This window comes from Dermacentor andersoni, chromosome 1 (assembly GCF_023375885.2).
Source record: "Dermacentor andersoni chromosome 1, qqDerAnde1_hic_scaffold, whole genome shotgun sequence".
NCBI lineage: Eukaryota > Metazoa > Arthropoda > Arachnida > Ixodida > Ixodidae > Dermacentor > Dermacentor andersoni.
In genome coordinates, this window is record NC_092814.1 from 72,981,502 (window position 1) to 73,125,680 (window position 144,179).

Sequence of the window (144,179 nt, forward strand, 5' to 3'; positions counted from 1 at the left end):
AGCTGCTGGGGACTGAGGGCTATTGGGTAATTGAGTGAGTCATTTGGGAGGGAGTTGCCTTCTGAATGGGGTTCGGCGCACTGCGGAATTTCTGCAAAACACACTTCACATGGCCAGTCTTCTGACAATTGAAGCATTGCATTGGTCTTAGAATAAATGGTCTAACCTGGTGGCGAAAGTGGTCAACCTTCACGTAGGAAGGAAGACATTCACCCATGAACGTTATCCTCGCACAACGTGTGTTACCGAGACGACCAACATGCTCAATGACGTTGCGTTCACTTGCTGGTTTTATGAGAACTGGGAGGTCTGCGTTAGGTAATTGTCAATGTCATAGATGACTCCTGTTATTGTGGCACCAATCGCTGGCACGATGGATCGGACCTTGATGTTACCCAGCTGCGTTACATGTAGTAGTGTGTTCAGTGCGCTCAGGTTCATCACATCGATTGCCAGGATGTTTCTCCTAGTATTTATCCTGACATCCTTGATCTCGTTCGGCACGGTGTTTTCTATATACACGGAGAGTGCTTGTCTGTTGAGGACGCGTAGGTTGTCAGTAGCATTTTGTGGCACAAACAGGATGGACTGAGGCCATTGCTGACGCGCAGTTTTCTATGTGGCCGAACTTTGACGCCGAATATGCGTTGATAATTCTTCGTTTGGCCTTGCGGTACTGGACAAGTCGAAAGCTGTCTTCTGAGGACTCGTCACTTGATGCGGAGTACAGCTCCGTGTCCTCGCTATCGCTCGATCTATTTACTCGCTTCCTCGAAGCGATGTCCGCGGACGAACGGGAACCGGGAGGGTCCTGGGGTGTTGTACATTCATCAGCGCAATGTAGGGGCCGGCAGACTCCACAAGTGCAGTAAGAAGTCCAGAAGAGCACAGAGACTGGCGAGATGTGTTCCACAAGAGAACGAACAAATCGAATAAACTAGTAGCAGCTACCGCTGTACTGTCGCGCCCAGTTAAACACACCGCCAGCCACTACCGTCACCCCCGACTCCCGTGCACGAGTGACCGTCGGTAAGGAAATTACAACAGTGAGGTGTGTTTTGTTGCTCATGATGTGAAGACAGGGCAGCTATTGTTTCCCCCCTTTGCAATGCAAACCAATATGGCTGCAATTATTATTATTATTATTATTATTATTGTTATTATTATTATTATTATTATTATTATTGTGAAAACATATATACACTTGAAAGAGAGTAAAGGGAAAGCAAGCAGCAGGCTGGCAACTGTTGCCGGTAGGGGCACAACGCCTTCCTACTCTCGCGTGTATATCTAATTCACTTGGCTATATCGAGTTTCACACTTCCCATGATTCTCTTTGCGAACAGTGTACCGAAGGCCTCGAATTAGGCATTGCCAGACTCCCGCTACCACCATGTTCTAGATACCATGGGGGACATAAAAGGGCATACCAGCCATTCGCTTAAGACCACTTTACTCGTTGTGCCAGTAATTGGAAGGGACGTTTTATATGTGCCATAGTGGTTCTGAACAATGCTAGCTTGAGGTTAGGCTATAAAACATGCTATACACAGGCAGGCACAAGAATACGCTTTGCAGGTGCTGTGAACAGACATAATACAGAGCCTGAAGATCCACGTGAACTGTGCTGTGCAACCAGAACCCTGAAATCGCCAATTAAAGGCCACGCCACACCCCGATGAATCTGATGATGTAGCCGCGTCATCAGGCAATCGCAGCAAACTCATCTGATCCGCCGTATTATCCACAAGAGCTAGGGTAGCGAAGAACGAACTGTGCTCACATTTGTCAATACACTTATAATTTACACTTACTGCGGCGTGCCTCAGGCAGGAGTATTGAGTCCCACGTTGTTAAATGTGACACTCATTGGACCAGCTTAAGTTTTGTCTAAAGCAATCTACCTCTCGGTATACGCTGATGACATTTGCCTTTGGACTTCTGCGGTCACCCGCTTTCAGGTTTGCGCGCGATTACAGCGGGCAGCAACTTTGACATCAGCATACCTTCAAACACAAGGCTTGACTGTATCGACCGAGAAATGTGCATTGATTGCATTCACACGTGGCCCTATGACACAATAGCCAGTCTCCATTAATGGACACACTATCACCTATAGAAAGACCCATCGATTCCTGGGTGTAATAATCGACCGAAATATTTCCTGGAACCCTCATTGCACGTACCTGAAGAAAAAACTGTTGTCGATTGCCCAGGTACTGAGATTTATGTGCGGGAAAACATGGGGCACATCTGTATGCCCCATGTTTCAGTTGTACAGAGCTCCATTCCTAGGATATCTACGCTACAGCCTTCCAGTTCCTATGGGTGGGCAGCGCAACCCGGACGAAGGACGAGAGGAAGTACACAATGCGAGCGCGTCCTTCGCCCGGGTTGCGCTGCCCACCCATAGGAACATGTTCAATCACCAACTCGCCCAGCCTGCCGTATTAAGCCTTCCAGTGTTGTCCAGTACGTGCAAGCCAAATAGTCGCTCATTGGAGAGCTTACAGGGCCAAGCATTGCGAACGTGTTTAGGACTTCCTCGCTGTGCGTTGTAAGGTTTGGAGCGGTCGTAGTCGTAGGGATGGAGCTTGGGAGGAACTAGGATTTACTGGCAGTATTTACATTTTGAACATGACATACATTGGCAGACTAGCGCGACTCCCATATGGAGCCCGCAAAACTAACATACAGCAAACAGTTTACGAGCACACAGCTCACTAGTACATTTCTAGTATGACAGAGCTCTCAGCTCCCGACAACGAGCACGACACGAGCACACCCTAGCAGCCGGCAAACGCTGCTTATAAGCTCTCCGCTTGACGTCATAGTTCGACGTCATCGTTCGGCGGGGACGGAGCAGGAATGGTCGGGAAGGTTCGTCCAAGCATTGTAAACTTGCCGCCGTCCGCACTATGGCTCACACACACTAATGCACACAAGTTCGAGCACATACACACAAAGGCTCACACATTCCAAGATCTGGAGCCGACGACAGAGGGGCGCCGTTCCGCAGTATCGTTTACGCCCACACACACGCAAACACACAGGTGCGAAGGTCTGGAGCCGACGACAGAGGGGCGCCGTTCCGCAGTATCGTTTACGCCCACACACACAAAGGCTCCGGAGTCAACGACCGAGGGCTTCGTAGAACTGTGCTCCGTCTCGGGTGGCGCGGCGGAGTACCACATGCCTGAGCTGACCGCGCGCCACGTGGCTGCCGGTCATCCGCAGTTCTCGGTACCGCCCAGCTTTCAGTGCCGACGTCAGAGGGCTTCGTAGAACTGCTTTGTCCCGGATGGCTCCGCCAAGTACCAATTTCCTGAGCTGATCGCGCGCCACGTGGCCGCCGGCCCTTCGCAGTTCTCCGAAGGCCGCCCCGTCTGGTGGGCTTGGAACATGTGCAGCGGGCTGAAAGCTGGCACGTTGCCACCCCGTACGGCCGTTCTTAACAGCGTCAACAGCTGCAACAATCGTGCTCGACAAAGATCATCCCATCCAAACATACGCTGCTGTGGACTGCCTCAGGACGCATACCCGTCATCTTTCCTGCGTCCCTGATCATCACTTGGCGTTCTTGCCATCGCAGAAACCTCATTGAACGTCTTCCATTCTCTTCCATTAGGATCAAGGATCAGGAGCAAGGCCTTCATTGCCCTTGTGGTGTCTCCAACAGCCTCAGGTGCGCCTAAGTATTCCGGGTGTAGAGAAGAAGGCCAGCCACCCAAAAAAAGCTCTGAAACACATGACGCTGCTATTAATCAATGAGACATACGGGGACCCATACACATCTATACCGATCGTTCGGTGTCATCTATCAGCTCTTCATGTGCCGGTGTACTTCCGGCTACGAAAATCACAAGGAAATTCAAACTGTCACACATGACAACATCAACGGCGGTAGAGCTTGCTGCCCTGTGTGATGCTGTCAAATACCTCCTGGAAGAGACACCTCAGAAATGGGTGATCTTTTGAGACTCTAAGGCAACACTTCAGAGTCTGCATTTTGCCCTATATCATAGGACTCATAAGCAGCTGACATATGAAATAAGAGAAGACTACCACCAAGCTACCGCTAAAGGGCATGAAATTATATTCAAGCGGCTACCTGGACATACCGGTATTGGTGGTAATGACCTCGCCGACGAAGCTGCCCAGTCTGCCCATCTGGAAGCCGACCTATTGCAATCCCCTTATCCAGAGCCGCCACCTCAAGAAAACTTCATATTGTGCCTAAAGCTATGACACACAAATACTGGTCTTCTACCAACCTCCCGAAGTGTCATCTTCATAGGACTGATCCATCCTTAAAAGCAACAGGTGCAATCAAGAGGTTCCCGCTCTAAGGCGACAGTATTGTGCCGCCTCTTGCTCGGGGTGGCATTTACGAAGGCCTACTCGTTCCGTATTGGAATGGGGGATACGCCCATGTGCGACTCTTGTGGAACTATAAAATCAATTGAACACATCCTGTGTCTCTGTCCCCAGTACGACGTTGAACGTGAAGCTATCCGGACAGCATTGAACCGGCTGCACTCTAAACCATTTTCCGAAATGAACATCCTTGGGCCACGGTCGTACGCGTCGATGGCACAGAAAGCCAAAAAGCGTTGTTGACGGTCCTCAAGTTGACAGGTCTTGGCAACCGTGTGGAGACTCGGTGCGAACCTTCAAATGTGCGCGAAACTGTGCTCTCTCCATTTCCTCTCTCTCTCCTTTCGTCCCTATACCCCTTCCCCCAGTGAAGGGTAACAAACCAGACGTGCGTCTGGTTAACGTCAATGCCTTTCCTCTGTTCTATTTCTCTATCTCTCACTCTAAATGGCAAAGTATTGTGCGGCTGCTCTACTCACTCGCCGAACGTGCCCGCGAGCGCCTCGAATAGCTCTATAACCAAGCCATGTGCTTCATTAATAATTATATTCTATTATATTATTATTATCTATTATTTATTAAACTATATTATATTCTACTGTGACGCAGGCATTTCCTCGACGGCTGCTTATGGCTATCAACCCCGGAGGCTCCGCAGGTGCCTCAGGGGTGTCAGTATGCGCTGGAAAACTCAGTCCCATATGGCGGCGGAGCTAGGCGCCATTCATCTCGCCTGTGCAGACCTCCCTTCTACTGCCCCTACCGACACATTTTCTGAACAAACCACATCTACCTTGATAACCAAGAAGCGGTACGGGCCTGCTACGACAGCTCACCCATTAGTGACGCCGTACAAGAAACACATGAAACAGTCCAGCAGATCGAGGGGTTTGGCTCTCGTGAACTAATCATTTGGGTCCTTGGTCCCAGGGGCATTCCCGGCAACGTGTGTATTGACAGGCTGGTACAGGAGCAGTTGCACAAGCACTCAACCACTCAAAGAGATATGTCGGCCACACTGAATGACTACGAGTGCCGTTGCCCGCTCAGAACGGCGACAAGCACTCCGATTGAAATTACCCGAAAACCCTACATCCATGCCTGTGAAGTTTCCTCGCGCAGCGACCACCCGTCTGCGTCGTCTCCCCACAGAAACAGCGGTGACTCCAGAGCTGGGCTGGGCAATATCTAATATACATTAATTGAATGACTGATTGATCGAATTAAATAGTTTATTTATTTATCACAATAAATGTGCTGGGAGGCGAAGGAAAAGCCATTCAAGGGTGGCTTGAGGAATGTTGTGCCTGGCCATCCCTGAGAACAAAGGATGCTTCCCCGGCAGACATGCGGCTGTCACGGGTGTTGATCACGCCTCATCGTTCACTCAAGGCCGCTCAATCAGCGTCACTTGAGCTTTACGGACAGACCGCCAGGTTCCAGATCTTCGGCTTTTCGAGCGCCCAGAAATGACAGCTGGCTTCAAGACAAGAACATCGCCCCTCGTTACCGTCACGAAGAGGCCACTCATTGATGACAGGGTCATTGGCGAAAACTCCAGGGGAAAGTCGTGGACGGCCGGTTCACAGTTTATCACGTGGTTGCCTCGTATTGAGCAACGTTGGAGACACCTGGGACGTTGGGGCACGGGAGGTGATGAACGATTCGGCGTTTGTAATTAGCGAGTGAATTTCCTCGACGAGGGAAAGAGGGAAATAAACGGCATTAAAATCGGATCGGGACTGCTGTGAGAGAGCGAAAGACGCCCGGACATTCGAAGACTCTAGCATGTGAGTGCTCCGATAGTTGGAGCCGTGTTTGTAAAACGGAATCATGTACCTTTTTTGAATATAATCCTTTTGCCGTTTTCTTAACCTTCGTTCGGAACCCTTCTTTCTCCCGGCACCTGGCACGGTACCATCCATGGAACCTTCGTTGACCGCACGGATCCCCGACTTTCACAACAGTGGTGGCAGCGGTGGGATCGGTCGACGTTGGCTACATCGGTGTGGTGAGTGCTACGTGTTTGCTTCTCTTTTCTGCCGGACTCATCAGCGCAGGCAGTCGGTAATGGTGTTTGGTGTTGTTAGTGATTTAGCCTCGTAGTAATTTTGTCTCGTAGACCAACATTGAGCGTCTCGCGGACTAAATCACTAGTGGGCAAGAAATACAGGGTGCACTGTGAGCATGGAGAAGTTGCAAATCCAAGAAATCCTCGAAAGTCATGAGCAGATGGGCATTTCGGTTGGCCCTACGAAAGGAAAATGGAAACAATGAGAGCTTTCACAGAATGAACAGAGGAGTTGGGAGGAGGCCGATGAGGCCAGAAAAATTAGTTCACCAGGAAAGAGCGTGAAGAACGAGAAATTCTGCAGTCTCCTGATGATAGCGATAAGGACGGGCTAGGTAGTGCTTGAGGTTTGCAATTAATGTCGCCAGTACTCTCTCTAGTACAAGAAAGCAGATGCTAGGAGAGCATGTTAGTGTTTTCTGGCGGGCTCTGTTTTGGAAATTCACTGTCTTTAAATAGCGGAATTCAACTTTAAGGAAGGGTGCATATTGAAGGCAAACAAATTCGCTATGGATAAATTCGAAATGCAGGACCTCCTTCTAATTTCCGAGGAGTTGGGCATTTCCGTCGGCTCCGCAAAAACAAAAGCAGTTCTCGACGTCATGAACGTAGATGTGAGGGTTAAGGAAGCTGACGAGGCTTGGGAAACCACCGTTGAAAGAAAACAAAAAGCAGAGGAGTGCGAGAGGCGCGAGCGTAAAGAGGCAGAAATGCGCAAGCGAGATGTAGAGGAGCACGAGAGGCGCGAGCAGGAGGCAGTGCTACGGCACGCTCTTAGGATGGAAGAACTTGAGCGGAAGAGTCAGATGCGTAGATGGCAGATAGCGCGACGCCAGCTCCACACTTTCAGGGCCGACGAGAAAATAGTTAATTTCCTCCCAGGTTTTGAGGGTGTGTGTGAGGAAGAGGGTGTCAGCCGGGACTTGTGCACCGAAAGATTACCAGCGCTAATCCCGTTTAGTATCGCTAAGTGCTTCATGAACTGCTTGTCTGAGAAGAAAGAGCGAGACTACGATAGGGCTAAGAAGACTTTGTTCAGTCACTTCGGTCTAGCATTTGCGCCGACTTCGAAGGCCAAAAAGAGAGAGCGGCAGAATTCGCCGAGGATTGTTTTTTTAGAGTTGTTTGTTACTACTGCGGAGAAAAAGGCCAAATGGCCAGGATCTGTGAGGCGCCGGTGGTATTTGCCACAATTGAGGACTCCGATAAGAACCTGCATCTGTGGAAGCCGTATATGAGAGGTTTCAGTGAACAGCCAGGTGTGTGCGAAAGCGGAAAATTCGGCCAGCCTGCCAGAAAGGGCACAGGAAACGTTGGGCCCACTAGGCCAAGTGTGTGCGGAGGTGGCAAGTTCGGCCAGCATGCCAGAAAGGGCAAAGGAAACGGTGGGCCGGTTATATAAAGTGTGTGCGGAGGTGGCAAGTTCGGCCAGTCTGCCAGAAAGGGCACAAGAAACGGAGTGCCCGTTAGGCCAAGTGTGTGCGGAGGTGGCAAGTTCGGCCAGCATGCCAGAAAGGGCAAAGGGAACGGAGGGCCCGTTACGCCAAGTGTGTGCGGAGGTGGCAAGTTTGGCCAGCATGCCAGAAAGGGCACAGGAAACGGAGGGCCAGTTACGCCAAGTGTGTGCGGAGGTGGCAAGTTTGGCCAGCCTGCCAGAAAGAGCACAGAAAACGGTGGGCCGGTTATATCAAGTGTGTGCGGAGGTGGCAAGTTCGGCCAGCCTGCCAAAAAGGGCACAAGAAACGGAGGGCCCGTTAGGCCAAGTGTGTGCGGAGGTGGCAAGTTCGGCCAGCATGCCAGAAAGGGCACAGGAAACGGAAGGCCCGTTACGCCAAGTGTGTGCGGAGGTGGCAAGTTTGGCCAGCATGCCAGAAAGGGCACAGGAAACGGAGGGCCCGTTACGCCAAGTGTGTGCGGAGGTGGCAAGTTCGGCCAGCATGCCAGAAAGGGCACAGGAAACGGAGGGCCCGTTACGCCAAGTGTGTGCGGAGGTGGCAAGTTTGGCCAGCATGCCAGAAAGGGCACAGGAAACGGAGGGCCCGTTACGCCAAGTGTGTGCGGAGGTGGCAAGTTCGGCCAGCATGACAGAAAGGGCACAGGAAACGGAGGGCCCGTTAGTCTAAGTGTGTGCGGAGGTGGCAAGTTTGGCCAGCCTTCCAGAAAAAGTACAAGAAACGGAGGGCCCGTTAGGCCAAGTTTGTATGGAGGCGGCAAGTTCGACCAGCCTGCCAGGAAAAGTCACCCATGACTGCTTGAATAGGCCAGAACAGATGGTGAAGAAAAGGCGTAGGCCCAAAAGGAGAGAGGCGGACGCGGTCGAGGCGTCTAGAATCAAACGTGTGAAGAGACAGGGCTACAGAGGCAAATGCGCGAAGGTCAGGATATAGGCGGAGACTGAAAAAGCGGAGAACGGTAAATCCCAAGCTTAGGCGTTTGCGGAGATCGTGGATCGGGGCGACGCACGTCGCAAAAAAGGAGAATTTCGCGAAGATTCAGACGTAGTAATCGTCACATAACCGCACTGCGGACTTCTCGTTGTAAGCAGAGGGACAAAGGGAAGCGTCCTGTTGGCTGCTACAAGAACCGGCCACTCGCGGGAGCAAGGAAAGGTAACTGACTGCCTAGCACATAAACTGACAATGGGCGCGCAGTCTGTGATTGTACCTCTCTCCTAATACTTGGAGGCTGCTGCCCTAAAGTGGCAGCTATGAGGTGCGTCAAACAGATTAGCGGCTTTTGCCTTCTTCGGGACCGCACCTTGCGAAAACCTCTGAATGCGCGACCCTCTCGAACTCGTCTGAAAGCGTTTGAGGCCCGAAAAGGAAATTAGGAAGAAGCGTTGCAAATGGTTTTGTTCTTTATGTATTCATTTTGTAGGAGATTAGTTGGGCGCTGAACATTTGAGAAGCGTAAGGAATACCGCAAATTTTTGTTAGGTTGTTAGCATTTTCGGCTCAGGTTAGATCAACGATTAACGTTCAAGTGAAAAGTTTACGTGACGACACGTGTACCATTGTAAGGCAAACAGGGTCAGTGTTGCATATAATTTGGAAGATCATGAGCAAGTGTCGCAAGTGGATAAGTGAAGCTTTTGCGGGAGTTCATAACGAGTCGTGTTTTATTTGACAGGATTGCTTTTTTTTCAGGCACGTTTTGTAGATTAAGTTCATGAGCTTTCATTTCTTCGACGGTATTAAATTTTTTGAATGTTTAAGTCCTCGGAGCTTTTGTTCGACAGAGGGCATCATTGGTCTCTTCTGCTCGTGGTATGGCAGATTTTTTTTTAGTTCGTTTGATTACTTCCATGAAGACGTGACAGCTGAACGCTCTAGAAAAGAAAGCGTCAGTGTTTTCGTTTTCTTTAGTCACAAGGAGATGTAGGCTGAAGATAAAAAGCCTTAGTGTAATTTTGATTGCGACTTGCTTTGGATAGTTTGCACGATTTGGTTTTGGAAGTTTTTTATTATTTGTCAGATTTGGTGACTTATTCTAATCACGCGGCGTCGTATTATGTAAAGGTTTGTCGCATAAATGCGGCCACCTGCTCGGATTGAGCGTAGCTTTACAGTGGCACAATTTATAAGAGCGATTGAAGAAAGGTGGAATAAGTCAGGCCTTCTGAGCCAATTTAGGAACGTGGTAAGAGTTGTAGATGGTTTCCCTTTTGTTTATTTCGCAAATTGGCATTATGTAGTGACTATATAGCGATCTTGTGCTAAGTGTTACGGATGTTAATTAATCAAGGCCAGTTCTCCCTTCGCCTTCCTGACCTGAGGAAGCTCTAATTCATGATTGCTTAGCTTGATTACGTAAACCCGTTTGTGCCTATTCGCGACGACACATAATTGGAAGTTTCTTGGTACTTGTCCGGATCAACGTGAACCTTGTGTTTCAGGGTTTTCCTTTAGGTAGGGGGTTGTCAGATTATTTTAATTTGTACAGTCTGGCGATGAGAGTGGCTTGCATGTGGCGTTTGCGCCATTGTGTGTGGCTGACAAAGGTCACTCCTTGGAGCTTGTCATCTTGTATTTATGCAGTCCAATCAGAGCCCACCTATCAAGACACCTTTGGACAGAAGACCTTCATTCTCGGAAGCTGCGGCCCCATGGCTTTGAGCAATGCAGGCATCAAGCCGGCCGAGCTGCATCGAACAACTCGGCCTCCCTATGCACCATCTGGCGGCGGGGGTGCTGTTGTGCCTATGACACCATATAATAGCACGGTCGTAATTCAGGCGATATTCCGACGAGTGCCGACGAGGATTAGCAGTTCCGACGAAGTAATCAGTTTTTTGAAAGACAACACTTATGAGAACTACTGTGCCTTTTCGCTTGACATTAGGGATCTATTTTACTCTTTACGAGATAAAGAGCTGTTAGAATGCGTGGAGGTCTCCATTGACAATCACAGTGTGATGAGATTTCAGAATGAAACCGGTCTAACCACTAATCAGTTTTTAGAACGTTTAAAGTTTTATTTATTATCTACGTTCGCCGCTTGGGGTGATTCAACGTTCATACAGAAAGAAGGCGTTTGCATAGGGTCTTGCCTCGCCCCAACTTTAAGTGACCTTATTCTTGCACATTATGACAGGATTTTGTGCTCTCGCTTGGAAACAACAGCGGTTTCAAAAGTATTCAGATACGTGGACGACTATTTGGTGATGTTAAAACGTGACAGTGATCATCAACCACTTCGACAATCTGCTCTGTTTTTCGGGAATACCTAAAACCTCTCACCTTACCATGTGAAGAGTCTGTTCACGGACGCGTTAGGTTCTTAGACCTCACCTTGGCTCTTTCCTCTTGGCTCATAAGAGCCAAGAGGAAAGAAGCTCCTTGTTCCGTACGCATCTGCACACTCGAAATTAGTAAAGAGTGGCATCATCAACCTATGTTTTAAAAATGCACTTCTGAAATCCTGCCAGCATCTTGTGCAAAAAAGTTTCGATAATCAGGTTTCGTGACTCTGCGCAGCTGGCTACCCTTTGCAGTTGATGATTGCGGTGGCTGACAGGATGTTAAGAAAAAGCAGAATCAATAGTCCTGGTGCCGCCTTGCAGCCATGCAGAAGTAAAAATGTGGTTGTGGCGCCGTATCTACATGAAGTCGCCAATAATTTCAAGAAGATTGCAGGAAGAGTTGAAGTGGACGTTGTTTTTTCTGCCCCACTTAAACTTTCTTGCTTGTGCGCCAAAGTTGATAATCCCAAGAAGATCTGCAATGCTTGGGTTACAAATCATCGCGACCCGTTTGTTGTCCCATGTGTGGATGCTGTAGTTTACTGCATTACATTGTCATGCGGGAAAGAATATTTGGGACAAACTGGCAGATGTCTTAACGATCGCTCACAGGAGCACTCAATGTGTTCATCTTGGTCATCTTGCTGCACACTGCATGCGCTGTGGCTGCAAACCTTAGTTCAAAAAGACTAGAGTGAGGGGCAGGCATTCTAATCAACTGACAAGGGAAATCGTAGAGGCGTTTGAAATGAACCGAAACAAAGATTGTGTGAGCTGCCCATCTGTCGCGTTGTCAGCGAAGAAGATACTGTTCTTGTCACCGTAGTGGTGACTTGTTACGCTGTTAGGCGATCTGTGATGTTGTGGTAACCTTACACTCCCTTTCCGTCTCTTGTTGTGCGGTGCTATATATAGTGTAACCAAGTGCAATAAAGCATCAGTTGTTAGTAGCGCTGTGTCCTGTGTGCCTGCTCTCGTGTTGTGCGTTTCTTGGCGCTAAATACTATTAACATGCAATACCAACTAGGCCACCAGTCTGTTTTGTTGATCTGTGACCTTGTTTCCAAATGTATGTACATTTAAATGAAAGCACCGTAGAAAACTATTTTGCTTGTTGTCAAATTCTTTAGTTCACTGACTGTAATACATCTTTAGGGTGCCATTTCAAGCCGTGTAATACGTTACACAAGTAGATACGCTCACAAAAAAGAGAACGTCAACCCCGCAGGGCAGACAAATCGTCCTCGCACCTGATGACTGCAGCTGGTTCCCCGTTCTTTCTCCACGCCAGGACCTTCCCTTTCGAGTACCACGCATAATCATACCCAACCCTTGTAGCCCATGCTCTTGCTGTCGTAAGGAGAATCCTTGCAGGCCTAGTCATGCTCTCTGTTTATAGAGGCCCTCACTAGACTGCCGAAGTTCCATCTTCTTCTCTAGCCAGATGTGAGGTAGGTCCTGGTGCGCTAAGCGAATGATCACACCCCGTATGCTGCCTGACTTGGATGTCATCCCGCGAAGGGCGGAAATGGCTGCACGAACAACTTGACCGACACCCAACTTTGTAGCGACGTCATTGACTTTAGCTTATAGAAGGTCTTCCCCTTCCTCGGGAATCCTCAGGTATTCCGTGGATTTCAATATTCAAGCGCCTGCTGCGCCGCTCACAAGGTCTTCAACGGCAAGCTGTAGCTGGTCATAGGACTTTTAGCATTACAGTGGTTCTGAATTTTATCAACCCGTTCCTGAATGTATTTTATCTTGTTCTCGTGGTTGTTTAGGCGCTCTTGAATTTTATCAAATTTATCAGAAAGCAAGCGAGCTAGCCTTGTTCATGTCTACTATCATGAGTTTGATGTCGGCTTCTCCCAACAGATATACAGGCGTGGCCACTGCTAGTGCGAACACGAAGCCCATGGAATTTTTTCGGCCTTTAATGAAAGCCCACGAAATATGAAATTAAACCACGTGACTGCGCTGGTGCGCTATTGTATTGCAATGGTCTCAGCCGTGTTTCGAGCCTATCGACGACGGCGCTTCCTTTCTGTGTGCCACCGCCGAAGATGCTGACGCACTGAGAAGCCGATGCATAGAGCCGCTCACTTCGCCACGGTCCGCGCGCACGGTTCTTTCGCACGAAATAGCGCATGAGCCCAGTCACGTCGTTTTATTTCATATTTCCGCGGGCATTCTTTATACGCCGAAAAACAAAAAAATCACCACGCAGCATGTACGTTGCCGCAAAAAATTGGATAGGTCGTTTCTAGAACACCTCGACAACGCAACAAAACACACTTGGCCCTAAAGTGAATAATAAAAATTTTGTATAATTCATCTTAGTCAATTAAGTAATTAAGCGGAATACAAAAGAATTGAAATCCTTAGCACAAGAGAGAGAAGAGAGAAGAGAGAGAAGTCATAAGGGGAAAGCAGGGATGTTAAGCAAGATGAGCCCGGTAGGCTACCCTGCACTGGGGAAGGGGGGAGGGGAGTGAAAGAGAAGGAAGAGAGAAGTTCAGACTTTGCACACTTACATAGACAAGCGTTCATCGCTAATTTATTCACAGGCGGTTATACAGGCTTGTGCATTTCAAAAAACGCAGTGGCGCCTTTGTAGTCTTGCACATAGCAGACGCACGAGACCACGGGCCCAAGATCTCTGTAAAAGGCTTGTCATCTAAGTGCCCGAAAGATGTCCGAAGGGCACTCCTCCCGTCTTGTCACAGAAGGAATGTTTGGTGGTTTCCTTAACGTCACATGTGCTGCAATTATCACTGTCCGCCGTTTCAATAAGGAAGCAGTGCATCGTACCGAGTGCAAAGGCGACATGAAAAAATGGCTGGTTGCGCAGCGTACCTGCGTTGATCTTATGAAAGTCAGGCGGTCCCCATAGAGTGTTGCGGAATGGCAATATAATGAACTTGGTTAAAACACGTTGACGGGCTAGTTGGTTTGAATTCATAACAGAATGTGTAAGCGCGACTGAATCATGGCGTAGAAAGAAACAAACACAGACACAGCGCTGTGTGTCAGACCTACGAGCGCTGTATCTATGTGTCTGCTTCTCTCTAGATTCTCGTTCAGTCGCGCTTACACATTCTATCATGGAAATATAATACCTGTTTATATTGTTAAACATATTTACCTGATAATAGAAGAAATTTCAAGTAAACTGCTGGCGCGAGAGGAGAAATTCACAAGTAAATACCTGTAAATTTGCGACATCTCTATCACGGAGCCATCGTGAGTAATTAATTGATGTATGGAAGTGTCATAAGAGGAAGCTTTAGCTCGGAGTCTCCTGTCTAAATACATTGGATAGGAGAAATCGCTTTTCTCGGCAACCACTACACCAAAACTGATGAGGTTTGTTGCATTTAAAAGGAAAAATTAAAATCTAGTGATGGTTCATGGCGAATTTTTTATTTAGATTGTGCATTTTTTAATAACAGTTTACAAAAATCGCAAATTTCCAGAAAGCGAAACTATGAAGTCTAAACTGCGCAACTCAACAATGAAAGATGATATCACAATTCTGTAAATTGCACCTAATAGCACAACTAAAGCGGACAAAATCGATATATTATACATGGCTTTCAAATAGACCATTAATCTGTGAGTAGGACTTTTGCGAAACCCTTGTAAACAATGTAACAAGTTCACGTAAGGTATTAATTGATATGTCAAAATTTTCCGCTTCGGATGCTCTAGTGGATGGAACTTACAGTAGTGCGACGATATCTATTCTAGGTGCAGAGCTACGTATTTGTAAACTTCGTACTTCTATTTTTTTAAACATACTTGAAAAATTCAGGCATTAAATTATCATTCCGCTTCTAGCAGTCACTAGAATTTAACTTTCTCTCTCAAATGTAACAAATTTCATTAAAATCGGCCCAGTGGTTATCTCGGAAAAGCGTTTCCGCGTTTTACATGTGCTTGAATGGGAGGCATCGGAGTTGGGGTGGGGCTATAGCTTTCCCCTTAAGACACAAACGGCATGTATCGTATCGCATACAATTGATCTGCCAGTATCTCGTATCCGTAACATGATACATTTGGACCATACATTTGCTCAGCGCTGCTCCAGAGTGGCACCAGCGCATCGGCCTCGCATCGTCAGATGACAGCCGATGTACCCAGTGCCTCGACCGCGCCCAAGCCGACCTACAGCAGATCATGTGAACCTGCCCTGGTCTCAATCGGCAGCGCCAATAAGCCCTCCAAATGATGCCACTGAGGAATAGGCCACGAGGCTTGCACGCTTGGCTCCATCCTACTGCTCAACCGGACGTGCAGATCCAGTTTTCTGGAATCTCTTTCTTTACATCCGTGAGAGCAACCTCGGACACTTTATTTGACTTTACCCTATGCCTCTTCCACCTTGCCCTTTCGTCCCTATGACTTCGGTCAAGGGGCAATCGTATCCTTAATAGAAAGATAAACGTCTTACCACCACCACCGCCCCAACACCTTTTCCAAAATAATAAATAAATAAAAAGCAAACGCAGGATCCGTAGGATCCGTGGTACTTACGCCAAAACGAGTATAGCATGGCTACACGATTCTTGGGAAGTTTTAAAACATTTTTACCCTCAGATATTTAGAATCAGTGAACGCAAGCAGACTTCCTATACTGGGAGCTTACGTATAAAAAAAAGAGCGTCGGCAGCACTGTGCATGCGCAGAACCTGCACTGTAATTGGGCACATTGTGCACCCGCGAAGCGCTGCTTACTGGGCGTGAGCAGGGGTTTGCGTACGCACGGGTGACTTGGTGGTTGAGGGATGACAAGTTCAGAGAGGAGACAGGGCGAAAGGGAAAGGACACCAGAGGTTCGCTCGTATCATGCGTGGACCGTAGGGAGTTTCGGAACAGAGTTAGACGCCTCACTTGCATTAAACGCGCTAGCGGTGCAAGCTGACCACGTCGCATACAAAGCACTATACAGACCACCAGATTATAAACACCCAACTATATGGGTGTGTTTAATATATATATATATATATATATATATATATATATATATATATATATATATATATATGGCGTCCCGCAGAGTTGCGGGACGCTATCTTTGCGCATCCCTCGAAGACCTTATTGAGAACGCAAACTTAAGGGAAACGTTAGCCGACAGTGCGACATTTGGTGCCTAGTATCAAATCGAATACTTTAACGCAATTACTCTTGTTGCAAAGGGGTCTCCCGTGCGCCAACATTTCTGGTCTGCGTGTGTATCCCCCATCGTTAAAGCAACAAGAGGTAGCAGGCGCCACCACTGGGAAGTCGGAACTCCCGGGTGTCATCAGAAGTGCGGGCTACTGCGATTTAACTCTTTTTATGTAGCCTTGATCCTGCATCCCAGTAAAATAAAAAACACCGAGTTTACTGCAGCTATGAATAAAAGTATGTAAAAATTATTGCACCCCACAACAACATCTCCAAACTTCATTGATTCCTGTGGCGCTGAACTCATTCACTCGACAGCAGCAGGCTCTCACAGCAGACACCGTTCTTAAGAGCAACTTCATGATGCACACAACGCTGTCATCAGCTACAGTATGGAATGTTATGGCCTCATGGCCTCCGAAATTATGGCACCGCCACTCTCAGAGTCTATGTGACGCCCAGAACCTTGCACAGATTCCCGAGCTACAATTAAAAACATTTCCATTCTCCAATGCTTCCCTGTAACTCCCGATTAATTCGGCATAGTTACTTCACTAAATCGTAGGGGTGGGTGAATAGTAGTTTTCTGATGCGAAGTACGCATCGAATAGCGCCATAAGCCAATCGAATCGAATGTGAATCGAGGAATCACAGAGGCAGTAATCTCGTGCGGAAAGCCCGCCTTTATTAGCCGCTGCGCTAGCTTTTGCCTTGCAAGCTGGTTGTCAGCCTGCGCTCACACGCCTTGCTGAGGGCAGCTCGCAAAGCGCAGGCAACTCGCAGGGAGTGCCCCGAATCGTAGCTTAGCATCCCCCTTTACTTAACTTTGTTGGTATGCTCAGCATGCATGTTTTTCATTGGGGCTGAAGAACCCAAACTCGGGTAAAGGGTGTTGCTGCGGACTTTGCGACCTTTAAGTGCCGGACCCTGGTTAGGGAATTTTCGCCCTCTGATTTTGTACCCTCAGTGCTTGGGCTGCAAGAAGCATCGTGTGTGCTGCACAATATGGAATAGAGGGGGAAAGGCTTTACATACGTGTTGCGTTCGCATTATCAACGTACAATGTACACACGATCCCGTGCACACTACACAAGTTGCGGGTTCCATTTAGCGCTATACGTTGTAGCTGTCAGCATATACCGAGACCAAATAAGTGCAGTGCTTTCAGATGTAATCTTACCAGGATTGATTGATCCTGTGCGCTTTGATTGTCGGAATAATGTTAACTCACCAGAAACACACCACATGGTTATTAACACACTGCGAGCCACACATACACATAACGGTATACCTTCACAGCGTATATAGCTATAACTCATGACCCTGCTGATAAAGGAACTCTTTCAATGTGAACCTCAGAGCTTCTGCATGTTGATATTGCAGCGGTGTTTGCACAACATAAAACATCTTTTTATCAATGTTTCAGACGGTTTAGGTTTTAAAAAAGAAATCTATACCTATGCTCTGGACAGTTTAAAGATCGCACTAAAGGAAAAGAAAGAAAGAAAGAAAGAAAGAAAGAAAGCGCATGTATATTCGACAGCTTTCTTTATTATTAGAACGCACTGACGGTGGCAACTAGAAGAGAGCGACGAGCTTTATGAAGTTCGTAGAAACATGGCAGAACGCCAATAACATCTCGCTTTGAACACCAACCCATATATTTGGGTGTTTATAATCTGGTGGTCTGTATAGAGTGCTTTGTATGCAACGCGGTCAGCTTGCACCGCCGCGCGGACAACGCGCGGCGGTGCAACAGCGCGCGCATACGCAGAGGTGTTCGCAGATCGCCTCGTATACATACGTTAAAGTGGGGCAAAAAAAAAAAAAGAAAGAAAAAAGGGGGCCCCTCCCGTGCCACTAAGTATAACGGGATCGCCTCGCTCGCTGCAGTTGGTGACCAAATTCGAATTTAATAATGAGTAATTTAACTTAATTGTAACATGTAACAAATACATTTCCGCTAGCAAGTCGGATATGATGAAGTTAATTTATTATTTCAAATTTCGGCCATACGAGTTTCGGCAATATATACGTCAGTCTGATTCGTTGGTGGGGTCCCATGAGGCCAAAAATCACAATACAGAGGCCTCGTGGGATGACTATCCCTTGTTTGCATGTAGCGGAGTACTTCGCGGCGCAACCGCAGGAAAAAGGCCGGTGACTTGCTAGCGTTCCGAAAAAGCACGCAGAATGAAGGTTCCCATGCGAGTATGGCGGCATTCGATCACTTCCCGCCTAAAAAGTCACCATCATTCTCGGGCTGTGCAAATTACGCGCACGCCAAATGAATGGCGCAACGGGCTTTCGCTCTCTCACACGCCAGCCAGGTAGGACTCGTCGCCCTGTAAACATCCGGTCCGAAAAAGACGGACTTCAAATGCGTAAGTTTTGTTGCGATAGCGATTATACGGACACTCGAGGTGGAATTACCCCGTCGCCGTCGTCTATTCACGGGCGCGACGGCGCGCGCCCCGCCAGAGGTCATGTGCTATGCTGCGGGTGCCAGGGCGAAGAGCGAGCATGCAAGGGCGAGCCGGGAAGGCTGGCGGCTTCATGCGCGCTGTTGGACACGTGACCTGCCTAGCTTAGGAGGCGTGGCACAGTTGAGATGAAGCGGCCGCAATGAACGTTCACTTTGGGACAAGCACGCGCGCTCCCCGTTGCCGGCGCTCATCATCACGCCAGCGTTGTGACCGCGATTGCCCGTGGTCACCAATTGAACTCTCTGCTGATATGTCTTTGTGCATGTGACACAACGTTTGTTTAGTTAGTAAGTAAATGAGCGCACAGGATGGACCGAGGCCTTAGTGAGAAAAAGGGCAAGTATCTACACATTATTGACCTTGCAGGCCAGCTTCGACGACAAAGTTCCACAGGGTGATTAAAGCACCGCGTTTGTCGCAAGCGAACGTACAGCCAGTATTACTCCAATTTGCACTGCCGATACAGCTACAAGCTTTACTTCATGTAATAGTGTTACAATGCGAAACAAGAAAAACTAGATTTTGCTCAAAGCTTCGGCCACAGTGACGCTGTAAACGGGGATACCGAAAGTAAAAGCTATATAAAACAACTCCGGACTACTTGACGTTGTTAAGAACTGCCCGCTGAGGTGCAATTCTGCCAGCCAGTTGCGACAGCGGCGTCAATTTTTCTTGGAAAGCCACCGTTACGCTCTAGCCTCGGCGCCGTTGTGACTAAACGCGATCGGCAGACCAACTATTGTTACTGAACCCCCCACCGCCGACCTGATCTGCTATGAGCGGGGGAGTTGCCGAGGGAACGTCTCCGGAGGCCCCTTCCCACGCACCGTTCAAGACGCAAGACAAAGGACAACCGGCGGGCGCGTTGCGGGGGTCAGCTCGGGGAATCGGATGTGCCGTTCCTGACGTCAGCTCCGAGTTCTGCGAAGGCCGTCTGACGTCGGTTGGGGACTATGAACCTCGCGCAAAGAGGTGTGTGTGTAAGCCCTCGTCTACGGTGCCTGGTCGAACGTTTCCCTCACCTTGGGATAGAGGGAGGACCGAGTGTTTATAAACCGCTGTTGTGCGGCTGCTCAGTGTACTTTCTCTCGCAGTCTTGCTCGACTGATGCACTTTCTTTCGCAGTCATGCTAGACTGGTGAACTGCAACGCCCTTATGTAGATACTGCAAATAAACCCATATTCCTCGTTCTCGATGAGAAGCAGTCCTTCCCTTCAACAACGTCCTCAGCCTGGATAAGTTGGACGACGGCATGGGCCAGCTACATTCTAATTCATGCCCGACTCCAATTTTGACAACTGATTACGAGCGATGGGATTGAGCCCCCAATCCTAACAACTGGCTGACAGCGGTGAGACGGACTTTGCGACGTGGTGCTGTGTCTACGGTGAGTGGTTCTTGGTTCTTGCTTTGACTCTGTAGGCTTCATTTTGTGGTTGTTCTGTTTAGAACTGTAGGGAAGCTAGATTGTTGATTGTTAGCTAGGTTGTGTTTTCCTAGCTAGATTTAGCGAGCAGGACCAAGACAGTAAAGGAGCAATCATGGAGTTAAGGAGACTGCTGAGACGAATTGTTGATTGTTGGTGAGGAACTGGTCCTAGATGTACGTAAGGAAATGCTAAAATCGGAATTATTGCAGCAAATTTCCGAACAGGCCAGTGAGGAAGAAATTGAAATGGGGTTTGAACTTCTAAAAAAAAAGAGAGAGAAACGGGACAGAGAGAGAGAAGAACAAGAGAGAAAGGAACGCGATAAAGATCGCGAGTTAAGAAAAATGCAACTTGAACTTGAAAGCAAACGTTCGGAGTTGTCTCAAGGAAGTGAAGGGGCTCTAGGACGATCAAGTGAGGCAGAATCATACCGCATGGACAGGCTATTAAAGCCATTTGAGGTCGGGACCGACATAGGCTTGTTCCTATGCAATTTTGAAAGGACTTGCGAGAAGATGAACTTCGGTCCGAGTACATGGCCACAGCGGTTGCTGTTTATGTTGCCGTGTGAGGCTGCAGAGGTAATCGCCAGACTCAGTGCGGAAGAGGCATATGATTATGCGAAGGTCAAGGCCAGTCTTCTGAAGAAATACCGCCTTTCAGCCGAAGCTTTTCGGCAAAGGTTTAGGAGCACAGGTAAGAAAGATAACGAGGGATATCCGGAGTTTGCATACAGCTTAAAGGCAAACCTAGTCGAGTGGCTGAAAAGCGCGGAAGCGTACGAGAGCAGAGACAGGATCATTGAATGCATGTGTCTAGAGCAGTTTTACAAAAGCATGCCACCATCTGTGAAGCTGTGGGTGCAAGACAGAGGAAATATAAACACCGTGGAAAGGGCGGTGGAATTAGCCGAAGCGTACGCAACGCGTAGAAAGCTGAACGCCGAGGACGGTAATTGGGACTGCGCAAACCATTTCCGTTCAAAAGGGGTTCGCAGACTAGACGATCGGAGCCTGTAGACGTGGAGGAAAAGCCCGCAGAAAAGAGCGAGGAGAAACCTAACGGGGAAACCGTACAATAAGAGCAACTGGGACATATCGCTGTGAACTGCGGGAAGCCTAACGTAGTTTCTTCCTACGTAGACGAAAAAGACGAGAATATGGAACTTTTAAGCCCATATCTTCACGACCTGCAAGTTAATGGCAAACCATGCAGGGTGCTAAGAGACAGTGCCGCCACGATGGACATTGTCCATCCGTCTTACGTTACGGTAGATGACTTCACTGGAGAAGTAGCATGGATCCAACAGGTGGTAGAAGAACACAGCGTGTGTCTGCCCATAGCCAAAGTCAAAATCAGTGGGCCATTCGGGGAGCTAGTGACCGAGGCTGCAGTTTCCAAATTTTTGTCACTGCAGTACCCTTACATTTTTTCGAATCGTTCGAATCGGTTACTGCGTGACAAAGGGCTTAAACTGGGAGAGGGCGTAGTACAGGCATTGACGCGAGGCCAAGCTCGTAAAATCGCGTCGCTTTCGGCTGAAAATGCACAAGCTGCTCCAGCGGAAGCAGCAAAAGAGATAACTTCAATAACCGAATCCGAGCTAGGCTCGAGGGATGAAAAAACAGTTGAGGAAAGCCTGCCAGCTGACCAGCTCAATGAGAGCGTGTCAGGGTGTCAAAGTTCACTCCTGCACAGGGAAGAGATAGAGAGAGAGAATCAACTTTTGTACTGAGCCCTTAGTGACGGTTGGTGCGCGCTGGCACCAGATCGGGTGGAACCTTCTTCTCAGGTCCCATATGCATCCAGCAGTTCCTAGCCTCTAGCCGCCAGCGCGAGCTGGGTCGGTAGGTCGGGGCTGGAAAACAAGGTCTCCCATCGCTCGGGGGGGGGGGGGGGGGCTGGGGAGGGGGGGGGGTAGGGATGGTGGGGGGTTCTTGAGCTTAGTGCACTCTGCAAGGATGTGTGCTAGAGTGCCTGCAGGAAGAGCCCGCTGATGCACTCGCAAGCGAGACAGGGTCACTGTTATCACCGGCCTCAAAGAACTTTGATCAGCTCTTACGCGTGGACAGAGAGTCACTGGCAGCCGAGCAAAAGAATGATGACAGCTTGGATAAACTACACCACACAGCTAAAGGAGGCATTGCTAGGCGTAACGTGACGATACATGAGAGAGGAGGATCGTTGTATCGGCACTACAGAGATTGAAAGGGTAGGATTTTAGATCAGTTAGTCGTACCTACTAAGTATAGGGAGGACCTTTTGAGTCTCTGTCATGGAAATGGGTGGTCCGGCCACCTAGGCATAAACAAATCAAAGGAAAGATTGCTTATTTAATACTACTGGCCTGGCTGTTTCAAAGACGTACTAAACTTTGTAAGATCATGCGACGCCTGCCAGCGCTCGGGTAAACCAGGAGAGACATGGAAAGCTCCACTAAAGGTAGTGCCCTTAATACCAGAACCTTTCAGACGACTTGTGATAGACACGGTAGGGCCTCTACCAAAAACCAAATCGGGTTACAGGTACTTGTTTACCATGCTGTGTCCGGCTACTAAGTTTCCAGAAGCAATCCCTCTGAAAGAGCTCAGCTCCACCGAAGTAGTAGACGCGCTTTTGACAGTATTTGCACGAGTTGGGTTTCCAGCCGAAATTCAGGTGGATCAAGGGTCAGTATTCACCAGCGCACTGACTTCCACATTCTTGAAAAAGTTCGGGGTAAAGTTAATACACAGTTCCGTCTATCACCCTCAGTCAAACAGTGTAGAGAGGCGGCATTCAGTGCTTAAGCGAGTTTTGCGTGCGCTCTGTTAGGAGCACAAGGAAGACTGGGAGAACTGTCTGCCGGCAACTTTGTTTGCTTTGCGAACGGTTCCACATGAGGCTACAGGGTTCTCGCCAGCAAAACTAGTGTATGGGAGGACACTCCGTTCTCCACTGAGAATGTTAAGAGAGATGTACGAGGAAAGAGGAGAGAGTACAACAGTGGTTGAATACGTGCTAAATCTGCTGGAACGGCTAAGCGCAACCAAACCAAAGAACGCCAAATTCTATTACGACAAGAATGCGAGGCTTCGTACGTTTAACGCCGGAGACCAGGTAATGATCCTCAAACCTTCAAGAAAGAACAAGCTTGAAGTTCACTGGGACGGGCCCGTTAAAGTGTTGCACAAACTTTCAGATACTAACTATGCTCTGAAAATGCCCGGTCGCAGGAAGGTAACATATCACTACAATTTGATGAAGCCGTATGTAGAGCGGAGCGGAGTCGCTAACTATACCATCAAAGAGCAGGATGACACGAGTACCAAGTTTAAGGAGTATAAGGCGACCTCCAACTCTGAAATCGGCCTAGAAGAAGTCGTAAAACATTCGGTAAGCTCGCACGCTCTAAGACCCGAGCAGCTAGATGAGCTAAAAGGGGGGGGTGGGGGAATATGTCGACAGATTCAGTGATCGGCCAGGTAGAACCGAACTAATAACGCATGAAATAGAGCTGACATCAACCGAACCCGTAAGATCAAAGCCTTACAGGGTGTCTCCAAGACAGAGAGAAATTATGGAGGCAGAGATATAGCGCATGCTAGAGTTGGGAGTTATTGAGCCCGCTGAGAGTGACTACACGTCAGCGCTAATACTGGTAGAAACCCCTAACAAGGACCCTCGTCCGTGTGTTGACTACAGGAAGTTAAATGCCATCACTAGGGATCAGCTGTACCCGATGTTGGGTATCTTTATCTCTGCTAAATACATTTCAACTATAGATCTCGTGCGGGGGTACTGGCAAGTTCCCCTTTCAAAAAGTGCCAGCCGCTATGCCGCATTCATCTCACCTGTAGGCACTTTTCGCCCTCTCACACTCAGCTTCGGGCTGAAGAACGCCCCGTTTAGCTTCTCTAAGTTAATGGATATTGTCCTAAAAGACTTGCAGGAGTTTGCCTTGCCATATCTGGATGATGTAGCAATTTTTCGGACAGCTGAGAATAACACGTATCGCACCTCAAACAGGTGTTCTCACGGTTGAGGGAAGCCGGCTTAACAATGAAAGCGGAAAAGTGTAGATTTGGTTGTTCGCAGGTTACTTATCTGGGCCATGTTGTCGGTCAGGGCGCGAGACGGCCGGCCGAGCTGAAAATAGCTACAATTGGAGAATTTTCTCAGCCGCGCACGAAAACAAACCTTCGTTCATTTTTCGGACTTGTGGGGCACCATCAACGGTACATTCCGAATTACTCGGAAATGGCAAGTCCATTAACGGACGCCCTTCGAAAGGGAGCACCGAGTAGCGTACACTGGGATAAGGACAAAGAGAACGCTTTTTAAAGTTTGAAAACGGTACTTGGTTTCTCGTCCTGTGCTTCGCGCGCCAGACTACACAATGGAATTCATAGTTCAATACGACGCATGCGACAGAGGTATGGGCGTGGTACTTAGGTCGGCGACGATAACGAGGAGCATGCTATCCTCTATGCCAGCCGTAAACTAACTGTAAGAGAGGAAGCATACAGAGCTTCAGAGAAGGAATGCGCTTGTTTAGTTTGGGCCGCCCAGAAGTTGTCGTGTTACTTGTACGGAGCGAGGTTCATCTTCGAGACCGACCACTGTCCTCTGACGTGGCTCAATCAAATGTTACACAAAAAGGGCCGCTTGCTCCGATGGAGTCTCACTCTCCAAGAGTACAACTTCTACGTTAGACATAAGAAGGGAAAGTTGCATAGCAACGCGGATGGTTTGAGCAGGCTAATTTGAATTCTGCGTTTAAGGGTCCCGCCTAAATTTTAGGGTTACAATTGTTAATTTTGTTAAGCCAAGAAGATCCCCTCTCATTTAGCAGGATTCCCTCCATGATTGCTGAATTTATCAGCACAAAATTGCTTCAAAAATTGGCATAGCGAAATGCAGCATTTTTTGTTTCTGCACTTATGTTTTCTTTGAAGCCTAGCGGCTCTAAAGTGAGATTCAAGGTACGTCATCTCGGCGCAAAGCTGTGTTGTGGGGTTCGTTTTGCAGTTGCCTGTCCTTGTTGGATGTTTTGGGGCGGCGATTTCATTACGCAAGTGGTCGCTGCGAGTCAAGGCATCAACCCCTGGCCACCAGCCGTTCTCTTCCTGCCCAGACGTTGTCAGCGCTGGACAGTCGAGATTTTCCGGGCCATGGAGGCCCTGTTAAGAACGGCCCGCTGAGGTGCAAGTTTTGCCAGCCAGTTGCGACAGCGGCGTCAACTTTTCTTGGAAAACTACGGTTACGCTCTAGCCTCGGCGCCGTTGTGACTAAACGCGATGGGCAGACCAACTATTGTTACTGAACCCCCCACCGCCAATCTGATCTGCTATGGGCGGGGGAGTTGCCGAGGGAACGTCTCCGGAGGCCCCTTCCCACGCGCCGTTCAAGACGCAAGACAATGGACAACCGGCGGGCGCGCTGCGGGGGTCAGCTCGGGGAATCGGATGTGCTGTTCCTGACGTCAGCTCCGAGTTCTGCGAAGGCCGTCTGACGTCGGTTGGGGACTATGAACCTCGCGCAAAGAGGTGTGTGTGTAAGCCCTCGTCTACGGTGCCTGGTCGAACGTTTCCCTCACCTTGGGATCGAGGGAGGACCGAGTGTTCATAAACCGCTGTTGTGCGGCTGCTCAGTGTACTTTCTCTCGCAGTCTTGCTAGACTGATGCACTTTCTCTCGCAGTCGTGCTAGACTGATGAACTGCAACGTCCTTATGTGGATACTGTAAATAAACCCATATTCCTCGTTCTCGATGAGAAGCAGTCCTTCCCTTCAACAACGTCCTCAGCGTGGATAAGTTGGACGACGGCATGGGCCAGCTACCTTCTAATTCATGCCCGACTCCAATCTTGACAACTGATCACGAGCGATGGGATTGAGCCCCCAATCCTAACAACGTTCTAATACAAGTGCAGAATCACCACCCCGTAGCTTCTTATGCAGAGCCAGAGATAGTGTCACTATATTTTTCCCAGGTAAAGGTTGGTCAAGCTACAAATATGTCCGGCATTTCGAGGTGAGATCGCAAAGGAGCCAGGAGAACATCCGTCAGATCCCTTGCTATTGTTACTGCGAATTTCGTTTCAGATCGAACGCTTACACAGACGGAATCTTGGAAAGAACCTTCTAGGAGTGAGATAACGGGGCTGTCCTATAGACGCCTCATAATAGCATGATGAATAGTTATTAAAGGGACTGACAACCAATTTTTAAGGGCCTAGTTCTTTACAGCTAAACGCAAAGCTCACCCTCGATAGTGTTTACACCTGCAGCGGTTACTTCCAAAAGCGCATGGATATTTTGCAAGCAGAATTTTTCGATCTGAGCAGCCTCTAATAAAGTAAGAGACCGTCCTTTAGCAACATTGATAAGTGAGAGCGATACCGATAGCCCGCCTCGCAAATTGTGAAAGCCGCCCATCGTTCTGCTTTCAAAGGAGTGAGTGCAACTGAGGTTAACCACCTACATTTAGGCCTTTACAACCACATTTGAAAATAAAAAGCTGGCACAATAAGCTTAAGTTATTATGCAGACTTTTCTTATACTTGTACCGCGTTTTCCCCCAAGTACGCTCATACGTCATGGATGGCTAGCCCCCGTCGTCGTTATTCTGTTCATAGACGAGCCAAGCCAACACATCAGAAAGTAAGGCTAAGGCAGCGCCACTTTTCTGCAAACTACAAACGAAGGCCGCTCTGTACATTGTAAGTTATAAAAAGTTATAACCGTAAAAAGTGTATTGCATTTCAATACTAATAAAAATACCAGTAACCGCATACCCTAAAAGGTCACGTGATAGACCTCTTATGCAACTTTATTTTTGCCGCGTGGGGCGCCAAAGGTCATTTGTTGCGACTTTTAGTGAATTAAAAATATAAACCTACGTTTGATGAGAAAAACATGGCTACTTTCAGCCAATACGATAGGCATTCTTAGTATCAGCAGGGTTATCTCGATTTGTGTTCGTAGCGGTTGTCTGTCCCTTTAAAAGGTAATGGAGCCGGCAACGCGCCTACATCCAAAAAGCTTGAATTTAGTTAACGTCGTCCCTGCAAGAAGTTTTTGTTTCTGATAGCAAGTTGTACTGAATCTTTACGCCAGCTCGTGAGGCCTCTTGTGTGATGTGTGCCTCCGAGATGTGAAATAACGCAAAAATTCAACTCGTCATAGCAAGTTATGCATAGTGCTTGCAATATTAGTTCGTCACGCGTGAAGACGTGTATGGGTAATGTGTCTAATCACGCAAAAATAAAAATAGTAGGCAACCCTAATCTCTGGCTTAGGTCTCACTTAGTGGCACTCGCACCTCGGCGTTGGTGTTCGTTAGGTTAAGCGAGCGAACGTCTTTCCCCTGGCACGATATGCGGGCGAGGAGGAAGCGGAGCGCGCGCCACCTGGCGCGGCGTAGCCCCCTAGGGAGCGTCGCACGAAGCGCACTTTACGCCCCTCTCCGGTGCTGACGTCAGAGCGTGTAACGAGCGCGCGTGCGGAGTTGTTGCGAGCAAGCGAGCGAGCAGGTGAGCGCCGGAACAGAAGCGAGAGAGGAGGAAGTGACGTCACATCCGCTTTGCTAGGCAGCTCTTCAATCTATGCCAGGCAACTGTTTTCCATTAATTAGCCGGTAAATATCGTGGCATCTTCTCGTGTGCGACGTAATTAGTGATGTTATTACTTCCGCTTTGTACTTCCGGGTTTCCAGGAATTTCACCAAAGTCGTGCTCACGTGGCGGGTCTCTAATGTCTACGATTCTGTGCTTTGGTGTGCGGCAATCAGTGATTTCTAATTAATTCTAATTATTCCAGGCACTTCAATAACTCGTAACTAAACTTATGCTGTGATATGTTTATGATGAAATTCATGAATTTTGTACTGAACTATTTTTTACATTTCTTTTCTCTGATTCATTTTGAATTTCGTCCCGGGTCGCCTCAGGAGGTGAACCGGAAATGCTGCGCAAGAAACAAGAGAGTCGCTCGATGCTTCTGCCACTAAAAAGAAAAAAGAAAGGGGGGGGGGGGGGGCGAAAAGAGACGTGAATGTGTGCACAGAAGTCCTGTAGGCAACATCTGTCATTCGCAGAGTGCGTGCATGAAAGACGCCACAATTTCGCCCCGCAGTAAACTCAGAGACCTCTTTAAGGCGTGTTTGCATCTGCGCCTTCCTAGCGCTAGTTAAAGTCCCTTGACGTGCTAGTTCGTCAACGTGCACTTCAAGCGACGATTCACGAGGGAGCGCACGTACCTCAGCGGCATTATATGCAATAGACTTGAGCTTGTACTGGCAAGTCCTTTCAGTCGGATTTTTATGTGAGAAGCCTTTAGTTTTAGTTTTCTCGCGAAAGCCAGCAGAATTAAATACTGTTATGAGGCATCTATGGGACAGCCCCGCTGTTCCCTTTCAAGAAGGCTCTCTCCAAGATTTCCACGTTGATGTTTGCTTGTCTGCGCTTCAATTTAATCGCCCCGTCATGGCACAGTCCTAAAACGGCAACTATTTTCAATATTTTTTTCTTTCCTTCGTATTCACGAACCGCATATTGCTTTTTTCAATGCCACCGCTGCGCCGTGCCACCGTTAATGTCAGCCCCTGTGACGCAGTCTGCAGCGTTCTGTCATTGCCGGAAATGATGCGAAAATAATATTCCAGCAAAGCCTATCTCACAATGAATGTCGACGTTAATGCGATTAGCACTGAAGCAATGTAGCGACACACCGTATTGCCATCGCCGAAACTCATCATGTGTGCAGCCAGGCTCCTCTGTCGCGCTTTGCTCTGGATACGCTGTGCTCCACACTCTAAAAAATGAGGCAGACCCAATGAGTTGGAATCCATATACAGCGGAGTTTTGTGTGAATCGAAACACTAGTGCAGGAGTACACGCACGAGCGCGCGCACACACACACACACACACACACACACACACACACACACACACACAAATTATGCTGAGCCTTTTGTTCAGCGGAGTTGCCGACTACTAGCAAGAACGATGGAGGCCTTGAACGCATTATATGGTTTCAGATGAAGCATGTGCATACGTACGTAGCGCGATTCGAATCCATTCGATCCGCAAGACGCGTTTACTTCCTCGTTACCGTGCAGCCGCGGATACGCGACGGTGAGCTTTCTGGTTCTTTTATTTTTTTTTTCCGCACGACCGGCGTCTCCGCGGAAGCGAGCGCCATCTGATGGTTTTTGCAAGGAACCCAGCGGCGCGCGTACTACGCTGCGATTGGTTGGCCTATTTGGCAAAGGGAACAACCAGGCCGCAACCACGGTCACGAAATTCGGGCGAAGTTTGCAAAGCTTCGCTTTTAAAAGCTGTACACCCTTAAGGGTGTTGGTTTGTCCCCTGGGTTACACCCCTACCGCTAAGGCGTCAAAAAATTTTATAGCGCACGACAGCTAGCTTTAACAAGATGCGCAATGAGAAAAGGCATGGTTGGAAACTGAGCAACAATTCTGACAACCTCCTGCGCACGGAAATATCTGACAAGAGAATTTGACAAGCGATAGCCCTGAAAGTTTATTTGAGAAGCTTTAGCTCGGACCCAACCCCGATGCCGCCTATTCAAATACATTTAAGCGCAGAAACGCTTTTCTGAGAAACACACTTGGCCGATTTTAATAAAGTTCGCCGAATTTGAGAGAGAAAGTTAAATTCTAGTGATTGTTTGGAGCAGAATTTCGATTTAGGGCCTAGATATTTTAAAAGGAATTCTGAACAATTGGTAAGTTAAAAAAAAAGAATACATGCACGAAGTTTACACATTCGTAGCTCTGCGCATGGAACTGATACCGCAGTTTCGTAAACTGCATCCATTAGAGCGATATGTCAGTTTATACGTTACGCGAATTTGTTATGTTTGCAAGAGTTTTGCTAAAGTTCTACTCACAAATTAGTATTCTACTTGAGAGCCGTGCATGATATATCAATTGTATGTGCTTTAGATGTGCTATTAGGTGCAATTTAGAGTATTGCGATATACGGACTTACAGTTGTAAACAGTTTCGTTTTCAGAAAATTTGCGATGTTTGCCCATTTTTATTTTAAAAAAATAGACGACCTAAAATATAGCATCCAGAAGTCACTATATTTTAACGTTTTTTTTAAATGCAGCAAACCTAATCAAATTTCGTGCAGTGGTTCCCGAGAACGATTTTTCCTTTCCCATGTATTTAGATCAGAGGTCCCGAGTTAGAGCTTCCTCTTAAGACACATTACGTGTCGTTTGTCGTAGTTATCATAACTTTTACTTGCCAGAAAAAGTCTTCAAAGAAGATAACTTCAATGGTACCCACCAGCGTTTCTCGCTTACCTCTTAAACCTGAGGGCGTTAGCCATGAGACAACCAAGCACCCTTTATACACCAGGAAACGTGTTAAAATGTTCGGTGCGTCGACGCCGTCGCTAAATGCGCGCGTTTGTCTGAACATATGTGGCGGGGGTTCGGTTAAGCCCAGCACAGGAGATATGTTAAAGGATTTAAATTCAGTTTTAGTTTTAAAGGAGCTCTGTATCGAACAACATTTAGAGATGTGGCTGATAAAGTCTGCGCCTGCCTTTTCTGTATGATACGCTTCCATTAGTTCACTTGAAGTGAGAACATGCCACGGTTTTTAGACCTAAGCATTTCTCCTACCAAAGGACGTGCACTGGCAGTATTTTCCTCGGGAGTTGTTGCCATATGACTCTTCTCACTGGAAGGTTAGAAAACGAACGGGGCATCGCTATGCTTTGATTGAGTCGGCTCTCCGAAAGTCGTGTATTCACGGGATGCAGGTTGCATTTGATAATCAGGTGTCCCGTCTCAAGACAGCAGGGTTCTCTGACTCGCTCGTAACGTCAGTGGTGGAGGCCTTCCTACAGGTCAAAAGATCAAGGTGCACAGCAAGGGTGGGGACGACCACTTCGACCTTTAAGACTTGTAGTGATGCCATATGTTCACAAGGCTACCCACAACCTAAAAGCGGCAGACAGGTACGGCGTCCTCTTTGTATTCTCGGCCCTTGCAAAGCTGGCACATCTCTGCCCACGCACCTCCAAAAAGCCTACAGATAGGCAAGGTTGCGGAATAAAGCCTCCCAAACCGTACGCCAAATGTTCTATAGGAGTGGTATACCAGATCCCCCTGACATTCGACAAGCCCTACATAGGGCAGACATGCCACTGCCTGAATGGAAGAGTCAGAGAACACGAGCAAAAAGTCGAGGAAAGCCGACCTGGCGCACTTGCCCGCGCATTGTAACGGCCGCGCGGGTGAACCGTGTTTCCAGGAGACGAAGATAGCAAGGAACACTCTGCCTTTGAGCTGGAAGCATATCGTATAAAAACGGGCGCAGAGTGCATCAGAGACACCTCCACTAAGTTGTTCGATATAGAGATTAGCTTCTTCGACAAGTGGTTGTCCCGTTAGGCTGCCTGATATGCGACCTCATCGTTGCGTGCTGCGCATGTGTAATCTTTGTCAATACATTTCTGCATATTTGTCCTGAATAGTTGCAAATTACCCCCTTGTCGCTTTTCATATTTTCTTTCTTTGTCCTCGTATTTCTTTAGCGGTAAACATGTTATGCAGTGAAATGGGTTCATAGAACAACGGCATGTACCCAATGTCGCATACTCAGTGACCCAAGTTTGTCCAACGATTGGTTTCGAACACGGTTCCCTCAGCACAGCAGTCATGATGATCTACCCATTCGACCTTTAACTATACCTAACAGTGGCGTAGCTAGGGGGCGGCACACCGAACAAGCGCCTTCCTCCTGCCCCAAAATTCACGTTTATATGGGGCCCGCCCAGCGCCCCCATCACCCTCTCCGCTTCCGATCAAGCAGGTGCCTCTCTCCCCGAAATAAATTTCTGGCTACGCCACTGCTACCCAGTGACTGGGAAAACAGACACAGGAACACAGCAACATCATGGAAAGTCCGTGAAATATCCTAAGAATGCTAATCACATTAAAATGGCAATGGAGGAAAAGGTGTTTTTAGCATCGTGAGCTTTAACGAAAACCTTTCACTTTAGGGTTTCATAGATGAATATAGACTTCGGCTATACATGACCCTATAACATTGGTTCCTGCCTGGCACACAGACAGCACAGTATAAAGTTTCAGATGCATATATATACTTTTTGGAAGCTTTTTTTCTTTCGCGTGTGGCGACGTTGCACGAGGATAACTTTCAATGCATCAACAGACTCCCACCACTGAGCTTACCGGCCATTTCTAAACAGACAAGTGTGCATCGACTTGTATATCCAGTTTCGGCAACTATGCGCTAGGGGCGATACGCTTGAAGATTACATTTAAGCAAATATTTAAAGAAAAAAAAATGTACATGCTATGGGCAGTGGTGAGAAAAAAAAAAGGGGGGGGGGGAAGAAACTAGCGGCATAAGCGCCATGTTGAGTGGCTCCTTAGACAATGTGAACACTTCTGCCGAACTGCACTCAAGTACCGCAAGATTACCGATCTTGGCACAATTACTTTCGGCCATTGCACGTTGCCGTAACGTGTGTTTATTCAGCATGCGTATAAATTACATCTCTCTTCCGGTCCGAACCTTCAAAAAGAAAGGCGAAATGATGTGCAACGCCTCGCTCTTTGATTAGGTTCAGGCCAAAGAGCTATACTAGCTGGGTCTGAACTGCTTGATACAGATCAATTGAGTTCACCAGATAAGTCGACACCACTTGCGGTTGCAGTTCAAAGGTAGCTGGCGAGGTCACGAAGCCTTAGCGGCAGCCGAGAACAATCCGCAGTACTCTACCACACTGCTCTGCTATTCCTCGTGCAACCGCTCTCGGATGCAGACAAATTTAGGCCAGTTTTCAATGAGCTCAGGCGTATTTCCTCTTCACAGGCGTAAATAGACAGTGCAAATGTCAAGGTATGGCAGAAACCTAAATAGTACATGTTTTGTGGTCGCCTGGCTGGCCGTCACGGACGTGTCAGGTGCATTTCATGCGAATGGTCACTGCATTACGAATTTGCTTCGAAAAACCCGCTACTACTAGAAAAAAACCTGCATTATTGGAAATGTTAATGCAACACCAGCACGCACAGTATAGGTGACCCCCTGCATGCGTCCATGTTCAGCGTTGGTCGAAGTGCGCTGCAGTGATGTCCCAACACTTAATGAGCACAGTCACCCACTCACCACGTTTTGAATCCAAGGCGCGCCAATGGAGGAGCGCTGTCAGCAAGTTTTTGACACCTTCGACGAAATCTATCGGAACACTTGTCTCTTCGAAAAAAAAGCCGTATGTTTATCCGTTTATTTAAACCAACTGCAGGCCCCTTATGCAAGGGATACATCAGTCACACAGTTGTACAAGCACCTCTTCGCGCGCGCTCTTTGAAGCACCAGCCGCAAGAGCTAGTGTTCACGTGCGTCCGGCAATGTGTCCCTGCAACCTTGCTTTTCGACCTCCACAACAGACGCGGCGACAGACTGCGGACCGTCAGGACAGTCTCAAGCTACTAACGCGCTCGCTCCGCATCATTCAGAACAGCGGTTCGGCCTACCAAAAAAAAAAAGCAAAATAATAAAAACAGGAATAGACAACGACTACTTTCGGCAATTTTGAAGGTTTTTCTTAACGTCACACTTTCGATGCCCTTTACGAATCTTTATCCAGGGAAAGTACTGCGCATGACACAAGACGACAGCGCTGTCGCTGTAGCGACGAATTCGGCAATCTGTTAAGGACTGACAGCGCAGAAATAGTTTCACTGATGCAGTGAAAATGTTCGCACTGAAATACCCGAACCTTATTCAATGCGACATGCGCTGGGGCGACTGTACCGTGTTTTCGCGCACACCTCAAGCAAATGGTCGACAGGATTATGCCCGTTCGAGGAAGCATCTGGCCTTTGATAGACGAGAGACTTCTGTGCAGTAAACACACCGTCTTCAAAAGTCACTCATAGTAAACGGATGGAGATTTTGAACCCTGCTTTCCGTTTACCAGAAGTGATTTACCATTGGCATCGGAAAAATATATATAGCCCTACCCATCTCTGGGCAAGCAGACTACACCCAGCTGTACCTGATGAAAATTTCCTTCGTTATCCCAGTGCGTTTAAACGCTTCGAATTGAAGACCAAGACGTAAACGCAACTCACGATTTCTGAAATCGGTGTAGGCAGATACATTACATTAGTTGAGTTCTTGCTTACAACTCGAAGATTTAGACGGGGATATAAAATCAGATCAGCGCGGTGCTGCCAGAGCGGGCATAAAAAAAAAAAAAATGCCCGGGGTCGCTTCACTGGCTGCCTTGTCGAATGGGTCGCGTGTCGCAAACGCGCAGCTGTTCTGACAGGGCAGCGCTGGGGAACCGAACCATAATCCTGACTCCCATGCCCAGTTTTATTGTGCCACGACACCACAGTATACACCTAAGTTGACACGTATGACTAGTGAGGTATGAAAAGCAAAGTTCATGTTTTGCATTTCAAAACTGTGTCAGCACAACAAAACACAGCTGCCACCCTAATTTGAACACATAGTGGCGTCAACAAGAAAACAAAATGTTGCATAGCAGCCACTGCACCAGCAGCATCAATTAGTCCAGCAGAAGTCCTCAGTGTGCTGTCAATCATGCTTCGTTTTGCTACATCTGTTGCTACAAGAACAGGCATCGTAATTTACGGATGCGGGCATAGTCTGTAGAATACACACATATGCTACAAAATATACCACGCTCGTTTTGTTAGGAACACGATCTGCAGAAGGCAGTTTATTTTTGCTCACAAGTGGTCTGTCTACGGTGCAAGGAAACCGAGTTTTGCATTGGCATCCGAGCAGACAGAAGTGCTATCCATAGAAGATGTCCATTCTGCAAGCTGGGAGCGACTTGCATAGAGCCCCAACTAACCTCGACAACAATCACTGGTTTAAGTCAACCCAAACACTGGGATTCATGCAGTCTTTTATTCTGCCTTTGCAATGACTACGACAACTTTTCTCCAGACAGAGCTTCTTACGAGACAGCCAGCCACTAGAGCAGCGGGCCACAGTAGCTGCACGAGCCACAATTCTTCCTGCACCTCTCAGCGAGAACCGTAGCCCACAAGGCCAGGGATTGCAATTTCATGTCTGTACAACTCAGCATGGGAACCATAAATGAGAAATATATCTTTAACCAAGACAGTAGCACAGACTGCTGAAATGAGGGAATACTTTGCAGCCACTCAATAATGTGCTTCGAGTTATGAATTTCATGAACAAGTACAGCAGTAGTTATTTTTAATGATGAATATAGACAGTCATGATGACATGGTGAACTCTACAAGTAATAGGCATTGGACAATATATACACATCTGTTGCATGCGCAACAACTGCCCCTCAGTCTGTCCACTCTTTCCTACTGAGCTTTGCAGGAACCAAGCGCGAATGATCATGGAAAAATATCTTCACAAATGCTCTATCGCAGGGGAGGCCATCACCCTAGTGACTAACAGTTTTCCTTCAATGAGTCAGTTGCTGGCAAACTCAACTGGTAGCGCGTCAGCAAACAGCATCATAATTCGTGCTGATATTCTTCAAGGCTGTTTAAAAAGAAAACTATAAGCACTAACTGCTCTGGACACAGTACAGCACAAGAAATGAACACACAAAATAATTGCAATGGTTGAAACTATTGCTCAAAAGTCCAATGGCCCTGTTTGAGCTTTTGCAAGGGTTACAACAAAGTTGGCTAAGCTTGTCTGTACTTAATTTGTTTATAACATCAGTGGCGACAGCTGTATATCTGCTTTATGGGTAAAACACATTTTTACGGCCAATTTTGTAAACAATACTTAAGGCATGAGTATATGTATGCATTCTAAAAAATTTGTACACTACTGAGTTTATTATTTTTTGTCCCTAAGTTACTGAACATACATGTGAAAGACAAACGAAAAATGTTGGGTTAAAAGTTGTGTGTTTTACTAGCACGTGCATCCAATTGCGCTAAAGAATGAGTGGGCCTTTGTACACAGGCTTCTTGAATGCAAGTAAGACACTCGACGCAATTGGCTCTGGGCACCAGCGGGCGAGAAACCTGCGCACACACTTGCGAAGAGTCCCATCAGCAGCGGTCCTCTTGCCCATTTGGTTTCGTCTAAGACTTGCACTATTCGCAGCAGAAGCAACAACATGACTAGGAATGCTTGAGAGTTAATTGTGAAGACATTTGTACCATGGATGCGGACCCCAGGGTCAGTCCCCTGGGCAGGCGCTGGCAATGCCTTCGTCACGTTTACTTTGTTCTTCTTCCCTCCGGCGTGTTTGTACAAAGAGGGGGGCGGGCCGCGGCGGCCCGAGGGGGGGCAGGCACTGAAGCGTATCACATGGCCCATTGAAAGACAGATAGCGCGGGGCGCGGGGTCAAACGCCCCCGGGCCGCTGGCAGTCCGGGCTATGCCAGCGCGCAGTCCGGTTGCAGGGGGTCACCGAGTTGGAGCGCACGACGACGCGCCGCAGCCGGCCGCCGCCGCACGGCGGGCTCCCATCGCGCACCGTCCGGTTGGGCGGCGCGCGCACGCACGCGCCGTACAGCTCCTGCTCCTGGTCGGCGTCGCGAAGCCGCACGCTGCCGGCCAACGGGTGCTCCTCGGGCAGCGCCACCGTCGGCGGCAGCTCGAGCGCCAGGTCGGCGCGCACCGACGCCGCGCGCACTTGGGCGTCGCGCGCCGCGGCCAGGGCGGCCCGCTGGCGCTCCGCCGCGCTCGCCGACGAGTACAGCGCCTGCACAAGACGCCGCCTGGGGTCAGCACGCGGCCCCGGAGTCCTCATGGACCGCGCGGCGACTCCGAAGACCAGAGCAAGCTCGCGAGCCTTGGTCTCCAAATTAAGAGCGATAACCCCCAAATGTGGAGACTAGCTATGGGCTTTTTGAAATCTAATAGTAGACGTGGCTTTCTTAACAAATACGAGGACATCGCTGGCCGTATAGAAATCCGCAAGCACTGGTGCCCGACTGGACGGGGCTCTCTGGCAAAAAGCTGCCTTTTTCGTAATAAATACTGCAACAATAGACGCAAGTAGAGAGAGAGAGAAATAATAATGTAGGCTAAACTCAATAACACGCGAACTCATGGTCGGAGTGTACACCAGTTGCAGAACATATGTTGTTCACTGTTGAAAGCTGTCATTTCAAGGACCAAAAGGTGGCTTCCGCGCATGCTCAGTGCCACTGACGGTACTTTTCTGGCCCACTAAAAAGCTCCCTCGAGCTGACGCAAGCCGTTTGCACCCACTTTTTCCAAAACTATCTAACAATACGGACGGCAGTCAATATAAAGAAGCAGATCGCGTACCGACTGCACGGGCGGAAGGAGCACGTGCTGGTAGGGCTGCGGGTCGTGGGGCGCCGGCCGACTGCGCCGCTCACTCCACGACCGGGCGCCCATCTTGTAGTGGCTCACGATGCAGGCGACCAGCCCCAGGCTGAACACCGAGTTGAACAGGCCGCTCACCACCTGGCCCCAGGACGCTGCACGAAAGACAACCAGTGTGAGGACACGGCAGCACAAGCATAAACGAGGTCAACGGTGCTGTCGCTGGCATATTCAACACGGCGTGAACCCAGCCTAAAGACTTAAACCGCCTCTCAACATATATATGCGCACTTAAGGAAGTCACGAAAGTTACAAATGCAAAGTGCATCGCGCCATTGACGCAAACTCAGTTGAGCTTTTTTGTTTGCAATCCTTGCTTTAGTCCTCCTCGACGACGAAGACTTTAAAACTATGCAAAGGCCACGTAGCTGGACAGAACCAAGGTAATGTTTCCCGTCGCTTGAAGATATTCAGATTATTTGTTTGCATTCCGCCTAATTAAATAATGAGTCTTAATTGATTAATAAACTCATGTCATAATGAGATTAAAAGTGTCAATGAGAAAATGGTAGAGCGTCATGAAAAAGTACCGATACAGCTTTCGGTTGCTCAATACGTGCCACATAAAAGTGTTTTTCCGAGCGTGAAAGAAACCCGCGAATACACGCAAAGTGCCTCGATCGGCCAGTCGCGCATAGTCACCCATGACCGTGACCAGTGGTTCTTCCCCTTTTATTTCTCATTTCCTCCATCAATTGAAATATGAGCTTATCGCAAATATACCGCAATTATAATTTTTACATTTCAATTTAAATCAGTTTCCTTTATGCCTTCCCTGGCCTCACTGCCCGTTAGTCTCGTATGGCTATACATCTGCGTGAAACCTTATTTTCCTGCAGGTTGGACATCAGCAGCGTTTAAAGAGCTCTTGGTTTCTGCGCGATATAAGACCGCTGCTCACACTTGAAGCTCACTAAACCATTTCGCTTTAGTCTATGTTTAACGTAACGTTATTCAACGTTATTATCTAGCCCTTTAATTCACGTTTTATCTAAGCTATTGGAAGACTCACCCTCTATAGCATTTATTAAATTGTGGGGTTTAGGAAATTAATCATACTCTTGGCCCTAACCTCGGCGGGGGCCTCAGCCCACTAACTCGCCGGACGCGAATCGTTCCGATTCGAAATACAGTTTTCTCGCTCGCTCGCTCGCTCACTCACTCACTCACTCACTCACTCGCTCGCTCACTCGCTCACTCGCTCACTCGCTCACTCGCTCACTCGCTCACTCACTCACTCACTCACTCACTCACTCACTCACTCACTCACTCACTCACTCATTGTGGTTGTACGTGCCAAAACCACGATATGATTCTGAGGCACGCCGTAGCGGGGAACGCCGGATTGATTTTGACCACCTGGGGCTCTTTAACGCGCACCCAGTGCACGGTAAAACTGGGGTTTTAACGCCTATAAACTACATAGTGGGTTATGATAGAGACCAGATTTTCACGCACTAAAAGAATTCTGTTTTAGGTGCCTATAACAGACCCTACAGCTGACAATGAAGACATACAACTCCCGCTGTGGATCTGGGAATAAATTATGATTTTCTAAGCAACACAGCCCACTATACCTATGTTCTGTGACATTTATTTTATTCGTTTGATGAAACGGAATGAGGCGATTTGCGTAGGTTACAATATTTATTTGAAATGTAGTGCGACTAGAAATAACGAGAAAAGTTGTGAGAGCAGTGGCAAACAAGCACCACTCAAGGTTTTCGGATTTTATGTTGCACCTTTTTCACTGAGTATGGAATTTTAATCAGAAAAAGAATGCTCAACATCAACCGAAGATAGCGGCGCATACTTGTACTTCAGATCCCATGCCCCCTGGAATTGCGCAAGGTTCGCCGGTCAAAACCTTTGACAGTTCTTTCATTACCAAACACCCAGGATTTTTGCTCGAGACAGATGGAACTTTCGAACTATCGGCCACAGGTTCATTGGGGATGGTTGCGAACCTTTTGTGAAAATCCAAAATGAGCCCCGCATTCCTGGTCAGAGTTTCGCCCGAGTATTCAAGTTTCTCGATGACGTCGGCTTAAGAACGTGGAGCGAGCACACAAGTACGGCTTGAGCGCTTCTCACAACGATGATCTCGCCTGCTCCAAAACTCTCAACAGCCTTTAAACTGGCAAAGTGTTTGTGGTAAAAATCAGCTGCTTTCAGCCAAGTTCCCCAACGTGTTACAACATTATAAAAAAAAATAAGGCTACAACAAAATGGAAAAAATGGCATATTTAGGCCAGCACAACAGTGCACTAAAATGTTTCTAGATCCATAGTTTATGCTTATATAATAAGTAGGCCCGATAACGACGTAAGGAAAAACAGACATTTTGCCCGAAGTTCAGGTCTAGTTATGAGACGTCGTATAGGGATTGCCATAACGTGCCCCAAAAGCACGATTACAACAGAGTTTTTTTTTTTTTTTTTGCATTCCGACCCGTTTTTGCGTTTTACATGTGTTTGAATAGGCCGCGTCGGAGTTGGGCCCGAGCTAAAGCATCATCTTAAAAGTAAAGACCGTGCCTCATATGCGCTACAGATTGTAATATGTGTGCTAATCTTACGTAGTCATGGACTAAGTAAGAGAATATTATAAAAAGGAGCCATTCCTATGCGTTCCCAGAACACATCATCATAAAACCATAAGGCAGCATGTCAACCACGTTATTGTGCACCAATTTTCCCTATTTCCTCATGCCATTTTTATTTAGAGCTCACTACCAGAGATCATCATCTTTTGCGTGCATGAATTTGATGCAAAAATATCTGCAGAAAATTGTCAATGTGCGGTCATTTTGTATGTAGGCTATACTTCTGATGATGATATTGTACGAAGTAAGATATTTTCACAAAAAAAATTGTTTTCCGTCTTAATAGATATCAATAAAGTTTAGACAAGTGTATGTTCAATTACGTGTTTCTCTTCTCTCTTCGTTTGCGTTCACTCCTACAAGGGCGTATGTTATTTATGTATAAATAACATAAAGTTCACTTCGATCCGACAGGTTGTGTGCAACGCGACGACGCCCACAATTTTTATGTACTGTACACAAGAAGATGCACGTTTTGAGATGACTAAGCGAGATATGAAGCCGCGATCAAGCGGGAGCACGCCTCTAAGCATGTCACGCCATACTACTTCACGTATATATCGTCAATTGAATTGCATGTACAGAATCACCAGTTCTGTTCAGCGGAAAAGGGAATGACACGCAGAGCGATGCCCCCAAAGCTCAGGCAACAGATTTTCATCATAGCTTGATTTTGGGAATGAATTTTGTAAGGTAAGTTAAAGTTTATTTCATTCTTTGTCATTCTTATGCGTCGCACCGAGTGGCTGATGCCAGTGATAACGGCTGCGCGGTGGCGTCCAACTTAATGACGCGAAGAGCGAAAAGAATGGAAATGAAACGGGATCGTTAGACAAAGTCTCTTATAACTTCGTCGCCAGCACCGACCGAGTGAACATGCAAGGAGCACGGGGGCGAAATGCGAAAACACCCGTGTACTTAGATTTAGGTGCACGCTAAAGAACCCCAGGTGGTCCAAATTATTCCGGAGTCCCGCACTACGGCGTGCCTCATAATCAGATCGTGGTTTTGGCGCGTAAAATCCACACTATTATAATTTATTATGCAAGGAGCGCCTGCAAGGTCGCGCAGATGCGTGAACCTCCCCTCGTTTCGGGTGGAGCCCAGCACGGAACCTGAACTTTTGTACGTCAGGCGTTTCTCAGACCGTAATCAGACAGACAGCAGCAGCGAGTATCATGTATGTGTATGTTATGCTTTCCTATCCCGCGATAAATGATATGTCGCAGGACCGGGCGCACAAACAACGCTGCTCGACTCATCGGAAATACACCAGTGCTATTTAATTGCGAGTCCGTTCATTAACGCCCGAGACAAACTGTACAGCCCACTCCATGTTCGGCACCATACGCTAGCCCGTCTGGGAGCACTAACGAATGTATCTTCTCCTTAATGTTACGCAAAACATCGCGCAACTTAGGGGGGGGGGGGGGGGGGGAATTATACATCGGGCCCCGTATCGCTTATATACGAAGAGCGAGGCACATGCATATGGGAGCCGGACAGCGAGATATAATTGTACACGCCGCGCACCTTGAAGGCCTCACATGACCTTTATTCTGAGCGAAACCCACTCGTTTCTTCGCGCACTCCGCGCGGGTCTGCACATCATTATCAGCGTCGCACTTCGTCAGCTGCCTCCAACAGCAGCTACCCGTGCAGAAAGCGACCTTGAGGGAGCGTTTTTTCCACGGCTACAGTTTCACGGGGGAGACGCAAGCTCTGCTGCGAAAAAAGTCGATCCCGCTCCTACAGGCAGTTTTACTGAAGGATATCCTCGTTTTCAGGACGCAAGCAGGGCGTGCGTTTGTTGGCCACACCACACCGCGACGAGCGCGCGACCCTCTACCGAGACCTGCGTTGGCAACAGACCATCTGTGTGCGCGCAGCTGTCCTGGAGACCACGCACTTTGCCAAGCTTGGGAGCCTTTGCTAAAACGTTACACTGAAGCTCAACGTGTGCTCCTCTCACGGTCACATGCTGCCATGGAAGGATACCGACTTTTCCTTTTTTTCTTCTATATTATACAGATTTTTTAGAAAAACGCTATGGCTGTAGCGAACACGACGTTTTTGCAGAGGAATTCGTCGGCGAGGGGGAAATAACTTGTTATTAACGTGAGTTTCAGAAGACTAATTTACAAATATTCTTTAATTAACTTTTTATTGGTGCATCGGGGGCAGTCGCTTAAATGGAAAACTTGGAGGCAGGCATATTTTAACGCACTGTCGTTTCGGAAAAATCTTGAAGATCGCATCTAATTCGAGATATTCATTATCAAATCTCAACGCTCAAACCAGTCCCAACCGAGCCCGCTGTTACGTTTCGCCTACAACGCGCGGTAATGCCGGCGCGGATGCAACGGACGCCGGGGCTTTGTTCAAAACGGCGGACATTTTGGCCTGTTCAACGACGCCGCAACGCCTACCCGCCAAGCGTGTCCAGGCGTGTTTCAGTGCCACGTGTCTTCGTGTGTGCGTGTGTGTGTGTGTGCCCTCGCTTGTCAAAGCGCGGCAGCCGGGGAGCGGAGTTCCCCGAATGAGGGGCCTGGAGGTCTCTCGGCTCAACCGCTCGCGCCGTCGTGGGCCCCTGCTGCGCCGTCCCGTGACCTTCATCCCGTGACCTTCCCTCCTTCCCTTTTGGACCGCGACGCCGAGGGTATAAGAGCAGCTGCCCCCGGACGCCAGAAGAGAGGCTCCGATTTGTACTATTGAGTTACGTGCTCTCCCGTCTCTCCACTCCGGTCGACCTGACCGGCCGCTCTTTTGCTATGTTAGAATAAACAAGTTGTTTTGTTACCAGTCTTCTCTTGCTTTGCCGGGACCTTCGGATGCTTCCAGTGCCCCAGGCCGCCAGGCCAACGCTACCCTTGGGGCTTGCGACCCATTGGCAATAACGGGCGTCAGCACCGAGACCCCAACAACTCGTGCCAGCGGTACGATTCCAACATCTGGTTGCCAGCGGTGAGATCGCGACAACGGAGGCCAGCAGCGAAGAGATGCGGTTGACTGTATGCTGAGCAGCACAACGACCATCCGGGAGCAGCGCAACGAGCCCTGTGTGATGACTGGTTGCCTGCAGCGGAACGACTGCGCTGAAGTCTTGGCTGCAAGGTTTGGTGAGTGCGGGACTTTCTTCTTCTGAGTTTTGCCAGGCTTTTGTTAGTGTTAGAAACAGAGCTGGTAATTGTGGTTGTCGTTGCTACCGGGTTAGTTTGCGGCAAGACAATAGTAGGCAGTAGAGAAAGCAGCATTCAGAGCAGCCATGGATTTGAAGTCGTTGCGCAAACCGAAATTGTTGGAGCTTGCGAGAGAGTTGGGTCTGGATGTCTCAGACAAACTCAGAAAACCAGAACTGCTAAGGGCTATTCTTGAGTTAGAAGCTGAGGATGACGAGCTGTCGGAATGCCTTGAGACCATTGAGGAGAGGGAGACGGCAAAAAGACAGGAGCGCGAACGAAAAGAACAGAAAGAAAAAGAAGAGCGTGAACGTAAAGAACAGATAGAACGAGAGCAACAAGAAAAAAAAGAAGAGCGCGACCGTCAACACGCTTTGGAAATGAAGCGTCTCGAGTTAGAGATGGAACGCGCTCGTAATGGAAGTCAGGCACACGGTGCAGGAGAACGAGTATTGTTCAAAATGACTGACCTGATGCGGCCGTTTAAGCTTGGAGAGGACATTGGTTTGTTCCTGGTTAACTTTGAGCGAACGTGCGAGAAGCAGGGGTTCTCTCGGGAAACGTGGCCACAGCGCTTGCTCACTTTGCTACCCGGCGAGGCGGCCGACGTAGTCGCTCGCTTGGAGAGAGAGGAGGCAGAGGATTTCGACAAAGTGAAATCGAGTCTGCTAAAAAAGTACCGGCTGTCAGCGGAGGCGTTCCGTCGGAAGTTTCGGGAAAATGAGAAAGGCAGAAGTGAGTCATATACAGAGTTTGCGTACAGGCTTATGTCAAACATGCAGGAGTGGCTCAAAGAAGAGAAAGCGTTTGGTGACCATGAGAAAGTTCTGCAGTGTTTCGGGCTAGAACAGTTTTATAGTCGGTTACCTGAGAACGTGCGGTACTGGGTCTTGGATAGGCCAGACGTTAGTACGGTGGCTAGAGCCGCTGAGTTAGCCGAGGAGTTTGTGACGCGTCGGGCTCGTGGAGCTAAGGACGGTCAAAAGGGTGAATTTGGCTCCAAGTTTGAGAGGCCAAAGTTCACGCCCATGAGAGCAAAGGGGGACACACGTAGTTCGGATGCGAGTGAAAGCAGTCCGACCGAACGTAAGGAGACGGCGGCAACCGAAGCCGAACGCAGAAGGCGGTTCGAGATGAGGCAAGCGCGCGTTTGTTATACGTGCCAGAAGCCGGGTCACTTTTCGGCGCAGTGTCCGACCGAACGTAAGGAGACGGCGGCAGCCGAAGCCGAACGCAGAAAGCGGTTCGAGGCGAGGCAAGCGCGCCTGTGTTATACGTGCCAGAAGCCGGGTCACTTTTCGGCGCAGTGCCCAGAAACAAAACCAAAAGTCGTGTTTTTTTCATTAGGCAGCACTGACGAGAACATCAAGCTTCTCGAGCCTTACATGCGAGACCTCCTCGTGAACGGGAAAGAGTGCCGAGTGCTTCGCGATACCGCAGCTACGATGGATGTCGTTCACCCCTCTTACGTAGAACCCGATATGTTCACGGGCGAGTGCGCATGGATCAAGCAAGCTGTGGAAGCTCATAGCGTGTGTCTGCCGGTAGCAAAAGTGCTTATTGAAGGACCTTTCGGAGCACTTGAGACGGAGGCCGCAGTGTCATCTATGCTGCCCCCCCAGTACCCGTACTTATTTTCGAACAGGTCCGATCACCTCCTGCGCGAGAAGGGGCTTTTGTTTGGTGAGGCTAGCGTTCAGGCCTTAACCAGATCGAAGGTTCGGGAGCTCGCTGCAAAGGCGGTAGTTGCGGGGCCGACGTTGTTGAACGATGAAAAAGGGTCAGAGGCGCAGCAAGCTGGTATTCGGAGCACGCCCGAACGGGATAAAATTGAGCCTGTAGCGTTAAGGGTACCAGATACTGGAGAGGAAATTCCCGATGCGGGAAAGTTAGAAGAGCTTCCGGTCGAGCTTCCGGGACTAGGCTCAGTGACAAACAGGAAAGACGCCGATCAAGTCATTAGTGACTTAATAAGTAAAGCATCGCTGTCGCCTGAGCAGAAAACCGAACTACACCAGCTCTTACAAGAGTTTCAAGGTCTGTTCTCTGAGAGGCCTGGTAGGACTTCTGTCCTTACTCATGACATAGAACTTACCTCCCCAGAGCCAGTACGATCCAAGGCGTACCGGGTGTCACCCCGCCAGAGCGATATTATGGAGGCTGAGGTAAAGAAAATGCTACAGCTCGGTGTTATTGAAGCGGGTGAGAGTGATTATACCTCCCCTTTGATTTTAGTTGAGGTACCGGGCAAGGAACCTCGTCCTTGCGTCGACTACCGCAGGCTTAATTCCATCACTAAGGATCAAATTTATCCGATCCCTAACATCGAGGAGCGCCTTGAGAGAGTGAGTAGCGCTCAGTTTATTTCCACCCTAGATCTTGTCAGGGGTTATTGGCAGGTTCCACTTACAGAAGAGGCTAGTAGGTATGCGGCGTTCATTTCACCAATGGGGACATTCCGTCCTAAAGTTTTGAGTTTTGGTTTGAAGAACGCGCCATACTGCTTTTCAAGCCTCATGGATAAAGTGTTGCGGGGACAGCAAGAATTCGCTTTACCGTATCTAGACGACGTAGCGATATTCTCCGCATCCTGGCCGGAACATATGGCGCACTTGCGGGCAGTGCTAACCCGCCTGCGCGATGCGGGCTTGACAGTCAAGGCTCCCAAGTGCCAGTTAGCACAGGCCGAGGTTGTCTACCTCGGACACGTGATTGGTCGGGGTCGTCGCCGCCCCTCTGAAATAAAAGTGGCCGCTGTGCGAGACTTCCCGCAACCGCGCACGAAGACCGATATTCGGTCGTTCTTAGGTGTCGCCGGCTACTATCAGAGGTACATCCCCAGGTACTCTGATATCGCGGCTCCCTTGACGGATGCTCTAAGAAAGACAGAGCCGCAAACAGTCGTCTGGGATGAGACGAAGGAAAGAGCTTTTAGCGCCCTAAAAAGCGCCCTAACAAGCCAGCCTGTGCTACGATCGCCCGACTACACAAAAGGGTTCGTTGTTCAGTGTGATGCTAGTGAGCGAGGCATGGGCGTTGTACTGTGCCAACGGGAAAATGGAGAAGTAGAACACCCCGTCCTGTATGCTAGTCGTAAGCTGACGAGTCGTGAGCAGGCGTATAGCGCCACCGAGAAAGAGTGTGCGTGTATCGTGTGGGCCGTTCAGAAATTGTCATGTTACCTAGCTGGCTCGAGGTTTATCATTGAAACGGATCACTGCCCTCTCCAATGGCTGCAGACCATCTCTCCCAAAAATGGCCGCCTCCTGCGCTGGAGCCTCGCTTTGCAACAATATTCCTTTGAGGTGCGTTACAAAAAGGGGAGTCTCAACGGTAACGCCGATGGCTTAAGTCGAAGCCCCTAACGTGGGAATCAGCCTCAAAATTGCTTGTTACTGATGTTTTTCTTCCTGAGGCAGGATTTTTTTCTAACTTATTGCTTTTGTGTAGTGTTTCAAAGTGATGATGTGCTTTTTAGTGCAATTTTTCCGATTTGTGGACGCGTTCTGAGTGCTGCTAAACTACTGTAAGGCACTAGGCAGCAGTATAAAAGGGGAAAGAGCCTGGCAGGGCTTAGTGAGGGTTGTGCCGTGCTTGCTGACTGAGCGGTTGACTTTCAGGCGTGGTTCTAACGCTTGCCGGAAACGAGAACAAAAATGTCAACTCTCCCGAAGTCACTTTGCAGTGTCCTGTGTGCACCTGAACGTGAGAACGAGGCCTTCTCTGTGCGCTGCGCTCAAGAAACGCCAAGGACGCCCAACTTCGGTTATGAGCATCATCGAGCGACATCCCTCCGGACAGCGGATGCAGTCCCCTGACCATCGGGATCTCCTTCCCCCGGCGGGGCGGTCTGTTACGTTTCGCCTACAACGCGCGGTAATGCCGGCGCGGATGCAACGGACGCCGGGGCTTTGTTCAAAACGGCGGACATTTTGGCCTGTTCAACGACGCCGCAACGCCTACCCGCCAAGCGTGTCCAGGCGTGTTTCAGTGCCACGTGTCTTCGTGTGTGCGTGTGTGTGTGTGTGCCCTCGCTTGTCAAAGCGCGGCAGCCGGGGAGCGGAGTTCCCCGAATGAGGGGCCTGGAGGTCTCTCGGCTCAACCGCTCGCGCCGTCGTGGGCCCCTGCTGCGCCGTCCCGTGACCTTCATCCCGTGACCTTCCCTCCTTCCCTTTTGGACCGCGACGCCGAGGGTATAAGAGCAGCTGCCCCCGGACGCCAGAAGAGAGGCTCCGATTTGTACTATTGAGTTACGTGCTCTCCCGTCTCTCCACTCCGGTCGACCTGACCGGCCGCTCTTTTGCTATGTTAGAATAAACAAGTTGTTTTGTTACCAGTCTTCTCTTGCTTTGCCGGGACCTTCGGATGCTTCCAGTGCCCCAGGCCGCCAGGCCAACGCTACCCTTGGGGCTTGCGACCCATTGGCAATAACGGGCGTCAGCACCGAGACCCCAACAACTCGTGCCAGCGGTACGATTCCAACACCGCCCCGCTGCTACGACAAACGCCCTATGGCGAAGTGTGCGACGAAGTTTGAATGATGGAATGTCTCGGCAAATACTAATACGGCACGTCGCGGCAGATACTTGCCAGGCAAAACATGCCGTATCAGTATCTGCCACGAAAATTCGCAACGTTCAGTCTCAAACTTCGACGCCATTTTCATCGCGCGGCGTTTAGGTCTGACACGACAGCGTGGTCAGTTTCGATTTTGCCTGAGTACCCGAGTTCAACGCTGAAATTCGATTCGCTACGCTCATAGCCTTGTTCTAAAAAACCTGTGTAGTCAAAAAAAGAAAAAAGAAAGAAAGAAGGAGACGAACAAAAGAAAACGATCTTGTAAACTGACGCGCTTAGTGTTACCACCATTCTAGTGTTACCAGCATCAAATATGGGTGAAAATCCAGTAACATCAGCTATGTACAGGATACAAAAAAAAAAAAAAAAAATACAAGTAATAGCGCGAATGTGGCAAGACGTCGGGTGCAGGGCGCCCTACTGTCCTCCCAGGAGGATGGCGCTGTAAAGGCTATAGTCAGAATGAGGGATAGTCCACGATGAGAACAAAAGTCTGCGGAGCTCTTCGTATATGCTCCTACCATTATATATGCTCTTCGTGCCATAAGAGTTTCCTACAATTACTAGAGGGAACTCTGGCGCTGCGATTGTTCAGCCACCATGGCAATGATTGGTAGCACATGGATTTGTCTGATCTTCGTGCTTGGAGCGTGAGACGTTCTTGTAGCTGCGTTTATCACGCTTTATCTGGGCCTAAATTGGCCTAAATTCGAAAGCAAGTTATACTTCTGTAAGTGCAGAAGGTAATAAGACTCTGCAATCACGCATAATCGCTGCTAATTGCAGTGGTTCCACTTGTCCATGCGTCGGTGACGTAATGGTTTCAATACCGGGATTCTGCGCTAGAGGTCCTGTGTTCCTGCTGTCGGATAATTTTAATAATGTTAAATTATTTATGACGCAGTACTCTGTTGAAAAAAATGATCACCTTGGAAAGTTACGAAGCCATTTAAAACCAGAAGGACCAAGTTTAGGCGAATACAGGTACTGCCAATCATTCCCATGCTCACTGAACTGCCCCGCTTGCAGCTACCGTAAACACTAGCGCCACAGTTCCCTATAGTAATTGTATGAAACTCTGTTTCCTACAAGCGTTCCCTTGAGCGAGTGGCCCTGCGCTCTACAAAGAAAAAAAAAGGAAAAATAAGGAAAACTAGCAGTTAGCAATACATGCCTAAATGCATTGTTTACCCAAGCCTTCGGCCCGAACACACAAGTGTGTGTAAAAAAAAAAAAAAGAAAAGAAAGGGAAAGTAATTCTAAGAAAGCAAGCCAAAACGAAGAAAGAAGTGCCGGTGAACATATATTCTAGCCATTTATTGAGCTTAGCTGCTCCGTCGCCGATCATCGCGTCCTACAGTATAGACACATTACACAGCCACGACAGCTTCGCGGATGTGCAGCCATTCCTTGGCCACCAGCTCAAAGGGATCGCGTTGATGGGTTGAAATAATGGCGGGCCTTGAACGAAGCACATGAACTCTATTCCCCATGGGATGGAGAACGCGGCATACTGTCGTAGGGCTTAATGCTCGTTCACACTGGGACATTTGGAGTTTAGAGCGGCGCGGAATCCAATTCGGATGTGGCGAATTCCGTCGAAACTACCCTCTGCGCGCCTGTCGGCTCCAGACCGGTTACTGCCGTTGCTGCCGCCAAAATTTCACGCCGCGGACCTATCAGAACCCGAGCCAGCAACTGAGTCAACCCTTGCGGCAATCTCCGAATGGAGCCGACCGCGTTCGGCATCTCGCAGTCGTCTCAAGTGTCTGTGTCGACTGCAGCAACAGCGGATATGTTAACAGATTTTGTGAGAAATTGCCCGGCTCTGCACGTATAGCACCACACCTAGCACAAGTATAATGTTGTGAATGACGAACTGATGCGAAAAATAAAAGCGCGCAAACTCGATGCGAGCAGGGAAAAGAGGAAAAGGAGAGAGAGAGAGAGAGGTGGAGAGGGAAACACCAATCGGACGTGTCAATGCGTGCTCGGCAGAACGCACATGAAGGCGACAGGTGGCGCATCGCATTCTAGAGCATCGCATCCATGCATACGACGGCAATGCGCTAGGAAGTTGAATCGCACTAATGCCGCATGAGAGGGTAGATCGTAAGTCGACTCATGCAGTGCATGCGAACACTGGCGTATCGCATCGAGGAGGGACGAAAAATGAGACTGCCGCCGGCGTGTGCTTTGCTCTAGGTAAGGGCGAGGCGCACTCGCCGAAAACAAGTTCCGGCTTGTTTTGGACGAAGGGGTAAGCGCCACAATTAAACACTGTCATGCGCTAGGAAATGCAATACGCTACTGTTGCATTCATATAAACGCGGCTCCTGTTTTCGCAGTATTTGGAAAGCTGGCAGCAACTCCGGCAGTGTGACGGCAAAGTGATGTGAATCACGCGGCGTGTCGGTGACAGATTTCGTGCCACACTATAAACGCCAAATATGCTGGTATGAACGAGCCAAAATGTACACGATCGGGCTTCGCCGTGCGCAATTTCGGCCGCCCAGTTACCACGCGCGCCGACTGCACTGAACTGCATAATATACTGTCCTCCAATGTCACGTTTTTGTATTAAAGGGGCCCTGAACCACCTTTTACCGAAGTCGAGAAATGCATTCGAAGTTAAATTAAACTATTTCAGAAATACGTTACCGCAAGAAGTACTTCAATGCGTTCAGCAGAACAGGAGTTATTGTCAATCAAACCGCGTTAGCGGTGCTTCCGTTCCTTCTACAATGACTTGCACTGCGAAGGCTATGGCAGAGCGGGGTATGCCCACAACGGGCATGCCCACATCACCGTGGCGCGCTGTTTATATTTGATTTTGCATGTTCACGAAGACGCCACTATTTCCGATTTTGGCGTCTACGACGCCCCAAACGCGGCTGCCCTCGGCTATCCGCAGTGCGCTCACCCAGCGGACGCACCGCGGCACCCCGCGGCGGCCGCGGTAGCCACGCTACGCAGCAGACCGCAGTTACATGCAACGGCAGTGCGTGTGCGCAGCGTTTGCTTTGTTCACGACAGGGCTTGAACAGCTTGAGTGCCTGCTCGCGCCCATATGCTCCAGCCTGGCCGTGCTGCATGGTTCGTGTCAGGTTTTTCCTGCACCAGCTTGACCGACGGATAGTAGCCACATCAAACTTACGCATTTTGAAGCGTTATCAATAGTCAATACGAACCGTAGGTTCTAACCAGGAGCGGCCACGACTGAGCGCGCGCTGGCAAGCGTACGTGTGATCTGACCTTAAGTTTCGCGTGGTTATAGGCTAGTTGGGTGTTCAAAACTAGTCGAAATTAGTGAGACCCGACGGATATGACACCGATAAGCAGGGTGGTCAAAGTTTAATTCCTATGCGGGCGGTCGCGGCCGAGCGTGAGTAAACAATAGTCGGCTTCTTCCAGAAGTGCGTAATTATTATCGAAATTTGAAAGCACATTTTCGCTTGCTTCACCCTGCTTATTAAACTGTGTCATATACAGTAACAGTTGGAAGAAGCTCACTGGTTCATACACCCTCCTTGATTAATGTGGGCTATTGGCCAATAGCGGCTGCGTATGGGCATCTGCTATTTTACGAAATAAAGCGTCCAGAGAAGACGGGTTGAGATAAAGGTGACTTCGCGCTCCGCTTGAGAACTCCACGCGAAGCGCACGACTGCAAAACTTGGCTGAGATATTCACAGCAGCATACGCTATCCGCAGACCTTTCCTTTTTTTTTTTTTTTTGCTAAGCCCGAGCGGTGGTTGAGGAACCATCTATAAGTTGCAGAATCTCCCTATTATACGTGAAAGAAGCGCAATATCTTAGGCAACATAGGCCTCGCATTAAACGATACAATCTCTTATGACACTGTCATGGATTTTCATGAGCGTGTTCTGCTTGCATCATGCCTCGTTCACGAAATACCGACTGCAGCACATAATCTTGACTGACGGTACCTCGGGCAAATTCGACGATGCCCGGCTGTTTATGCGTTGACACCTACTTTAACTCTCAGACCCGAATGAACGTGGCGTCACGGGATCGTTCCCTACACTAATATCTCGCGCTATTTTAACCAGCCACGAAAAGCCCCTTCTGCTGAAGTTACGCATCGTGTGCGTTAATGCGGCACGTCGACTGCACCAGCATAGACGTGCGCTAGCCCTTCGTGCCGGCTTGTTGATTTGTTCACGGGGTTAAAGGACCCAAAAGGCACACTCGGGCTATGCGAGACACCTCAGTGTAGAACTCCGGTTTAGCCTTGGACCATCTAGAGTTTTTTATCATGCCCCCAAGTAAGTGCAGTCACCGTGGCAGGGAATTGAGCCCGCGACCTCGTGCTCGGCAGCAGAACGTTATATCCACTTAGCCACCGCAGCGGGCCTGCCCTGCTTGCAGATATACTTGCTTTCACAACGCTCGACTTTCAACAGTGATTGCTCTGTGCTGCTGAGCAAGTTCCAGCAACTTAGTCTTTCCAAAAGGTCGAGCTTAAAGTTGGTGCGAGGCTCATACAGATGAACTAGAATTGTTTAGCTACGAGACTCGATTTTAGTCTGTAGCGTTCATACTCTGCCTCTGACGTGAGGCACCTTTCCTCATTTCGCTCGATTTCTCTCTTCGTGCAGGTGGGCGCGGTATCGTTTTCAACAAGGAATTTTTTTTTTCTAGGACAAGGTTGTCTTAGCTGGCTTTACACGCGTTCGGCATATCGGGGTATCTTGTAACCATTTCCGGAAAAAAAAAAAGGTCCTTTCGCGCCTCCAAGCGTCGTAGCAAATGGTATCAAATTTAGGCCTCAACGAGATACAAAACGAGAATTAATCGTAGAGTAAGTAAAGTTAACGGTACAGACATAATTGGTGTTAATACAGTCGAAAATTAACCACACCGCACTACACCCTGTAAAGCGTGCACCGCCGTCCACATAGGCACGTTGAGGCAAAGCTACCGTACGGCACACTATGGTAAATGGAGCGAGTTAGCCTAGGTCGTTAGCCTCGCTCGAGTTAATGGTGTCTGGAAGGCGGCTTCGGCTTTGCCAACAAGAAGCGAGAATTCGTCGCTAAGTAAAATTAACGGTACGGCAGTAATTAGCGCCAATATAGCCGAAAATCAACCACATTGCACCCACTGACTGCACGGGTACGGCCCACCTTGTTTCTTGGTCAAAAAAGAACGTGTCAACCAAATGTCGACGCTGAAGAAGTCAAGATCGACGTAAGTGCGCATCAAATACGATGCGAATAAGATATGAAATGAGTGTATAATGAACAATAAATATACAGAATATAGATATATAAGCAACATTTCATGATCGACTCACTTGAACGTCGATCTTTAGCGTCGACACTTGGTTGATCCTTTTTTTCCCCCTCTTTTGCGTGATGTTTTATGGTTCCGTGAATTAATGCCCAACCATTTAACACTGCTGCTGCGTCGCTTATTTAAGACCACATTTTCTACTAATCCTGCACTGCCAAAGTATTGTTTATTCGCACTCTACTGCTCGTACACACTGCCTTTTACAGCGAAGCTGTTTACATGACGGACCTGTGTGAATGAGCCGTATGCGTGGTCGCGTAGGGGGCTGCGTATCTGGGCTGGTTAACGTCCGTAAAGTGAACAAAAAAGATGGCGGCGCTGCGCGGTCTCGTAGGGGGATTATCTGGGCTGGCTAACGCCTGTAAAGCGAACAAAAAAGATAACGAACGACCGTACGGCGGAGAAGAAAAAAAGGACACGCGATTTGATCGCGCGCCGCACCTACGCAGTGGGGGAGTGAACCCGCGCCAGCCGCTGTTGCTGCCGGCTGCGTCTGCTGTCGTCTGCACTCAATACAACGGCGCGGCAGTTGTGGCGGGAAAACACGAGGATGTGCGCCGCGGTAGCCGCCGCGCTGTGTAAGAACCGGATTATGCATTGCAGAGGTAGATCATTGCAACAGTTGCAACTCTAGCAAAAATGGGAAAAGTGGGAAGACCACGCATTGTGCCCACCGCCGAAGAACAAGCCGAGTACGAAGAGAGGCGTCGACAGCAGAGACGCGACTATAACACACGACAACGTGCCCCTGAGAAAGCGGACCTCCGAAGACGTCAGCGAGAGCAGATGCGAGTCTAATCGTCGGCGTCGAGCGCAAGCTACCGATGAAGATCACGCAGTGGAGGCCGCTCGTAAGCGTCAACCTACATCCGTTCTAATCTGCGTCCAAGCGCCAGAAGCGCGAGTTGCCACCTCCTTCCGAGTTTCACCGGGGCGCATTCCAAATTCAAGACAATGTTTCTGGACGCGGAGTTCGGCTGTAGTTGCTCGGTCTGCGATCGACAGCTTCGCTGGCTAATCCGCAACCGTATGAATGGACCGGCCCGAAATCTTTACTGCGCTGCGAAATGCGGAAAAAAACAAAACAAGGTCGTTGACTTCATTTTAGAAATATATGTCTCTCTAAGCGATATCGCGCTAACAGGCCAGTGAGGCTGCGTCATCCATGAATTTCAGAGGACGAAGGCATTGCTATCACAGTAACATGATGAAACGAAACCTTGGGCGCGGTCGGAGACCGTTGTTCGGTGCGCGCAATTGGCCTAGGCCACGCTGACTTCGTCAGCCGGGCGAAGTCGGCGCGGCCTAGGCCAGTCGCAGCTGGCAAAACTGAATGCGTGCTCCAAATAACGACCTCCGATCGCGTCCCTTGTAACAGAAACCTCGCTTTGGTGGTTATGCGCAAGATCGTACGCGAACGATTTCTTGTTTTAATACACTATGGTAAAGTTCAAAATGAGTAGGCCCCATAAATTTTTTTGAAGTTAACAATGGGCCGCGACCTACAGCTGTTGAGCTAGCGACACACGTTCAGCGAAATTAATGACAGCACGCAGCTCAGTGTTATGAAGCGCTGCGTACATTGAATGCCAGTGTTGCTCATCTAATACTCTTCATTTGTTATACCTAAAAGGAACCGGCACGGACGATGAAGACAGCGTTAATCGACTGATGACGTCAGCCGCGCATCTTGACTATGTAAGATTATTAGATCGCTTTTTAGCGCAAAAAAAAAGAAGAAGACTTGGGGAGTTTAATGTCGCCAGAACGGCACAGTGGGTTGAGGGACGCCATAGTGGAGGGCCCCGGATTAATTTAACCACCTGGAGCTTTTTAACGTGCACCCAAATCACGGTGCCAGGAACGTTTTTGCATTCCGCCGTTATCGGAATGCGGTTTCGGCAGCCGGGAATCGAACTCGCCACCTAATGCTTAGCAGGGCAATACCACAGCCACAGAGCCACTGCGGCTGGTTCGCGCAAACAATTCAAGTAGCACAGTTTCTATAACCGCTACGACATTATCTACAGTGGCACCAAAACCATATTCCAAGCTCAGTGGAACTGCTCCAGCAGGCGCTGAGGTTGGCCGCGCAACTACAAGATAATAGTCACTCACCTGCACGGCTAAGATTACACGTTAAATGGTAAATTATAGGGACGTTTAAACTTTCTTCACGCTGCCTCATTCAAGTTCAGCGGAATCCTAAATATTAAATGTATAACAGCGCACACAGACAGCGCAAGACCCAATGCTTACGACCATGGTGAAAAAAAGAAAGACAAGCTATTCGACAAGCGCTACAACTACGGAACAGTATTCGCAACATATGCACGGCGTAAACCCACGTGTGCACACTATACTAATATACGTATATACAAGGCGAGGAGCAACCCACACTAAGCATAGTTCCGCCACGGTCCGCCAGGCGGCAACATCGCCCGATCTCGCAGCGATATTTTAGCGAGTCGCCGAAACGAATCAAGCTAGAGGCAGTCGGTGGCGCGAGCAGTATCGCTGGCGCAGTTGCCAGGCGAAAGCAGAGTCGGGATGCGGCCGAGGCACACACCTCGAGACGCGGCGAAGCGTGGTCCAGAAGCTGCGCTGGCACGCCTTCTTCCGTATTCCGTCGCTTCCTCGTTCGGTTCGTGAAACTGTGCCAGGGACAGACCGAGGCACGGATCCGCGTCCGTTTGCCGGAGACAAATATCTGAAGCAACGGAACGCCCACGCAGCCGCATCCCTCGAATAGAGAGCGCCTCTTACGTCACGTCGACTTAGTGACAGCCAGTGAGCACGCACGTCCCGGCGCGCAACACGGAAGTGCTCGCTCATATATGTACGCAGACACGCGCGCCGGCTTTGCGCGCGACGCTTTTCCAACCCGCCCGCAGACCTGTCGGCGCAGCGAGAAAGCTGCCTGCGCGTCGACAGGCTTCCTAGCAGCTGCCTGCCTGGCTGGCTGTCTACGCGCTGTCTCGTCCGAGCGGCAAGGTCACCGACGTAAGCGAGAATGCACATTAGTAGCTGCCGTCGCGGAAGGCCGCTAGATATCGCCAGGCTTCGCCGATCGCCGCGCGGATCTCGCAATCAGCGTCTCGGAAAGAGAACAAAAGGAAGGCGCACCTGAAATGGGCACCGTAGCCCACCAGCGCTACAGCAAACGGCTAACCCGATGCCGTGCGCCGGCAAATTCAAATCACGTGCGGGGCCAAGACAAAAGTTCCGGCCACGGACGATGCAGTGATTTAATGGAAATATCGCTGCCAGCGGAACGAGGAGAGATAGAGAATGGGGGGGGGGGGGGGGGGGGGCAGCGTCCCAAGCGTTCGAATCTAACGAGTGCGATTTATTGCGTATAGCGACAGCCTCCTATACGTGCGCGGCGGAATAGTCCACGACGTCGGAAGACATGCGGCGGGCAAGCGTCCCGAGTAAAACGCATCGGCCGGCAAAACGCCCGGCGGGAAAGAGCCGATAAGATAAGGCGTCAATACGCTTGTCAACATCCCTTGCCACATGCAAGTCACGCGACGGAGGCCGCTATTTTTTCTATTTTCATTCTCTTCGGCGTCGCCGCCAAGTTAGCGAGGAGAACCCAGCGGGGCTGGGTTTTACTGCCGCGAGACGCACTGGCGGGTCGAGTGAGAGGGGTCAGTAGGGGTGCACGCCGCCGCCGTCGGGCGCTGTTGACCTGGCCGGGAGGTTGCCCGCACGTCCGTTGCAGGCGGACCAATGTGTGTTCTTGGCGCGTCGCAGGGTAAACATTACCCCGAGGACAAGTCTCCCAAAGCCACCGGTTTGCGCCGCCTGCAAAGAAGCAACCGAGACTGGGGGCGATTTGGCGGTTCCCGCGCGTTTCTCAAGCCACTGTCTGCGCAGTATATCATGCGAGGATCACTAAAGTAAACCGCCGGATACCGGTCCAAGAACGAGCGCATCAACTCGAAAGAGGAGCGAGTGCGAGTGAAACACTACTTTGTTCAAACAAAGATGCTTCCTTATGGATATCTACGCCCGTGGCGTGGTTTGCTGAACGTGGCACACTGAGGATGCCAAGCGGCCATTGCGACCAGCACCCGGGGCGAAAAATGCGCCATGTGCGAGTAAAAAGCAGAGCTTTCATAGAGTGTTTTATGAAGCTGACGCCAGCCTGTCGAAGTCTGGCTGCCCTGACCATGTTTAGGTGAAGTGGCTTCAGGCAGGCCGTAGCGTTGAGCTGAGGCAGGAGAGCATATGCCACCGCCGACCTGATCTTTACATGTACCTCGCCTATAGGGAAGGCCTAGTGGGTTAACCTCCAATGCAGAAGGGTTGACTCAGCCAAAACCGCTAGCGTTTATATGAGCGCAACAGGGAAATTTCAGGCAGACAACCCAACTCGAATCGCTTCTGTGGGGTTTATGCAAACGTCTCTGATTTCTGCGGGTAAGAACAGTTCGCCGTGGCTGCCGGGCCGGTCTTTTCATCATAGCATAATATACGAATCAACGCCACTTGGCCTATCGCCATTAAGCTCGAAAGCTTAATGAACATGAGTCCACAACGACTAAATTTGGTTTCAGAATTCGAAACTCCTGGACCGAGAACGCTGGTTTAAAACAACGTTCCGCCATGCATTCCACGTCAATAAGAGGCGATGCGCAGTTTCGCTAATCTGTTCGGCTTGCAAAAGACTCCTTTCTTGCCTAGGGATCGGCTGCTTCTCCTCCATGCACTGTAAATTGCGTAGTACGATATTATCGGCGCTCTAGTATACCGAGGCACGAAAAGCGATCAGCAGTATTATACCAGGCGCTTAGTTTTATGCGGAACAATACTTTTAAAAGGAACTGTTGTATCTAGGACCCCGCCATTTTTTGTAGATAGGCTACGTAGGCGGACATTAGCAGCAAGAACAATATTTTCGATAAGTAATAAAAATATGCAAATTAACTTTCTAATTACTAACCTTAGGACACTTATTGGAAAAGCAAAATTGAAGCCGAAGAGTAATGAAGTCACGTCTACTTAGCAGAAATTCACAGACTAGCACCACTTTCGAGATATCCGCCCCGAAAATATGCTAAAAAAAATGTCTCGGCGTTTCAGTTAATATTGTCCCTAACTGATAGAGGAACGCCTTTTGGAAATTTAACTGGTACGCCCATGTATTCGTAGCACATATTAAGGTCGTACATCTCGAAAGTTGGACTAGTTATAGGATTTCTGCTAAGCAGACAACTTCGCTACTTCAATTTTGCAATTACGAATGTACCCTAATGTTAGCAATAACTATTTATTTATTTATTTATTTATTTATTTATTGTTGATACTCACAAGACCCTTATGGCATCAGAGAGGAGTGGGAATACAATATGGGGTCAGTACACTTTTTAAAAGTTGGTACTGTAGGTGATAGCAGTGATGAAGGAGGTGGTTCCATTCTGTGCTGGTGCGCAGGCTGAAGCTGCTCAGGTAAGCACTCTGCCTATATATGATAGGTTCTTAGAAACAAAAGAGTATCCCGCATAACAAAAAGAAAACTGGTATACTGACAAACGGAGACAACATGAGCACCCCTTACACATATTGCACCCAGTGCAGATAAGAATTCATTAAAGAGGCACTACATGCAAATATAACGTCAAGCGAAAGTTATATACCAGAGTTCGAAACTGTACAAGCTTAACACTTAAATGAAAAAGTTGTCGTAAGCGAGAAAATAAGAATGTTGGGCGGGATCGACACTGCCACTGAACAGCGTCTGCACCGACGGCTTCACGTCTCGCTAATAGGATCAATATACTTAAAGGGATAACTACGTTGCATCTGACCACGGAAAATAATGGAGTATAATCGATTTAATTTCCTTACATAGTGATTCACAGATGGTTTACTTCCTCAACGTTTTCTCGGCGCTGTTTGCGAATGTATGGGGCCTTGAGTCTGCTAGCGCTATTACGATTGGTATTTGGCATTGTATTCGGCATACCCGGCATCCCTTCTCCACGATTAATGCTTCACCAGCGAGCGTGCAGCTATGAAAGGCCCTTCACGCTGCATCGTCACTTTCTCAGCACCAGGGAGCTGGCGACTAAATCAGCGCAACCAAAGCTTACGGGCGAGACGAGCGCCCGCCTGGACTCGACTGGACCCAACCGTGTGACACGCAAACTAAGGGGCTCAACGTCGAGGCGACCGACATTACGAGACTAGGTTCAGTTTCGGAACTCCTGTGACTGCGTGGACCCACCACCGATCCTCGCATCTCGTGGCGCTGCCGTCGCACTTTGCTCGGTCAGCACGGTGCGGACGAGGCGGCGAAGCACTGTCCGCGGCTGCTCGCGTGTTTTGGCGGTGTGTATACACGCATGTTTTGCTGCATCTCGGTGCTTTTTGTGACACTCTTGTGCGTGTTGTATTCCATACACCGGCCAAGATAACTGAAAATTTAATGGCATTTCGGCTGCCCATACGGGAGCCTTGTTCACAATAAAATCCATAACACAGACACAGCGTACTGAAGTACGTTTCAGTACGTGACGCAAGCAGAGAGCGTACACCGTTGGAAGCGTCCCGTCGGTGTATACACGCTGCTTACGTTCCATACTGAAACGTACTTAAATATGCTTTGTCTGTGTTATGGATTTTATTGTGAACAAATCTCCCGTATGGGGAGCCGAAACGCCATTAAATTTTCAGTTATCTTGGCCGGTGTATATTTACACGCTTCAATATGTATTTTCCCGGCCAGACGGGCTGCTGTCAGACTTTGCATTTCGTCCCTTGACTTTTTTGGATCATCGTGTGGTCACACCAATGCCGCCTACGCCGGATTTCCCGCCTCATGAGCCATATAATGCGTTAGCCATTAATAATTAATTAGGTCTAATCAGCACTAATCAGCAAGAGCTGATTAGTAGAGCGCAGCGGATGGCCAGGGCTGCTGGGGTGCTGGACTAAGGACTCCAACAGCGCACTCCGGGGAAGCGCAGCAGCATTTTCACAGCTCAGTGAAGTTCTTCGACCAATGTGCTAAACGCGAGACTATAAAAAACATTAAAAAACGCATCGGTGAGAACACTTGTTGCGTTCGTAAGGTGAGAAGTCGGAGGACCTGATCACCTTCACCAACGCAGAGGATGGATGGATGTTATGAGCGTCCCCTTTGTAACGGGGCGGTGGGTTGCGCCACCAAGCTCTTGCTATTATACTGCCTAATGTCCTACCTAAGTTAAACAATAAAATAACAAAATAAACGCTATGAACTCGAACACCGAAATTTCCTGATCCCCTATTGCTAACTGTGCTTTTGTACGTCTCCGTTTTTTGTCGTTTCCCTACTTTTCGTCCACCAATCCTCCAGTCGCCTCTTACTAATGCCTATTGCGGTCATGTTTACTTTTCCACTGCTCCCGCTGAACCCAAGGGCTTCAAGGAGGCCAGTGGTGCCTAAATCGCCCGCTGGGTAGATGTCTTCACATTCTAATAAAACATGCTCCATAGTTTCCCTAGCTTTACCGCAGCAAGCACATGCTTCTTGTTCCGTCTTATATCTCGCTTTATAAGTGCGTGTTCTAAGGCATCCTGATCTCGCTTAGAAAAGTAATGAGCTTCCCTTTGAGTTATCATAAATTGTTTCTTTCCTGATTTCATTTTTTCGTCTTAAGTAGTTACTCATGGCAGGTTTCCTTTCCATTGCCGCCACCCATGAGATTATTTCAGCCTCTCTGATTTTCCGCTTGACCGTCTTTGTTGCTGTGTTGCCCACCCTACAGGCCACATACTTACTGGTAAGCTTCCTAGTTCTTTTCCTCCACTGTGAATCAATGTTTTTTCCTGTACAGATACCTCAACACTCTCCCGGCCCATTCACTTTCTTCCATATTCCTCAGGCGTTCTTCATACTCAATTTTACTGCGAGCTTCCCTCACTTCAAAACTACTCCAGCCCGTATCACCCTGCACAGCTTCATTTGTAGTCTTCCCGTGAGCGCCCAATGCGAGGCGACCCACTGACCTTTGGTTCCCATCGAGTCCTGATTGTACCCCTGATTTAAAGCAAATAACCGCATTTCCAAAAGTAAGTCCTGGAACCATTACACCTTTCCACATACCTCGGAGGACCTCGTACCTATTGTATCCCCATCGCGCTCTGTGCTTCATTATGGCTGCATTTCTCTTCCCCTTCACTGTTATTGTTTTTCCTGTGTTGCACCCGCGCTCCCGCCCTCTGGCTGCAAACCAAGGCACGGGAGCACCCGCGATACACGGCACTCAGGGAGAGTTCAACAACTAGGCGACAAAAGCCGCCGCGCTTCGTGGAAGCAATGACTACCGTGAAGACCACCCTACCGGAACCTGACCCTGACAAGCGGACCGTCACGAATGACCCGCTAATTGATAAGAGAAGGCAACGTCGAGGACTTCCGTGGGAACGATTTCGACATCAAGTTCCCAGTTTGCCACGTCGTTGCCTCGTCGTTGCACATCTCAACTCGTGTTAAAGAAAGCGCAAGGAGCCCCGGAACAGCAAAGATGCTGTTTCTTTTTATCAGGCGTAGGCATAACTTGCACCAAATCGAGAAAGCTTCGATTACATACCTAGAAATGATCGCAGCACCGCCAGCACCATTTTGTGGCACGCTGTATAGAACGAAATCGCGAATATTACGGTTTAACTTTGTAGGTCACCGAAGACGAGACACTAGAACTTGAAATAAATGCGGCAGTGTTTCCAGCTTTCATTTCTCGAGGTAAAATAGTTATGCATGCCTGTATTGAAAACATTTCCCTAACTCAAACTTCATTACATATCTCACGAAGCCGGTCGCCCAGTTAAGTGAAAGCTGGACACGATCTTGTGTAGTCGCATGACATGGCGACAGTTTGCTCCGAATTTACTCATCTAATACACTTTATTTCTGTAATCTCGCTGATCCAGACATTGGATACTCGATGCAGATACTTGCGAGTCGACGTGAGAAAAGAAAGAAGACAAAAGGACGAAGTATTAGCAAACACATCGGCGCGAACAAAAACTCCAAATCCCACTAATTCGCACCCAAACGTAGAGGGATGCAAGGAGAGAAAGAGAGGTCATTAGACAGAAAGTATTCGGCGAAACAAAAACAAGCCGAGCAGGCGACCTTATCAACAGACTCCATTGAATGGCCGATGGGGACGCGCAGCCGTTCCGCGCAGCTCGACGCCGGGCCGGAACGACGCGCGGTAATTAATGTTTCTCCGCGTCTACCCGATCGATCACTCGCAGGCCAGACAGGCAGCGGCCGTCTTGTCATTTGCGACGGACGCAGGAAAGACGCGATCGTTGTGACAACAAGGGCGACTGTGCGCGCAATACCGGCGCGCGCATCCCTCTCTCGCGGCGCCGCGGTTCTATGCAGTGCAATGAAACGACCCGTCCTGCGTGCCGCTGCTCACGTAGTGCAAGAGACCCACCCCAGGATTCTTCAAAGGGAGACACGCGCCCTGCATTCTTCGTCAGGTGAACTCCTCTCGCCACGTATTCACTGCCGTCGCACCTAATCAGACGAGAGGGGGAGGGTCTCGCCAAGAAACTGTTGCAAGACTGCGGAAACGGAGCGCCGCCGCCCTGTCCTAGCGCGAGACAGCTTGCCCCGTTATTCCGATAAGATAGCGCGCCTGCTGTGAACCGTTTATTCCCGCGGTATTCGCGCGCGGTGAGCTCCGAGGGTTACTTTGATGCAAGAAGGTATGTCTCGGAGAAAGGTGTGGGTACGAGCAAAGTGTCCGAGATAGACGGAACAGGGAGAACCGCGGTCAACATCACTGGCACGGGACACGAAGCAGGCGGGCGGCAGATTGCGCCCAAAGGCATACCTGCGGCGGCGGCGGCGGCAGGGAGAAGTGTCGCGCTGAGGGCTCTTGCAGGCGGCTCACCCAGGAGCGAGCGAGCGTACAGTCTGCAGGCAGCATGCATTAAAGATGTGTGCCGACGAGTGCAGAAACCAATAACGGACCGGGAGAGAAAGGGGAGAGAGAAGAATCGTCGGACGGAATGGGGGGGGGGGGGGGGGGGCATGCAAATACACGCCGCGGGCCAAAGGGGCGCGCGCTGGCGCTGCTCCACGAGGGCCGTTGCAACATAAATTAGCTGATGCGGAACCCTTATCGCGGGGCCAAATATGCGCCGACAACAAAAAACATGAGGAGGAAACGCGCGGATAACCTGGCAGCGCGCGGTCTGCCAAGGCGCCGCCCACGGTTTGCGACCAAGGTCAGCGCCGCCGCAGACTGCGTCTCTCACTACTCGCGAACCAGCCGGACACGTTGCGTCACCAATCTCAGGGACACGATAAGCGTGTGCCTCTCTCTTTAGACCAAAGTGGCGCGCAACGAGCAGCAGCGACCACACCACATTTTTTCGTAGTCAAGGCGTCTCGAGGAGATGCTTGCAGACACACACGGGGCCATAAAACCGCCTTCGCAGCTCCTTGGCACACTGGGAGCCAGGCGAAGGACAGCGCGCGCGTTTTTGTTTCCACGGGAAATGAAAACTCAAGGCTTCAGGCACGGAATAGCGCCAGCATGTGCAGGCCAAACTTAAGCTGGCCATACGGCACGAACGCTCCTGTGCTTAGGATGCGTCGGCACAGCTTCAGTGGCGGCTGCGCACGCTTCCAAATGTACTTGACGAAAGTAATAATGAGGAAACAAAGGGGGCACTGCTGAGAATCAGCATCAATTAAGGAATCTGACAATGATCCAAGAAACATCGTAGGTAAGAAGTGATGCACAAGTAACTGTAGACAACTGATACTGGAGACAAGCAAGAAACAGTGACTCATATTTCGTTGATGCCGGCCAGAAAATCAACCGCAGTAAGACAACGCGACAGTTTCGGCCCCACTCGTTTACTGCAAAATAGTACGCCGAAAAGGTCTGCAGGGTACGCCCTTCGACCATGAGTTCTGGCGCAGGTGAGCGAAGGCAGATCTATGCGGTTTCACTGCTTTGATGTGAACGATGTAACTAAGCTGCTATCAGTTCCGTGGGCCGGCTAGAACCGTCGTTCGCGCCATCGACCGGCGCGAATTGAATGAGCGCTGGATAATTCCCGATCTTCCTGAGCTCGCTGTAGATTAGAGCCCCACAAGGACAAGTGCGGTTGTGGTGACTGTAGACCACTCCGCATGTAGGGTTCACTATCGGCCGGCCTCGGGGGCGGCCAGAAATGGCCTTAGCCGAGTGAACCGTGCAGACCGGCGCCGAGAGGCTGGAAGCGCGTCGTCGGCGCCACGGAGATCGCTTGGCAGGCGGCCAATGCGCGCGCAGCAAACAAACGTCATGGCTCAGGAGCGACGCAAAAAAGTGCGTGGTCAGACCAGGAAGCGAAGCTTGTGGCGGCGGCCATATGGGCCGGCGAGCACGTCCGCGCGCACGTGCGGCGCCTGTTTACGCGCGGGACGAGGAAGCCGCCGCCTCAGCGCTTCCGCGTTTCGAAAGGGAGAAAGCTATACACCTGCTGCCACGCCAGCGTCTGTATCCGTTTCCTGCTCGATCAGTCCAAAAGTGTGCGCTGTGCCACGGCCGTTTATTGCGGCACGCGACAACAAAGGGGATTCGGAGGACCGGCGCCGCGCGGCGTGCATTCGCCAGACAAGTCGATCGATCGAATCGTGCGTCAAAAAGGACCGGCCGTCTAGCCGCGCGTGAAAGGGAGGGGGGCACGACATGTCGCGTCCAAGATGGAATCCCCGAGACCGCGCCCGGCTGCTGCCACGCCAGGTCGCGCTTGCAGACTCGGCGCCGGCGTGCGATCGGAACTGTTCCCATGGGCATTCCTATCCGCCCGCCTGGCGCGTCATCGTGGCCGGCTGACCTTGAAAGTCGGCGGCAGTCAACCGGCCCGTGCGTCTTGCACAATGGCTTCGAAACGCCGCCACATCTCTCGAACGTCAGCGACGTGCGAGAAGAGCCGCATTCATAACCGTGTACAAAAGCACGCGGACACGCCGGTACGCCGCAGCCCCGTCACGTTTTTACGGCGAGGAAACCAACGAGTGGCAAATCTTCAGTCGTTTGCAACTCTGGAAAGGCAAGAACACCACCTCAGAATCTCGCAGGTTCGGCGTATCGCAGCGTGCACTTTTGCCACATCGGCGAGATGACTATAGATGAGATGACGATGATAGCACGGAGAGGCAGGACAAAGCGCCGACATCGGCGGTAAGGAAGAAAGAGGGAGAGAGGACAACTTTATTCGTCAAAGGCAGAACTGGCCGTGTTCATGGGGGAGGAAGATATACGATGACGAACCCGACGGCGAGACACGCACTGGGGGCTGTCGCAGCACGAGAGCGTCCGAGCAGCAGCAGCAGCAGCAGCAGCAGCAGCAGGAACCGCAGCGGCGCTCGGTTACGTGCGTCGCGACACGTCGCTTCGCACCGGTCGTACTCGGAGCGACACTGTCGCGCCCTCGACGACGCAGACAGGGCTAGACGGCTGGCCCCTCTCCCTTCGCGTCGCGTAATCGGAGAACGGACCGAAGGACAGCGCCGGCGCGTCCGCCCACGAAGCGTCTCGCACAATGCACCGCCGTACAACGGAACCAGGCGGAACGCACTACACTTGTTGGTTCTCATGGAGCGAGCACTCCTTTGTCCACTTTCCTCCGGTTCTTGCGCCGTCGATCCCATTTCGCCGGTCCTGTGCGATGACAATGGCCTTAGAAGTCTGGTTACTGACGACAGACTAGTCGAGCGCAGGCAACAGCCGCCAAGAATACCTCGCTCTCTTGATGCCCTCTTCCCCTTACACTCACCCCTCCTCTATCTGCAACGTAAAAAAGTTAACCCTCTCGAATTGCCGTACCCTCGCAGACACGGGCAAACACCCGATCAGGTTTTAGAGTCGTGTATACCGTTTCTAATGTTCGCTCAGTGCACTAAAGTATAGTGGATATAATGACAGCTTCACAGAGACCACTGTGCTACAGTATAGTGGACCACTGTTAGAATGCATACTACACTTTTTTTCTCTGTGTCGTGCGAGATGGGGGGGGGGGGACAATCCTCAATATTCGATAACAGTCTTACCGAGATACTTGTTCTGTTGAAGATGAAATGGACACTTGTGCTGGGCCCATCGCAGTGTACAGGCACACGGCACCAACTTCGGAGACCATGACGAAATGATAAAATTAAGGTCTCTCATAACTTCGCATAATTCTAGATAAGCGCAAGAACTACACGATCTATTGGACGAAAAAACTAACGACACAGTGCAATTGTATGATAGCAAAATAATGTTTGATTTTATTTTTTCTGTTGCCTTCACACAAGTGGTAAAAACCGACTACATATTAGTCCGAATGCTTTGCTGGACATAAAGGTAAATACATTGCTTTTCGTTGAACGAAATCAACAGCACAAACATTTTTCACTTAAGGGCAATAGTATTGCTCTTGTGCAACAAGTAACGGTGTACGAAACCGAGACCGAGTTGATGCCTATGCGTATCATTCCCTCCACGCTGTGTCGGCGATAATGGCCGGCTACAACGATTAAAAAAAAAAAAAAAGCTCTAGCGTAGAGAAATTGCAGCCAAACGCTAGAAAAGCGACCGAAAAAGAGCGATAAAACAGCGGTAAGGTTGCGGGGAAAACGTATCCCAAAGATAGACGACGGAAATCAGTGTCAGTGTCACTCGCGAGTTCTTCGCTGAAAGAAGATGGTGTCGGTTCGACAGACCTGGACAGAGCTAAATTCTGGCAAATGAATTTGGAGCACAAATAACCTTAATTTCATTATAAAGCTTCCGCCGCGTTTTGACGGGGGGGGGGGGGGGGGTGCATAAACGCTCGTGTATCGATAAGTATGGACAGCTGGGCTAGTTGGTTATGATTAGCATTATGAAACATAGTTCCAGCGCACATTTGGACAAGGACGATGCTAATCATAACCAACTAACCTGTTTCATAATGCTAATCATGACCAACTAGCCCAGCTGTCCATTTCGTGTTGTCTTTCTCTCCTCGTCCTTGTTCAAATGTGCGCTGGAACTATGTTTCATAATGCGTGTATCGATTTTTGGGTGCATGCCCACTACGCCGTCTGTCATACATAGGGTGTCCCAACTATGATGCACCAAGACTTAGATATATGCTAATGCCACGTTGCTGGACAGATCCAAGGTAATGTTTGCCGTCGCTTCGAGACAGATTATTTTTTTGCATTCCGCCTAATTACAAAATTAGTCCTAATTAATCCACCAACTTCCCAAATATTATAACTAAATGAAAAGTGTCAATGAGAAAACTGTAGAGCAACATGAAAAAAGTTTGGGTCGAACCATTCATAGGTGGCGGATTAGCCAGCGGAGCTGTATGCGTGGTCTTCCTATTTTTCCCAATTTTGTTGGAGTTGCAACTGTTGCAATGGTCTACCTCTGCAATGCACAATCCGGTTCTTACACACCGCGGCGGCTACCGCGGCGCACATCCCCATGTTTTCCCGCCATAACTGTCGCGCCGTTGTACTGAGGGCAGACGTTCAGCAGATGGAGCCGTCAGAAATGGCGGCCATCGCGGGTGCACTTCCCCACTCCGCAGGTGCGGCGCGCGGTGAAATCACGTGTCCTTTCTTTCTTCTCCGTCGTGCCATCGCTTGTTCTCTATTCAGCGCTCGCGCAGCAGTCTTTTACGTTAGCCAGCCCAGATATGCCCCCTATGAGACCAAGCAGCGCCGCCATTTTGTTTGCTCACTTTACGGACGTTGCTGCTCTCTTGCCGAATAGGCCACACTTAAGCTACAGAACAGGTATTCGGCTTTAACCCAGGAAGAGGACCATAGTGTTGAAGCAATGAACGACAATCTTATGGGCATCATTAAGGAGTGCGCAATAAAAGTCGGTGGTAACGCCGTTACACAGGAAACCAGTAAGCTATCGCAGGAGACGAAAGATCTGATCAAGAAACGCCAATGTATGAAAGCCTCTAACCCTACAGCTAGAATAGAACCGGCAGAACTTTCTAAGTTAATCAACAAGCGTAAGACAGCGGACATAAGGAACTATAATATGGATAGAATTGAACAGGCTCTCAGGAACGGAGGAAGCCTAAAAGCAGTGAAGAAGAAACTAGGAATAGGCAAGAATCAGATGTGTGCGTTAAGAGACAAAGCAGGCAATATCGTTACTAATATGGATGAGATAGTTCAAGTGGCTGAAGAGTTTTATAGAGATTTATACAGTACCAGTAACACCCACGACGATAAGGTGAGAGAGAATAGGCTAGAGGAACTTGAAATCCCACAAGTAACACCGGAAGAGGTAAAGAACGCCTTGGGAGCTATGCAAAGGGGGAAGGCAGCTGGGGAGGATCAGGTAACAGCAGATTTGTTGAAGGATGGTGGGAACACTGTCCTAGAAAGATTGGCCGCCCTATATACACAATGCCTCATGACCTCGAACGTACCGGAATCTTGGAAGAACGCTAACATAATCCTAATCCATAAGAAAGGGGACGCCAAAGACTTGAAAAATTATAGACCGATCAGCTTACTGTCCGTTGCCTACAAAGTATTTACTAAGGTAATCGCAAATAGAATCAGGAATACCTTAGATTTCTGTCAATCAAAGGACCAGGCAGGATTCCGTAAAGGCTACTCAACAATAGACCATATTCGCACTATCAATCAGGCGATAGAGAAATGTGCGGAATATAACCAACCCTTATATATAGCCTTCATTGATTACGAAAAAGCATTTGATTCAGTCGAAACCTCAGCAGTCATGAAGGCACTACGGAATCAGGGTGTAGATGAGCCATATGTAAAGATACTGGAAGATATCTATAGCGGTTCCACAGCCACCGTAATCCTCCACAAAGAAAGCAACAAAATCCCAATAAAGAAAGGCGTCAGACAGGGAGATACGATCTGTCCAATGCTATTCACAGCGTGTTTACAGGAGGTATTCAGAGACCTGGAGTGGGATGATTTGGGGATGAAAGTTGATGGAGAATACCTTAGCAACTTGCGATTCGCTGATGATATTGCCTTGCTTAGTAACTCAGGAGACCAATTGCAATGCATGCTCACTGACCTGGAGAGGCAAAGCAGAAGGGTGGGTCTGAAAATTAATCTACAGAAAACTAAAGTAATGTTTAACAGTCTCGGGAGAGAACAGCAGTTTACGATAGGTAGCGAGGCACTGGAAGTGGTAAGGGAATACATCTACTTAGGGCAGGTAGTGACCACGGATCCGGATCATGAGACTGAAATAACCAGAAGAATAAGAATGGGCTGGGGTGCGTTTGGCAGGTATTCTCAAATCATGAACAGCAGGTTGCCACTATCCCTCAAGAGGAAAGTGTATAACAGCTGTGTCTTACCAGTACTCACCTACGGGGCAGAAACCTGGAGGCTTACGAAAAGGGTTCTGCTGAAATTGAGGACGACGCAGCGAGCTATGGAAAGAAGAATGATAGGTGTAACGTTAAGGGATAAGAAAAGAGCAGATCGGGTGAGGGAACAAACGCGGGTAAATGACATCTTAGTTGAAATCAAGAAAAAGAAATGGGCATGGGCCGGACATGTAATGAGGAGGGAAGATAACCGATGGTCATTAAGGGTTACGGACTGGATTCCAATGGAAGGGAAGCGTAGTAGGGGGCGGCAGAAAGTTAGGTGGGCGGATGACATTAAGACGTTTGCAGGAACAACATGGCCACAATTAGTACATGACCGGGGTAGTTTGAGAAGTATGGGAGAGGCCTTTGCCCTGCAGTGGGCGTAACTAGGCTGATGATGATGATGAAACAAAAGAAAAACGGAAACTGAATTACGTGTCCGATGACGGGATCGAACCTCGGAGCGCAGCAGCCCGACGCTCTATCAGGCCACATGCAATCGCATGTGCCAACGCCAACTCAGGCCACAATCTGTCGTGCCTCTGAGATTATGGCGAAATACACATGGTGAAACGATCTACGCATGACGTCGTGAAGATGTGGAAGCCGAGCCACAGGGTGTTCAGTTTCGGACCGAAGAAAGCGTGTGGTGAAACCACTGCTGTAGCCTTCTGTCGCTCGAAGAAATATATCTTTTGATTCTGTTGCACGGAGGAGAAAACACGACACTCAAAATCGCGGAACCTATATACGACAAGGCCGAATGATCCCTTTAATGAACATTTTATCGTTCTCGCACACGGTGACGGCGGGTTAACGCGCCGATGCAACGCCGAGCGCGTTCGCGCGGTTATCTTGCCGATTGATGAATGGTGTGCGCTTAATAGCGTTAACAGCCAAACATGGCGGCAACCGCGCCGCTTTAAAATCGTTTATACGCGAAAGAAACACTCGAACGTGAGCGCGAATGCGCGGACAAGCTCCTTTTCTCTGCGGTTAGTACGCCAGAAAATTCAGAAACCGTTGGCTCGCCTAGTCGCCGGGCGCCACAGCTCGCTAACTACCTCATCGCTAACTGTAGCGAGCACAACTCAGTCAGAACGAAGCGCGGGATCAGGCTCATTAAGGCTGCATTAGAAGCCAGCGTGGCCTCACTCGAGTAGTCACGGATAAGCCTCAGTCACGAACGCGCCCCTCTCCCCCTCACGGAGCTGCGCGCTGCGAATGGGAGGGACGCGCTTTTAGGGGGAGGAGGAAAAGCGGGGAGGGGGTCACGCAATTCGGTAATCAGGCGCGCGCTTTCGACATCAAAGCACGTAGGCTGCCAAAGACTATCGACGTCAAAACACACTCTTTCTATACGCTTACATTCATGTGACCACTGCCGCTTCACCGGTGTTTCGCTGATCCCCTAGTTAAACAAGCCGCCCACAGAAAGAAGCCTGGAGTCGCAGACGCCATCTCCGCCGATATTCAAGAGCTGGCTCCATGACGGCTGCAGTCGCAGGCGACAGCAGCGTGATCATGCACTATACTGTGAACATTCAGTGTGCAACGACGACCGCGTGAAGGGCAGAAACTGGAATAACAAGAAACTGCCTTCTACAACGACATCTATACCATATGAGGCGCGACTTATTTTCTGCATTTAACCAACTGCTATAGACGTGGCGCAATGAAAGTTACGGATAGCACAAGTAAAAGATCGTCTTCAATCTTTTTTTTCCCGCTTATCTGAAGTAATGCAGGAAGAAAGATGCGGTCTGCTAGGAAGTAATGAGTTTCCCGGTAAGCTTAATGTGAGCAAGAGAGCACACAAAGACATTAATGACTTTTAATGCAATCGCAGTCAATGTTCTGACACCACAGCGAAAAACTCACTAAACACGCGTATTCACTCCTACTGATCCCCATTTTGGATTAATACGATATTTGCTCGCTTCTGGGGTCGGAAGGGCAGGCCCGCGCCAACCGATAAAGGCGTTCCGTCCTTTAGGCCTGAAGCCACGGGAGGAACGCTTCCCACACGGGCACTGGAGCGCAGTACCTTCTATCAGGAACTATTCCGCCGGGTGAATTTCCTCCTGTGCGCTTACAAACAGCTGTCTAGGAGGAGGTCAGGAACCGGCGGGCACTTGGGCTGGTTGCGCCGCGCGACCGGCTCCCGCCGTGTCATCGACCAGCGGAGGAGGGCGGAATACAGCTGGCTCATCAAGAGCGCCGGGATAAATCAGAGCATGCGGCGGAAGGCCGCGAGACGGGCAGGACAGGTGGGAGAGCATCGCGCGGCGCAGCTTCGATCTGGCCGTGACCCCGGCTTCCGAAGGCCGTTAGTCATGCGCCACCCGTGCCGCTGGGGCACGTTCACCCCGGTGGCACGCGCGCACAAAAGCCGCCCCCGCCGCACAGCGGGGAGCAGAAAAACAAAACAACAACAAAAATTCCGCCGGAGGGGCACGAGACGGCGGCGCCCTTTGCGCAACGGCGGCGTCTGCGGCTCTGCGCGCCGGTGTCGTCATGGTCGCACTTGTTGCTAGCGCCGCGGGGCGCCCGAACTAAAGTCACGCAAGGTCAGGCGCGCGCCTCTTCGCACCTCGGCAAAAAACCGCGCAGTCTGCGCACCCGCGAGCGCTCGTGCCGGCCCCGCAGTGACCGCAGAACGTCAACGCGTTGGCGCCGCGACACACGCCCGCCTTGGCAGATGTGCTCGCGCCGCAGGGAACGGCCGCGGCGTTTACGTAACGCCCCGAGTTCGATTAACTTCGGCAGTCACACAATTAGGGCTTCCGTGTAATCCACGACAGCTCCGCCGACGCGCGCGCTCCGCTGCAGTAATCCGATACACAATGCCACGAACGTGCCGGCGGCCAGCAGTGTTCAATTGATCCGGGCGCGCGAGCCCTTGCGCAACGCGTTACGAAATTCTTGAGGAAAGGAAGCGCGCACGCATCTCATATTCCGGGACGTGCTTATGAAAGGCCTTCGTACAAATGAACTAGTCCCTCGGAAAATCACATCGACGACAGAAGGAACATGTAGGCATCAGGGGCCTACAGAATTTGCATCGTGGATCACCACAACTAGCCCTGTCACATAATTCCCTACATTTTATTTCGAGTTGTTGCCTTGAAACATGGCTCGTACCCACGAAGGGGATTGGCCACAATGGATAGGATTGAAACGCACACCCGACAACATACCGAAAGGGGTAAAGGCGAACATTCAGAACGAAGCATCATCGTGCCCTAAAAACTGAGCGTATCCTCGTTTACGTTCTTTTCGTCCTTGTTTCCGCGCTGTGAATTGCATCATGGATGGCCAACTGGCCTGGTCACATACTTAGCAGACATCAAAGCTGCAACGACGCGCGACGACGCTCCAGACGACTGGATGATCCAACAAGGAAGAAAGGAGTGTTATTTCCTGACGCAGGCTCTCCCATTTTAGCTCTATATGCTAGCTGTGCGCAGTGCTGACCTGATCGCGTCTGCAACATTTTATCCCCGTAGTATGTACAGCTGGCACCAGAAAACTGCGGGGCGCGGTTTCCGCGCAAATTCGTAATTGCGCCACATTTGGTGCCTGCAGCCAATATAACAGCACATCACCATGTCTGCCGCATATAAGTACTACGGTCGGCTGCAATTCTGAGTTTCGCGCTTCCTGCTCAATTTACTGAAATATGCAGGTTTCTTGAAGATCGCGCGTCTAGTAAACTTTTGGCGCAGATAGTACAACCAACCCCGCTCCCCTTCCACACTCACACAAAGAGAGAAATAAAAAAATAAAAAAATGAGAAAAAGCCACACGCAGCATGTATTCCTAAGGGTGGAATCCTAGCCAACTCGCCTTCTGAAAATGATGCATCTTGAACTCGCATCTCGAAAATGAGATGCATCTTGAACTCGCAACTCGCATCTTGAAAATGATGCGAGTATAGCCAATGACAGCTTATCTCAAAGCAAAACAAGACAAATGACTCCCAGGAAGATCTTGAAATGATCAAGAGTGGTCCAACAAGGGTCGCTAGGGCCAGCGCTTTGACAAGGGGACTTGTGCACCTGAAGTGTCTATGTAGATGAATACTGAAGCATCTCGTTTTGTACTTTGTGGATATCAAAACGCCCTTTTTCTGCGTGCGTGTTTTACATTTTTTTTAAGTGCATCCCACACGAACGGCTGAACAGAATGACGTTAAACCTGGCAGTACTTTAGGTGTCGGCGTAACTTGAAGCAGTATCTTTACATCTAGTCTCGATACGTTGAACAGAAGAACGAAAGCGTGCAAGGAGCTATGTACAGTACGTGCAGAAAGGCAATGCGGAAAGACGGCGGAGGCAGGCAGTCTGTCCACCACTCTTCCATAAAAAGACTGTTCCCACCCCCAGCCTTCCATAAAACGAGGCGACTACAATTTATCCGCTCACAATCGCGGCCACTGATTTATTGATGAGGTTCAACATCCCACGGGCTATGAGAGACGCTGCAGTGTGGGCCTCGGATTATTTTGACCATCTGGCATTTTTAACATGCACCCAAAAAGCAGGAAAAGTTTTTCTCTTTTTTTTTTTGCGCTCTGACCCCATCTGAATACGGCAGCCGCCCCAAGGTATCGAACATGCGACCTCCTGCTCAACAGCGGAATGCCATAGCCAGCGCAGCGGGTGATTTCTGCCATTTATGCATCTATGTGTACACCTATATAACTTCAACATGCGTCCATGGGCGCTATAACGTAAAACTATTCCAAACTTCTATTCCAATTCAGCAATCAGCCCCCCGCGATTGGTCGAAAACATTTTTGACCTCCCCCACTTAACCTGTCTGTCACGCGACGTCACGAAAACTACGATAGCTCCCCATCTGATATGACTTGTACACCCTGGTTATGCATAATTTGACCGAACAAAACAAACGTTGTTATTTCTGATTCGACGTCTTTTTGCCATTAGCCCTCGGTTATTGGTCAAACGTTTTCGGGCTGCACCCACATCACCTGCCTCTCACGCGACGCCACAAAACCGCAATAACTTACTGCGACAAAGTGACGTGTACGCGTTAAAGATGCATTAATATGCCGAACAAAACTTAATTTTCTTCTGAATGGCCACAGGCTGCTCCGTTCCGAAAGGAATAAAAGATGGCTGCCGCCGATCACTCCGGCACTGGCTACTCGCCCCTGCCGGAGAGCATCGGTTTATTTGGGTGTAATAAAGCTTTTCTGCGTAGCCGTGTAACGTTTTCGAGAAATTTCGGCAGGTTTGCGACCTCGTTCTGCCAACTCTTTGCTGAGGATGCGTTTTAGCCTCATTCTTAAGCTTCCGTTGCATGCCGCCGCAATTGTCGACGAGCCGCCGCAAGCTAAGAGACAGCGGACCAATCGCAGACGCCGGCAACACCCTCTTCATGCGGTTACCGATATTCAGTGCAGTGGCTCGGCCCCATCGAATCCCTCTCCACTTGAGCATGCTCCTCGCCTCTTGTGAGCCAATTAGATAAGACAAGCCGCTCAGTGCAGGCAATGTTATTCGTTTTTCAAGCAAACAAAAGTGACCTATGAACGAGGGGAGCATTTGATTGGTTTGTTGAGACAATCCTGCGGGTCACCGCCCGATGCTTGCGTCGGCGGGGACCCGAATTTGACGTCAGGAGATTGCAATAAAAACATATCGGAATAGTTTTACGTTATACGGCTCCATCTGACGGAAAACATGGCGAAGTTTACATGAATGTCGTTAGCGATAGATACGTCCGGTAATTTACAAATGAAAAAAAAAAGAGAAAGAGCAACAACAAAACACAGACCGATATCCGACTATACTCGCGGACAACTTTCTGCGGCTATGAAGGGAAAGCTACGGACGCAAAGCGCGCACAAGTGAGAGCGCTTTAAGTCCCGTGTTTTAATCCACGTTAGGTTAGGATGGGGAAGAGAAAACGGAAGCACCTTATCAGCAACAGTTAAGACAGAACACACTGCTGAGTGTAAACGTTCACTTACTTTGCGGCGTTCTCCCGCGTTTGAGCATGCGCAAAACCATCGCACGTGGAAGCTGCGTCAATTCAGCGTCTGTGCCGAGCAACGAAAAGCACGGTCAATGCTGCCGGACCACTTGACGCGGTAACACATGTGCAGCAGCCACGCTCCCGTAGCATTCCCTCCATAGCAACAGAAAGTTGTCCGCGAGTATAGTATACTTATCTGTGGTTTTACGCCGCACTAACAAAGAGCATGGCTGGTAAAGCTTGACAGTTTTACTGAATTTTAGGATGACATATGCTTTAGTTATCTTGTTAAAGTCAGTGCAGCTTCTTCCCTGGCAAAAAGGGCTTTCAGACATAATAAATAAGTTCTAAGGATGACTTGCGAAGGTGTAGTTTCCGTAGCTACAACATGAACACGTCCTTTATACACGTGTTTGTCCTTGTCGCGATTTACTTTAAAGCGAAGCTTCCTTTGCGTCTTCCTTCGACTTTTTCACTGCTGCTCCTGTCTTGCACGCCGCATCGAGAGGTGGCTCAAACCGTGTACATACATGGCAGGAGCGCGGCAGAGAGGAAAGGAGACGCGAGAAACCCATTTGAACCTTTCCATGGCATCCCCACAATGCACTCTAACTCACTGGGCGTCTTCACAGTACCCTGTTGACGGCTGTAATTATCCGTGAACACCCGAAAAAGCATTGCAGAAACTGCAGCGCTTACCTTTGTACTAGCCTACAACAGTCCAGATTGGAGTTAGAATGACAGAGATGAGGAAGATAGTAGGTGGGTAGAACCACTGATGATAATGACTTATTGGCATCCTCTTTGAAACGGGGTGGTGACAGATAATCACCTATAGCACCTAGTGTGTGGTTTACTTCTCTCTCTCTACTGAGGTATGACATACATAGTGACCTTTACTAAAATTGCACCCTCTCATCAGCGGGTAGAACCGACGGAGTCACGAAACGAGTAAATAACGGCCTTGCCACTCTTCGTTCATAGCTAGCATACATGGGGGGGGGGGGGGATAGAGGGAGAACGCGACGTAAGAAGGCAAGGGAACATTACTATTACACACGACAGCAGTTGCGGACAAGCTGGATAAATTTACGGTACGGTACGTTTCTACTATTTCAGAAAAAGCAACCCTGTGCAAATTTACCAAGCGGAGAACTAACGCAGCGCGTGTAGACTCAAACCTGCATTAAACCACTGCAGCGTCTAGGCGACCTTACAAAAGTGGCCGCCCATGAAATAAACACTTCTGCACCCGTCACGGTAGTTTTCTGGCAATGGCGTTGCTTGAGGTCGCAGGTTCGATGCCGACCGCGGCAGTCACATTTCGACGGATGCGAATTGCAAAAACGCTCGTGTACTCAGATTTAGGTGCACGGTACAGAATCCCAGGCGATCAATATTAATCCGGAGTCCCCAAATGACGCGTGCTTTACAATCAGAGCGTGGGATTGGCACGCAGAGCCCCATAGTCTAACAGTCGCGACTTTTGTCGCGATGCGTTGCTCCGTGTGAGGCAATGAAAGTGCTAACCTTCTCGCAGGCTCTCAACAATGGCGCCCAACAACGCTTCAAGCAAACACGTCTGTTCTGTGTGCTCTGTGTGTTACGTAGACAAATACAAGTGGTTCACGCAAGTAACGTTAACACCAAGTCACGACTCTAGTATTGCACTAAACGCTGATGAACTTAAACATTCACCACAAGAATCGGCGGTAATTATCGTCAATCAAGTCAAGCAGCACAGAACCCTTCGCTTACATAGATTCCCACACTTCGTGGGATCTGCATTTTATTTTTCTTCGTCGTGCTTGGGGTTTCTTCCGTTGACTTTTCTCAGTGGTTACTACATTTTTGTGCCGACTCCTGCGAGGATTAAAGTCAATACTAACAGCGTTCTATACATTCAAAAGTGCTGAAAGCCGCACATATGGAAAGCGTGCAAAATCTGCGCTCAGGAAGGAAGGAAGGAGAACAGGAGATGAAAGGCAGAGAGGTTGACCAGATTAAGTGTCCAGTTGGCTACTCAGCACAGGGTGATGGGGTAAGGGGCAGAAAAGATAAGAAAGCACGAGAAGATTAAAAATAAAAAAGGAAAGCATCAGTTCGCACGTTCTATAGTTTTTCAATGAGCCCTGTTTCCTCTAAAAAGCACACTAGCGCTTTTAAAGCAGTTCGTGCCGACATCGGGGAAGGGACCAGGGTCCAAGAATTCAGCCTTCGGTAAGGGCGGTAAGGGGACGGCTGTCAAGCCTGTCGAGCGTGGTGCTGAGGAGTTGTCTTTGTGCACTAAAACGGCAACAATCACACAGAAGGTGCGCTATCGTCTCTTTGCACCGGCAAATTTCACAATATGGACTTGTGGCCATTCCGATGAGGTAACAGTACGCATTAGTAAAAGCTACTCCAAGCCATAGGCACTATTTCGGAGATCATTTATGATAATAGAAAACCACGAGGAGATCCCAAAACCACTGCGATCAAATAACGAGCCCCATTTCAGTGGCGACAGTTCCGTGGGACGAAAGCCGTCAGAGGCAGGTTTCACGGTCGGTTTTCGTGCGGCACCAATATTCCGGACGCGGTCTGGAATTGCGCCATAAAGCGCATGCTAACATGCGTGTCTGATTTCACTACCCAGATAGCCGCGCCGGGAGGGGAGATTGCAAGGACAAAGAAAGAGGAAGCGAAGAGTGTGGGCCCGCAATTTACTTTTAATGGTTGCGCGGACTAAATAACACGACGTAGAGCAGCCGCACGTAGCAAAGACCATACGCGATTCCCCCCGCATATACCATGCGCAGCCCAGCAAGAAGAAGGACAGACAAACGTGGCAATGATCCAGAGAGAGCAAAGGGGGGGGGGGGGGGGGGGCAACCCTATCGCGGCACAGTTTTTGGCGCCGACTAACGCGGCATTGACGGAGTTCGCTTTTATGCGCGTTGCTGCAGCGAGTTAAAAAAAAAAAATGCAGGGAACGGCTCGCGCACGCAAGGACGCAACCAAATCGGTGCCCGCCGAGCTGCTGCTGGCAGCAACAAGCAGCAGCCAGCGAGATACGTGAGAGACACCGCCGATCAGCGCAACTAAGTTACGTCCGGGCTGGCCACCTTGTTTTCCAAGAAGGTCACAGGAGCGCGCGCGCCGACAAACGCGGGCGCGTCTGCCCTCCTCCCTCAGCAGCGGGATTACGGCCGCGCAACGCGCAGGTGGAGCTTGCCGCCGCCGCCGCGGTGCTCAGGCTCAGCGAGAGAGGGGGCTGTCGAAGCGCACCTGTGTGCGGTGCACGCTTTCGGGCGTCCCACTGCTGGCAATTAGCTACTCCCGAAATAGAAACAGATCCAATCTCCGGCAGGCCGCGCCGCCAGACGTGAAGAAAGCCACGCTGACCACCCCCTCCGTAAATCTCGGCGCTTGTATTTCGCTTCTTTTTACCGCGTGCTCGCATCAGTGGGCGGTCACAAAGCAAAACATCAGGAGAAATCGGATCACCTGAAAGACAAACTACCACCTATGAGGATCTCAATACGAGGGTACACAGCAGTGTTAAAGGATAGCAGACCGCTGACTCTCGGCAGAGGACGAAATTATTTGCTCCGGCAGCTAAGTTTACTGGTGAAACAGGAGAAGAACCTACCTAAGCGAGATGCGGTACGCAGATGTTCACGCCCAGTTCCGACGTTCGGGGACCGACGAATACCTTACATGTGGCAATTTTAATGACGGCCAGCTGAGCGAAGCTGCCACACGCGCTAAGAGCAATGCGTTCTACTACCCGACAATTTAACGACATGTACGGCAGTCAACAGAAGCGCTGGCACTAGACATCCACTCTCCTCAGTCTCATTCTCCTCCTTCCCCAATTGTGATTTGTGGTACGAGAAATACTCCGAATCTCAGAAGCTTAGAGAGATGATGGAAGACAAAGAAGAAAGGAAACAGTATGTATGTATGTATGTATGTATGTATGTATGTATGTATGTATGTATGTATGTATGTATGTATGTATGTATGTATGTATGTATGTATGTATGTATGTATGTATGTATGTATGTATGTCCTCGAGGGTACGTTGCCAAATTTAAAAGGCAACAACAACAATCAGTATGTGCCAAGGTGGAAGGAAAAAACAATGTATGATAAGGAGGGGGAACACCCATCGCTATCGCGAGCATTGCGATAACTACGATTAAGCTCACTGCAACTGGAGAAACAAATGAATCTCGAGTTAGTGCGCACGTAATCATATGAGGTTCACTTCGTAAGTGATTCTGCAACAATCACGAAATTGGATACAAGCGAGATCACCTCTTCAGATGCTATGAACCTGCTTTCTTTTATTAATTTCTTTTTAGTATCGCTAACTGTTAATCCCGTCTGTGTACTTGTTGCTGCAACGTATAACTTGAACCTTCGAAACCACAAAGTTATGCAACTCGCGCCGTTGAACAAAAATAAACGTTAAGCACAAGTCCTTTCCCACATTTAAATATAATCTCACAATACCACCATGTGAAGTGGCTGTGCCGCTATGCTCTGACATGGAGTGCCCAACGCAAAGAAGCACACTTTAATGCAAATCAACCTGGAGTAGCATGGCATGCGATCAGCCTGGCTAACATCCCCAGCATATCATTAAAGCTTATCTCTGACTCGCGCGCGAGCATCAGTACACGGCAGGGGGCGAAGAAACACTGCTGTGCGAAGAGTGAGCACTCCTGTACGACGATGCATTTGCTCGTAGTCGCTATACCATGACGGTAGCAGACCATCACGTGGGACGTGAGACGTTCAACGACCGACAGCGAGACTGCATCTGCGACAGCAAAGGCCGGAGTGCACTAGACGAGCAGAGATAAATATGAATATACCGAGCATTTAAATTACAAGCTGCAGTTGCGGATGTGGATGCGCATCCGCGGCAGGCTGGCGTCCCCGGTAAGTTATGACGAATGGAAAAGCGCAGAGAGACACTGTCTGCGAGTAATGCATGTACATTTGCGATTGGATTGACGAAGAGAGGGCGCATTAATTTATTCACACGTGTAGAGAAAAGTATGAAGATGTCTCCAGCAGCGAGTCAACCATTCACCAAAGAGGACTATAGTTGGCAACGCATCCGCGATACTTCGTGTCCGGACGCACCCGAAGTCGGTGCATAATAAATTTCCAAGGAAAAGGCAATTAGACGAAATTCGTTTTCAACTAAAGCGTCCATGGCAAAATAAACAAAAAGAAAGGGTTCATCCTTTTTTTTTTTTTTTGTTTGTACGTCTGAACCGTTCCGTGGTCTGAACTATTCTGGCATGCAATCACAGCGTCGAACGAAGTTCCAACAAATTCATTTTTACAACACACGCAACATCGTCAAGAGACAATAAATAATTTAAAAAAAAACAACGCACAGACGACATGATTCGCGAGTGCGGCAAAAATAGAGCAATCCTGACCGCCAGCCACGCCGCGCGATTTCAAAACGTGACGGCCGCCAGCCGCCGTACCACGCATCAACGATGAAATACCATTGCGTCTTTCCACACTGTCGCGACACAGCTGCCTTTGTTGACTGCTTCTTTATCACGGCTCCCCCAGTGCGAACGCCTAATGTCACCGGTTAGGCAACGCCGGCAAGGATGCACAGGCAGCGCAGCAGCGCCAGTTTCGAAATCACGCGGTCAGACAGTGACTCGGGTTGTGTGCGTGTTAGGGCCATGTCGCCTCTCGACCCTTCTCCGGAATCGAGCGAACAGCCCTGGCGCAGAGATAAAACGAAATGAACAAGCACTCTCAAAACTACAAAACGCCGCGCGAGAAGATTGACGTTTAACGCCATACAAGCTCAGCGCAATCGCCGGGAATTCGGGCTCCCCGCACGGCTGAAGGAGAAAAACGAACTGTAACTAGTTAAATAGTGCTCGCAAAGCAACGGTGCAATCGCTGAGGAATCTTAATTTCACTGAGTGAAGCATGGGAAAGGTGCACTGTGTTAAGGCTGTCGATAAGTACATATGGGAATACTTGTATAGTCCCCTCGGTAGTTCAACGTGCAGGGGCAAAAGGCCTCCTGCACCGCTTTTATTTATAACTTACTTGATTCAAAGCTTTAAGCCCCCTGTAAGGTCGCTCTGATTGTTCGTGTGCTTAAGTGTCACGAATCGGGCCACGTGCGGTGTGTATAGAGAGGGGGTTCACTCCCCCCCCCCATGTCAGCGGGGCAACCGTTTCTGTATTATGTGGGGTCACGGACCGCGCGGTTTTCGGTGACGCGTCGCGGCAGAGGCCAGGCGGGCGAGTGCCGATTCCGGGAAGTCGGTATTGTGCGCAAGGGGTTGGCAGTCTGCCGACGGTCGCACGAGTCTGCACAGTCCTGCCTGGAAAGGGACCGCTGTACGCGGTATCGTGGGTCTGCCGCCCGAGTGCCTGACTAATTGGAGGCGCCGGCGAGGTTAAGAAGGGCTTAACAAACTTGACCCCGTGCCGCATATACGGAGAAGGAATCTATTCTTCTACGCGTCCGGAACGAAACCGCCAGCCGTGTTGTTGGGTGCGACTGCCTGTGGGGTGTCGAAGGTCAGCTTACAGTGCACGCTGTAGGGGTGCGGTGTACACGTGAAGAGTGCATTCGGACGGCGGCGTCTTGTAAACACGCACTCGGAGAACGTTGTCTTGTAGACAATAAGTTTGAAGGACAAGGAGGGCCATCCGTCTCCCACACGACCAAACTTTGAGTACAGCGGCACTACGTGGTGTCGATGCCCCTGCTTCCGAGACATTTGCGGCCTAGACGCCGTTGGGATTTGAGGCGGTCTAGCGATAACTTGTTCGGGCCTGGCGTGTTTTGCTGAGCCCGTCACTAACTACGTAGAAACGAGAGGGCAACGGAGTTTTGGGGAAAAAGGAAAAGAGCTTTGTTTTCCAATATGTTTATTTTTAAGAGTAAGCCCATCCCTCTGGGTTGTGGCTTAACAAACGGTTGACTCTGATTGGCAACTGAACCTGTGGGACGGGCCAACGGCCCTACCGCCTTTTTTTTCTTTGTATATTTGGGCTATAAAAATCGGGACGACATGCTGTCCCTCAGACTTGGCTGAAATCAGGATTGCTGATAGATCAGTGAGCCTCCGTACTATGTACGTTAAAACGAGTCTGGGCTCTAACAGTCATTGAGACAGTCGATGAGTGAGACTTTGTTTCTCAATTTTTCATGTTTGTAATGTATTTGTTTTACCTGCCATGTATATAGAAAAGTTCAACTATAAATATTTCTTGTACATCTGATCTGCATCGTTTCCTGCCTGCGTTTGATCAACAACTGCCGATCATCGTCCGAGAAGCTTCAAGTTCCAGCGGTGAAGCTAGGACAGAGAACGAACGAAACATTACTGGCGCAGCACGACAGGATCGGCAAGCCCCACAACGAGCAGCGAGCCAGGCGCAAGGCAACAGAGGGCCACCAGCCAATTCCGCAACGGTTGCAATTCATCTGGACGAGGACGTCAGGCGGCGCCCCCAGCAGCAACGGGTGAGCGGGATTCCTTGCGTTTTGTCTAGGTTGGCATGGCTGTTGTTCAGTGAGGTTAATGGTGTTCACGCGCAGAACAGCAAATTTGATTGAGGCTGACGTAAACATTGATACGGCATCTGAACAAAGAGAGGGTCAGAGACGGCAGGAACTACAACGCGTCGGAGAGACCGAGTCTGAGACGTCGGATACTGAAATGGATAGTGAGACGCAAGGCGCTTCGCAGGCTCCGAGCACGACAGATTCAGAGGCCATGGCGGTGAGACGCCTGGAGATGGAGCTAGAAAAGGTGCGCCTACAGCTAGAGTGCGAGCGCATTGCTCTACGGAGAGTGGAGCTTGAGCAGTCGGGCAGGCCGCCTTCGGTGTCGGAAGGAAGTGATCTCCGCCGTGCCAGCACGGATGGAATATCACAATGTGCTAAAGTGCTTAAGGCATACCGGTTGCCGTGTGACGCTGACGTTCCGATATGGTTTGATGAGGTTGAAAAGTTGTTTTCATCTTTTCAAGTACCAGAACACAGCCGTGTACATTTGATCATGCCTGCGCTGACCGAGCGGGTCCGTTATCTGTTGCGTAGCCTGAATGATGAGGAATGTACAGATTACGAGACTGTAAAGAAGGCAGTACTAGATGAACTTAAGCTCACGCCAGCTGAATACTTGGGGAGGTTTGAAAGGGCATCGAAACGAAAGGAGGAAACTTGGGCTCAGTTCGCGTCTCGCGCTAGAACTTATTTGGCCTACTACCTACAATCTCGCAATGCAAACACAAAAGAAGCTATGACGGAGCTTATGGTCGCTGACCGTATGAAAGCCAGTATAGGCTCAGAAGCCCTGGAATATGTTCTTTTGCGGGAGGGCGAAGAGTGGTTTAAGCCAGTGGAGGTGGCAAAGGTGCTGGAGACTTTCGAGCAAGCTAAAGGGAAAGGACGAGCAACTAAGCCGGCCGCAACAGCCTCATTGACGCAGCAAGCAAAACTAGCTAGCCCGCAGAGGACAAATTTAAAATGCCACGTGTGTCATATACAGGGACACCTAGCCAGAGACTGCCCAAAAACTTCAAATAAAGAACAACAGGGGAAGGCACCGACTGTGCAAAAACAAAGGGTACAGAAGGTTGCTGTTGTGAGTGAAGAACCTCCACCAGAGCAAGAAAGGGTGCTTAGCGCTAGAGTAGAAATCTTGGCTCAAAATGCTAGCTCAGGGAGGTCAAAGCTGGACCTTATCCCTATCATGTGCGGTGATATAGCAACGGAAGCTGTATTGGACACAGGTAGTGAGATAACGGTCGTCCGTAAAAGCATGCTGCCCGTCGTTTTACAGGAGCCATCGGGAACAGTAAGACTCGAGTCGGCATTCGGAAAGACCATTCGAGCTAACCTAGCTACGCTGCCCGTAGGCATGCATTGCCCGGGGGCTGTGATACAACCGCAGAGGATCGACCTGGTGTGTGCAGTTACAGACGAACTTGCAAATGGGGTTGACTGCCTGTTGTCAAAGGAAGATTGGGAACTACTGCAGGCGCAGGAAAAAGACGAGTTTGGACGAGAAAATATTCCGCGGGTAGCCAATTCCGTGGGAGTCCGATCAGTCGAAATAGTCGATAACACTGAGCCAGACTGCGGTCTTAGTTGCGAAGAAACGACAGACAACATCCCTGCATTGCAAGAGAATAGTTTGATACAAGATGTCACTGGGGCGCCCAGTCAGCGGGAGAAATTTCGAGCTGCTCAGCTTGCCGATGAAAGCCTGAAAAAGGCCTGGAATGATGCGAGAAACGGTAAAGCTGGCATGTTCGTGTCAGATGGACTTTTGTACCATTGGGATTCCTTAGCGGGAGTCAAGGTCAGACAACTGGTCCTACCAGAAGAAAAGCGCAATGAGGTATTGCAGCTCGCGCATGAGTCATTGTGGGGTGGACACTTAGGGACGAAAAAGACAAAGCTCCGGATAAAGTACAGTTTCTTCTGGCCAGGAATGGAGAAGGAAATCGCCGGGCATTGTCAGACGTGCCACCAGTGTCAAACACGTTCAGATAGCCGTCAGAGCGATAAAGTCCCCATCACGCCGCTTACGCGACCGGAGCATCCATTTCAGGTGGTCAATGTGGACGTCATTGGGCCTATTGAGGTGCCATCTGCGAGGGGCCACAAATATGCTTTGTGTCTTGTCGATCTTTGCACGAGATGGCCTGAGGTAGTGCCGCTCCGATCCCTGACAGCGAGGGCCACGTGCGAGGCTTTACTGGAAATTTTCAGTCGTACTGGAGTGCCGGAAACGATCTGTTCAGACCAAGGCACGAACTTTAAAGCTCAACTGACACAGCTAATGTTAGAAAAACTGGGTTGTTCACCCAGGTTCTCCACTGCCGAACACCCTGAGAGCAATGGAGTGGTTGAGAGATGGAACAGAGTCCTCAAAAATATGTTGTATCATGTAATGGAGCGGGACCGAAGAAACTGGGACAAGCTCATCCCATTTGTTCTGTGGGCTTATCGCGAAGTGCCGCATGATACCACAGGGGTGGCGCCGTTCAGGCTATTGTACGGTAGAAACCCAAATGGGCCCCTATCAATATTGCAGCAAACTTGGACGGGTGAGATCGCGGTGCCCTCAACTCTGAGAGAGAAACCTGCCAAGTATTTGCAGCAGCTGCGGGAGCAACTAGAACTAGCCGCGAGTGTAGCTGAGTTGACGAGCACCGAGCGCCAGAGCAAATATGCTGAAGCTTACAATAGGAGGGCACGGACAAAAGAATTTAAGGTCGGGGACCAAGTACTCCTCTTTGACACAGATCGGGCAACCAAGATGGCCGCCAGGTGGTTGGGTCCTTTCACAGTTATTGGGAGAGAGAGAGAACACTCGTATCGCTTGCAAATAAATGACAGAAAGACTTCGGTAGTGCACGCTAACCGACTCAGGCCGTACTACGCTAGAGTGAGTCATGTGGGGGTAGTGTTCGAGGAAGACGGAGAATTTGGTGAGGTGGAATACGCGCCGCAAGCTGTATGCACTTCAGTGAGCGAGCACGCAATAACTGAAGACAAGCTAGCTCATTTGGGTTCAGATGCACGCACGGAAATCGAGGCGGTATTTGAGAAACATCGCTGCGTCTTTGACGGAAAGCCTGGGAGGGCGCTAGTAGGGCGACACCGCATCGAACTGGAGGAAGGATGTAAACCAAAGAGGACGTTTCCTTACAGAGTCCCTGAACTACTAAAGAAAGAGGTTAGTAGGCAAGTGAAAGAGCTTCTTGAGTTGGGCCTCATATATCCTGTGGAGAGCGAATTTGCACACCCGGTTGTGTGTGTTGGTAAGAAAGACGGGTCAGTGCGCATGTGCGTCGATTATAGAACGCTTAATGCCGTGACTAGGGTAGACGCCTTTCCAATGACCAATCCACGGGAGCTGATCTTCCGAGTTGGTCACTCGAATTTTATAACAGTCGTCGATCTGAGGAGAGGCTACTGGCAGGTACCGATGGAACCCCAGAGCGAACATCTTACGGCATTCGTGACACATGATGGGCACTACGCATGGAAGGTAATGCCATTTGGGCTGAAAAACTCTGCGGCTACCTTTCAACGGATGGTTAATTCATTGCTGGCTGCACACCAAGCTTATGCGTCAGCGTACCTAGATGACATTGCAATATTTTCAAATACCTGGAAAGAACACCTGCAGCATGTAGACATAGTGCTTAAACTGCTAAGTGATGCTGGGCTGAAAGCCAGCCCTGAAAAATGCCAGGTAGCGCAAACTCATATCCGCTATTTGGGACACATAGTTGGCTCTGGAACTCATGCACCAGACCCTGAGAAGATAGCTGCCATAGAAGGCCTTGTGCCACCTCACACAAAGAAAGAGTTGCGAAGTCTGTTGGGGCTTTGCGGGTATTATCGGGACTATGTCGCAAACTACGCCGACGTGGCGAGCCCGCTTACAGCTTTGACAAGGCGAGGAGTTCCTAATTCAATTCCATGGTCGGAAGAAGCGCAGTGCGCGTTCGAAAGTCTGAAATTAGCTCTCTGTCAGGCTGTCGCCATGAACACTCCTGAGCCTCATCAGCCGTACTGGCTATTCACTGATGCGTCGGCGACGGCGGCCGGTGCCTGTTTAGCTCAAATGTCAGCGGACGGAAAAGAAAAGCCAATCGCTTTTGCTAGCCATCGCTTTAACCCGACACAGGCGCGCTGGTCGACTATAGAGAGAGAAGCCTTTGCTATTATTTGGGCACTCAAGAAATTTGACTACTGGCTTTTCGGAGCAGTGGTGAATGTTGTCTCTGATCATAACCCATTGTCATATTTGACAACCAGCACCCCGCAGGGGGCCAAGTTAGCAAGATGGGCGCTTTCACTACAGCGCTACAATGTAACGGTGCGTCACCGGAAAGGAACATGTAACGCCAATGCTGATGCATTATCAAGGCTCTCGAATCGTTCATGGGAGCCAATCGAGTAAAGAGCAGAAAAGAAAGGATAGACAAAAACAGCCATGCCAGCTGGGACAGGCGTGAATGTTCCCGTTCACCCGAAGGACGTGTGCGTGGGACAGTTCAGCCTTGATCAAACTTTTTGTGGTTGTTGTCGTCCATGTGTGTGAGGGTTATAAGACTGGACATACTATATATGTATATAACCTGCATATGTCACTTTTCTGCTGTTGTGCCGTGCAGTGCGTTGGAGTGTTACTGTACATACATGAGTATTTCTTTTGCATGCTCACTGCCATGAATGTGTTGATCTTTCGCCCTTTTCTTTTATCGCTGTGAGAAAATTGTTTTTTTTCTCGGTCCTTTCAGTTCATTTTCCTGTTCCTTACGGACTCCGCAGCACCCGTGTTGGGCAGAATATGTCAATTTTCTTTGACGGAACTTTCAGAGCCTAAATTCTAGGATACAGCGCCCTTTGGCTCTTGTAGTATAGCTGGGAACATTGTGAGCCCAGTATACTCTTTAGGAGGGACGTGTAAGGTCGCTCTGATTGTTCGTGTGCTTAAGTGTCACGAATCGGGCCACGTGCGGTGTGTATAGAGAGGGGGTTCACTCCCCCCCCCCATGTCAGCGGGGCAACCGTTTCTGTATTATGTGGGGTCACGGACCGCGCGGTTTTCGGTGACGCGTCGCGGCAGAGGCCAGGCGGGCGAGTGCCGATTCCGGGAAGTCGGTATTGTGCGCAAGGGGTTGGCAGTCTGCCGACGGTCGCACGAGTCTGCACAGTCCTGCCTGGAAAGGGACCGCTGTACGCGGTATCGTGGGTCTGCCGCCCGAGTGCCTGACTAATTGGAGGCGCCGGCGAGGTTAAGAAGGGCTTAACAAACTTGACCCCGTGCCGCATATACGGAGAAGGAATCTATTCTTCTACGCGTCCGGAACGAAACCGCCAGCCGTGTTGTTGGGTGCGACTGCCTGTGGGGTGTCGAAGGTCAGCTTACAGTGCACGCTGTAGGGGTGCGGTGTACACGTGAAGAGTGCATTCGGACGGCGGCGTCTTGTAAACACGCACTCGGAGAACGTTGTCTTGTAGACAATAAGTTTGAAGGACAAGGAGGGCCATCCGTCTCCCACACGACCAAACTTTGAGTACAGCGGCACTACGTGGTGTCGATGCCCCTGCTTCCGAGACATTTGCGGCCTAGACGCCGTTGGGATTTGAGGCGGTCTAGCGATAACTTGTTCGGGCCTGGCGTGTTTTGCTGAGCCCGTCACTAACTACGTAGAAACGAGAGGGCAACGGAGTTTTGGGGAAAAAGGAAAAGAGCTTTGTTTTCCAATATGTTTATTTTTAAGAGTAAGCCCATCCCTCTGGGTTGTGGCTTAACAAACGGTTGACTCTGATTGGCAACTGAACCTGTGGGACGGGCCAACGGCCCTACCGCCTTTTTTTTCTTTGTATATTTGGGCTATAAAAATCGGGACGACATGCTGTCCCTCAGACTTGGCTGAAATCAGGATTGCTGATAGATCAGTGAGCCTCCGTACTATGTACGTTAAAACGAGTCTGGGCTCTAACAGTCATTGAGACAGTCGATGAGTGAGACTTTGTTTCTCAATTTTTCATGTTTGTAATGTATTTGTTTTACCTGCCATGTATATAGAAAAGTTCAACTATAAATATTTCTTGTACATCTGATCTGCATCGTTTCCTGCCTGCGTTTGATCAACAACTGCCGATCATCGTCCGAGAAGCTTCAAGTTCCAGCGGTGAAGCTAGGACAGAGAACGAACGAAACATTACTCCCCCTTAGCTTCAAGCGTAGGTAAATTTCGTTCTTCCGTCGTTTACTTTACTGTGTGCTGTTGGAGCCCCTCCTACTTGGGCCAAATCATTGGATCGCACTATATTGAAATAAAATCAATAAATAATCACAGCGCCACCGGGGCGGCAAACGACAGAATCGGCCGGCTTCTAACGGGGCCTCCGAGATTGAGCAGCGCATAGGACGGCCTGTTAATGCAAACCGCAACTTGGTCCACTCGTTGAATTAAGCTTTCAATGTGAACCTAAACCAGACTCACGTTTTCTTTGGGCGTCAAGCTTTCATCTGTGCCCTCAAAGCTATAGAACTGGAGAAGACATCAGCCTTCGCCGAGAGCCGGCCGCAGCCCAGCTTTCCGAAAGTGCGCTTCGTCCTCGTCCGTCCACGTTCAAGGCGGAGAACAAACCGACGCCACCGGGCCTGCGCTATCATAACTGACATTTGAGCTAAGATCTGCCTTTCACCTCTTTGCTTTCCCTGTCTCTCATCCACCCATCCACCATCATCCATGGATAGTCGCCTGTGCGATGTACCCGAAACTACTGAAAACTTGTTTACAAGCTGCAGAGATGCCATTTTGTTTTGGTATGTACACTCCAACGAACTAATCAAAAAGGCTTTGATCTAAAGCTTCATTCCGTGCGATATGTGGTGATCTTTAACTAGTTGTGACGATGTATTATTTGATGTCTTTGCTTTGGGACTCGACGTCTGCATACTATATGTATCTAATCATTGCTTGTTGAATGGATAATAAACTGAAACTTATTGGAATTCAGAGTTTGTACGACAGGAATGCAGAGCCGAAACGCCTAACCTATATAATTTCCCAAGCTATACATTTCAGCCAAATGATTATCCAACTGAATAATGTATACACAGTGGATTTAGTTCAGCGTGGTGTTCTACTTTGGTAAGGTGTTTATCCTTACCACCATTTCAGGTTTCCTGCAAAGCTTGACCGTTGCTTGAGCAGCCTGTCCCAAAAATGAACATGAGCTTTTATGGAGCTCTATGTGTTTGATGTCAGCGCGCCACTGAAGGAGGCTATCATTAGTTTGTTTGCCTTTTATGCTTCCTGCAACAATCATTCATACCCTGCAATAAATACCATAAAAAAAAGGTATCATTGCTGCATTTAAAATCTGTATATACAGGAATGAATTCGTTCCGAAGTGAAGTTTTGAGTTCCTTCGAACGCAGTATAAGTAAAGCGGCGGCTCCTAAGCAAAGCCTGCAGAAAGCAAAGCCTGCTAGCAGAAAGCTAGCAGAATTATGCATGCTCCGCGCTAGGCAATTAATCAGTGCCCGGCCGATCAAAACCAGCAATCGACGCACTTGGCTGCAGTGTGTGACAAAATTTACTAATAAGGTGACTTGAAAGGCGTTCGAAGAAACCTTTTCGCAAGTCAATGCTCGAGGTACTTAGGTCTCACACGAATGGTTTGCGTACGACAGATGTTGCCGACACCGTAAGCTTGCTCTAAGAGCAGGGTAGGTATTCTCTAATGTTGAATTCCAATGGCAGAGTCGGCGCAAGTTTTTCTGCTCGTTTCGGAGCAAGTTTGTTCCAATGGCAGAGTGAGGGCGGGAGTAAGGTGTTCCAATGAGAGAGTCGGAGGGGATTCAGAGCGGGAGTCACTCCGTGGAGCAGCAAAAGCTGCTCCGCCAAAATCGGCGGAGTGGACCGGAACTCTGCGTGACGTATTTCCTTTACAACGTTTGTCTGCTAGGAGGCGCCACCGGTCACGACTCGCGAGGAAGCTAAAGCTGCTGCACGCTTGGCGAGATATCCATTCCGCACTTTAAAAAAAACAACAGGTGAACGGTGCTGAAGAGACAAGTGACCGGTGCGGCGGTGCTGGGAGCAAACAGCGGAAGGAAATGACAACACGCAAGGTATCCTGGGTAACTCGGTGATAGAACTTCCGCTTCCGCCTTGCTCCGGCGGCGCAGGTTGTGTTCCATTCGCGGATCTGGAGGCGTTGCTCTGCGCCAGAGTCGAGTGCTCGCTCGCGGAGTCCGTCGGCTGCTCCGACTCCGCCATTGGAATTCAACATAAGAGTCCACCTAGTGGACTGTCCATTTCAGCCGCTGCTGATTCGCTGGGGCCGCTCGTCTTCTCGCTCGTACAGCTGTATCCAATCAGCAGCGGCCAAAATGAACAGTTCACTAGGTGGAGTCTTACAGAATACCCCCCCCCCCCCCCCCCCCCCAAATCTGTGACCGACTTAGGGTGCCCACATGAGCCGGCCCGACGGCCTATCAAGGCAAGATCACTCGCCACTGATAAACTTTTTTCGCTCGTAATGAATTACTCATCGCAGCTCTTTTCTTCTACCTGGGGGGTAGGCGGAGGGGGGGGGGGGGTGGAGGCGTCGTTAGATGTTCTGCACTCGAGAGTGGCAGTGGGGCAAAACGACATGTGCAACTTCTTGCGTGCCGCAGGTGCAGTTTCGTTCGTTCACTATGTGTACAGTATGTGACTAACCCCCTCGCTCGTGGTAAAATTCACCGGAATCTACGGCCCAGTATTTATGCCTGTTGAACGTCGCTTCATTATTGTCGCGACGGAAACTTTGCGTCTGTCCGATACAAGACGAAAAGAAAGGGTACTTTTAATTCATTACCGCTTTGCTTTCATGTCTGACAGTATAAATACACTGCAATGGAATGGCCTTTAATTCTCTGGGTTATCCACGGTGCATTGGGGTGAATCGAGTCGTTTTTCGAGTAGGCTTTTGCACCGCGTTTTCTGGATTTCCTCCATTCCGTTTCTTGGCCTGCTTCAACACGACACAAGGGACAGTGGGCGTACTGAAACTGTACGGACGACTCGAAAGTGCTGCTAGGCGTGACGCCATCGCGAAAAACCACCTCTGGCGCCCGAACCACCGCGAATGCGGACGGTCGACCGATGGCGGCCGCGTATAGCAGGACCCGACGCGGTGCACCGCCGCCGGAGAGAGTTTTTATAGGCGCGAGACCGCGATGACTTACGCACGCCAAAGCAGGAGTGACTGCCGCCGCGGCGACCCGGCGCTCCGTCTTCGACGCCCCATTGTTGGGCTGCCGAAGTGAGGCCGGCCCCAAACTATATATTCCTATAGATGCACGGAAGAAGATGGAACGCTCGGACGACGACAAGCCTCAGCGGGTCGCGTCGGCCTTAAAGGGAACAATGAGCGTGCCGCCGCATCACTTGCTGCTGGGGTCGCCACAGTCGCGGCGGCGGACGGCCGCAGCTGCAGCACGCGCTCAGGGTCGATGCACGACGTCGCCGGCCATGCGCGCAGGTGTGACACCCGCGGAGGAGGAAATAACGAGGGGAGGAATCTCCGGTTCGGCGTACGCGCCTCCTTTTGTTGGGAGCGGCGATGATAAACGAGACACACACACGGGCGAACGCCCGCTGGTGCGTATTGACAGACGGCCGTCCCAGCGGCCGAGACAACAAAACGACCAGCGTCACCGGCGAGACGACAGCCGCACCGCCACCTCGGCCGAAAAGCCCGCCCAGCAGAGCTCGGGCAGGCCGTGCGAGCGCGGGTCGCGGCAGAGCGCGACGGTGGACGCCTTGAGAACAAGGTCGCCCCGCTGGGAGAACGCGGCGTTCACTGCATAAATTTGCAGCGACGATATCTCGGTGAGGTCCCTAGTTGGCTTCATCTTCCCTGTAAGCCGAAACAGCGCCAGAGCGCATTTCCTGCGGTTTGTGTTTTCTCCATCTTCGTCTTATACTATATAGACACTTGTTTCTGGCCCGTGCATTACAGGGTGCGTTCTTTTTATCTGCACCAAATTGTTTAAAGGTTCCCTATGGCCGTTCTAATCCTTGATCTAAATCACTCGATGAAGCGGCCATTACTTCTGGGAGAAATCAAAATGTTAATTTGAATAATTGACGTAATTACGCTAATTAAGGTTTAGGTAACTACTTTACGCCACACACTTCAATCTACGATTTATAGCCGCTGAGTTCGCACGGCGTATCCACTTGGAACGAATTCTCTGGACGGCACCAGTTCCGAGATAATTTTCAGTGTCCGACGACATGCACTGGCGTTCCAGTTATTTTTATAACTGGAACTTTTATGCATTGAAGCACAAAAGTAAGTGGAACACCATGCATTTCGACGGACACGTTGAAAATTAATATCTCAGAACTGGTGCTGTTCAGAGAATTCGCTCCAAGTTGTTACGCCGTGCGAACTCAGCGGCTATAATTCGTAGATCGAAATATGTGGGGTAGAGTAATTTATTTAAAAGTTAATTAGCGTAATTACGTTAATTATTCAATTGAACATTTTGACTTCTCGTAGAACCAATGGCTGCCTCATTGAGTAATTCAGATCAAGGGTTAGAATTGTGCTATCTGCCATAGACAATCTAAACAATTTGGCGCGCGCGCGCGCACACACACACACACACACACACACATTGTATAATAGCTAGCTGTACCACTTTTGTACAACCCCTAGACTATTCACTCCCTTCCCCAGCTTCTAGAGCTTAGAGCGCAGCGGAAGGCGAGGGCAAACTTTTCTGCCCAGTCAACCCGCTCTTCTCGCGCCGTCTCTGTTCTAGACGGCGTAAGGCGCACTTCACAGAACACCAAGACGTACGCCGTCACTTACGTACATACCTGGGGCGCAGCCAGGGGTGACGGGCACGAATGTCATCTCAATAATAAAGGTTCATACTCCCACGGGAGTTATACACGTCAACCCCATCGCACGCGGGAGAATTTGCTGGCTATGTCGCTGGTGCACAAAGTGTAGGCATAGACGACTTGACACAGCAGGGGCACCGAATGATCGTGAGTCCAAACTCCGCTAAAACTCGGGTCACGAAAGAAGAAAAAAAAAAATAAATGAAAGAGAATTCGCCCTTTCTCATGTTTAATAGTTGCAGGCAGGTCCAAATCAGTCCACGCTGTAGGATGCAATTATGGCTAATTTAGTAATAATATAACGAGACGGAAGGAGATTCTGTTTTGATGGGGGCGAACTCATAGCTCTGAGGCGAGCCTCCCTAAATTCCTTGTGACCCTGACCTAATAGACTGCTGAAGCTGCCACCAGCACAGAAACATATGTTGCGTTTACAGAAACACAAGGCAAGGTGTAATTAAATCTGGAGACACGATGAGAAGACAAGCAAGACTGTAAGCACGAGAAGCATAAGGGGGCACAACGGGCGAAAGAAACGTATGGAAGATTCAACTGCACGGTCGATACCGGAAAACAAAGAGGCCAGTCTTGTCTGCCAGACTGGAGACCTCGACTTGAAAGGAGGTTGGGACGAATATAGCTCGCTAACCCAAGGTCAACAAGTCGCTTATCTCGGCTCCTCGGTCATGACGCACATTCTGTTCTAAGGACAGATCTCTCCAGGATAAGGGCAACCCGCTAAAGACGAACTGAACATAGAATGTAATCCCCACATAACGATACCAGAAGAAATAATAAAATAAGATCGTTGAAACCGATTATCTCTGAATTGGGACTGCAACCCGCGCCCCCTATGGCCGGTGACGGGATTGTCGGCAGTCGGCAGCTACTACCAACTGTTGTAATCGCACCGCTGGCACGAGTTGTTGGAATCTCAGCGCTGACGCCCGTTGTTGCAAATGGGTCGCAAGCCCCAAGGGTAGCGTTGGCCTGGCGGCCTGGGGCACAACTGGACGCATCCGAAGGTCCCGGCAAAGCATGAGTCGACTGGTAACAGAACAACTTGTTTATTTTAACATCGCAAAAGAGCGGGCGGTCAGGTCGACCGAAGTGGAGAGACGGGAGAGCACGTAACTCAACGGAAGAAATCGGAGCCTCTCTCTTGGCGTCCGGGGGCAGCTGCTCTTATACTCTCGGAGTTGAGGGCAAGAGGAAGGCCTCGTGACGAGACCACGTGACGGCGGGCACGGACAGGCTGAGAGACACGTTGAGACGAGTGTAGTGACGCATCCGCCAAGCCGGCGCCTGTCAGACCTCCTCGCTTCACACTTGGGGAGCTCCTCTCCCCGGCTGCCGCGCTTTGACAAGCGTGGGCACACACACACACACGCACACACGAAGACACGTGGCACTGAAACACGCCTGGACGCGCTTTGCGGGGAGGCTTTGCGGGAGCTCCGAACGGGCCAAAATGTCCGCCGCTTTGAACGAAGCCCCGGCGTCCGTTGCATCCGCGCCGGCTATACCGCGGGTCGTAGGCGAAACGTAACACAACTGTAAATGGCTTGGCAGGACGGAAAACAGTTTTGGGTGCCGAAGTTGTCTGCTCTCCCTGAAGATTTAGCCTGTTGTACTACCCTGGCGTAGGTATTTGATTGATCGTGTTTTTAGTGCTGATTTATGTTTAAGAAGATGCCGAATAAAGAAAGAAAGAGAGAAAGAGAGACAGAAAGAGAGAGAGAGAAATGGAGAAATAGGTAGATAGACAAATAGAGAAATAGATAGATAGAGAAACAGATAGATAGACAAATAGAGAAATAGACAAATAGAGAAATAGATAGATAGATAGATAGATAGATAGATAGATAGATAGATAGATAGCTAGATAGAAAGAGAAATAGATAGATAGAAAGAGAAATAGATTAGATAGATAGATAGATAGATAGATAGATAGATAGATAGATAGATAGATAGATAGAGAAATAGATAGATAGATAGATAGATAGATAGATAGATAGATAGATAGATAGATAGATAGATAGATAGATAGAAAGAGAAATAGATTAGATAGATAGATAGATAGAAAGAGAAATAGATTAGATAGATAGATAGATAGATAGATAGATAGATAGATAGATAGATAGATAGATAGATAGATAGATAGATAGATAGATAGATAGATAGATAGATAGATAGATAGATAGGAAAGCTCGCTCAGAACCCCGCCTTGACCGTGTGTTGTCTAGGGTAAAACTAGGCCTTATAGAAATAAATGCCGGTACATTTCACACATTTAATCAGCGCAGCTGCGAGGCCGTTTTCTCTTCTGTGGCACAGTAGACCGTCTCACGCTTTTTCAAAAACGCTCACTGCGGCAGCTCTGGTGTGTCGACGTGGTTTCCACAAAGCGCAACAGCTTGAAACATCGCATTGAACCTCATACTCTTGTTGCTTCGTTTCAAACGACAAATTCTTACACTTGTTGAAAACAACGTTCTGTATTTGCAACAACAATTACGATGAGACCAAAAGCGGCTGCAGCCGTTCGATTCCACTCGCTGCTCTAGGGAGAAACATTCCGTTCCTCAGTTCCATATGACTTTTCTTCCCACAAGACTTCATTCTCAGCGCTCGCAAATTTTTGCGCTTCACTGCGCTTGACTTAAATTCTGATGTTTTACGTGCCAAAAGCACGATATGATTATGATGCACACCATAGTGGGGGACCTCGGATTTTTTGGCCACCTGGTGTACTTTAACGTGCACCCAGTGCCCCGTGCGGAGCAAGCAATCGCACATCTACAAACAAATAAAAGAACAAGCCTACAATTTGTTATTCAAGTTTGTCACAAATCCCAGTATCTGCTTTGAACGCTGCGAGAGTAAGCGATAAGCTTCTGACTCAAACGCTGAGGGACTCGCTGACACTGTGGCTAAAGTTAATACCCACTTTCGAGCACATCACACAACGTGGCACGAGCAATTCACTGATGAGGTAATCTTACAAAGACGCAAACTGGGGATCATATTGCGGGCGAAAAATGACGCGAGCGTCTTCGCGAAGGCATCTGCAAGTGGCAAACAATGCAGCGGCAAGCACATGTGACACCGCAGTGTGTCGTTGGCAGGCGTCAATACACGCAAGCGAAAATGGGCACGAACACTGGCGCATTCGCGTGTGGGAAATCCAGAAAAAAAAATGTCGCGTGAGCGGAGGTGAAATGAGAGAGAATCCATGCCGGAAAGTCGCGGCATAGGTGGATTGCAGACAGAGGTGCATGCAGACTGGCTACACGACAGTAAGGCGAGACTCCGATTGGAATCCAGGCACACCCTGCAGTCATCGATTCTTGGCTCCACCCTGCCCTTCCGCACGGCACTGCAGGCAGACCTCAAGAAAACCGTCCGACAAAACAGAGCGGCCGAAAAGAAAAAAAAAAAAAAAAACTGTCTATGCACTAGTGCAGCCGAGGATGTCCATGATTATGGATGACTGCGCGAACCCTGTAATTTGTTCTGTGCAAGCAGTGGGCTCTTTGTGCACAGCCTGGTGGCCTTAAATAGCGTACTTTGTTACAGTTCAACCCGTCCACCTTAAAACGTGGTTGCCTTGCTATGATTGTTCCAGCGTAGCCAGCTAAACGAAACTCGTGTAGACGACGTTGGCGCAGTCGTAAGTACAGACAATGAACCAAGTTTTCAGACACTGCGTCTCGTTAAAACTACACGGCCTCAGAACAGACAAGGAAAGCGCCCCTTATAATAATAATCTGTATTCAGCACCCTCTCAGAAAAGACCACAAGAAATGGATTAACCACTCATTTTGCATCGCCTTCTTCGACGTGTTGATATAGTATATATAGTGGTAAGTAAATCGTGTGTCCTTATGACAATATTCACTCCCCACCCCTGAACTTGTATTCATCCTGGAGTAATTGTTGGATGACGGTATAACCACTTACTAATTACCAGCTGCAAATAGAAAATTGCGGAATGCAAGAGCTTCTCCTCCCCCCCCCCCCCCCCCCCCCCCATTCGTCCCGACATGACGCCCATTGTACGACGCGAACTACAAAGTGACGAAAAGGACGCGAAAAAGGCGTCTGTAACCCTAAATGTGGCCCCCACCTTCGTTTACACTTGCGATTCATAAATGGAGACCAGTAATCGGCGTCCCCTACAGCACTGAACGTGATTAGTAGCGCCGCTTGTCGTTGCTGCGTCCAAATGCGTAATTCGTGCCTACCAATAGCGACCGACCACACTTCATGTTTAAAAAGAAAAGTTTGAAAGGAGAAACAACGCGAGACACTCACAAGTACGAACACAAAACACGAATGCCGTAATGGCAGTCACAACCTGTCTGCTGTCGTTCCTTTCTTTGGTTATTTGCGCTTCGCCCGCTCTCTTGAGAATTCTATTCTAGGCTTCAACGGTGAACTTCGATCAATCTGGCTGATTCATGATCTATATGCCACATCGTAAGATAATCTTTGAATGCATTTTAGTGGTCTGTATACGAAAGGCTAACGAAGCCACGACGAACAGTAATTTTAGAGCTGGGCAGGTTACCGCCGTTGTAACCAATGCATGTTGATTGCCATGTAATAAGAGAAAAAAGTTTTCACGGTGTGGACACATTGACAGAGAAAAGATGACTCCTATATTAGAATGCACCATAAGTATGGCCAGCAACATGGGAAGTGCGGACGCCTGCGTATTTTGCTTATGGTCCACATGCAAGAGAGAGAAAGAAAGTTTAACGACAAAGGCGGAAAGGTCGACCGGAAAAGCTTCTCTCTAGCGTACTACATACAACTGGGGTAGAGGGGTTAGGGGGACATAGAGAAAGGAAGATGGAAAAATTAGGTGACGACGTAATGCCATACAGTGAATGCTAGTAATCAGTTCAATGTACGGTATACACATGCAAGTTTGCCATAGCAATACCCGGCACGACGCCGTGAATTCTCACACAAACTATTTGTTTCTTATTGACGCTTCACAAAAAAAAAATGAAATAAAAAAGCGCATATTGCTGTACCACAATCGTTCTTTTCTTAAATTAGGTTCCTTAAGCCTAACTTGGCCCACCGGTCCGCGATACTTGCACAGGCACCGCTGCAAGTGTGGGAACCGGGGCCTAATAACTGTATAGCGATGTCGGATTGTCACATCACAAAGTGTGGTTGCTGATAAAATTTTATCTCGATCCTCGCCAGCCAATGGCAGGCATCAAGAAATAAACGTTTCTTAGCCGCAGGTTTGCGGCAGAAAACTCGAGATCTTCAGTGTAGGCTTCAAGGTTTCGGTTACATATAAGCAAGCTGGTCGATTGTGATAAGTGGGTTCAATGGAATGAACGCGTTTCGAAGCGGATAATTACGAAAATTTTTGAAGAGTCCTGGCTTAAATAGCGCATTCAGTTCTCTTACACATAAAACTGTTCCATAAATCACGAAAATGGCAGGACAACCATAACAAGTCGGCCAGTTAACTTAAGCAATCTACCTCGAATCCATCAAAGGATTGAGATGCAATGAAGCCTGCAGATTTCCAGCCGCGAAGAAACCTTCGCGGACGTGGCCGCATGACAGATCAAAGCGACGATGCGTCTGACCGAACATATGAAATCGAGCTAACTACTGCGTCTGCAGTGGTGGCTCCCAGGAAAAGCCTGCGATATCCTGTGATGAAGCCCGGGTCTCGCAGGGCACGGCGCGCAGGAAAAGTCAGCGCTGCACGGGTAAAGGCTGCAGCGCTTACGTCACGGTGAAAAGGAATCTGTTTGCAATATGGAACCGACGCTCATCGCAGTCCAGCTGATAGGGCATACTGGGAGACAGCAGATCGGAGAATATATACGCAAAATTATTACGCTATTTGCAACGCGAGAAAACTATGCCATATTACTAGTCGTAGACTTGCGTCCGTCGCGAACGCGCATAACGCGATCGTCAGCAAATAAATCGCCCATCATTGTCGAAATTAGATCTCGTCCCTTACCAGCAGTCAAAACTATGCTAGGAGATATATTATTGAATGTTTCAGGAGTGCAGATGAACATCGTTAAGACGTATTGTCTAACTACTTTCTTTAAGAATCACGTAAATAGAGGGGCAATATATAAGTACGTGGATTGCACCTCGCAGGGTCGATCATATCCTTAATATTTGCGTATAAATCAATACGGCGCCCAGCTATACAACGCAGTCGGCCAGAAACTTCCCGTATAGCGAATACTCATGTGCGCTTTGCTCATTTCCATATATATGATATATATAAAAAGAGTGGGCAAGTCAGTACAGGTAAGTGACGAGGTTAATTACACGCGATTAAACTACCTTTTCGACAACTTCTTTTTGAACAGCGGTCTCCTGCAGCAGCTGCTAAAGCGTCGATTTAGCTAACCTATTCTCTTGGGTGACAATAAAATAATGGCCACTGAGCATTTTTCAGGAGATTAGGCGCCATAAAATGTGCGAGCAGGAAAGGCTTTCTGAAGTCTCTTATTGTCTCTACCCTGGGCATTTTATTCGCCACGAGAAGTTTCATGACAATCAAGCTAGAAAAAATGTATAATAAATAAATGAATAAATAAATAAATAAATGAATGAATGAATGAAAGGAGGGGGAGGAGAGGCGGACAAAAAATGTCCCGTGTTTAATTCCACCTGCGCATCGTTTTGCGAAAAATAAATAAAGGAACGTACTTGGATCTCCATCAAGAACATAGTACTTATATACGCATCCAACACAATGGTGATATACAGGATGTTTCAGCAAACACTTTCAAAAATGTTTAAGAGTTGCCTGTCGCAGATATAACAATTCTAGTTCATGAGCTGGTGTGCTCGAAGCGGCGGACAATACTTGCACAAAAAATTGAGATGCAAAATCGACTAATTAATAAAAGTTCACTAATTAAGTTTTTTAACTAATAACATTATGGCCCATATTGCAATTTACAAATTCTAGCCGTGCAGTTCGCAAGGCGGATCCACTTCGAATGAATTTTAATGATGCCACCAGTTTCGGGATATAAATTCCCGAACTTTGCGGAGAAATGCATTGGAGTTCCAGTTAATTTGTGAACAAAACGTCGTTTCATGCACTGGAGCACACGAGTAACTGGAACGCCAATGCATTTCTCCGCAAAGTTCGGGAGTTTATATCTCGAAATTGGTGTCGTCCTGAGAATTCGTTCCAAGTGGATCCGCCTTGCGAAGTCCACTGCTAGAATTTGTAAATTGCAATATGGGTCATAAGATGATTAGCTAAACGTTAATTAGTGAATTCTTGTTAATAAGTCGATTTTGCATTTCAATTTTTTGTGTAAGTAGTGTCCGCCGCTTCGAGTAGACCGGCTCATAAACTAGAATTGAGCTATCTGGCACAAGCAGCCTTTAAAAAATTTTGAAAGTGTTCGCTGAAACACCCGGTAGACCCTGTAGAGCCAGGTTCACTTTGTCAAGGAATGGGGCAATCTTGCCTCCGTGACGCCGGCGAACTTCTAAGAAGTGAGAGTCAAGTTGGATCCTTCCTACGCTGCTCAGTAAAAGTAAGTAGTACTACTAGCGGGGCGAACTTCACGGAATAGCCAGCCTAGGCAGACACGCTAAAAGCGACCAGGCGATATCACTGCATTATGCGCAGACGGCTTCAAGGTCCCATTAAAGAAGCAGATTAAAGTGAAGAGTTAGCAGCAGCGCAGAACACGTTCAACTTTCCATGCTTCTACATATAAAAAAAATCATAATAAATAAATAACAAGACACACAACGGTGCAAGGCCTCAACAGTAGCACGTTCTCAGAAGACAAGGCGAACCTCAAGATGAGCATACTGTTGAACGTTGAGAAAGCGAGCTGACGCGCCGCAGCGTGAAATAATTCTTATGCAAGACCGGCCGCAGACGTCTCGAGACGGGCAAGATTGGCCTAGACAGACAAAGCGCGTTACGTCACAGAGCCATCTCAGCGCTAGCGACGGAGCGCCCTCCAGCGAAACCGACACAACAGACCGCGTCGCCGGCTGCAAATAGAGCGGGCGGGATGATGCGATTTTTGTCTCTGCGGCGGCTCATGCAGCGCAAGACTACGCAACTGTTCTCTCCGATAGTGCGTCGCTTGCGAAGCGCATCATTATCATTAGCTCTTGGAATCCGATATCGTCGAACAAAGAGCCGAGAAGGAGCCACGACACAGCTGCTCTTGAAGAGGAGCTAACCGCTCCCTGCTGACACGCTCAATGGTAGCACGCACACTGCGCTCAGACATTAGGCGGCGGGAACAATACCTCGCATGCTGGTGTGAGTGAATCATGTCGTGGCGTTTTGCTCGCAGGCTCCGCATCTGGTTTCTCAAGACTGGCACGGTGGGTGCGCGTGGGTGCAATATGGCACGGCGGGTGGTAATGTTTACATGGAATAGCGTGTTGCTAACTGAATTACTGTTTCTACCTGCGTCTATGAATGACTTACCGGGTAAGTTATTTGCCGGGCGACGCCGATATTTGCCTTTCCTTATCTCGTGTAGAAATTAGCAGCTGGCGCCACTGACAGGCGTCAACACAATGTCTTCATTGTCCAGATTAGTTGTGCGGCAATTAGTAAGCCGGAGGGAGATTCACGAAAGAAACCCGTTGGAATACATAGGCCTCAATGCGGCACATAGCCACAGTCAGCTGAAGCTGCCTTCGCATTCAAGTGAATGGATGTCGGCTTTAGCTTTCATATTTATATTCCCGTAAGTGAATAAAGCGGCTCGACTACACTACTCGTACCGTGTCTAACGCTCTTCAGAAGCTCTGTGCAGAACTTGGAACTTGAACGACATTGCATGCCCCATTCACGCGTGCCAGAAATAATCGCGCTGCTACACCCTCCTCCCCCTTTCCTCCTTTTTTTAAATATTTTTCCTTAATTCACTAGACGTCTGCGTAAGCCCGACGGGATTAATTATTGCCGCTGATAATTTCCTTTCCAACGCAACCTGCTGATAAAGATAACATATGTACTCCATTCAGAACAATAGGGCTTTGATAAAACGCCAACACGAAGCACTAAGGGCCCAAGTTATATTCAGGGGGGCCATGAATGTGTACGCACGGACAGCTGCTTCCTTAAGAGCTGCTTCATTGAAAAAAATGCTGATGTCGTTTAGGGCACGGTACAAACATTACTAACAAGATCAATTCGTGTACTCGCGGTACCTTTTATAATGTTTCTACATAATAGACGTACGCGTACAACATACTCGACCTTCAGTATCAATGACTTTACGATAGGGCAGATGTGGACGACAATGTTTGAAAAAGTATCCTAATAACTCTCTCTCTGTTTGTCTGTCCCTCTATCAAGGCAACATGGCATAAGATGCGGGACTAAATGTTTGCCCGAGGGGCTCCCTCGACAACGTCGTATGCTTTACAAGAGCGCCTATAACGTCAGTACACGCTGGAGCTTTTGCGTTTGGGCCCAATGGACAAGCGCAGCCGCCGTTAAACAACCGCGACCTCGGGCTCAACAAAAGGAGGGGTAGGCGAGCGACAAGCGCTGGCAGTTTGCACGACATGCAGCTCGCAGGAACGTGTATATGTTTACCTACGGTTACCTGTCAGCACCACACTATCAGCAACGACTGTAGGCAAACATGCACAGGCGTGCGCAGAATAAACAGCCCCCCTCAGAATTATTCAAACCGCAACTGAGCATCACCTGACGGAAAGTTGCCGCGTTAATTCTTATTCAAGTCGTACTATACGCCTCAAGAACATTCTGAAGTAGAAAATTGCGAAAATTCAGGCGAAAACGGGAAAGGAGGGGGCTGTTATTTGTTGCCCCATACGATCATACCCGTACTTCAATGACACAGACAGAGCTGTCAATATGTTCTTTTTCTTTAGGCCGATTGTTGTTGTAGTTGTTGCTGTAAGTCGATTGATCGTGTCATTCAACATACGTTTACTCAGGTTTTGACCCTGTCACATGCACTAATAAACGCTTGCAACCTGTAAACTATAACACGGGCGGTCCAAGGCTATAAATAACAATAGCAGTGTCCCTAGACGAGAAACGCGCTTCTGATACTTTCAGCCAATCTCATGCGCTAAATGGCTTGCTTTCTCTTGCCTTCTCTGCCTACACCCCCCCGGTTTCCGTCTTTCCGTCGGTCGGTTTCTTGTCGAGTAAAGCGAGTGGAACCCGGAGAGTAATAGCAAAATGGTACGAACTAGGCCAATATCGGAGATGAGGTAAAAACCGCACCGATCACAGAGATAGTCCAACAGTAAACATGGTCGATCCCGGAGAGTGTGTAATCAAAGGTGGTGACTAGGTGGGTCGACCCTTACACCACAGTGCATTACATGTGTCCTCGCATAAGGTTTATTGTGATTTTTAAAGCAAGCCGATCCAGCAGACAGTACAACCCTGATTGTCCTGATAACACTATCGCTTTAGACACGTTCAGGTGTAGCATGTGGACCTAGCTTCTCCGCCGTTTCCTCCGGGTTTGGAGTCGGTGTCTCGCCGAGTGAACGTAGACACAGAACTGGCGTGGAGAGGGAAGCACGAAGAACATTTACAAGACAAAGACCTTCTCGCCGGAGAGACTCAGTGGGAGGTCTCCGCGGTGGCGTCGTGGGGCCATTTCAGCGCATTTCGGGAGCTCCGGCAGCGACGTCAGCGCTCGCTTCACCCAATGATAGTGTTCCTCCTTTCTGTGCTCTGAGACCCGCCGCGGTGGCTTAGCAGCTATGGCGCTTTTTTTTTCCCTATCTCCCCCACTTCCCTCTTACTATTGATCCCTCGCACATTTCAGTACAGCGCTGTACTCTTCCCTTTAAGAACCACTGACGTACGCTGCTGACCTCCTCGAGCTCACGGGTTCGATCGCGGCTGCATTTCGATGGGGGCGAAATGCGAAAACGCTCGTGCACTTGGCTTAACGTGGACGTTAAGGAACCTGGTCGAAATGATTCAGGGTCCCCTGCTAAAGCATGCCTCATAATTATACCGTGGTTTTGACACATAAAACTCCCGAATTTCATTTTTTTCTTAAGGTGTTTCGAAAACAGCAATGAGCAGACTTCATGACTGCCCCTTTAATACAGGGAAACTTCTTTGATCGTAGAATACCGTCAGCACTACAAGTGGCTTTGAAGGTTGTTTAACTAGCATTCCTAAGAGACAATAACCTAGTGTGAATTATACACAAAATAGAGGCATTAGTCCAATTATTTTTATTTGTTTTCTTTTTAGTTCTTTTCTTTAGTACTTCTTTATATTCTAGTTCTTTTCAATTAGGATTGTTCTTTCTTTTCAATCCTTGCAAATGCGTTTTTGTCTACGTGTGCTTGTTAGGTTTTAATGATCTGATTTTTTTTTTTTTTGTGGTATCGCAAAGCAATGTGACACCTGCTACTGCAAGTTACTAGCAAGCTGTTGGCAATACTTGCGGCATCCCGATGTTGCTGGTAGTATAATTTTGTTGCGACGTTGTGGCGCCTGTGAGTAATAAGCAAAATGAAAGACAGGTGGCGACGTTGAAGTTCCCGCATTGGCTTTCCGTGACGTCATGTACATTAACGTCTGCTCAGTCGAGTGAATAGTCCATCGATAAACAAAGGTTACATTGGATTCTGTAAGACCTACTTAAGACTAAAGCTAGCAAGTCTGCTTAACGTTCTTTCTGCAAAGAAACGGCCCATACAAGCAAAAATACTTTAAAATCAATGATGCCACACTGACGCGCTGGCCTTGAAGTTTATCCGCTAAATACAGAAAAATAAACATTGAAATACCTCTTCCCTATTAGTAAACACCATTCTATCAGCGAAATAGAAGAAAATAGAGCCATGAATGAACATTCCGTGAGTTGAACTAGAGGTACCACGGCTGAATAAAACAAACAAACAAACAAAAATTATTTTTTAAATGTTTTTCGGCTATGAAAAGCGGGGAAAAAACAGGCAAAATTTATCTGACGCAATGAGCCGCATTGTGGTGAATCATGTGAAACTGGCATTCGTGTCACTTTGAGAGCATAAATATTCATGCCACACATAATTTCATCCAGCTTGTGTAATATTTTTCATGTTAGGTTGTGTGCAGTATATTCAAAGTGGCATTTCTTTTAGCAATTTGGACATGCATCGCACTTTGCAGAAAATAGAATCTGATGTTTTTGGATAAAAGCGGCAGGATGGTAAGTTGAGATAATGGTTGCATTTACCGGGATTCAAATGGCGAGCTACTCGTAGATATCTTGCCTAGTCTATGGCCGTTTGGGCTGGCGCGCAGAACACCATGAGCCTTTGACAATACCACGTGGGAAAGCGCACCTGAGCCGAGAGATCGGCAAATCTGTTGCAGCATTCTTCAATAGCTTTGCTGTGTCTCCGTATATTTGCATCAAAAGAAGTGCACCGTCAAAACCATAGTTCACACCGCGGGTGCACGAAAAGTGGGCGCAAACGGCAAGAAAACACCCCCGTAGCTTTTCACATGGTAAAAACGTGCTGCATAAATAGATAACTCTTGTTAGGGTTTCATCACGCTTTCTATCGAATAAATAGAATTCACCTGTTCCTCTTTACTATTACTTTCACTGGAAGCGTGAATGCTGTCATTTGCCGATGACGTACTGTGGCTGCACAAGCCGAATCGACGGACTCGTAAAGCAAGATATATGAAGGTGACGCTTCAGACCAGCTGTTTGATTTACTTGACATGATGTCAGGTTTGGCACCGTAAATTGTGAAGTCGCAAGCAGATGACAGAACGGAATCAACTTATAGATTGCCCTTTGCGGCCAATTATTACGTATAAGCACGCCCTGATGCTCGGTCTCGCTCTCCCCAAGGTGAACGAGCAATGAGAAATTGGCAATGCTGACAGGACTGAGACGTCTTAGAGAAGCGAATACCAGACTCCATAAGCCGACCGCTTTTAACTTTAATTGATGAACAAGCATTACAGGGAAGAACAAAATGGCTGTTGAGCGGCAGACGACCTTCGCCGACCCGAGTGGCAGACTTCAGGTTCGGTCTGGGCGCGATTGGCAATATACCTCTACAACCGGCAACTTTGCCTTTACATCCCGTTTCTTAACTAGATGACCACAGACGACACAATAGTGACCACAACATGGAAATTTCATAGCGACCAACTGTCTTCGTCGATGCTGTCCGCCTCCTGTATATGCCGCGAATGCCTTCCCCCTCTCATGCAGGGGCGGGCTCTAATGAGGCGCCTGCCGACCCGCAACCTGCCCATCCATCGCCCCTCACCCATCACCGAGGAGTCTACACACACTGTCCTTCCTCCTCGGCAATCTCTGGCGCGTTCACCGCAGCAATGCATGAGTGGAGCTTTCGGGGCGTGCCGATTGTACACACTTCGGAAGCTTCACGGCGTACAGTGCCAAGCAATATCAGGATAATCTGGACGCATGGTGGTCGGTGCTTTTTGCGCTTGGGGACATTGAGCTGATGCATTGTGGTACACGGTGAAGGCGAGGGCCTTTAGGGCGCATTGTGTCTGCACTTCCAACTCACCTCCAAGCACCTCCAACTCATCTCCGTTTGGGCAGCAGACTAATAATTGGTCTGACTATCCACGCGTTAGTTACACCACCACTGTTGACCAAGTGTTGACCATTTGTTCGTCTGCGTTCCGAAAGTGCGCAGTTCACCTCCCGTGGGGTCGATTTGAACTCTCTAACAGTGAATTTGTGACCATCCAGATCTGAAATATTTCGTCTACTTTGATAACATGTGAAGTACAAAATATGATATCCCATACTACTATCCTGCACTCCCAACAAAAATGGAGAATTATACCACGCCTCTTAACAAAAAATATCCGCGGAAGTCAACTGTTCCACAGACAACTCATCTACTGGGAGAGAAGTTATTTCTTCACCCAATCTCCCCCTCCACCCCCCTAACACCTAACGTAACACCGCCCAAGCTCACCAAGGGCCGAATTCAGGCCGTCGGCCTTGTCGATCGCCTGTAACCATGTCACTTTGTACGTCCGTGGCGTTTTGATGCTGTTGACTTCCTCCCACTATCTCTACCCCTTTCATTCCCTCCTCCCTTGTGCAGCGCAGTTGAGGTGTCCTCTAATGAGAGACACTTACTGCGCTGCACTTTATCCCACTTTCACCTCCTTCCTTTAGAATCTCTCTAATTCACAAAGCTTTTCGTTGGTAAGTGCTCTCTGCCAGTGGCCAGTCGGCTTCGCTAACGATAGGTCCAGCATCAGAATTGGTTCATGTTTTCTCTTACGAACAATTCTAGTTTAAGACGTTTTTGTGAATACGGGCTCACGGGCCGAATTTCTCCGAACTTTTTCTTCGTATTTGTCATTCCCATTTGCCAGCAACCTTAGCTAATAACACGTCCAGCATTACAAATGACGGACATCTTTGAAGGATGTTTCTAGCGTAAGAACCTTTTTTTTTATTATTAATATCGGCCCTGGCCCTTCAAGTACAGCACAGTCCTTGCCTCTGGCCGCGCCGAGCCACAATGCCCGAGACGGAGTCGTATAAGAAATGAAGCGAATGAAGCGATACTAGTAACTGTTCACTGTACGTGATGTGTGTCGGCGAGTTGTGCAGGTGCCGTATCCAGAAAATGTTCCGTTAGTAAGTCTTCTTAGCCGCTGGCCAGCCGCCTCCGCTAATGATATGTCCAGCATCAGGATTATCTGGAATATCATAGGAACAATTCTACAGTAATATATTTGCGTGAATAGGGGCGCATATATCCCCGAATTTCTTTAATGCGGCAACGTGAAGTTCACGATCCCAGCGCTATACGTTCGTGAACGAGATTTATCACGGTTTGTCAAAGGGTATAATAGAGTGCTTCCGCTCGGCGGGTGTCGCCCGCAGCGTGAACTTTACTGCGAAAGACGCAATGCGGCAGGTTCGTATTGACACTTGATAACGACGACAATGGCCATACCTAAATTCCTTTCACCGGTCAGTACACCCAACAAAATAGAACTGCTTGTTTCCTCTCTCTCTCTCCCTCTCTTTTCTTTACAGAACGTGGCCACCGCCGTACAGTAATACGAAGAAATGGCGTGAAGAAGTATACTAGAATACAGGTAGCCAAATAAATCACAGGTTCATTGTAAAAAAAAAAAAAAAAAGAAAAGAAAAAGAAACATCGGGAACTCAGATGTAGCGTCTCACGTATGTTGCCTGAATTTAATGCGCACTCCCAAGCGCTCCTAGCTGTGACTGCTTCTCGAGATCAGGCACTAGCATATTATAGGTAAATTAACTGCATGAAAGATGCTATAGTGGTTTGAGCGCATTCAAATAACGGCTTACACGGAGGGTGTATTTAATGGCGCGTGTGCATCAGATAGAACACACAAATGCGTACCGCATTACAAGGCTTATCGCGGTAGCTGTAGAACAGTTAGCGCTCATTCTACGCACAATAATAAATAAATAAATAAATAAATAAATAAATAAATAAATAAATAAATAACATATAAAGAAGAAATTAACCACCTTGAATATGCAAGTCATTCGTCAAGACGGATCAAAAAGTACCAGTGTCCTGTAGCGGTGAAAGCGAACTGACGGCTAACGAATACATTCTGCCTTAACTGATGTCATGTCTTTAGGTGTAGTGCCTTTTTTTTTTTTTTTTGCCCTTCGTCAGCGCGTATTCAAACAAATTCTAAAGATGTGCACAACAAGCCCAAATCTCAACACACATTGGGTGCAAGGCGCCATTAAAACATGCACCCTCCGAAAGGCTATTCACAGCCCGCATAGTCGCCCGAATATCGTTTGTAGATGGTAACGGTGCTGCGTTCGAGACTGAAGAGAGCTCGGTGCTTAAAATGCAACAAGCGAACAGATGCCCACTACTGTCGTCACACGGAGGCCTCTCGAGTTAAGTGCGGAATTGGATAACAGACGCTCGAGCTGCCGACACGTGCTGGCAAGAGACTCGCCACGAAAGTGCGCAGCTCCTCAACTGAGCGCAGAATAAGCTGAGAGGGGGCGCAGAGGAGAGGGGAGTGGAAGCCCTTACGTGTTCCGTGCGTGGCAACGCACCCCTCCCCCTCATCCCCGAAATGTTATCGGGCGACGAACGCGCTTGCAGCTTCATATTTGCAAGTACTAGTCACAACGGCACATCCCCGGCCGCTGTCACTTCGGGCGCTCAGCAGATTTCGTGCAGCACAGCGAAGGCTACGAGTCGTTTCAGGGAATTCGAGGCGGTAACCCGCAGATGGGCTCGTCCATTGTCCGCCCCGCGACGGCAGCGGCCCAAAATTGGCCTACGAGAGAACACCCATGGGGAACTTGGCGTTCCACTCATGTTTATGTGATACACGTACAGCCGGTGCTCATTCCCCATTCGCTAACGGGACGCCCAGGTTTGGATCCAGTGCACGGAGTTCTGCTAGCCGCGTTTTAGTCACTAATGAGAAACGTGAAGAAGTCTGCGGACGTGCTTTCCGAGCAGCGCGTGCTTTTGACGGAAGTACCTGGATGAGTTTGCACACACAGAAAACAGACAGCCTGCTGCTCTATAACTAGAGCCGAGACTTCTCCATTAAGCTTAAACTTCTTGCTAAGGGATCCTCACGCATTCAGAGAATCCCGACCACTTCAGCAGCGACACTGCGTACTGCTTCGCCACTCGCAAGGCAAGAGTAATAGCGCAAGAAAGGCCAAAGTATTGTCGCGATAGGCTTAAGTGGACAGTGTACGCTTTCTTTTTCAGAAAAAGGAGGGCAAGAACAGTAACTGATCAGTTGTGTTTAATGTCCCAAACAGACGCCGGTAGTGTACTTTCCCATTCATTCTGACCACCTGTGGTGCTTGAACACGCGCTTTTTTTTTTTTTTTGCATTCCGCTTCTAATGAAACGCAATCGCCACGGCAGGGAATCGAGGCCGCGACCATTGCGCTCAGCAGCGGATGTAAGCGGAGTGACTCCCATATCCAGTAACTCCCAGTGTGGTAAGCTCAGTTGTAATATGATGCTGTTAAATACTCGTTGATGCGTGGTTAAATTACTGGGCCCGTATTCATAAAAACCTATTACGGTAAAACTGTTCGTAAGAGAAAATTCCAGCCTATCTTAATGCTGGACATAGTATTAGCGAAGGCTACCGGCCGATGGCAAAGAGCACATACAGAAGTTTTGTGCATTCGGCCCCCTAGGCCCGTATGCACAAGGCTCCTAGGTTATGACTATCCGTAACAGCGAGTTCCAGCCAATCCTAATGCTAGACATTATTAGCGAAGTAGGCCGGCCAATGGCAAATGCCATCTACGAACGAAAAGTTTTCTTACTATCGACCCTGGGCCCGCATTCACAAAAACGTACTTATACTATAACTATTCGTATGAGATGTGAGTCAATCGTGATGTTCGACATATTATTGGCGAAGGCAGCCGGCCAACGGCAAACTGCACTTGCGAAAAAAAAAAAAAAAAAAAAAAGAAAACTCAGGAGTCTTGGGTCATCCTGAAATTTCAACGGACAGCGCGTCCCTGCTTTTGTGCCCGGAAATATCAAAATGCACGGTGCCGCTGAATAGAGTTAGCACGCTCCCTATAAATCGCCTTTTCATTTACGGTGGGAGGCAACCATTCAAAAGCAAATTTTCTTGCGTAAGACTGATTTTTATTTTCAAACATTTTACGTATGCCCAAATTCCCGAACATGTTGCAAAAGAAATTATCTTCCGATCCTCATTAGTTTGCGAATTACAGCGAGTTTTCCAACCCCTACTCTCGTATTGCGAAAATGACACCACATTGCATTGTTTTCGAAAATGAGTACTATTCTTTCTATATTAATATTATCCAAAATACTTTTCTCACCTTATGTTGGTGCAATATTACTGGGCATTCTTGTACTTAATTGTGCATGTGTTATTGTTTAGAAATCAATACAATCGGCCACAAGGGCTATATGGCCTCTATGTGTTGTTTCTGACATTTTTTCACATGGTTTGAAACATTTGTTGACGTTTTTCTCAAATCAAGATTTTACTCCACCTCATGCCACGCAAGCTTTTGATAACTTTTTCTGAATGAGTAGATTAAAATGGAGTTTTGCACACTCTTTCCTCACTTAGATGTGTGCAACGAACTAGGACAAAAGAAATTGATGCAATATTTTTGAGTTTACAGCTCATTTTGCAAATAAACTTGGTCCAAATGGCCATTTTCTTCACATTGCTTAGTTTTTCAAACGTTACTTCCTTAACATTTATCACATTACATTTGTCCTAGTTAATTGCATAGGTCCCCCATTTAGCTACATAAATGCCAAAGTTTTATTCAATTCAGCAATGCAATAGTTACTTATCATTGCTGGCGCGACTAGCACTTTTAACAGATTTTATGACAGATTACCAGCCAAAAAAACAATTTAACCAAATTTTTTTTATTTACTTCAACTAGTTGGGTAAGTTAAATAAGACACGCCTATTTAGGGGAAAAAAAGCTATTTCAACAGTGGTTTCTGACTTGATTTTTTACAAAAGCCATTTTCTATCTACAAATTTGTAAATGATGCTAGCAGGCTAATAGCTAAACATTTTGTGTGTTTGTGTGTATCTGTCTCGTCTCTGTCTGCCTCTCTCTCGCTCTCTCCGCGCACGCGCGCGCGCGCGTGTGTGCGTGTGCGTGTGCGCGCGCGTGTGCGTGTGCGCGCGCGTGCGTGCGTGCGTGCGTGCGCGCGCGTGTGTGTGGCCTCCCATCTTAAAGAAAAAACAGGGAAAGAAAGTATATTTTGCACTTCCCACATAGGAGGGGGGGGGGGGGGGACCGCAGTCGAACTCAGCGAACCAATTTACATACCGCGAGTAACAGGATGCTGAGGCAAAAGTGGCAGACAGGGTTGATCGATTACCTTTCGACATAAAACACTTTTGCGGTATGGTGTCAGCTCTGTCGCTATTCTGTGACAATCATGTCACAACCAGGTCTGTCCACTTGCTGCGCACTACTGCGGAGGTAGAACTGACGTGACTAGTTGATTGAGTATAACGTACCATGGCAACACGGACCCTATGAAGATGCCGTATATAGTGGGGAGCTCCGAGTTAATTTCGACTGCCTCGATTTCTCCAACTTACACATTTAACGCGCACCTAACAAGAAAACTAGAACAGCGCAGACATACACACACTGCAAGGCCGCCCGGCACCGCATTTCGGCCAAATTCTAACGGTGAGACGAAAATAATAAGACCAGCACACATCATATGTACTGTCCTGCGCTCGTGTGTTCACAACCACGCGAACAGAGTACACTGAACAACGACCAATCCACTGAAGACCTGATCGCCACTGCCGCTTCGCGCTGCCGAGACCAAAGCACTGTGAGCACGTGACCTTGAAATGCCACGGTTTGCAGCAAAATCCCTCCGGTATAGCTTCCACGGAGACCCCACGCGGTCGAGGCCAACGTTACAAATTCGTGAGAAAAAGATGCGAAAGGCAAATCCTAAAAAAATTACGTTAGCAAAACCGACCAAACAAACGGTAAAGGACAAGCAAAGATCGCATGTGCTGGTTGTGCAGTACAGCAGATCTGAACATTGAGGTGTCGTTCTAACTGTCCTCTTCGTATGTCTCTACAATTCGCTCATTTCACGTTCTAGATGCCCTCCATATTTATTAATACACATCTTGAAGTTGAAGGCATGGGACTGGCCAGGTATTACGGACGGCTCAGTCAAACTGCCGCGATAACAGGAGTGGAAAGTTATTGGCAGCGTAGCTTCAAACTCCTCTCAGTGGAGATGGCGGCCCCTCTGAGTGTCGGACTGAATTATGGCAGCACTTTAAAGTACTGTTTAATATAACTTGTTTGTGTAAACCCTCCATGGTTACCAGACCACCGTCTATTTCTTGTTGTGAACGGCAACTACAACATTCTTTAGTACTATTCAGTGCTTCCTTTTCTTCCTCTCCCCTCCCCCCCTCCCCGAGACAAGGAGTAGCTAGCGTCACTTCATGGTGCAAAAGTCTTCTAACAATCCCTATAACTAATTAGGAGAACAGAAATGAAGTAGCCGCAATCTACCTCAGCAGACGTGAACGTTCTTTTACTACTACTACTACTACTACTAAAAATAATAATAATAATAATAATAATAATAATAATAATAATAATAATAATAATATACGAAATAACGGAGAACAACGGATAGGGATGCTCGCCGAAATGTGATTACATTTTGGGATACATAAGTGGCATTCGAAGACCATGCACAGTACGACGCACACTGATATCTAATCTTACACGATTCAGATACGCCAGGCTGTCTTCAGTTTGACAGTTGGCACATTCTACATACCAGCACTGGGCAAGGCCAGCTAGCTGTGCAATGGTGCGCTTAGAAGACCATGGTCAGAGGTCGGTTGAAAAGGTACAGCTCTAAGATTCTATGCAAGGCACACTGAATAAATACTAGATTGCGTGGGAACACACACGCTTATAGTTGATCTAACTTTAACTGGACGACATTTAGTGTACATAAGTTGCCAGCTTTTACATCTTGCCGTTATTGCAGTATAGCAGTGAGAAACATTAGATAGCCAACGGCACACATCATCGTTACTTGCTAACTGGTCTTACACTCATTCCTAAACTACATGCGTATAAATGGAAAGTGCTGGTAACGGGGTGCCGTGGAATCCCCAAGCGTTTTAGTAAAGGTGCATGTTTTATACAGCAAGGCTAACGCGCTCAACATTTTACAGCATTATAACCAATTGATTCATTTGATGGACGGAGAAATGGCATGCCACTGATGAGCGAGCATTCCTCAGATACCTGTACATACGCTCATTTAAGGGGACAGGGTAGGTCCTATTCTTGCCATGCATTTTAGGCTATGTTCGTGACCCTTTTTCTCGTGATCTGCTGGGGTAAGAACATTAATCTTGGTGGCATTGTAATCAGCAATGTTAGGTAGTGTTACTGAACCAGGATTGTTTCTTTTTAAAGATTGAATTTTTTGTTTTCATTTTTTTACTGGACCCACCCAATTTTAGAGCCAAAATCTGCAGTAAATAGCCTGTAAACAAAAATGCCCTACAAGAATATTTATAATCCTGGTTCAGTAGACTTTCTGTAATGTTTTCTCAATATCTGGAAAATATATTCGCCCTAGCGCTTGTTGTTTCTGAAAAAAAGGGTCAAATGCAGCAAAATTTGGTGTTTTGAGATAATTGGCTTTGAAGTGGAAGAAAGAGCTTTATTGCAATATAGGACTATAGAAACAAATTCTGGCGCATTTTTTCAATAGCCACCAGCCTGGTAGTCCCATCCATCGTCAACACTTCTTTTCTGTGCTAGCTGCCTTGTTTTCCGGGCCTCCTTAGTTACCAGTGTTGAAGCCCTCTCTGCAAAGTACAGTCGCCGCCGGTCAACTTCGCGCAACCACTGGACTGTGAACCGTCCTGGAGAAACTCCGAATGACTTCAAAATGTCGGCTCGAGCAATGCTGCGGTCATTAAAAGTTAGCACAGCATCCATTGTCACTATTTTCAGCGTCTTGAGGCCAAGAAAGACATTCTTCGGAGCGCGCTCCCATACAACGTTGTTGAACGCCTCATTCGCGTTCTGAGTTTTTCCATGGAGACATTTCTGGAGAAGCTCAGGCTTTGAGAGCTGCTGAAACACCGGCGTTCTGCTTCGAGCGTTCCGCCGAGCGCGAAAGCTTCGATGCAGACGCTCACGTGGTGGCCGCGGCGCCTACTCCTGGATTGTGTTACGGAGAATTAAAGTCATTGGAAGTCGGCTTATGCCGGTTTCCGTGGAAGAGACGTTTTTTTAAAGTACTTCTTTGGCTTCGTCATTGCATTACCGCTAAATAACCAGCACCAAAGTATAAATAAATTCGATTGTCCGCGAAAACACGCCAAAGCACGAGCAAAACGCCGCGCGTTGCAAGTAATTCAGCTGCGTCTTAGGATTCGTTTGGCTAAGTGAAATATGCTAGCTAGGTTTTCATTGTTGCCAGATGAGTGACAGCCATTCCGTTAAACGAGACAAAAAATAGGCGGTGAAAAAAAAGTGTTTTTTCAGTTTAGGAGAGGCAAAGATTCCGAGAATGTGTCAAAGGGGGCGTGGCTGGATGCTGCCTAGGTTTCGAAAAATTTTGATTTTGAGGTAAATATTTTGCGTGCGCGCAAGTGAAACACTGCGCCATGTTAAGGAAAGAATAGAGGTTTTAAATGGCACAAAAACAAAAAATCGATTTTTTTCGGAAAATTTGCCTACCCTGTTCCCTTAACGAGATGCTACTCAGTACATACATAACCGGCTCAAGTGTTCTTTATTGATCCAACATATCACAGACACACGCCACCTCTTTTAGGGAGAAAATGATAAACCTGTCATTTTGAATATGAGCAAAAGCCACGCAGTGGTCACCGGCAGTGTTTACGGAAGCGAGACGGCGGCGGGGACATTTTGTTGACCGCCTGCCGGCTAGCAACTTCCTCTAAAACTGGAATCGATGACACAACGTCAAGGAGGGAAGGAGAGAGAGAACACAGGGAATGTGAAGGCCGACCCGTCGCACGCTCGATCTAGGCACATGCCGCAAAAGGAAAAGGCGCAAGCAAAAAATAAAAACGCAAAAAAAGATAAAAGAAAAACGGAAATGCGACGTCTCGCGGCGGAGGAGAGACGACGCCGAGATGCTGAGCGAGCCTGCTGCCTGCAGCCGCGGCAGAGCGCTCGAAAAAGCTACGCGCGAAGAAGCAACAGCAGCAGACGACGGCGACGACTCGTCGGCGTAGCGGCGGCGGCGGCGGCGGCGCAGCAGCAGCGCTTTCACTCGGGCTGCGAAGGAGGAAGCCGAATCCAGTTTTCTCCGGACGAGTCCAGGAAAAGGAGGGGAGGGGCTACACGCCAGCCCAGAGAGGCGCAGAAAATGTTTCCACGGGCGGATGCGGCAGCAAGAAAGAAGGGCAAAGCAAACGAAAAGAAAATAATATTAAGTAGGCTACCCGACCCGCGTTCAGGCGCACGTTGGGACGGAACACAGTGTGTGACAGTGTGTTGTACCTCGTATATATACTGTGCCACCCGAATAAGGCCGCCGCTGGCATCAGCGACCCGACGCAGGCAACAGGGCAATTTCAGTTGGCAACAGCGAACGCCGCCTATACTCTATCGTTCTCCCTGTCTTTCTTTATGTGCTTCTCGTCGAATTAGTTCTCATACTCGTCAGCAAAGGTGAAAACGCTAATTATTATTAGCCCCACGTAAACAAATTCCGGATGTCGCCTTTTCGCAAGGATATTCTGCGCCGTGCAGCTCAGACCGTTGAAACACGGGTTGTAGACATTAATAGCCAATTCCTGCACAACGGCTTGACTGAGGTCGAAAGTGTCAAACATCGGTGCTTTACAGATTGTGTGGAATAATAAAACGGCATGCGCCTGGTGTGCATTTATGTACATGCAGTGGTACAACTTGATATATAGGTTTTTTTTTCACGCTCGGGAGGCTCCGACGTATTGTTACATATGACGTATGTACGTAAGCTTTGCGCGCTTGAAATATGCCTGCATATAACTAAATATATTTACGCAAGATGCACAATTCACTTGGCTCGCACGCATGCCAACTCTACCGAACGCTCGTGAACGGGACCTGGTGCAGAAGTTAGTCGCCCATGAGCAGGCACACTGCTCTTTTGTACACGTCTCTGCACACATTTATGTGGTTACAATGATTTCAATGAAATCATAAGGTAAAAGTAATTCATCGTTAGGGGTTACACGAAAACCGAAAATATGTTGAAGGGCGAGAGGCAGCTACGATGACCGCTAACTTTAGAGGTCTTCAAAAACTTGGTGGCATCAATAGTCGCCGTGGAGAGCTTCACACTCAAGAAGATGAGGCACATGTGATCGCGAGAGGCAAGGGCAAAGACGCGGAGCCTGTTTCCCCTCCCCCTTTTTTTTCCTTCTCTCCTCGTAAGTCAGTACACAGCCTGCACAGCCTCCCAGAAAAGAGCGAACCGCTGTGAGACACAAAAGGCCTACCCGAACGTGCATCGTCGCCGGCACCCGGCGCTCGGGGAGAGGCCCCATTTGGGCTGCGGGACCGCTTTTGCGAAGCGGATGCCGGCGCACGGGGGCCGGCGAGCTGCCCGGAGCGCTCAGGCGCCTAGGCCTCGACCCTGCGAACCCCAGGCTGCTGCCCAATGCAGCACGCGAAGGCGCCGACTCAATCGGCCGACTGTGCAGGCGTCCCAGAGCGCTTCGATCGGGCTCGAAAGAGGGCTCGAGCCGACGGAGCTCTTGGGGAGACCGCGGGAGCGTGCAGATCGCAGCTGCAGAAGCGCTAGCAAGGCCAAAAGGATCGCGACTCGTCCCTGTGCGGGTGGCCAAGTCGCAAGCCTTTGGGCGCTTTACCCAGATGGGCTGGCGCGGTGCAAAACGCACGCCCCCAATGCGGCCAACCGTTAAAAGTAGTGTAGTACTCACAGCTCGCCAGCATGTCAGCCGCAACGCAGAGGGGCCGGCGGCGCCGGCCGTTGTGGGCATTATCCGGGTGGGCCTAGAGCAGAGCGGCCAGGCTAAGCCGAGCTCGGCGCTCGGCAGGCCATCCAGCAGGGCTAACACTCGACACGCAAATGCAGCAGCAGCAGCGCAGCCGCCAAGCCGCTGCCCGCTGCTGCCAGGGCGGCGCGTGACGCCCTCTGAACGCCGGCGACGTCATAGCCCACGTGACCCGGCGCCGACGTCACAGACGGGCGCGCAGACGCAAGGTCGCCAGACGAACGCAATTTCGCTGGCCCAATGTTTACCGCTGCCGCTACAGCCTCCTCCTCGCTCCGCTTACGTGAGGCCCGCTGGCGGCCCACGCTTTCCCCCTGTCACCCTCCCCCCGATAACTGGCGCTTCTCGGAAAGAGCTTTGCTTTTTCGGCCGCCGCCGCCGCCTCCGCCGCCTCCTGGCCATCCTGGCCACGCGTGAAGCAATGCTGGCGCGGACGTCGTCTACGGCGGTCGGCTTCGCCACCGCTCTGGCCCCGAGCCGCACGAGGACACGCGGCGGCGCCGGTCGTGACCGCTGTAGCGGCTGTGGCGCAGCAGAGTGCGAACCGGCACGTCGCACTATCCGAGATGACGACAAAGGCACAGAGTGAAAGAGAGCGCGAGAACCCGGATCGCCAGGAGTTGCGGCCGCATTCACGAAACTTTTCGCTAATAAGCGCTCTCTGCCATTGGCTGGCCACCTTCTCTAATGACGTGTCCGGCATCAGGATTGGTTTTAATTTCTTCCTACATATAATTCTACTGCTAGAGCTTTTTGTGAACACGTCTGGGCAGCGCCTACTCCTACGAAGCGCTGCAGTGTTGGATAGGAGCCCAATCATAAAGAAGCGAAACCCACGTATCGCAATGCCTGCTAAAATAGTCCCTTAATAAAAACAAAGTTAAATACTGCATTCATTCACGGTGCCGTCGTTGGGCGAGGGGGGTATTCCGTAAGTGTCCACCAGGTGGACTGTCCATTTCGGCCGCGGCTGATTGGCTGGAGCAGTACGAGTGAGAAAGCGACTGACTGCCTGGGGCAGATCTGCCTCCTCGTTCGTACCCCAGCGTCAATCAGCAGTTCACCAGCAGACAAAATGGTCAGTCCCCTAAGTGGGCCCTTACAGAATACCCCCTTGGGACGCTATATTATAGTGATGCCTTCTGCTCGGTTCTATGCCAGTCTTACCATCCACCGCTACCGGCCGGCTGATCCCGTAGATAACGCGTACGGAACATAGCTCTAACCACTGGCGAAGAGCGTGAAAAGGCATTAGCATCGGAAAAAGCATCGCTACGGAATAGCAGCCCTGAATCATCTGTGGTAAGCAGTTGCAGCTCGATCCCATTTACAACCACTTGCGGCATTTTGCGTTCCAGGGGCTGTATTCACAAGGCTTTGCGTTCCTAAGATTTCTCTTTCATTGTTCGACTCCTTCAAATTAACCTGTGCCCGTATTCACAAAACTTCTCTTGCGTAAGAGCGTTTCCTGATTGACCGCCATCCGGGTGCCTGTTACGCATAATAGCGATCGGCGTGATGACGAGACGATCGCCACATACGAAAGAGTATTCACAAAAATGTTCCTTGCTGCACCTGTTCGCGAGTGGTGGTCCCCACCTATGGTAATGTTGGACATATTATTAGCGGAGGCGGGCTGCCAATGGCAACTGTCATTCACAAATGAAAAGCTTTGTGAATTAGACCCGAGAAGTTTCGTGAACATGGGCCCTGTGGTAAAATTCGCAAAGCTTTTCGTTCGTGAATGCCATTTGTCATTGACCAGCCGCCTTCGCTAATAGTATGTCCAGCGTCAGTATTGGTTGTAATTTACTATTACGAACAATGCTAGCGTAAGAGCTTTGTGTAAATACGGAAGTTCACTGTTACCGCCTGACCGGTGCCTGATATTGCCAACCACTTTTGTGCACGAACAGTCCTTGGCCTGTATCTACAAAAGTTATCTTACGTATCAGCGGGTTGCGCTTGAGCATGCCGCTGCGATCGTGTCGTTATCACGTCAATAGCTATCATGACTGGTGGGTGGCTAAGAGTCGGCCAATCACGAAAAGCTCTTCCGTAAGAAAAGCTTAAGTTTTATGAGTGGGAGCACGGTAGTTTATGCACTGCAGCGGCAGCTGACGGGAAAGCATACGAATAAGTTCAGCACACGAGAAGCTTCATCTTCTTATTTTATTTCTTCTTTTTTGAAATATTTGCAACGCCATTAAGGCAGTACAGCAGAGAACGAAAATGAAATATACAAAATTAAAGGTGAGAAAGAACGGCATCAATAATACTAATAACAAAACAAAACAATTCATGTCAATGAGATAGGTACACGTATATGTACACTGCTAAGCGATTGAAACGCGATACTCAGACAGCATGGCGGCCGGCACTTTTCGCGCCACCGTTGAACGCTGGGGACGTTGAGCTGATGCACTTTACTGTCATGTGAAAACGAGAGTCATTTCGACGCCTCGTGACGCAATGGGCCCCCCTCAGCGATCACCCAGCGCTCACCCAGCGCTCACCGGTGGTGCAAGACTCACCGGCCGCCATGCTATCCGAGTATTGCGTTTCAATCGCTGAGCTTTGCACATTATAGATCCATAAAACAACTGCCGAATTGCGCCTCAGACGTACAAGAAATAACATCCTGGGGTAGTTCGTTCCACATTTAGTTGTATTAGGGAAAAATGACATTTCAAAAACCTTAAGTGTAGCATTTTCTTTCGCAAATTTTCCAGATATGATCATTTCTCCTTGAAACAAAAGATGTTAACCTTGAAGTATCCATTCCTGAGGAGACGTTGATTTCTAACGCGCCTTGGCGTATTTATCGCCTAGGAGGCCTTTACAAGAGTGCTGGCTCCAACTCATCATCGCATAGAGGACTGTATCTTACATATTGTAACCCCTTCCCCTCCTCCCCCTTTTGTTTGTTTCTTTCTTTTAATTGAAGACGGGAACCGCCAGTATAGTGCCAGCCGCCCATTTCAATCGCTTGTATTTCGCATAATTTATGGCTCACTAGCAAATAACGTTCTGCGCAATGCTTCCAGTGTAATGTTGCATCTTTCATTCTTGCGCAAACGTGAACACCTGCGCGGGGCTATGCAAAAGTGGAATAATAATAGTGCAGAAGAAAAAATAATGCTGTTACGTGCATGGTGGGTAATTGTCTGTCGAACCTTGAGGTGGGCTTTGATACATCGTGAGCAGCCGACCGCCGTGTTTCACAACTCGTTCACCAGACCCTCTCCATTAGATCTACGATGTTTTTTGGGGCTGGAATGTGAGTCCGACCAACAGTCAGGCACTGGGACAGTGCGCTAAGTCAGTTTTGCTTCGATTATCGATCTTTTCTTTCTTTTCGTTCCCATTTCTTTTTTCTGTCTGGCGCCAGTTCCTTCACGCTTGCCCCAGCACAGCGCGTCGGCCAGCCCCCGAGGTGTCTCGAGACGCTTCAGAATCAATCGATACGCGGTGCACTCTCTGGCGCGAACAGACTGACAGAAGACCGGAGGCCAAACGGAGATCAATTCTGCGAGACGGACCGCGACTCCAAATGCAGCCCATGGCGATTCCTTGCCCAGCCCGCCTACAGGGTTGCGCCGCATACTCGGCAAACGGTTGAAAGGACACGGATGCACGGCGACATGTTAATTAATGAATCTCTCGACCAGCGCTTGCTATAGCCGATTTTTGTTTTCTTCTTTACTGGCACGTAAGCTAGGAAACTTCCAGTAGCGTATCGCATTTGATCGAGTGAATTTTGTTAGCGTCTTTCGCAGCTCCAAAATCTGGGATTTTAAATCTAGCAAAACGCGAAACCAATTTCTTGAATATGGTACTCAAAGATCTAAAAAAGAAGAAGAAAAAGGAAAGACAGAGAGAAAGAATGAATGAATGAAAGGATAGAGAGAGGGAGGAGAGAAAAGAGGGAAAAAGTAAAACAGCAGCTACTCTGGTCGAAGCTGTGAAAAGCTTATTTCCGTGCACGTAATACGCGTATATGCCTCGCCATTCTTCCATAGCCGCAGAATTATTGTAATTAAACGCGTTCTGTATTTATAAGCTAAAAGTCAATCAATTAAAATGAAGTAATTGACCGGCACACTGAAATCCTGTCGTGCGCGTCAACTATGTGTGCGTTTGTGTGCTTGCGTGAGACGTGGCATCATTCAGTTGGGGAAAAAAACAATGTATTTAAGTTTTGCTTTAAACGTTATGTAATTAATTATTTCGATACAGTAACTTAATGAAATTATCTGATTACCTCTGCAGTTACTCAAATACACACTCAGACTTGCTCAAATATTGTGTACAATACTGCAATTGCGTACAGTTGCAAAATTTACCTGAATGTTTTATACGGCGGAGCTGCATATGGCTAGGGCCTTTCGTCGTCGGCGAACAACCCGCGAAGTAGCTCGTTGGCGCCCCTCACATGCTCTGGCGGTGTCCCTCGTTACGGGGGCCCAATCAAGTCACCGAGAATGAGTGGAGCTCTGCCATCAAGAGTTCCGATCTTCTCCCACAACTCCGGGCTGTCCAGAGAGCCCACGATGCGGCGCTGAGGCTAGGCCTCCCCGTCCCCACGTTGGAGCGGCCCGCGGTGCTGCTGTGTAAGGGCGGCGCTTTTCAGAATCTCAAGAAAGTTCTGTCTGTCTGTCTGTCCGTCCGTCCGTCCGTCCGTCCGTCCGTCCGTCCGTCCGTCCATCTGTCTGTCTGTCTGTCTGTCTGTCTGTCTGTCTGTCTGTCTGTCCGTCCGTCCGTCCGTCCGTCCGTCCGTCCGTCCGTCTGTCTGTCTGTCCGTCCGTCCGTCCGTCCGTCCGTCCGTCCGTCCGTCCATCTGTCTGTCTGTCTGTCTGTCTGTCTGTCTGTCTGTCTGTCTGTCTGTCTGTCGTCGCCGTAATGAGAAGACCGCGTTAAAATTTTGTTTTTGTTTTTGTTTACGGTGGTATGAACCATTGCTTAAGGGGGTATGAGCCATTCATTTTCTTACCTGACGGACGCATTCAATAACAGAGGTGATACGAGAATATGTGTGCATACCTATCGTCAGGATGACCACCGATCGGGACAGTAAATATGTTCGTACCTTTGTTTCTAATCCTATGTCCTCTCTGTGTCGTGTGCAAAACAGCTTCGCTTGTCATCCACCTTCACAGAGTGGAATGGCTCATGAATTTTACCTTCTTCTTCTCCTTCTCCTTTTTTATTGTCGCGGAGCTCAAATCCCGTATTCACTAAAAGCTCTTAAGTTAGAATTGTTCGTAAGAACAAATTACAAACAATCCCGATTCTGGACATATTTTTAGTGAAAGCGGTCAGCCAGGGACGAATAACAATTACGAACGAAAAGTTTTGTTAATTCACGCCCAAGTTCGGGCGCAGGACTTTTTCTCCAAACACGCACTTCACGCAAGACCGCCGCGTGATAGCAGCACTTCAGCTCTTCTAAAAGGGCACCGACGAGACATTAATCGAGACAATGCAAGTTATTCAGCATTTAGCATTAGCTAAAGACGCACGTATACGTTTTATTTGAGAAAGCGGGATCAATCTGTACCAGCAGTTCGTACGCTATCAGCGGTTCGTAAGAAGAAGCGCCGGCCAATCGTGACGGCGAACACATTATTGATATCAACTAAGCTGGCCGGCCAATCACATCAAGCTCATACGAACAAGGAACATCGTGAAATCGACTACCGGCACTTTGACCAAAGCAGGAATGGAAGGCAAGAGCAAGTAAGGTTCTTTACAGCATGGCGTGAAGCACAAGAAAATTACGTTGCGCTTAATTGCTGACAGCCGTCTCGTCAGATCGAGCGCCGTTTGAATACCCTTTAGTTCCTATTATTATTATTATTATTATTATTATTATTATTATTATTATTATTATTATTATTATTATTATTATTTCGGACAGACAGAAGCATGCCAATCAGACAGAAAGGGGGCAAAAAGACAAAAGGCTGGCAACTGCCACCGGAAAAGGCAAAACGGCTGCCTGCTCTTCAGGAGCAAGGGGATAGAGACACAGAAAGGGGAAGAGAGAAGCAATGGACGCACGGAGAGCAGAAATATAAACCACGTCACCGACTAAACTAAACATGGCACTGGGAAGAAGAACAAAACAAAGCGTAGGTGGTGCTTTGCCACGAGCCGAGAATGTGCCACAGTTCCAAGCTCGAGTCCCGTTGCAGGTGTAGTGCCGCCTTTAAAGACAATAGTTTCTCAGGAGTTACATGCGATGTGCAAGAAAAGCAGGACACTCCAATAGCAAATATTCAAAAGTCCCACAGGACGGATACGATAGACTGTCCTCACGTCCTTGTTTGCAGAAACGCTCGGATGCCAGTACACAGCAATCTCGTAGCTTGAGTAGGAGTGCCGTATAGCTCAACGAGGTAAGCCTCGGCCACGACCACGGGAAGGAAGCGATCCAGCAGTAACCCATTGGTCGAGGAGCACCTCGACCCGTGCAAATAGCGATGAGTCAAAGAAGTGCCATCAACAAATCACCGAGCCGCCGGGCAGTGACAGCTACTGTGATCAGAAGTATAGAGGCCGGTCGATAAATCCTCTTAATTTCCGGTGACACCTGCGTGCGAAGATGACCACTGACCAGTGAAGGATCCCTCACGAGATATATTCTTGCTGCGAACGGCGTTAATGCAACGCAAAATTACGCTATCAGAGTCACTTCCCCGTAGTTTGCTGAGGTTAGCACGAAAGTCAGTAAGAATAATTTTTTTTTTGTTCGGTTAGCTCCTACTTTACGCACTTGAGTGCAACGTCAATGGCAGCCAGCTCCATAGTTTTTGATTAGGTTGCATGCGGTACGGGAAAAACCCGTCGGATTTAGGTCAAAGGGCAAATGAAAGCTTCAATGGCGTCTTGGTCGTCACTCTGCGCAGATACATGTGTGTGGACACTTGAAGATAGCCACGAAATCTTTAAAACAAATCTTACTGAGCCAGTTGGTATAGCAACAGAAGAGGGAGTTGTATTTCTGAAATGGAGAGCCAAATGAAGAATGCCTATGTGCTGGAATCTCTCAGACGCGCAAGTGAAGTTCCGACTTCAGAACCGTTAACGATGGCATTAATCAATGCTGCCATCTTGTTCCTCGCTAGAGAAACGCGTGGCCCTTAGCTGAAGCAGAAGAGGTGTTTGGCCATCCGATTCTAAGTGTGGATGCTCGATATGATAATAAAAAAAGGAAAAGATGGAAGGAAAGACTGGGAGGCCAACCAGACACACGTCCGATTTGCTAGCCTACGCAGGTTGAAGGGGGCTAAGGGATGAAAAGAGAGAAAGGAGAGGGAGGGAGGGAAGGAGGGAGGTACTAGCAATGCGAACGCGCGCGGTTGTCCATCACGCCTGCGATCGGTCACTGCCGGCCAGTCGCTTTCAGAAACCGCAGCAATGCCCGCGTCGCTTCGTCAGCCTGAACGCGTGGAGACATGGTGCAAGGATCTGTGTCTCTGAGAATGCTCTGTTATCTACCCGGTTTAACCCACTTGGAAGAACGTTGCGTTCGGTGTCATAACAATCAGAAAAACACAACATACGTTCGATCGTCTCTTCACAGTTACATGAGTCACAGGTAGGTGTGTCTGACATAATAATGAATGAGTAAGCTTTCGCAAAAGCCACCCCTAACCAGAGGCGGCGCAGCAAAGTTGCATCACGGTGGGAGAAGTGCGATGGAATCTGGAGCTACAACGAAGGATCAAGTCTCTGGAGACGACAGTTTGCGCCAATCGGAGTGTTCCACGAAGTTTGCGTCTTGGTGTGAGCAAGCAAACGAAGACCTCTCGCCATATCTGTTCGTGACAAGGGTATGTAAAATGTCGAGGTTCCTTCATGGGCTGACCGAGCGGCAACATCAGCAAGGTCGATAGCGACGATGCCACATATATCCGGCAGCCATTGGAATATGATGTCATGTTCCTTCGTGAAGGTTTGGTGGATAACTTGATGGAGAACATGGAGAGCCTCAAATACTGGTTGGTCATGGGTCTTGCATCCTAAGGACGCAAGACTCCAACGCAGACTCCAAGGCAGATGAAAGGCTGCCTTGGAGTCCCAAAAACTACCCACTTGCGAGGTTGTGCTTGCCCGGTGTAGTTAACGGCAGCACGCAGGATGGTAAATTATGTCGAGGTACTGGTCGTCACTTTGTACTTCATTCTGACTTGCAAGGCCGGGATGACAACAGCGCCTGTGGAGCTGGCAGCGGAGACGGATCATTCGGCATAAATGTACGTTCTTTGTCCATATGTCTCGTTCAATAATAACAATGTGAACTGTTGTACAGCCACTGTTGAATGACGGGTCTTCGTAATTCCCGGAATCGCGAGGCGTAGTTGTGGCTGTCATAGGTACTACAGGGGTGACAGTGGTCATTCTGCGGGTGTAAAGCCTGACGCAAGGCAGCCTTGATGAGTTGCAACAAGTTTGAATATGTGGCTTGAAGTCTGTGCGCCGGCAAAGCAGCAATATAGTGACTGGAGACTCGACAGAGATGTCGAATGTGCGCTCTGAGGTTGTCAACTGTGACGTAGGCTGGAATCAGATCGTCTCTAGCGATCATAATTGTTGCATGAGCCAAGGTGTATCGCGTTCGTCCAAGATACGTGCGCAGTGCTTGACCGTGCAAACTTAGAGGGTGCAAACATTCATTTTGAATGTATTCGACAAAACCGGCAAGCTGTACCGTAAAAGCCTAGAAACAGTGCTCTGTACAGCTGCAGGATGGAGAGTTCCGATGTGCCCCAGGTTTTCCGCGGAGAAACATAATTATATGTGAATAATCGAAATTATTCTCCTCTTCAGGTAGACACAGTGAAAGGTCTGGAAAGTCTCTGTCGATAATCACACATAAGAAGCAATGAGACTTCTGGTTTGAGACAGCCAGGCCCTTGATAGAAACAAGGTAAAGTTCGATGGGCTTGTGCATGAATGCAATTAACGCGCATTTTTGGGCGAAGCATTAAGTCCTTGTTTGCGGAAATACTAAAAAGTTAAGCTGGCTGCCCGCTGGATCCTTGCGCGCACTTGAAGATGGATTACCGCAAAAAACCAATGACAAATATCGTCAGCGTATATTGACAAGTGAACAGTCTTGGGTAAATGTTCAGCAAAGCCGACCTGAGTAATGTTAAATAGAGTATGGCTCAATAGCCCGCACTGTGGGACATCACCTTATGTTTAATAGTTGGCAGTACGTTAATCTTTGGTCTGCATAAAGATGGACCCGCCCGTGAAATAGTCACGCATCTCCTGAAACATTCGACCATTCATTTCGACAGCCGCCAACGACTCGAGGTCCGCTTCAAGTGTGATATTATCGTATACCGCTTTCACACCAAGAAATAGCGCCACTGATATGCTCTCGAGGCATTTTTGTTGCTGGACAAACGTTGTGAGGTCAATAGCTTTGTCTATTGAGGACCTGCTCGCTAAAAGCCCGCCATGGAGTCAGGCTGCAGGTTGTGGCGTTCAGGGGCCGTATAACGTAAAACTATTCCAATACGTTTTTATTCCAATCTCCTGACGTCAAGTTTGCGTAACCGCCGACGTAAGCATCGGGCGGTCACCCGCAGGATTGTCTCAACAAACCAATCAAATGCTCCCCTCGTTCATAGGAGGTCACTTTTGTTTGCTTGAAAAACGAATAGCATTGCCTGCGCTGAGCGGCTTGTCTTATCTGATTGGCTCACAAGAGGCGAGGAGCATGCTCAAGTGGAGAGGGATTCGATGGGGCCGAGCCACTGCACTGAGTATCGATAACCGGATGAAGAGGGTGCTGCCGGCGTCTGCGATTGGTCCGCTTTCTCTTACTTAGCTTGCGGTGGCTCGTCGACAATCGTGGCGGCATGCAACGGAAGCTTAAGAATGACGCTAAAACGGATACTCAGCAAAGAAGAGTTGGCAGAACGAGGTCGTAAACGTGCCGAAAGTTCTCGAAAACGTTACACGGCCACGCAAAAAGTTTTATTACACGCAAATAAACCCCTGCCCTCCGGCAGGGGCGAGTAGCCACTGCCGGAGCGATCGGCAGCAGCCATCTTTTATTCCTTTCGGGACGGGGCAGCCTGCGGCTATTCAGAAGAAAATTCAGTTTTGTTCGGCATATTAATGCATCTTTAACGCGTACGCGTCCCTCTGACGCGGTAAGTTTTTGCGGTTTTGTGACGTCGCGTGACAGGCAGGTGAAGTGGGTGCAGCCCGAAAACTTTTTACCAATAGCCGAGGGCTAATGGCAAAAAGGCGTCGAATAAGAAATAACAATTTTTGTTTTGTTCGTTCAAATTATGCATAATCAGTGTGTACACGTCATATCAGATGGGGAGCTATCACGGTTTTCGTGACGTCGCGTAACAGACAGGTGAAGTGGGAGTTGTCCAAAAAAGTTTTTGACCCATCGCGGTGGGCTGATTGCAGAATTGGAATAGAGAAGTTTGGAATAGTTTTACATTATAGCGCCCCCAAGATACCGTTCTAGGTGGGCATGGTTCATCCTTTCCATTATTTTCCTTATGAAAATTGTCAGGGCAATAGGGCGTAATGATGCCAGATCTAATGGCGGCTTACCTGGTTCATGTAATGGTATATGCCAATTTATCTTCCCTTGGGTAACAATGCCGTCATGCCATGAGCGGTTATAGTAAATCAACAGCTCTCCCCTGATCTCTTGTCCAAGGTCTTTGTGCTCTTGTCCGTCGGGCCCTGGTCAAGATGAACATTGAAAAGCAGCCAAAAGTGCTTCAAGTTCTTCAACAGTAAATGGAATGTCCACTTCTTAGAAGCGCGAGCGTAGCCGTGGCCAGATGAGTAGGGCGCCCGGCTCGGCTGCGGGAGGTGCGTAGTTCGATCCCTATAGCCGGACACCCATCGGCTTAAAATACGGGTACAAGCAGCCCCCTGGCCAAGTGTCCGGCGTTCCAAGGGTGCATTGCTCGATATGGAGGGTCGCACAGACCACTTATGCTTACTGTGCAAGAACAAAGACACAACAACACGCAGCCCTCAAAAGGATTGCTGTCGGTCCCATTCCGGCAATTTAACATAAGGTGGGTGCCCTTCCCAAGCGCTGAGCTCCCGTAATCGCCGAGCATCTGGCCATGGGCAAGCCTGTACCTATTGATACCCTGCGGAAGAACTCCTCTCCTGCCCGCAGCAGTGGCGGATTGTCAGTTGTTTCAGCATTGCTGTGGTGGAACAAGAGACGTCCAAATGCCTTTTTCAAATGTCTATTCGGCCCCCTTTCGAGATGAGAACCCTTACAAACAACCTAGCGCTGCGCCGGGGGACACCTCTACCCATTACAAAAACCAGTAGGCTCCCAGCGACACTGGGATTCGATCTGATTATCCCCCGCATACGACGCGGTCGCTCAATCATTTCGCCACCATTGCGGTTAAAAAGATTCCTGCCTTTCCCCCGCCGGCAATTTTCCTTCATGTGGGTGTCCTTCACAAGCGCCGAGTTCCCTTGTACTGGCCGAGCACTAGGCTGGGAGCGTGCTTGTACTTATTATAACAGTCTGCATTGATATCGCAATTCCACCACTGTGCTGGAACACCCTCCCTACCCGCTGGATTTAGTCCCCAGCCACTTCTTTTGTTCCCCAAATGAACACTTGTGATCTGGGGGCGGCACGTTGTTGTCGTAACGACAATTCAAAGGAAATGCCATCGCTGCAGAAGTGCTTAACAGAACTGAACTTCCATAGGCGTTTTCAATAATGAAATAAAAGATGAAACCATGATATTGTGTCTTATGAGAAGTGTTTTGGAGGCGACTACATATGAAAAGTTGTGAAATTATTTTTTTTAAATGCACTGTGCGAGCTTTTGGGACGTACCTCGTATAAAGAGAGATGATTAATACACCTGCAGGGCTGTCACCTGGTCACAGCCAGCACCACCATTGCTGTCAAGGTGACTACATACTTGAGAAGCGAGAACGACTTGCGCCGTCCATATTTTAGGGCACGTCGCCAAGAGACATGATCATCCATAATTACGCCTAAGTAACGGTGTTCTCGCCACCGCTATACAAGTCTCACGGAAGTGCTATTGGTTCACGGCTCGACGCGCGCGTTGCCTAGGGTAACATGCGATTGCAGCCGACCCAGAAAATGAAATCGGCAGGTCAACTTCAACCAAGTACTTTGACGTTCTTTCAAGTAGAAACTTGAACGCTTTTACCATGAAGAATTCTGTACCTGCAGGAGACCACGCGTCACACGGCAGGAGTAACTCGTTGTTTCACCGACGGAGGGTCTGAACGTGTTTAGGTTCGAATCTGCCCCGACATCGGCGAAGCGCGGACAATAAAAGCAGCAGTCGCTCACAAGGTACACGTTTTGCATCGTGCCACAGTGCACAACACATTCTTAAACCAGCAACGAGGTGGTTGAAAGGAAGCGAAGTACAGTGAAGCATCGGCCTGGGAAACCAGCCATAGACTCCTATTCATCGAAGTATATAGGAGGATATTTCATTTCATTTCATTTATTTTTCCCTTGAAGGCCCGGAGGCATTGCAACATATACAAACCAGTCTATAGCATCTAGTGATGGTTGTCAGGCTTACGACGTTGTCAGACGAAGTCGTCTCGGAGTTGATGCCACCGCTTGCAGCCTGAACGAGAAAATACGGGTAACATTTTTCACCTGGTAGCTACCAAACGAAGTCGAGCTTCTAGTTTCCTTCCTGTAATTTGATGTCGTTATCACCACAGCTGGTATCAACTGTTCGCTATAGTATATGATGAGCTGCGCAGATCTCCCCGTTTTCGCATCCAAAATCAATCCATATGACCTTATTCTTTTAACAGTATAAATATTTGAAGGTCGAAGGCGCCAAAAAAGCCAGCGTCGAATTCACGAATCTTTTCGTTGGTGAGAGCTATCGTCACTATTAATATATGTCCATTGTTACGATTGGCTGACACCTGATCGTATATGAACAGTTCTAGCGCAAGAAGTGTTTGGTGAATACGGGCCCGGAGCCGAATTCAGAAAGCTTTTCTTTAGGAAGTGCTGTTTACTATTGGCCGGCCGCCTTCGCAAATAATAAATTATGTCCAACATGTCGGTTTGCTAGCATGGGCTTTTACGGAGAGTTCTAGCGTAAGAACATTTCTTTTTGTTTTCTTTTTTTGTGAATCCTGGTCCCGGAGCCTCATTACCAAAACTTATTGTTTGTAAGTGCTCTTTTCCATCGGCTAAAATTTTCTTTCACCAACAACTCTAGCATAAGATCTCATTGTGAATGTGGGTCCCGGTTATTTATCGGTTTTTATTTATTTATTTACTTATTTATTTATTTTTTTATTTATTTATTGACCCTCAGGGCCTTTCGGCATTAGAGAGGGGAGTGGGTTATACAACAAATAAGAAGGAAAAAAAATCATGAGCTTACACACCGTAATACACCGTAATGACAATTTGTGTGTGTGTTTTTTTTTTGTCAGAGTATGCTTTTTTAGCTGTTTTCGATTCGAAAGCATACTTGTAGTAGAAACGCGAGGACAAAGTGAATGAGATCGCTGTCATTCTGCAGCGGAATGAATATGTGAGTTCTCACATCAGCAGTTTTCCACATTGCTCTTTCAGCAAATAGTATCTAAAACAGCACGTCACATAATGTTATTTCTTTGTATAGTACTTTATGGAAGGCTTTAGATGCGCCATTGACAATTGTGTCTTTGGAAATAGAGAGTGAGAAAGAGAAACGTGAAGGAAGGTCAACCAGACGTACCCCCCTATGGAAAAGGAAGGAAAACACTGAGAGTGTCGCTTTGTCCGGAGGTGAACATCGAAACTACAGTGGCTCGCTGAGGTCTATCGACTTCAGGAACTATTTATCATTTTCTGAGCTTGTGAGGCATGTGGCCATGGTCCAAGTACTTTTGTCACCGTGAATGATCTTGAATCCAAATAATATAACGTGCTGCGGAGTAGATGGAGCTGGTCGTCATAGCAGAGACAGATGAGGCCGATAGACTCCTCACTTCGATAGACTCTTCCCACCAACAACTGTCGTAGGCAGGTGCGTCACTCATCCCAGTGAGGAATGTATAGCTCTTTGTGAATGCGTCAGTAAGCCACAATCGACATAATATTGTTTCATCGTAGTGGGAGAGGCCTCGTCGTAGCTGGAGCTTCATGGTTTGGGTGGAGAATTTGTAGGTGACGCTTCGACAAATGGGGAGAGTTGCAGTCAGCTAGAGCGGTGTTACGAGCCAGTGATTCAAGTTTCCTTGCAGCGTACGTTGTAGACAGATATGCTAACTGTCTGTGAAGTGTCGTGTGCAGACGAGCGGCGCCGTCGCGAGGTCATTGCCAACTATGCCACAATGATGCCGAAGCCACTGAAAAACGATGTTGTGGCCCTTTCCGAGAGCGCGATGGTGAGCCTCCCGGATTTCGGACACTAGCTGGTCGAAATTTCCTTGATGTAGGCTTGACAGCAGGCTCTGAATCACAAAATACCGTCAATTTCCTAGGGGGTTCTTCGATGACGTAATCAACTGTGATAAGAAGAGGGCATGCTTAGACGCCGTCGATGTCGTCATATCGTACACTATGAAACTGAACGTTAGTAATTTAACCGGGATGATAACGGCAGCCTAGCAGCTCTCAGATGAAAGGGAGCCGCCGCCAAGCTCCTTTTGCAGCAAAAATAAGCAAAAAGGGGGACACGGCACCGCTGAGACAATGATCATAAAAGTGAACTTCCTTATACAGGCTATCCAAGCAGAGATCGTCGTGGATTCACCACTGGCTCGTCCTGCCAGTTTGTCAGCCCAGTATACACGCCTGGTACTACACCCTGAAAGAAACAGCACGCTCCCGCAAAGTCCAGTCCTGGACTGGCATGTGGTCTGGCAACGTGGCACACACCCCGCAATATATGTTAATGATCTACCACGACTACAAAAAGCGCCTCCTCCTTGGGACCAGTTTGGGCACGACACCGCTGAGACAGAGAGAGAGAATCAACTTTTGTACTGAGCCCTTAGTGACGGTTGGTGCGCGCTGGCACAAGATGGGGTGGAACCTTCTTCTCAGGTCCCATATGCGTCCAGCAGTTTCTGGCCCCTAGCCGCCAGCGCGAGCTGGGTCGGTAGGTCGGGGCTGGACAACAAGGTCTCCCATCGCTCGGGGGGGTTGGGGCTCGGGAGGGTGGGGGGTAGGGATGGTGGGAGGTTCTTGAGCTTAGTGCACTCTGCAAGGATGTGTGCTAAAGTGCCTTTTGACCGTCTGCAAAAAGGGCATGAAGTGTCATGCTCTGTTGGGAACATCTTGTGCAAGAGCACCGGATGCGCTAGCGACCCCGCTTGCATGCGTCGCACGATCGTTTGCTGCATTCGGCTGAGCTGCGGATGCGGACGGGGAAGCCTACATCTGCCGCTTCTGTAAATTTGCGTGATTTCTTTGTAACTTGTCACGGGGTGCGGTAGCTCTGGCTCGTCCTCGGCCCGGATTGACAGTTCTCGGGCATAGTGGTCGGCGAGTGCGTTGCCTTCCACTTGCGAGTGAGCCGGAACCCACACGAGCTCAACGGCCCGTCCCGGTGATTTGCATTTGGTGAGGATCGCTAGTGCCGCGGGAGAGATGTTCCCCTTGCGGTAGCTCGCTTAGGCGGTCTGGGAGTCTGTGACAACGGTCCTCACTCCCGGTTGTGCGAGTGCGAGAGCCACGGCCACTTCTTCTGCTTCGGCTGTATTCGTCGTCCGTATCGACGCGCCTGTGACCAATTTATCGATGGTGGTGACGACCGCCGTTGCTCTGGTTCCGTGCTTGGGAAGCGAGGCGTCCGCGTAGAGAACCTCGGGGTCCTCTTCCAGCTGTCGAGCCAGTGCCTTGGCCCGCGCAGAGCGTCTCTCGTTGTTCCTCCCCGGCTGCATGTTCCGGGGGAGGGGCTTGGTCTTAATAATGTCTCTCCACGTTGTGGGGAGCGGCTTCGTTGTCGGTTGCTGTTCAATTTGCCATCCTATCTTGCGTAGGACGGCCCGACCGTGCTCTGTCCGGCTCAGCCTTACTCTCTGGTGGGATAGGTGTGCTTCCACCAGCTCTTCCACCGTGTTGTGGGCACCCATTTCCAGCAGCTTCTGCGTTGACGAGTAGACTGGGATGCCCATGGCGAGTTTCACTGCTTTCCTTATCGTCGTGTTCAGCGTCTCGCGGTTCACCTTCGCAAGCTGGAGGTACGGGGCAGAGTACGTTACGCGTGACACGACGAATGCCTGCACCAGGCGCAGTGCGTCTTCTTCTTTGATTCCTCTGTTCCGGTTGGTGACTCTTCGGATCATGCTCAGGACTTGCTCTGATGTTGTCTTGATTTTGTTGACGGCTGCGTGCGCCTTGCCGTCGCTGCGCAAGAGCAGGCCCATCACCATCTCTGTGCCGTCGATGGTGATGATTATGTTCGGCGGCGGCTCTTTCTTTGGTCTTCCGGGCTGTACCATGAGCAGCTCCGATTTCTGTGGAGCGCAGCTCAGACCGCAGGTCGTGGCATACTCGTGGACGGTCGTTGCCGCTCTCTGCAGGGCTTCCTCCGCCCAGGCATCGGACCCCGCGCGGTTCGTCCACACCGTTATATCGTCGGCATAGAACGCGTGGTCCACGCCCTCGATCTGATTGAGTAGTTCGGGCAGGGGCAGGAGTGCTAGGTTGAAAAGCAGAGGTGATAGGACAGACCCCTGTGGGGTACCCCTGTCTCCGAGCTCCACAGGCTCTGACCGTTCATTTCCTATCCGGATAGTTGCTTTTCTATTGGTTAGGAAATCTTTAATATAGCCGTAGGTCTTGCGGCCACACCCCGTCTTGCGCAGGTTCTGGAGCACGCTGGCGTGGGACACGTTGTCGAAGGCCCCTTTGAGGTCCAAAGCCAGTATACCCCGGGGCGCGTGCCTCGATGCTCTTTTAATCACCAGTTCGTGTAATTGGATCAGGACGTCTTGGGTGCTCAGGTGCTGGCGGAATCCATACATGGTCGCTGGCATCTGATTTGTCTCGTCCAGGTGTGCTTGAAGTCTTCTGAGAACCATGCGTTCCATGACCTTGCCCACACAGGACGTGAGCGAGATAGGGCGCATGTTCTCGACCGTCAGAGGTTTGCCGGGTTTAGGTATGAACCGTACCTCGGCCTCTTTCCATTCTGCGGGCAACTTCGAGCTTTCCCAGGTTCTGTTGATGTGACGCAGGAGCCCGCGTGCCGCCGCATCACTCATGTTATTGAGCAGCTTGTAGGTAAGGGCGTCCGTTCCGGGTGCGCTCGTCTTATTACTCTCGTCTATGGCTGTTAATAACTCCGGGATGGTGAACGGTTCATCCAATACCGGATTTTCCGGTCCCCCGTGCTCCTCCGGTATCGGAAATCGCCCTCTCTCCGTCTTGAGGTGGATCGCCTTGAGGTCTTCAATGAGCCTTTGGCCGTTGCCATCGTAAGCGTTCAGAACTTTGGTGAGGTTGCGGTTGGTTGCGGTCTTGCTGCTCAACGGGTCGATCAGGTGTCTGAGCAGGCACCAGGTCTTGCGCGCCGACAGCTTTCCCTGCAGCCCGTCGCACGTACTCATCCAGTTCTCTCGGCACAGCTTGGTTGCGTATTCAGCAATCTGTTTGTTGAGGAGCGCGATGCGCTTGACGAGCTTCTTGTTTCGACGGTGACGCTTCCATCTTCGCGTGAGCCAGTGCCGCGCCTCCCACATGTGTGCTAGTTTGGCGTCGACGAAGGGCGTCTGCATCGTTGTCACAACTTCTTGAGTAAATCTGTCGAGCGCGATCTTTTGTTCTCGCGCCCATTCTGCGTACGTTTGATGTCTGCCCTCCTCCATGGTCATGAAATTGATCTTCCTTAGCATACTAAGACAGCGTGGAACCTCCTAAGATGCCTGATCGAACCGACCAAAACTAAAGGAGAGCAACAACGGAACATGACACGGGCACTTCACGGGTTCGTGGGCACAAATGAGGGACTCATCCAAGCACATCAGGATAAATATTTATGCACGACCCATGATAACAAGCCCGAGCAACAATATACCGGCACCGAAAATGAGGAACTAGATCGATAGAGGACTTGACCACGTCAAGCATTCGAAATTATTAGATAATCTGCAGGGAACAGACTGTGGCACAAGAACTTTCTACCACATCAGGAACTTCTTAACCGGCCGCAGGGCGATCATCAAAATCGGATACATCAAGTCCGCACCGATAAGCATGGACACAAGGGGGATGCCCCTATTCCTGCTGCCCTTTGACATAGCACTCATGCAGCTCCCCGGAAAGCTCATACCAGATACCGCATGTTCAACAAGCACAATCTGGACTGCATGCGGGAATATAGGACAAGTCGAAGAAGCTCTCCAAATGGCGACCGAGAGGTGCAAGACCAAGCAGAAGCATGCGGTCTCCGAAGCGTACCCGAGAAATCTGAACTTCTACTGTTCCGGAGGAAGGGAGACACGGCGGCGGTTTACATTCTGGTACACGTCACTGCCATTCCTAAGCGAGACAACATCCGGATTCTCGGAGTCACATTCAGAAACAAAGGGGCCAACGCGGCCGCACTGACTAAGCTTCAAGGCACGTGCGAGCAAATCACCCGTAGGATCTCCAGAGTTGCCTACAGGAACCGTGGCTTGCAGGAGCACAACATCCTACGGCTTATACAGGCTTTCGTCATATGCAGGATAACTTACGGCACCCCTTACCTTCCCTTACGGAAATGCGACCTACAGAAATTAGATGTCCTTATCCGTAACGTCTACAAGAAGGCACTAAATTTACCACCTAAAACATCCACCTCACGGCTTCTCGAATTAGGTATACACAACACGGCTGAGGAGCTTATCGAGGCTAGTCTCACGAACCAAATTATGCGCCTGACCACTACCAAAACAAGCAGGAAGGTCCAGCATGCTCTGCAGATTTCTACAACTCCTACAGCGTCAGGCAGGTATGACCTACCCTGTGAATGGCGGGTCTGTTTCCTGACATTTCCCTTACCCCGCAACATGCACCCAGATTTCTACCTAGGAAGAAGAGCAGCCCGGGCTAAAGCCCTGGATGAACGCTATAGCAACGCAGATGGAGCCTACTTCGTAGACGCCGCGAACCCAGTGGGGGGGATTTCCACAGTAGAACTCATCCACCAAAACCAGGTAGTTGACGGTCTATCAGTACGACGCTTGGATGCATCGATTGTAGAAGAAACCGCGGTCGCCCTCGCAACAATGCACTCTGCTGCGGACTATATACTTACCGACTCTAAGGTAGCATATAGGAACTACATGAGAGGACGAATTACGCCTCTATATCACACCATCATACGGCAGGCACGAACGCGAGTGATGAGAAAACAGCTCATCTGGGTGCCGGGCCATCAGGGGGTCCCCGGAAACGAGTTGGCACATAACTTAGCCCGAGCATTCCATCCCCGGGCTCTGTCTACCGAACCCTCAGACCGTGGCATTCAGTTACCAACACCGATTGCAATATACACACATACACTGCAACTATATCGCCTGCGCAGACGAACTCTCCATTATCCATCTAACGGACTTACCAAAGCAGAAGAGTTTGTCTGCGCAGGCTCCAAACGATGTCGTACAGCATCCAGGCCGTGCTGGACAAAGTCGATCCGGAACAATTTAACGCTGTGTGTACATTCTGTGGCGGCCCGGCTAACCTTTATCACATGGTTTGGTCTAGCCAAACCAATAGATGCATCGCGCAAATGACGCAGCCGTTGTAGCAAGGGTGAGCGGAGGCTTTGTGCAGTCCGGCTCTCGAGGACCAGCGGAGCCTCGTGGAGCGGGCGCGGGTGGCAGTCCTGTCCAAAGGAGTCCCGGGATGTGGACCCGCCCCATCCTCTCCAGCAATAACTACAGTACAACATATAATTTTTGCAATAAATGTTTTATTTATTATTCTTTTTACAGGTTAGTTGCCTACCGCACGCTTTTCATGGTAGTGACCCATATTTTATCGCTTTGTCTTGCCCCTCTGGTTCTTTAGATTGGTTTCGCGCGAGGCCGATCCGACCACTACAATCATTCTGTTCTAGTACCTGTGTTACATGGCTTCTGCTGGTAACGTCGGGGGATGTTGAATTGAACCCTGGCCCCGGCGATGGTGGTTCTTCAGTGACCCTAGAATCTATTTCTAAAACTCTGACCCGCCTTGAACACTCTCAGTCGTCGGTACTGACTAAACTAGACCTGACACCTGCTTCTCAGTCTAATATTGACCACCTGTTCAGCCGTCTTTCCGCTTGTGTAGAAGTGTCAGAAAAAATAATTGAATCTTATCAATCGGCAGGCTCTGATGCGAGTGAGAGGCAGCCCAAACAACACCATCGCTAAGCTTTCGTCGGACGTGAAAATGTAGGTGGCTAAGCGCGATGACGCAAAGAACTGCATTCGCAGATCAAACATAATCTTTTTTTGAATTCGTGATATTAACGGGGAGACATGGGCGCCATCCGGGTCAAGCGTTATTTCCTTTTGCATAGAAAAGCTTGCTTGTAGAATTAATGATGGCCATATAGAATGGCTTCATCAACTAGGTCGCTTCCAATCTGGCAAGAATCGCCTGGTTATCGTTAAACACACATGATTCAAATATAAGTCTGCTATCTTGAAACATGCGTCTGAACTGAAAGGAACATCCTTTTCTAGCGAGGATTTCTCGGTGCATGCGAGGCTAGCCCGAAAAAAAATCGTATACCTATGCTCCGGAAACAAATTCTCCCTTTAAAATATGGTTAGACAGGCTATTCATTGACAAGAATCAGGGTCCAAATTCACAAAGCGTTTCTTTCGTAAAGCTCCTTGCCATAGGCCAGCCGCCTTTGCTAATAATATGCTTTGCATCCAGATTGACTGAAATATTATCTTACGGACATTTTTAGCATAAGAAGGTTTTGTGAATTTGGGCCCAGTTTATGGGCAATGCTAACTTTTACTGGGTCGCTGAAACTTGTGAATAGCGATTATTGCGCCGTCATCCGGCCCACTGTGAACCTTCTCCTCTTCCATCCCCCTTTCGGCCCTGTCAATTTTTGAAGACTGTTCCTTCTTATCTATCACCCTTCGAAGTTTTTGATGACAGACGTGCGAAGTCACCTTCCTAAAAAGGAAACGTGCAAGCTTTTTTGGATGACAATGATACTTACGTAGACATTTACACGGAATCATGGCTTACTTCTGACGTGGAAGATAATGAGCTCCTAAACAACGACGCACCTTTTCGATTCATGTGCTTGACAGGGTAGGATGTCGAGGAGGAGGTGTTTTAGTGCTTAAGTCTAATCGATCTTCGGTGTCTCTCAATATCAATTGAAATAACGAATTTATGTCCATTAACGTGTCGCTTCCTTCAAGTGCTTGTTACCGTACACCATAGTGCGACAGTTCGTTCACTGATAAACTGTATCCAGTCTTCCTTGACCTAAATTCCAGTTTTCCTCGAGCTAACTATACTATTTGCTGAGATGTTAATTTCCCTTATATTAACCGGAACAACTTAACTGCGCACTCCAATCACGCAAGGGACTCCCTTGACTTGAGTCTGATGTTTAACTTTGTCCAGCCCGTAGAAATGGCAACTCGTGGCCAGAATACATTTGATCTTGCGATTTTATCTAATCCCAAACTGATTAAGTCTCTGAAATGTATTGATGGTCTAAGAGACCATAAGATGCTATTATTCGACCTGTCTGTCGCTGTTCCCGTCCACCAAACATCAACAAAGTACATTTGGGATTATAGAATGGCCAATTTCACCAAAATAAATGAAGAACTGCAGCAATTCCTGGTAAATTTAGGTGATCCTCTGCCTTGAGAACAGTTGACCAGAACATACAGATTTACAAACACAGGATTGTTTCCTTAAATCATACGTTCCGCTTGTTCGTATTCGTGGAGATTCGAATAGACTTTGGTTCTCAAATTTTCTAACGAAAACTATCAAAGAAGAAAAAGCAGTTATTTCGAGAAGCAAACCTACCGAATACTCCTTGGAAGTTGGAAAAGTACTTCACATTCCTACGCGAGCACAGTAGCGCACTAACAAGTTCTAAAAAGAAGTTTTTTTTTTTTTACCATGACATGCAAATAATTATGCAAAGCAACCCTAAGAAATTCGGGAATTTTCTATCTCCAAAGTACCATGCACCCCACAGCATATGCTTGCTTAAAGAAGACGGCTCACAAGTTCCTGACGATCAGCGCCCCGGGGTCATGAATACATTTATTTCTTCCGTTTTCAAGCATGAACGCACTAGTAATATTCCTGTTCTGCCAGATTCCAGTTTCTCCCAACTTCCCCCCATTATAATTTCAGTAGAAGGAATTTCGAAGTTAATAGATAAGCTCAACATCTCAAGTGCCCCGGAACCAGATAATATACCTGCCACAATTATCGACGCTACAAAGCTAATTTCTAGCGAAATACTAAAAATTATTTTTGTGCAACCTCTCGCTAGCAGTGCCGTTCCTAACGACTTCCGCATTATCGATCAACGAATAACCTTGTCTCTCCTTCGACCCCTTAGTTTTATCGTGAATCCAGAGCTTTCTTTTCAATTGCAGGCAATTCACTGCAGCGTGCAGTCATGCAACCAATACGACCCACGTAATAACCGGTGTTCCGCAAGTGTCAGTTTTCGGCCCTAGCACTCCTTTTTATCATCTTCTTTAAACATCTTCCAGCTAGCTTCTCTTCTTGCATCCGTCTTTCCGCAGATGACTGCGTTGTATATTGGCGCATTACTACGCCAAATGATCAATCTTTACTGCAAAACGACTATCACAATAACGGTGTGACGCTCTCGCTGGCAGAAGGAACTAAATATGTTAAAATGCAAGTTTACTCAGATATCTCGGAAGCGCTTTAACCTCAGCTTTAAGTATTGCCTAAACTCAATCAAAATTAAACACGTAGATTCGTATAGGTATTTGGGTGCCAAAATAACAAGCTCACCTAACTGGAGTGAGCATGTGTTAAAAATAGCCGCTAACTCAGCAAAAACACTTGGCTTTATGAGAAGATTCCTTTCACTATGTAAACCACCTGTTCCCAAACTTGCGTCTGTTAACAAACCTTCGTGCGCACTAAGCTCGAGTACGCGTCTGTCATCTGGTGCCCCCATCAAACTTATCTCATTAATGCCCTGGAATCTATACAGAACCGTGCGGTTCGTTTCATTTCCTCTAATTACGATTGTCGCACCAGTATCTCGAATGTCAAAGTAACCCTTGGTCTTACCATTCTGCTCTTGCGCCGAAGCATCAGCCAGCTATGCCTTTTCCACAATCTTTCTTACAGCTTCCCTCATCGACTAGGAACACTGCCGTTGCCCCCGCCTTTTCAACTGTCTCAGTGTACAACGCTTGCATGGATCTACTAAGGCTTTTAATCAATCGTTCCTACCTTCTGTGATTGAATAATGGAATAGTTTGCCGGATAGCATTGTCAATTAATGTGATCCTTAATTTTTTTAGACATACGCTAACGCAACACATGTACTAGCACTTGTATCTTTCTATCTTTCCATTGATTATTGCTGTTTGGTCAAACTTATTTGTATTCTTACTGTTTAGTTTTTCATTTTCTTTTTATCTACACACTATGTCGGAGCTTCTTTATATAATGTATTTGTTCGTTTAGTGCTTGTTAGTTGAATTAATTGTGTCAGAGTTTTTTTAATGTATCATTTTGTAACAACTCACATACCTGATATACGTCAATATTTTCGAACGGATCCTCAGCGAAGAAAAGTTGGCAAAGTGATGCCTTATACGTACCGAAAGAGCTCGACAACGTTATGCTGCCACGCAAATATCTTTATTATACGCAACTAAATCCATTCTACCTGGCAGCTCCAAGTAGCCAGTACCAGAGCAATTGGCAGGCAGCCATCTTTTATTCATTTTGGAACGGGGCAGTCTCCGTGTATGTCATCATCATCATCATCATCAGCCTAGTTACGCCCACTGCAGGGCAAAGGCCTCTCCCATACTTCTCCAACTACCCCGGTCATGTACTAATTGTGGCCATGTTGTCCCTGCAAACGTCTTAATGTCATCTGCCCACCTAACTTTCTGCCGCCCCCTGCTACGCTTCCCTTCTCTTGGAATCCAGTCCGTAGCTCTTAGTGACCATCGGTTATCTTCCCTCCTCATTACATGTCCGGCCCATGCCCATTTCTTTTTCTTGATTTCAACTAAGATGTCGTTTACCCGCGTTTGTTGCCTCACCCAATCTGCTCTTTTCTTATCCCTTAACGTTACACCCATCATTCTTCTTTCCATAGCTCGTTGCGTCGTTCTCAATTTCAGCAGAACCCTTTTCGTAAGCCTCCAGGTTTCTGCCCCATATGTGAGTACTGGTAACACACAGCTGTTGTACACTTTCCTTTTGAGGGATAGTGGCAACCTACTGTTCATGATTTGAGAATGCCTGCCAAACGCACCCCAACCCATTCTTATTCTTCTGGTTATTTCAGTCTCATGATCCGGATCCGTGGTCACTACCTGCCCTAAGTAGATGTATTCCCTTACCACTTCCAGTGTTTCGCAACCTATCGTAAACTGCTGTTCTCTTCCGAGACTGTTAAACAGTACTTTAGTTTTCTGCAGATTAATTTTCAGACCCACCCTTCTGCTTTGCCTCTCCAGGTCAGTGAGCATGCATTGCAATTGGTCTCCTGAGTTACTAAGCAAGGCAATATCATCAGCGAATCGCAAGTTGCTAAGGTATTCTCCATCAACTTTTATCCCCAATTCTTCCCACTCCAGGCCTCTGAATACCTCCTGTAAACATGCTGTGAATAGCATTGGAGATATCGTATCTCCCTGTCTGACGCCTTTCTTTATAGGGATTTTGTTGCTTTCTTTGTGGAGGACTACGGTGGCTGTGGAGCCGCTATAGATATCTTCCAGTATTTTTACATATGGCTCATCTACACCCTGATTCCGTAATGCCTCCATGACTGCTGAGGTTTCGACTGAATCAAACGCTTTCTCGTAATCAATGAAAGCTATATATAAGGGTTGGTTATATTCTGCACATTTCTCTATCACTTGATTGATAGTGTGAATATGGTCTATTGTTGAGTAGCCTTTACGGAATCCTGCCTGGTCCTTTGGTTGACAGAAGTCTAAGGTGTTCCTGATTCTATTTGCGATTACCTTAGTAAATACTTTGTAGGCAACGGACAGTAAGCTGATCGGTCTATAATTTTTCAAGTCTTTGGCGTCCCCTTTCTTATGGATTAGGATTATGTTAGCGTTCTTCCAAGATTCCGGTACGCTCGAGGTTATGAGGCATTGCGTATACAGGGTGGCCAGTTTCTCTAGAACAATCTG

General features: G+C 48.8%; 2 protein-coding genes across 4 annotated transcripts; one reads left to right on the top strand and one right to left on the bottom strand.

The window, feature by feature from the left end:
• Positions 1–33,538: 33,538 nt before the first annotated feature.
• Positions 33,539–118,932, bottom strand: LOC126545967 (uncharacterized). Of its 3 annotated transcripts, none has more exons than XM_050194016.3 (3): positions 118,710–118,932; positions 37,591–37,766; positions 33,539–37,018 (listed from the first exon to the last, which is right to left on the bottom strand). In XM_050194016.3, the coding sequence occupies exons 1-3, from the start codon at positions 118,720–118,722 to the stop codon at positions 36,659–36,661; spliced, it is 549 nt and encodes a 182-aa protein (XP_050049973.1). In that variant the 5' UTR covers positions 118,723–118,932; the 3' UTR covers positions 33,539–36,658. The 3 variants fall into 3 exon arrangements, with proteins under 3 accessions (XP_050049973.1, XP_054917592.2, XP_054917593.1); XM_055061617.2 differs by lacking the exon at positions 118,710–118,932 and adding an exon at positions 108,794–110,599; XM_055061618.2 differs by lacking the exon at positions 118,710–118,932 and adding an exon at positions 63,199–63,302.
• Positions 83,452–90,489, top strand: LOC140215418 (uncharacterized). The gene is made up of 2 exons (XM_072285986.1): positions 83,452–85,258; positions 90,461–90,489. Exons 1-2 carry the CDS (start codon positions 83,452–83,454, stop codon positions 90,487–90,489), a joined length of 1,836 nt encoding a protein of 611 aa, XP_072142087.1.
• Positions 118,933–144,179: the final 25,247 nt, after the last annotated feature.

Coding starts and splice junctions, on each gene's coding strand:
- LOC140215418 (XM_072285986.1), top strand. CDS start 83,452: ATGGATAGTGAGACGCAAGGCGCTTCGCAGGCTCCGAGCACGACAGAT. Junction 85,259..90,460: donor GAAGGAAATCGCCGGGCATT/GTCAGACGTGCC, acceptor CCACCATTTCAG/GTTTCCTGCAAAGCTTGACC.
- LOC126545967 (XM_055061617.2), bottom strand. CDS start 108,920: ATGATATTCCAGATAATCCTGATGCTGGACATATCATTAGCGGAGGCG. Junction 37,767..108,793: donor AACTCGCCGACACACATCAC/GTACAGTGAACA, acceptor TCTTTCGTGCAG/CGTCCTGGGGCCAGGTGGTG. Junction 37,019..37,590: donor TCCTTCCGCCCGTGCAGTCG/GTACGCGATCTG, acceptor CGTCTTGTGCAG/GCGCTGTACTCGTCGGCGAG.